The 144,179-nt window shown below is 43.3% G+C and overlaps 4 protein-coding genes across 7 annotated transcripts in view; 2 read left to right on the top strand and 2 right to left on the bottom strand.

The window, feature by feature from the left end:
• The window catches only part of LOC106538468 (germ cell-specific gene 1-like protein), a 13,163-nt gene extending 6,616 nt beyond the window's left edge, over positions 1 to 6,547 (bottom strand). For 3 of the 4 annotated variants that reach the window (XR_015696490.1, XR_015696491.1, XM_087713916.1), the window contains exons 1-3: positions 5,213 to 6,547; positions 3,995 to 4,143; positions 3,330 to 3,857 (exon numbers count right to left, since the gene is read on the bottom strand). Coding sequence is in view for 2 of the 4 variants with exons in the window: in XM_087713916.1 (XP_087570042.1) it covers positions 3,330 to 3,639 (310 nt within the window). In the remaining 2 variants the exon portion in view is untranslated. The remainder of the gene's footprint in view (positions 1 to 3,329; positions 3,858 to 3,994; positions 4,144 to 5,212) is intronic. The other variant, XM_014052955.2, reaches the window with a different exon arrangement.
• A 33,790-nt stretch (positions 6,548 to 40,337) lies between these two features.
• RPL28 (ribosomal protein L28) lies at positions 40,338 to 44,181 on the top strand. The gene is made up of 5 exons (XM_014052972.2): positions 40,338 to 40,457; positions 41,425 to 41,517; positions 41,713 to 41,836; positions 43,127 to 43,245; positions 44,049 to 44,181. The coding sequence occupies exons 2-5, from the start codon at positions 41,437 to 41,439 to the stop codon at positions 44,136 to 44,138; spliced, it is 414 nt and encodes a 137-aa protein (XP_013908447.2). The 5' UTR covers positions 40,338 to 40,457; positions 41,425 to 41,436; the 3' UTR covers positions 44,139 to 44,181.
• Positions 44,182 to 68,889: 24,708 nt separating this feature from the next.
• Positions 68,890 to 84,702, top strand: RCVRN (recoverin). Its single transcript, XM_014052949.2, has 3 exons — positions 68,890 to 69,366; positions 80,139 to 80,250; positions 82,992 to 84,702. Exons 1-3 carry the CDS (start codon positions 68,986 to 68,988, stop codon positions 83,081 to 83,083), a joined length of 585 nt encoding a protein of 194 aa, XP_013908424.1. The 5' UTR covers positions 68,890 to 68,985; the 3' UTR covers positions 83,084 to 84,702.
• A 3,738-nt stretch (positions 84,703 to 88,440) lies between these two features.
• Positions 88,441 to 120,576, bottom strand: UBE2S (ubiquitin conjugating enzyme E2 S). Its single transcript, XM_087713915.1, has 4 exons — positions 120,362 to 120,576; positions 99,817 to 99,964; positions 98,899 to 99,089; positions 88,441 to 91,576 (listed from the first exon to the last, which is right to left on the bottom strand). Exons 1-4 carry the CDS (start codon positions 120,362 to 120,364, stop codon positions 91,286 to 91,288), a joined length of 633 nt encoding a protein of 210 aa, XP_087570041.1. The 5' UTR covers positions 120,365 to 120,576; the 3' UTR covers positions 88,441 to 91,285.
• Between the last annotated feature and the right edge of the window lie 23,603 nt (positions 120,577 to 144,179).

Below are 144,179 nucleotides of genomic sequence, written 5' to 3'. Positions count from 1 at the left end.
TGACAGGTTAGCCACAGCTGCTGCTGTACGTGACAATGAATGCCGACATTTTGTGATGCCCTTCCCCCCCCCAGGAAAAGGGGATCGTTCGGTTTCTGCTGCTGACTAGGTAGATCTCAGCAAGAAAGGGCATAAGTTTTAAAAGACAAAGAGATATAGCAAGGGATCAAAGAAAGAGTGCTATAGTCTAAATACCATTTTTCCTCATCTACAGTAACTTTCCCTAATCAAAAACACTCTAAATCAGGGGTGTCCAAACTTGGGAACTTTTAAGACTTGTGAACTTTAACTCCCAGAATTCCCCAGCACGGCAAACAAAGGCCGTCTTTTCCAAAATGTACAGTTATTTTGTGTAAATTAAACAAAAGGTGGCGCAGTGGTTAAATGCAGCACTGCAGGCTACTTCAGCTGATTGCAGTTCGGCTGTTCAAATCTCACCAGCTCAGGGTTGACTCAGCCTTCCATCCTTCCAAGGTGGGTAAAATGAGGACCCGGATTGTTGTTGGGGGCAATATGCTGACTCTGTAAACCGCTTAGAGAGGGCTGAAAGCCCTATGAAGCGGTATATAAGTTTAACTGCTATTGCTATTGCTAAAATTAGAGAGAGTCTGCAGTACTTTAGGGAAGTTGTTTCTGTACTGTCTGGGAGTTCCAAAAATTGTACTTCAGCAATAAATAAATGGGAGCACTATTTTCGCATTTCTACTTCAAAATGGATTTCGATCAAGGCAAGGATTGCCCTAGATTTGGAGGAAGTGAAAGAGGATGATTCTTTGGACAGAGCCTTTCATGTATGTCGTGCATCAAACTGCAAGCTACACAATCTCTTCTTTTGGTTGTGTCCTCATATGAGATTGGTGTAATGCAGTGGTCCCCAGCCTTTCTGGCGTGGCCGCCCAGGCCAACAGGGGAGGAGAAGATGGTTCTGTGTGAGTTGCAGTTGTGCACATGCAAGTACACACAGCTCCATTTGCACACCTGCGCAAGGGCCAGCCATTCACAAGAGGGGAGTTTTTGTTGACAAGAGCAAGTGCCCATCGCTTGGTCGAAGGGAGCTTCATGCGCACACACATTCACCTGCTGCTTCTGCAGCCCGATTCCGAATGGGTCCCAGCCAGGTAGTGGGCTGTGGTCCAAAGATTGGTGTAATGGACTGTGAGAATAACCTTGAGGAACAGGAGGAAGAGCTGCAGCCAAAGCAACAGTCAAATAAAATAAATTTGAGTCCAAATCAAGAATGTAATTTGAGAAAGCATTTCAGACTTGATCCTCCCTAGAATAATGGCAGGGAGAGAAGAGGCTCATCCAGAGTTGCAATATTCTGTTATTGTACCTATAACAAAAGTAGCTTTTATATTCATGTCTTTAGTATTCAAGTCTGGTCCATCTCAAAGGCCTTGGACTCTTCCCTTAACACAGGGGTCGGCAACCCATGGCTGTGGAGCCACATGTGGCTCTTTCAGACCTCTGCTGCGGCTCCCTGTCACTTCACAATAGATATGGCTTTCAGTTAGGACAGGTAGAGGAAAAAGAACGCCATGCTAGGAGGAGACTCTGGTAGGTGAGCCAGACCTTCAGTCGGCTGCAGAATTGAATGGGGAGCTTCCAGTTTGGACCTTTGTGGCTCTTTGAGTGTTTAAAGTTGTTGACCCCTGCCTTAACACAACATAGGTTTTGCCGTGGATCCAACCTTATATATATATCACTAACCATACTGTTCAAAGTACAGGTAGTCCTCAATAAATGACCAGTTGCTAAACAACTATTCAAAGTAATGACGGGCTTCCCCGGAGCTACTTATGACCCTTTTTCAAAGTTCTGATGCCTGCACCCATATACCTTGTATTCACACAACCACATTTTGATGCTTGGCAATGAGCTCACCTTTACAGTCTCCCATAGTAACATGACTGCGATTTTCAGCTGGTTTTAAGCAGTTTCTGGCATGTACTTTAAGTTTCTGGCCAAAGAAGCCCATTGGGGAAAACAAATCTACTTAACAACTGCCATACTCACTTAATGACTATGGTGTTCGTTTAACAACCACCGTAAATAAGATGGTAAAATTGGGCATGGTCACTTAATGACCGACATGGCCGTAATTCCAAGCTTGATTCGTAAGTCAAGGACTGCTTGCACAAGCAGGTGATCGCTAAGGGTTGTAATCAGCTCAGCGCCTCAGTACAGAGAGGTCACCTTGTCTCCGGTGCATGGACACTGTGTTCCGAAGTCTTTCTAATTTAGACAATAGCAGCATCTGGTTCTTTCCACTTGGAAAGTTGGACCAGCCCGAATCGCCACCATCCAGAACTGGCGGCCAGGGTGTATCCACTAATCACTGACTTCTTTAACTCGCCCCACATTAAAACAATGAGGACAAGCCCCCCCCCCCTCCCCTTAAGGTCTCTTTAGTGAGTCAGAATAGGGGTTGGCAATGAAGAGAACCCTATTTACGCAGCATACATTTCTCCAGGGCTCACAGATCTGCAGAAAGCACTTTAACACAGCTGTCTGGCTAGATACGGGAGGGAGAGAGCAGGTGCCAAGATTTGCAAAAGTACAAAAAAATCTTGGATGGGGACGAAAAAAAAAATCTACCTCCAATTTTCACACAGAGGGCTGAGTATATACCAAGGGCTTTGGTGACATATTTCCCTGCTTTGTTCAAGAGAAGAAACCATAGTGCTAGTAGTACCCTCATCCTAACAATTCATTGGGGGGAAAAAATCCTCTGTGTAACCAAATAGTTTTTTTCTAATTATCTGTTGTATTTATCTTGTCCTTTCTCCCAAAAGCTCAGGTGCGTTCTTACAAGCCTCCCCCTTCCCACTTCCTGTTTTATATTCCAACAATACTCCAAAGTTATCAGATTAAGAAAGAATAACTGTGTAAAATAAAGTCAGCCCCAGGGCATCGCCTGGGTTTCTAAGGATATGAATACTAAGATTTCACTTTCTACGGTGCCATTTGTTATTATAACTATTGTTAGTTATACTGCATCACACAGACTAGGACAAGTTTCTGTCACTAGTAATTTAGAAAGAGGATCACAGAACAAAAGTAAAGGAGAAAGAAGTAAGAAGATCTGGATGGGGTGGGGGGACTCTATGCTCTTACGTATAGGTTGGCCATATACATTGGGCCCTACTTGTTAAGGTCCTTTGGGGCTCCTTGAGGTTCTCCTATAACATTATTTACATTGTTTATCTAGCAAATTCTCCCCCTCCCCCCCATTTCCTTCTTAGAAGCTCACCCCATGAAAACATGAATGTTTAACTACAAATAGTGTCATGGAATCAATTGCCCAGGGATGTGACCGTTTTTAATACCTCCATGATGTTCTTCACACGACAGCCAGAAACCGGTGTGGAAATACTGAAAAGCATACTTGTCTTCACCCGTCTCCCAGATGTACTGGACTTTGTGAGGATCCACCGTCTCATTCGTATCCAGAGTCTCGTTGCTGTTGCTTGGTACGCAGTTCCCTTTCTTGACCACTGAAAGGCAGGGTGATTTCACCACTTTGTGGGTCCCTTCACACCAATAGCTGGTGCTGAAAGCAGACACAGAAAAGCAGAGGGCAAGACAGTTGAGGCCCAAAGAAAGCATTGAGCGAACTCTTCGGCTTAATCGAATCATCGTTACAATGTCCCCAGAGCTACAGGAAGAGACAAGGGCTGGTCCTTGAGATCAAACCCAATTGTTCAAAGTCCCTCTAAGTGGCGGATCGATCAGACGTCTTCTGGGTTTAGTGGATAATTCTGCACAAGAGTCCAGTGGCAAATTGCTTCTCCAATTTTCATCATTCCCTCATCTTTATAAGCAAAGAGTGGGCTGCATCCAACAAAGCAATCACCCTAAAGAAAAAGAAGCATGTCAGAATTTGGAGTTAGATCTGGTTACTTGAGGATATAAGGATATAGGGTAGGAACCAAAGTTTTCCAAGGAACAAATGGGATCCAAGATCAGAAGGAAAAACACGATGGGCGCTTACATTCCAAGGGTTGTGTGCCAATGAGATTGAATGGGCAAATAAAGAGATGGGTGCCATCAATCCTAGATGCTGCCTGATGACAGCTCCTCATGTGACTGAGCAAAAGATACCATGCAGCTAATCCTTCACGCCTTAATAGATTTCAGGGTCTGTATGTGTTTGTGGTAAAAAAGATGGGAAAGGTAATAGGGGGAAAATGGGTTATAAATGGAAGGTGACAAAATTCTGCGCTCGCCCCCCCCCAAAAAAAAGTCTGATATAGCTTCTCTATATTATCACTCAAGGTTTGTGTATATTATCAGCAAGATAAATGGCTTGGGCTGAATTAAAAAGATCTTTTTTTTAAAAAAAAATCTTCCTTTTGACCAGCCTTTTCTTTTTCTTTTTTACTCCCCTGTTAGTAAGAACAAAACCTTTCAATCTGAATAAAAAGCAGAGACAATCCTAAACCCTTGCTAACGTTGAAAGACCATCAATGAATTTAAAGCAAATGCTGAAAGTCCTTTGGCATGCCACAGAATCTACACATCATTTAGGATGCTTTTCATCTCTTTTCTGTAACTAGCAAAGCCTCTTTTGAAGAGCTGAGGAAGCTTCCCCAATTATGGACATCTTTTTCCAACCTTCCACCATTACCATCAGCCACCCATATAGTTACGAGGAGTTGATATAGGTTTCAGGGAATGAAAAATCTCCCCCTTAGGCTGCAGAAATTAGCTTACTGGATGGGGGCACTGTCTTACCCTCCACACTACTAAATTTACATACTAAAATTTATCTTTATTACAAAAAGTCCTAGAAACTTCCAGAGGAGAACAACTAGCTATTCTGCCATGCCAATGAATCTCCCACCGCATTTTCCTTTTCTCTCTAGAGCAACAGTATGGGAACTAGGCAAAACATTAAGGTGGCCCCAGTTTTGGGAGGAACCCAAGACTCCAAAAAAAGGCAACCCATAAGATTTAGCTTCCTAAGCACTCCACAATTTATTGTGCCTTGCAGTGGAAAAGCCAAACCTGGAATTCCTAATTATTTCAAATGCCTCCCCCCAACTTTCTTAAATCTCCTTAGTTTACTTCCCAGCAGCTCTATTGGGCCCATCAGGCTCTTTAAATCTATTTAAAGTTGGATCTTTGGGTTCAGCCTGTCCAAAGCAAGTGACTTGCTTGGCCCCTGCACCCACAACGCTGCCTCTCTCCTTGGAATGAAACAGCTCACAAGATGCCTTGTGGATCCTGCTTTAAGAATTATTTCTCAGTCCTCTTCCTCTCCTGACAATTCTTTAGAATTGTCTTTCTGAAATCCATGGCAGCTCCTTTACAGCTCTCTCCCACAAGGTTGCAAACTCTTCTTCTTCTTCTTTTAATTATTCATCACAATTACAAGCCACAAGCATGCAGCGGGCTGTGTCAAATCTTTGGAGTTCTGCCAGTTCAAACTGTTGCCCAGAAGGAACGTCAAAAATCCAGTGTTCGTGCTGAAGAATAATGGAAACAAATGCAGGAAGAGAGGAAATCTGTATCTGGAGGAGTGGCACTCTGTCAGAATAGTCCAGCAGTTCACAACCCCCAAAAAAGAAGCAATTTGAATCAAGTGAATCAGGCTCTTTATTGCTTGGAGGGAGCTGAAAAACTGGATTGCAAAGAGTCCAAAATATCGCCCATAAACAACAGCTCACAATGCCCCCTTAAACTATATCAGCCACAAATATCCCCATTTGAAGAAAATATTGGATGTTCAAATTCCAGGAAATGTTGATTCCCCTTCTTTAACAGATCCAAAACAAGATTGCTCAAGAAGTGATCCCAAACACAAGTATCATGGGTGTGATTCGAGATCCCTCGGTTGATGGATGGAGACTAATCCTGGAACATTTGACCAAATCGCTCCTAGACCATCACGCCAACAGAGGAATGAAGGTCTATCCTCTTTAAAAAAAGAAAAAAAGAAAGGAAGGAAAAGATATTTAGCTGGTGCTAAAATAGACAAGATGCAAAGGATCTTCAGCAGAGAGACAGATTCAAAGAGCAACTCCCAGGAGTTCACCCTGCACCTTGTAAAAAATGCTTCTCAGTCGCTGCTCAGTAGGAAGAATCTCTCTACACCGGCTGGGCTGACTGGAGAGGTGGCATAAGCAGGGTGATAAATGAGCAGGCAGTGAAGAGCTTCGGCACCCTCTAGTGCGACACACTCCCTGGGGGATAGGAATCAGCAGAGAAGTGGAGCAGCAGCTGATTAAAAAAAAACAAAAAACCACATACACACAACTTCATTAGTGCCAAGGGGGTACTAGTGCCAAGTTTGAGGGATTAGCATCTAATAAAGGAGAGAGGAGAGGAAGACAGAGCATTACAGAGCCCGCTTTTTAATTCTGCGTTCAATCAGCTGGCTCCTTGGAAAGGATGAAAAATTGGATGCCGAGATGAGGGAGCAGCCGGGTCAAAGGTGACAGAGTAGACTGGAAGAGGGAGAGAAGGGAAAGAGAGAGGGACAGAGGAGAAGGATAGGGACTGGCAGACCAGGTCATGGTCAAGGAAGACCGATCAGTAGAAGGGTGGGCTGGTGAACTGGGCTCATCAGCGACACAGAGGGATTATTATAATATGAGTGAAAGATTTCCACCAAACAGCATTTGGGGAGGTTGAAAACATTATTACGGTCTGATGTTTAGAGAACAAAGGATTACAGCAAATGTACACAAGCATTATTGCCTTTTGTATTTTTCCTTTTGGCTGTCCTTGTTCCCCATTTAAAACGTCAGCTCTTGTTTAGCAAGCATGAATACATAGGAAGGCCGGTCAATATGGAGAACGAATACTGAGATAAATAAGGGAATATTCATCCCACAGCTCAGAGCCGGGAAGGATCAATCCATACATAAGCAAGAGTGAATAGAATGGACAATATGTCAGTCCGAAAACTGATATGTATCATATTTTGTGTGTATTTCACTGCTCAGCCAGTTCTGCGTCTCCCTTATGAGATATTTAATCTTTATCTTTGGATCTTGGGTCTCTCGGGATTATCATCTGGCTGGCTATAAAGAGATTGTTTTTGCGTGTCCCATTTTCAATACGATCAACATGTTAGGAAATCAAAGCTGGTATAGACTTAAACACAGCAAAGTAATTAGAGCAGAGACCTAATCGGGTGGGCTGGCAGCCAGAATGCTGGACTTCTAAAGAAGAAGAAGAAATAACAGTCATGCAAGCTAAATGGAGGACAGTTGGGAAACGGGAAATGTATGAGCATTGCAGGGTACAATGGGAATGGTCCATCTTAGGACAACTCCCCCCCCCCAAACTTCCGGTTGGTCTGTTGGGCCTGTTTTTTGCCCTTTCTAGAGGCAGAGGCTTTCCTGAAGCTTGGGGAGGGCAAAAAACGGCCTCCCCGCCGCTCCAAAAGGCCAAAAATCAGCTGGCCAGCACACAAATGTGCGCCGGAGCTGAGGATTGCTGAGGGCTGCCGTGCCTGAAAATATGGCTCTGTGTGCCACTTGGGAAATATGCATACAAAAATAAGATAAGCTGCAAAATAGACTTAACATGATGCAGAAAACAAAGACAACCTACCACTTCCCAAATTCCCTTCCAAAATCCAAGTAAAAGCGAAAGAGGACTTGGTTTGCCTTTGGTACTCCACAAAATATTATTCCACATCTTTTATCAAAAAAATCTCCCATTCCCAAATTCAGACTATAAGGGGATTAAAGGCATCTCAGCAATTCTAATAGGGGTTTAGGAATTGGTCACATCCCCCATGTGGCAGACATGTTGTTCCCGGACAAATTTATTTACAGTAATACCTCAGTACTCAACTGCTTTGAAACTCAATGCATTTGATATGGAAATTTTGTGCCGGTACTCATTGTTTGTTTGGTACGACGCACAATAATTTGTCGGTGTTGGCTGCCTCATGATTCACTATCCTTTTCAGCTGAAAAAAAGGGTGACATGTTACTCACGTGGTTTGCTACTTGTTGTTTTTAGTGCTGGTCACACCTCCTGGAACCGATTGATAATAAATACCAAGGTACCACTATATTTATTTTTGTTAAATTTATTTGCTGCCTATCTCACTATGGGACTACTCTAGTAGTTTTTGCATCTTCAGTTCAGTCATTTGAGGAAAATTCCCATTATACAACACACTTTCAAAATTCAGAGTATTCCACCCAGACCCAAAACTGAGAGGGTGCAGGCTGATGTATCTCAGTATTTTAATTTTTTTTAAAAAAAAATCTAAGCACTTCATTTAATATGAAGCTTGTCCATCCCTTAAGTCCCTCTGAAACCAATTGGAATCAGGCTGCTGTACCGGAACAGATTTATCTAACCTAATCTCCTATAATTACAGTCAGTCCCTGTGTTAAGAATGTCCAACTTAAGGACAATCTCTAGATATGAGCAGGCTGCCTATTACTAAAAATGGCAGGTGGCATTCTCCTTCCTTCAGTCGACAAACCATGTTAAGCCATGCAATGCGTTTAGGAATGGCTGAAGCTGCACATTTTTAACAAGCTGCCTGTTTGAAGCCATTCCTGAAAGCATTGCGCAGCTTCAGTGGTTCATTAATTTGAGGAAAAACAATGCCATCAGCCCAGGGGTGAAATCCACTTACCTTTGCTACCGGTTCGGAGCAATGTGAGCGCACATGCTCCACCTCCACACATGCGCAGGACCTTCCGCGTATGTGCAGAGCGACAAAATGATGTTTGGGTGGGTGGAGCCTACTACCAAGCATGCCTCGCAAGCGATTAAGCAAATGTGAGGAAAGCGAACAGCGGGGGTGGGATCCACTTTGCCACCCAATTTAGATTAGCTAGAATAAAATGAGGAGCCAGATTGTTGGGGGCAAAATTCTGACTCTGTAAACTGTTTGGAGAGGAGTATAAAGTGGTATAGAAGTCTAAGCGTTAACCCTGTTTCCCTGAAAATAAGACCTCCCCGGATAATTAGCCCAATCAGGCTTTTGAGCACATGCACTAAAATAAGCCCTCCCTGAAAATAAGCCCTCCCCTGAAAATATTGTAACACATTGCAATATTGCAAAATATTGCAACATAGCAGCAGCCATGAGATGACCATGATCGCAGCCATGAGATGACCTCCTGCACCTCAAAAATAATACCTCCCTGAAAATAAGGCCAAGTGCTTATTTCAGGGGTCAAAAGAAAATAAGCCTGGTATTGCTATTGTTATTGCCTCCCTGAGCTTAAATGGACTCCAGAGGATAGTAGAGGACAGGAAGGCCTGGAGAAACAATTTCATAACTAACAACAACAACATTGCCTCCCTGAGTTGCAGATGCTCCATCACTGGAGTTTTCAATAAAACATTTGACAACCATTTTTCCAGAGTGGTATAGGGTTTCCTACGCAAGCAGAGGGTTGGACTAGAAGACCTCCAAGGTCACTCCCGGCTCTATTGTTCTATATTCTGTATTCTTCATGGAGGTGATCAGCCATGACTTCGGGAGTTGAGGGAAAAGATACTGTTGAAAATTAACCATCCTGTGGGTAGAAATACCAGCGGAATCTTCCCGCTGGCATTTTCTCATACCACTTATGATTACTTTGTGAATTATGTGCAGAAGAATTTGGAACAAAACTTTTGGAACAAAATGGAGACTTAGGAGGCTCTAGTTAAAATTGGCATAATCCTCATGGCACTGTTACCAGCCTATCCAAATTCTGTGAATGACATTAACCATTTTTGTTACTTGATGATAAATCATATTGGATACAAACTGTACCCAGTGCAAATCATTTTAAATTCATATTTATTATCTGTATGTTTTGTTTTGTTTTGTTTTTCTTATGAGGCAGAAAATGATATTATTGTTTTTAATATTTTTGAAAGCATAACAATTACCTAAAATATAAATATATTAATTCATTAATTGTATAGAAACATAGAATAGGTAACCAACTTTGCCAATATTTCAAGAAAATGCTCTGACCTTGAAAAAATAGATTTTATATATTGTATATATTTTTCAATAATGAAACTGACAGGTGCACTTTTGAATATTTTAATTCAAAGGTTGAATCATGAATGGATGTTACCCAAATATAATTATAGTACAAAAGATTTATTGGGTACAAGTTAGTGTAATAGCAAAATGTCAATTTTCTTATTGTTCTGTTACATGTATCATGAACCCTAACTATATACAGAAACTAAGTTACTAATATTTTTTTTAAAAATGTCTAATTGTAAAGATGATCAATATTTTAATATCACCTTTCAAGGTGAATTACAAAAAGAATGTACAGTTAAACTGTGGAAATGTGTATTCAATACACAATTATCTCAGATACATAGTGCATTACCTACATTTATTGAGCCAAATCAGTGCTTATAGATATATTAATATATTAATTCTTGTCAACTGTTAAAATTCTGTGTCGAAATCATCTAGATTCTACAACATACCGTATCTAAGCATATGCAAATCAAACAGATTTACCCCAGTTTTCTTCTCTTAGGATTTATTTTTTATTTGTCACAGAATCTGAAAAAGGTAGGGTGTTTGTGTGTGTGTGTGTGTGTGTTTGTGTGTGTGTGTGTGTGTGTGTGTGTGTGTGTGTGTGTGTGTGTGTATAGCAAGCACTGTTCTATTTGAAGCATTTTTCCCCAATGCTAGAAAACAATATATTTTTGCTTGTCACAAACAGTGGCTTTTATACTAGAAGTCTAGCTCTCAATCCACTTGATATCCACCCTCCTCTGCTGCTCATGTTCCTCCTGATTCAGATCATTTTGCCAACTTACAGTACAGCACAATAAACTAGTCCATGAAAGCTTGTAATATAAATGTAGAGTAATGGAAAGCTCCTACACATCTTGTCTTAAGAGAGACAAAAGATGAAAAATGAAATTTAAAGGAGAAAGGGGCTGCTGCAAAAGGAGAATTGCAAACTAGATTATTTATTTATTTTATAGCTGCCCAAATCAAGCAAAAAAAAAATTCTCTGAGCATGAGTACTTCTTTCTCTCTCTGTATCTCTCTCTTTTTCTCTGTATCTCTGTCTCTCTCTTTCTCTGTGTGTGTGTCTATCCATCCATCCATCCATCCATCCATCCATCCATCTCTATCTCTATCATCTCTTATGAGCCTGCATTGACTTGTGGTTTCTGTGAGATCCTCACCGTTATCCTGATAGTGTCAATTTTTAGTCCTTGCTTCATCCTTGGCATTTGAGTTGCTTTTTTCCAGCAAAAATGGGTGCTCTCTCTCACCCAGAACAAAGCCAACAACAGCCTGAATATCAACATCGTCTACAGTAAATCACTTACTCCACTTCATGTGGAGTGGCAGAAGATAGTCAATGTAACATCAATTTCCTTCCCAATCAATCAACCCCCAAAGCAACCAATTATATATTAATTATTATCTCTGTCCTTCCTGATACAAATTCTCAAACATTACATATTCTCTCTCTCTCTCTCTCTCTCTCTCTCTCTCTCTCTCTCTCTCTCTCTCTCTCTCTCTCTCTCTCTCTCTCTCTCTCTCTCTCTCTCTCTCACACACACACACACACACACACACACACACACACACACACACACACACTGAAGATTAATGGAAACCTGAGGGAAAGAAATGTTGGCCCCAAATCTCCTTTGCCATCCCTTTCCTCTGAGAAAAAGGCTTCTGTTTCACTCTTTAATTTTCAGGAGGCTTGAGAATTTCCTTTGATTTCTTCAAATGAGGTTTTTGAACTCACTTTATTATTGGAGCTGGTAGAAGATGGCACTGCTGGTGGTGCTTTCAGTTAGGATATTTTCATCCTTTTGAAGCCTTTCCAGCTGCCCACATTTCCCATTTTCAAAAAATGCAAAGGGAGAAATGCCCTCATCGTGGTTTCCCTCGGGAATGTTTGTTTGAAATGGGGGAAGCTGCAGAATTCAGCCATCTCTCAAAGAAGTGAAGGGAAGAAAGCTGCCTTTGCTGTAAGAAATTAATCAAAATGTTATGTTTAGTTTTCATGGAAAGCAAATTCTTCTGTCAGGTTGAATGATGGCCGAGGAAACCAAGCTTATTATTTTATACTTTACTACCTTGAGGAATAAATAGCCTGCTCTTCAGTGCATCCCATAACAAACTCCCTCATTATTCAGGAAGTGAATTCTCCAATCAGTTGCCATCAAAGGCATTATGATTGGCAAATCCAGGGATACCTCAAAGGCAGATAATCCAGAGATACCTCAAAGGCAGGCAGATAATCTCTCTCTCTGGATCTGCTGAACTTCTGGATCTGCTGAACTACAGTACAATCTCCAACATTCTGTTAGCCATGATGGGTGGGGCTTCAAAGAGTTGAGGCCTAACATAGTTGGAAAGCATTAGGTTGGCTAAGATCTTTCCACCCTTCATACAAGCCTACCCAAATATTGTCATAGCATCTAAAAAGGCCACTTGTCTAGAGAAATACAACTATTTGGTTGATTTTATGAAAGAAAATCGGAGGAGTAAATTGAGTGGAATGGGGGACTTGAGTGGAGAGCAACACCAAAAGATCAAGTCCTATCAGAGGTGGGTTCCTACCAGTTTGGCTGAACCAGTAGTAGTTTGGCAGCCTGGGTCACTGGAACCAGCAGAGACCCAGACCTGCCACGCCCCCAAACCGGTTCTCTGGGCAGCGCCATAGGCGGCGCCATCTTGTTTTTTACTTCTGTGCAGGTGCAGGACAATTTATATTGCACTGTGCATGCACGCACATCAAGCGTGTGCACAGTACACCCACAAGTGAACCAGCTGTAGTGATTACTGGAATCCACCTAGGTCCCATGGTCACCAGACAAGGTTATAAATCCTAATAGGGAGTAATTAACTATTACTAATTGTTCTCACCCCCCTCCATATGGTGAGGCACACTGACACAAGATTACTGCTAGACAATTTATTCACAGTAAATTAACACACCGACAAGACTTCGGCAGCAACCCAGACTTCCACAGATAAGAAATACACCCCAGAGCACCTCGGTTCACCCACATAACACCTATCCTCCGCGAGCTGCACTGGCTGCCTATTGGTCTCCGGATACGCTTCAAGGCGCTAGTCGTCACTTATAAAGCCCTTCATGGTATTGGACCTGGGTACTTGAGAGACCGCCTGCTGCCAATTACCTCCACCAGACCGATTAGATCCCACAGACTAGGCCTCCTCCGAATTCCATCCGCCGGCCAGTGTTGACTGGCGACTACCCGGAGGAGAGCCTTCTCTGTGGCTCCTCCGACCTGCTGGAACGAACTCCCCGTGGAGATTCGCACCCTCACCACCCTCCAGGCCTTCCGCAAAGCCCTTAAAACCTGGCTGTTCCGACAGGCCTGGGGCTAAAGAACCGTTGCCCCCGCCTCGAATGGTATGATTGTTGTGTGTTTTTAAATCATGTATTGTTTTTGTGTTGTGTTAATTTGTCTGTATCCCCCCTTCCCTGGTTTGAGTTGTGAGCCGCCCTGAGTCCCCCTTCAGGGGAAAAGGGTGGCATATAAATGAAATAAACATTCAAACATTCAAACATTCCAGCTTTAGTATAATAGTTGAGTCCTGCAAACAGCCTCCTCCCAAAGTCTCTTCTTATATACTCTCTTGGGAGGAGCCTAATCACAACCACCTGGCACCAATTATCTCCTTTGTCTCTGTAATTGCTGCCAGCACTTATCCGCCTGTCTCTGCCGGGCGTCCAGGACCAATTCCCTCTGTACCTCCTCACTGCTCAAGGGCCTGATGTCTTCACCACTGCTCCAGAGCCTGATGTCAGTGACAAACTCCCTTTGGCTTTTACCGCTGCTCCATGCCCCAGGCGTCTCCTGGTGGCCAACCAGCCTCTCTGGTCCCTACTTGGAGTCTGAACCCTGTGCAGGGTCCTCCACATCTTCCAGAGCCGACTCATGGGATCTCTTGCTATCGGAGTCTGTTTGCAGCTCCAACGGCTCCTGCTGGGCCACAACAACTAATTATTATCACAATAGAAAGCAGTAGTCTGTGAGTTCTAGTCCCACATCAACCATGAAGGCCAGCTGGGTGACTTGGCCCAGTCACTCTCCCTCACTCCAACCCACTTCATAGGGTTGTGAGGAAACTAAGAGGAGGAAAGGATACTGGATATGATCGCCACTTTGAGTTATTTATAAAAATAATGAAGGAGGGATACAAATAAATAAATATTACTATCTCAACTAGGGGTGTCCGCAAGAGGAGTCAAAAAAGTCAGCAGAGCAGGCCCAACCACACAATCGCTGCACACTTCTTTTATCATATATTGTATGCATATGAGAGACAGGGACTCTCTCTTGGAGATGTTATGGGTCCCACATTTAAAGAACTCAAGATTTATTGCAAAACTGGGAACCCCAAATAATTAGGGGACTGAAGAAGCTATTTCAGGTAGAAAGAGCACAGCAGTTGGAGCAAAAGCAGTAAACACCGTTTTCAGCTCTCAAATTATTTGAGTTGTCCTGTTTTACACAAGTTAAAAAGCTTCGAACAAAAGAAAGGCAGAGAAAACATGACAGAGGAATGCAGAGCATTTCCTGGCATCAATAATGCAAAGAGATGTCTGCCCCCCCCCCCACCTGTTTTAGAGCTCAAGGTCGTCTGTGGAACCTAAACCGAAGGGAGATTTAAGACCAAGGCAAAGAAAGGCTGTTTTGCCCAGCATATAATTAAATGGAGAATTCATTGCCAGGGGTTGGAGTGATGGCAGCCCATTCAGGTGTTTTGAAAAAGGAACTGGAGAAGTTCATTGGAGGATCAGGCTATCAACAGCTGCTAATGGGCCAATAATTCCTGCATACTAGGCAGGTGGTTTTAAATCCTGGGAAGCCATGAAGTAAGGAGAGTCTCATTCTCTGGTCCAGGTCTGGTCCAGACAGGTGGCCATGAAACTTCCCATAGTAAACCCAGATAGGGAAACAGCCCAGGGTGGGAATAAGAGTCTCCTGGTAGTCTCTGAGGGACGTGTTAGCCGGCTGCAGCTGGTCACGGCTAACTCGGGGGCATAATCGGGCGAAGGTAGACCAGGAGAGTAGGGAGCGGAAGAAGCTGGAGTCCACTTCCATGCTTCAGGGCTGACCTTCCAGGCAAAGGGCAGCAGAGATCTTCTTCATCCCTGAAGAGGTCTGGCTGACAGTCTCCCCAAGGTCTTCGGGCAGGGTCACCACGTAGCAGTCTTCAGCCTGCCGCGGAGGCCAATGATCCGGTTGGCGGCGCGGTTGAGGCTGCGGAGCGGTGGGCAGCTGTAGGAAGGAGGGAGCTGACAGCGAGGCATGACAGACCTACATTAGGTACCCTTTCTTGCTGCAACGGCGGCACATGGAGCCCTTGAAGGGGCAAGTGGAGCGGCTACGCTTGCTCCCGCACCCCACACAAGCAGAAATGGCAGGAACAGCAGGCAGTGGCGGAGTGCGCCTAGGCTGAGCTCGGAGCAGGGCCACTTGATCGTAATCGGGCTCATCAAGTGGCACTAGCTCGTCGACGAGGCAGGCACGAACAGCAGGAAGAGGGAGAGGTTGAACCCTCTGCATGTCGGCCGTGGACTGTTCTGAGAGCTCGGCAGCCGTGACTTTGTCCACGGCCTGCTGCAGGGTAACCTCCAGCCGTGCCAAGAGACGGCGTCTGAGGCGAATGTCCTTGACACCACAGACAAACTGCTCCACCAGGTTGTCTTCCAGATCCCCAAAGTCGCATTGAATCGCCGCTACGTGCAATGACTACAGGAATTGACTGACTGACTCCGCGGGTTTCTGCACACATTGGTGGAAAGCGTAGCGGTGGGCGATCCGCGAGGGGGTGGAAGCGTAATGGTTTTTTAGTTTGGCCATCAATGTCTCCCAGCTAAGCTGGTATACCGGCCGAGGAGAAGCCAGAGCCCTTGCTGAGGCGAACATAGCCGGGCCGCAGCAGCTGAGGAAAAAGCTGCACTTCTCCTCAGGAGGCAGGTTGTGGTTTTTTGAGGCTATTAGGTAGCACTCAAAGCGCTCGAGGAACCCGGCCCATGACTCGCCGGAGATCCCAAACGGTGCGAATGGTGGCAGAGCTGCCATCTCTAGGTCGAGAGGCGTGAGGTGAAGTGAGAATGAGGAATGAAGAGCCGACGGAAGCTCCGCGGATTGTGCGGCTTTGCGGCTGATGGTCTTCTTGTTCGTCCTAGGCACCGATCAATGGAATCGCCGTGATCCCATCCTCGTTGCCAGTTTAGTTGATCGGTGGGAGGACGAGGCTGGAGCCAGAAATGCAGAACGAGGAACGCTTTATTCAAGGTAACTATTTACAGGCGATTCAGCACCTTCCCTGCTTGACAGCTATTTATACGGAGCTGTCAAGCAGGGAAAGCCAATGAGCGGCCCGCGCTCAACCAAGCCGCGCCTTAGCCAATCAGGGCGCGGCTTGGCTGGTTGCTAGCCGCCAGGTCGTAAGTCGAGGACTTTCCGAGTCCTCAACAACCTGACTCACCGGAGCCGGATCCTGCACTGGTATGGGCAACAGACAACGACTTAAGGCGTCCGCATGCTCTATGTGCTTCCCAGACTGATGCTCTAGCCGGTAGGCATATGCAGCCATAAACTTTACACAATGTAGCTTCCTAGGCGAAAGGATCAAGGGGGTCGGGCAGTCTCTCATTTTTGAAAGAGCCGAGGTGGCGCAGTGGTTAAATGCAGCACTGCAGGCTACTTCAGCTGACTGCAGTTCTGCAGTTCGGCTGTTCAAATCTCACTGGCTCAGGGTTGACTCAGCCTTCCAGCCTTCCGAGGTGGGTAAAATGAGGACCCGGATTGTTGTTGGGGGCAATATGCTGACTCTGTAAAAACCGCTTAGAGAGGGCTGAAAGCCCTATGAAGCGGTATATAAGTCTAACTGCTATTGCTATTGCTAAAATACCCAGAAGGGGCTTATGGTCCGTAACTAGTAGGAAACGGTGGTCGTACAAGTAGTCATGGAAACGCTTGATTCCAGCAACGATCGCCAATGCTTCCTTATCAACCTGACTGTAATTACGTTCAGTCAATGTTAAGGTACGCAAGAAATAGGTAATAGGAGTCTCCTGACCATTGGGTCACCTGTGGGCCAGGACAGCGCCAATGCCATATGGCGAAGCATCGCAGATGAGAATCAATGGCAGTCGGTCATTGTAGTAGTTAGTTGTAGTTTATTCAATTTGCATGCTGCCCTATTCCCGAGAGACTCAGGGCGGCTAACAACCAAAGGGGGAAGGGGATACAAATAAGAAAATAAAAGACAAACAAATTAAAATACAACAACAGTCGCAACTTCAAGTGGGGCTGAAAATTCATCGGCCCCAGGCCTGCCGGAACAACCAGGTCTTCATGGCTTTGCGGAAAGCCGGAAGGGTGGTGAGGGTTCGGATCTCAACGGGGAGATCGTTCCAGAGGGCCGGAGCAGCCACAGAGAAGGCCCTTCTCCGGTGAGTTGCCAGCCGACACTGGCTGGCAGATGGGATTCGGAGGAGGCCTAATCTGTGGGATCTGATAGGTCTTAGGGAGGTAATTGGCAGGAGGCGGTCTCTCAAGTACCCAGGTCCGATACCATGCAGGGCTTTAAAAGTAATGACTAGCATCTTGAAGCGTGTCCGGAGCCCAATAGGCAGCCAGTGCAGCTCGCGGAGGATAGGTGTAACATGGATGTACCGAGGTGCACCCACGATTGCTCACGCGGCTGCATTCTGGACAAGCTGAAGTCTCCGAATACTCTTCAAGGGCAGCCCCATGTAGAGCGCGTTACAGTAGTCCAGTCTCTACTGTATGAGGACCACCGATGATGTCAGCAGAGTGTTAATGGCAACAAATGCTTTGGCTTCCTTAGTCCCCCAACACTACACAGCCAACTTGTCCAAAAGCTTGTGGAGGGGCTCCGCCACAGACGCCTTATGGGGAAGAAAAACTGCATAAAAATTAAGGAGCCCCCAAAACGCCTGCAGTACACCGTTGGATGTAGGGGTAGGTGTGTTATGGATATCCTCTACCTTGGCTGGTGTGGGGTGGATTCCCTTAGCATCAATTAAAAACCCTAAAAATTCTACCGAGGGTACCCTCAAGTGACACTTACTCTTCTTAAGGCACAACCCATCTTCTCTGAAGCGCAGCAAAACGGCCCATAATTTGAGGACAAGGTCTGCTTTATCATTAGGAGCCAGCAGTATGTCGTCAAAATACGGAACCACCCCGTCAAGGCCTTGGAGCAGATGTTCCATTAAACCTTGAAATATACCTGGAGCCACGCAGACTCCGAACTGGAGTCTACGGCATCTGAAGGCTCCCTTGTGTGTTACAATTGTTTGGGCATTGGTAGCAGACTCATCAACAGGTAACTGTTGATAAGCCTGTGCCATGTCCAATTTAGCAAAAATCCGTCCGTGTCCCAATGAATGCAGTACATGTTGGACCACAGGAACAGGGTACGGATTAGCTTGTAATGCCTTATTCAAAGTTGAGCGGTAATCCGCACAGATCCTAATGGACCCGTCGGCCTTCACAGGGGTGACTATAGGAGTCTCCCACTGTGAATGATCAACGGGTTCCAGGATCTCTTGGCTGATCAATTTATTTAATTCTTCCTCCACTTTTGCCCTAAGCGCGAAAGGAACTCTGCGAGCTTTCAAGTGAATAGGGGCAACAGTGGGATGCAAATTCAGCATAATAGGGGTGCCCTTATAATTACCCAGAATCCCCTCAAACACATCTGCAAACTCTTTGGACAGTTTGTCAAAGTCATAATCGACAGTCGCTGCATGAATGCCAGCAATAGTTAGGCCTAGAGGCTCAAACCAGTCAATGCCCAAAAGGCTAGCCAGTGGGTTGGCTACCACAATGAGTGGAAGGTGGCTTCGGAAATCGTTCAGCTGCACTAACACCGAGATCTTGCCCAGCACCGGAATCATGTTGTCTTGGTAATTGCGGAGCTGGCAGCTGCAAGGCAATAATGAGTCTTTAGTAATAGCCAGCATCAGTTTCTTTAGTATAGATCAGGAGACGATGTTTTCATAGAACTGGAATTGATCTCCATCTTGCATGGAGATCCTTCAATCTGCACCGTGAGGATTTTTTATTTTATTTCTGCAAGCGCTCTTCCGCTGACCGCACATCCCACATTTCTTGTGGAATATCGTCGTTCATCATGGCGCAGGCTGCTCTCGGTTGGCCCACACTCTTCCTTTCCACATAGGCATCGCGTCCTTATCCTGGCCCCATCAGGATGGCCTTGGCATACGTTCATCAAATGGCCTTTTTCCCCCGCAACAGTGGCAGATGGCTATTTTAAAACGGCAATTTGATCTATTGTGATTGCTGTCGCAACTGAGGCACCCATTCTGCAGTAATTTGGTGAGCCAACCATTCCCAGTTACTCTGGTTCTCAGGTGGGCAATCTCCTCATAGTCATTTAATAGCTCCCCCTCAGCTTTCTTGCTGGTTGACCGAAGCTGATTGGGGCCCCTGAGGTAGTGGCCGCCATGTAACACTGAATCTGAGCCATAGATCTCTCAGCCATTTCAATGACCCTTGCCTCATCTATTGCAATTTGGAGGGTGAGCTCAGATTTAGCCAATAGCCTCCGTTGTAGTTTCAAGTCCCTAATGCCACATACAAATTGTTCCACTACTGCGTCATCTAATTCAGGGAACTGGCAATTGATTGCTTCTTTAGGTAATGAGGCCACATACTGTCTGATCGACTCACCCTCTCTCTGGATACACTGTCTAAAGGCATGCCTTCTCGCGATCTTCGAAGGGGTTGGGGCATAGTGATTCTTTAATTTGGTTAACTCACTGGCATAGGAGCCGCGAGTGCCCTAGCTGTGCCAAACATATCCTGGCTGCAAGCACTAAGGAAAAATCCTTTCTTCCTTTCACATTTACCTCAGTAAAATCACTAGCGATTATGAAGCATTCAAATCGCTCAATAAATGCATCCCAGGATTCTCTCTCTGTGCTGAATGGCACAAAGCTAGGTATAACTGACATGTTGCGGCTGAGACTGATGGAGCTAGTTATGGCGGCTGTGGGAATTAATATCCCACCCTCGTCGCCAGTTTTGTGTATTCACCGTGGAGGAATAACTGGCTGAGGCAAAGGCTCAAATCAACAACTCTTTAATCCTAACCAACTAGAATGAACAGAACAGAATTCTCCGCTTTGACAGCTATTTATATAGCTCCTGTCAAACCGGCAACCAATGAGAACACAAACTTTTCCTGCCTGCACACTCCCCATTTCTCAGCCAATAGGAGTCATCCGCAGTCCTGATTGACACATCAGACACAACACTGCAACCCTCTGCCAGTGAAAACGGTGCTCGGGAGGGCCGTGTGTGGCCCTCCTGAGCGCTGTTTTCACTGGCAGAGGTTGCAAGAGGCCGTCGTATCCTCCCAAGCTCCGTTTTCACTGGCAGAGCACTCGGGCCATCTCAAGCATCCCCAACACAATTGACATTGAACTGGCCACACCCACCCGGCTGCCCAGGTCAAACAAAACCCTGATGCAGCCCTCAATGAAATCCAGTTTGTCACCCTATACCATTTCATACAAATGGTTGTCTAGTCTCTTTCTGAAAGCCTCCAGTGACTGAAGCACCCACAACTTCTGAAGACAAGCTGTTCCATTGGGTTGATTGTTCTCACGGTTAGAAAATTTCTCCTTAATTCTAGGTTGCTTCTCTTCTTGGATGGATAGTTTCTACCTACGAATGGTTTCTACCCATTGTTTCACATGATCTTGATACTATACTTCCTGGACATCAACTGGAAGTAAATCTTAAGAGCTCTAGGAACGTCTTGTCATCAAATTACAAAAATGAAATACAAATAACACAAACTCCTTCTCGGAGGTTGTGGAGGCTGCACGAGAGCACACTGCATTCCCCCTCAGCCTCCCAAAATTGTGCAAGAATGGGGCATGCTTTAGAGCAAGGGTAGTCAACCTTTTTATACCTACCGCCCACTTTTGTATCTCTGTTAGTAGTAAAATTTTCTAACCACCCACCAGTTCCACAGTAATGGTGATTTATTAAGTAGGGAAACAACTTTACTTTATAAAATTTATAAAGCAGAGTTACAGCAAACCCTTACCGCCCACCATGAAAGCTAGTGGGCGGTAGGGACCAGGTTGACTACCACTGCTTTAGAGAATTCCTATCAAGTGTTGGTGAACACTGGCATGTCAGCAAAACATTATGGTACGTCACTTTGCCATCATTCAGTTAATCCCAATTGGAGAGGTTGGTAGGAATGTGAAAATCCAGGAATATCCTTGTATGTTAACATTTAAAAAAAAAATTTTTTTTAGAACAGTGTTGATGGACTGGTGCAGGAGGGTGGGAGGGGATGGTTTTGTGCAAGAGGCAAGCGGGTGCATCCAAAGCTTCATTTGTGTGAGCAGCAGGGCACATACATCCGCCGCGAGCAGCAGTGGGGTTGTGAGCACCAGGACCCGCTGCTTGTGTGAGTCAGGCTGCGTGCTTGCGTGCACCAGCCCACCCCTCACATAGCCCAGTTGTGAATAGTCCACGGCCTGATAGTGAGCTGCAGTCCACAGATTGGGGACCCCTGATTTTAAAAATGTATATGGCCACCCAACTGCCTCATGGTGATTCTGGCTAAATTAAAGAAATAAAACACAGTAAACTCCTATCCACCCACCCATGCCAGTAACAACAATCAAACAAACAAACCACTTGATGGGCTATGTATCACCTTGAAGTCCCTAGGCCCACTGGCAAAACCAAGAGTTTCGAAAAGTTTCAGGGTTAGGCCAATGTTCTCTGCAGTGATAATGTTCCACAGGGAGGGAACCACTGCAGAGAAGGCCCTTTTTCTAGGTCCCACTATATAAACCTCCTTACCGAAACGATCCATAATACACCCTATCTCCTCAATCTGTGTCAAGTAGATGTAACTGGAGTACTCATCTCTAATGATCAAAGTGCCAGAGCCCAATATAACAACATTACCAAATAGGCACTAAGAGTTGTAAAACTACTCCTGTGTAGCTTCTTCTCTGGTAACACTTTACTACTAACCAAAGCATACAAAATACAGTTGCAAGAAAAAGTATGTGAACCCCTTGGGATTACATGGAGTTTTGCATGAATTGGTCATAAAATGTGCTCTGAATTTCACCTAAGTCACAACAATAGACAAACACAGTCTGCTGAAAATAATACTACACAAACATTAGATGTTGCCATGGTTTAATTGCACATAACATGTAAACATTCACAGTGCAGGGAGGAAAAAGTATGTGAGCCCCTAGCCTAATGACGTCTCCAAGAGCTAATTGGAGCCAGGAGTGAGCCAACCTTAACTCCAATCAGTGTGATGATATTGGAAGTGTTGCTGACAGCTGTTCTGCCCTTTAAAAACACACACCTGTTGTGGGTTTACTGGTTTCAAGAAGCACTGTCTGATGTGGACAATGCCTCGCAGAAAAGAGCTCTTAGAAGACCTACGATCAAGAATTGTTGACTTGCATGAAGCTGGAAAGGGTTACAAAAGTATCTCCAAAAGCCTTGATGTTCATGTGTCAATGGTAAGACAGACTGTCTACAAATGGAGAAAGTTTAGCACTCTTGCTACTCTCCCTAGGTGTGGTCGTCCTGTAAAAATGACTGCAAGAGCACAGTGCAGAATGCTTCATGAGGTAAAGAAGAATCCTAGAGTGTCAGCTAAAGACCTATAGAAATCTCTGGCACATGCTAACATTTTTGATGACACATCTAAAATAAGGAAAACATTAAACAAGAATGGAGTACGTGGGGGACACCACGGAGGAAGCCATTGCTGTCCCCCCCAAAAAAACATTGCAGCACGTTTGAAATTTGCAAAAGAGCACCTGGATGTTCCACAGCACTACTGGCAAAATATACTGTGGACAGATGAAACCAAAATTAAGTTGTTTGGGAAAAACATACAATACTATGTGTGGAGAAAAAAAGGCACAGCACATCAACATCAAAACCTCATCCCCACTGTAAAACATGGAGGAGGGAGCATCATGGTTTGGGGCTGCTTTGCTGCCTCAGGGCCTGGACGAATTGTTGTCATTGATGGGGAAATGAATTCCAGAGTTTATCAAGACATTTTGCAGGAAAACGTACGACCATCTGTCTGCCAACTGAAGCTCCACAAGGGGATGGGTGATGCAACCCAAAGCATTCAAGTATGTCAACACAAAAATGGCTTCAACAGCACAGAATACGCCCTCTGGAGTGGCCCAGTCAGAGTCCTGCCCTCAACCCGATTGAAATGCTGTGGCATGACCTTAAGAGAGCGATTCACACCAGACATCCCAAGAATATTGCTACACTGAAACAGTTTTGTGAAGAGGAGTGGTCCACAATTACTCCAGATCGTTGTGCAGGTCTGATCTGCAACTACAAGAAACATTTGGTTGAGGTTATTGCTGCCAAAGGAGGGTCAACCAGTTATTAAGTCCAAGGGTTCACATACTTTTTTCCTCCCTGTACTGTGAATGTTTACATGTTATGTGCAATTAAACCATGGCAACATCTAATGTTTGTGTAGTATTATTTTCAGCAGACTGTGTTTTTCTATTGTTGTGACTTAGATGAAGTTCAGAGCACATTTTATGACCAATTCATTCAAAATTCCACATAATCCCAAGGGGTTCACATACTTTTTCTTGCAACTGTATTTGCTAGACCAATTCTCGAATACAGCTCATCTGTCTGGAACCTGCCCTGCATATCGGACATTAATACAATTGAACAAGTCCAGAGATATTTCACGAGGAGAGTCCTCCACTCCACCCTCGCAAAAGAATACCTTATGCCATCAGGCTTGAAACTTTGGGCATAGACAACTTAGAACTACATCACCTTCAGTCTGACCTAAGCGTAGTACATAAAATTATGTACTACAATGTTCTACCTGTCAATGACTGCTTCAGCTTGAACCACTACAATACACAAGCACACAATAAATACAAACTTAAGTTAAACTGTACAAAATTCAGTTGCAGAAAATACCACTTCAACAACAGTGGAATGCTCTACCTGACTCAATGGTTTCTTCCCCAAACCCCCAAAACTTTAATCTTAGACCGTCTACTGTTGACCGGTCTACCTCACCCCATTCCTAACAGGTTTGTAAGGGGTGTGCATAAGCGCACCAGAGTGCCTACCGTCCCTGTCCTAACAACCCCATTTATTTGTATCCATTTCATGTATTCATAATCTTGTATGTACTTATATCTATTATCTTAAATATGTTCCTTTAAATCGTGGCACGACAAAACCGCAGTCCACTAAAGCGCGCCCGATTAAAGCGCGTACCTGACGTCATCAGCAGCGCGACAACAACGACCGCGGAGAAAAAAGGGCGCTTTAAAAAGCGCTTTTAAAGCAAGCCGATTCACGTAAAGGTAAGGGTTAGGTTTAGGTTTAGGTTTAGGGTTAGGGTTACGTTAAGCGTTAGGGTTAGGGTTAGGGTTAGCGTTAGGTTTAGCGTTAGGTTAAGGGTTAGGGTTAGGGTTAGGGTTAGGTTTAGGGTTAGGTTAAGGGTTAGGTTTAGGGTTAGGTTAGGGTTAGGTTTGGGGGGTTAGGTTTAGGTTTACGCGTTAATTTTAGCTTTACCGCTCACAGCGTGCTTTTTTCGTCGCGCTGTGATGACGTCAGGTACGTGGTTTCGTCGAGCGCGCTTTAGTCGACCGCGGTTTTGTGGTGGAACCCCTTTAAATAACCTGGCCCTATGCATCTAGGGCTTTTAAAGGTGACAATCTTGCACTGAATTGATTTGATCCGATCAAATTTGAACAATTGCTAGGTATGCAGACTCTTCTTCCTTTCTGAAATGGGGCTGCCCCATAGGAAAAGAACAATACAGGTATGAGTGTCTACTGATTACTCACCCAATCACTTGGGGCTATATCAATGGTTCACTCCCCCACCCCTCACACACATACCACTTCTCTTGAAGAAGGGGCATTCAGGCAGCCTTTTTAGTGCTTCTTCCAGATCCAGACCACATCAGGATTTGTTGCAGATAACTGCTAAAAGCAATTTACAAAGCCAGGGCTGCAGGAGAACAGTGTAAAATTAGATCTGAAGAGTTAAGAGGGAGAAGCAGATAGAATATATTTTAAAGTGGGGAGGGGGAGAGGGCAAAGAAAGATTACATGGTAGGAGAAAATAAATGGAAAAAGGGAAGGTGTGAGACAGCAAGGAAATACAACACAAATCATGGGGTAGTGTGAAAGATTACACACTGAGAGAGATAAAGCAAGTCACAAGGCAGCATTAAAAACATAATCTAAATCCTAGGCAGAACAAAAGGTGCGAACATAGAAAAAATAATGTTCTGAAGAAGAGATAAAGGGGAAGTGTTTGGAAAACTAATTGCTGTGCGTGGGGAGGCGTTGCAGAGTCTGGTAAGGGTGGGACTCAGTTACTTCTTCAGTGGGTGGATATGCAACAGGGTGGGTGGGTGGGGGAAAGGTGGGGAAAATATCCCATTATAGACTATTGTTGCTTTGTTCTCAAGGAATAAAAATACCCCAGGAAATCTGCTCCTGAAAGGAGCAGAGAAAATCACAGATGCAAGATGGTTGGGTGTGAGATGGTGGAGATGTGTTTACTTATGCTTTGCATGCAAGAACCATGGAGTTGGGACCATAAAGGTCATGTCTAACCCTCCATTCAGGCCAGGATCCACTTTCCCTGTGATGGCGAACCTACAACATGCGTGCCAGAAGTGACATGCAGAGCCATCTCTCCATTGCTCTTCTGGGTTCCAGCTTGCCAACCAGCTGGTCTTCACGCATTGGGAGTGCCAGAAACTGGAAGACCAGGTGCCCGTTGCACATGCACATGCCGGAAACCGGAAGAGCAGCCGCACAGAAGTGCATGTGCACCAGGCAGCTGCTCTTCTGGTTTCCGGTGTGCATGCTCCCATTTCAGCACGCGGTGCCAAAAAGGTTCGCCAATACTGCACTATCCCATCTCTGACAGATGACCACCCACGTTCTGAAGATTTTATTTATAAATGTCATATCCAGGCCAACAATTCCCTGAGTTGATTAATTTAGCCTTCCTTTCCTCCATATAGTGGTGGCCAAAATTGTGGAAACTTTGTGGGGAAAGTGTATTTTTGAGGGCTGATGGCTAATAAGAACACTTTTTAAGCAGTACCATAAAATTATATATCAATGGAAAGATAATTTAATCAAGAATGCAATGCAGCAAAGTTCATTCAATTATCTATATTCTATGAAACATTATAGCCAAATAACCAGAAAAAGGAAGCACAACTTGTTTAGGTTGATATTCGGTAGCTTTCCTTCATCTGATTGTAGCCAATGAGCATGAGTGTTTAGAGAGCCAATCGGGTGTCTTCTTGTTTTGGCAATGAGCCAATTAGATCACAGTAGAATTCAGTTATTGATGTTATGTATTGAAGCTGAGAGGAGGACATTTGACAGTGTGTTATGTAATTGCTATCAAGTTGATTGCGTTTCTTTTCCTGTTCTTTCATTTAGTGAGCTTGTAAAAAAATTAATGGTGCAAAGAGTTGACTAGTCACCCAGAAACCGATGTAAAATAGTACTAAATACTCAGCATAACGTGAAAAGACTGAGGCGACCTTTCTGGAACAATACCCTTTTTAGTTAACTACAACAATCTAATGTGAAGAGAACAGAGAACTTCGGTTTGACAGCTATTTATAGTGCGGCTGTCAAACCGGCAACCAATCACAATGTTATCTCCCGCTGATGACGCCCAGGCGAACCAGCCAATCCTGGCACTCGCTGGTGCTGATTGACACTGCGTGGTCACCATGGCTCGGACACAACACCTCTTTCCCCCAAGCTTGCACAGGCATAGTTGGATAGATAGGCCAGCCGTCTCTGGATTTGCTCGGAACGATGCCTTGCATTGGAGCCCATGGAAGAGAAGCTGGTATTTTTTGGTCTTCCGGAACATGATGCTCATCAGGTAGCCATGTTGGCTCTGCCCTGGGAGGAGGTAGTTGCTCCACAGGTAAGTTAATCAGCGGCGAATCAACAGTCGGAAACGCTCAGGGAATGAGAGTTGTAGCTGGGCTAGGCCGGCAGGTGGCATAAAGTCTTTCATTGTTGGGATGGAGCTCGTCATTACACTGTTCCCTCGGGCCCTCGTGGCGGCGCAGGTGATCACTATGACGCTGCCATTGCCGCCCATCGTTCAGAAGGACTCTGTAAGAACAGGGCCCTGTTACTTCGATAACGGTAGCTGGAACCCACTTTAGTTGTCCCCCAAAATTATGTGCAAAACCCTGTCACCACTAATGAATTCCCTTGTTGGGTAAGCCCCCGGTAGCACAGGGACATTGTTGTATTGTGGGTGCAACCTGTCAAGGGTAGTCCGGAGCTTCCTGCCCATCAAAAGTTCAGCAGGACTTTGATTAGTGACCGGACATGGGATGGAATGTTTGTAAATTAAATATTGGCAGATTTTGTCTTGTATATTGCCAGAGGTCATCCTCCCCAAGGCTTCTTTAACCAAACGGACCACCTGTTCCGCTCGGCTGTTGCTGGCCGGGTGGAAAAGGGCCATTAGAACCTGCCGGAACCCCAAAACAGCTAAAAATGACTGGAAAATGGCCGAGGTCCATTGGGGCCCATTAGCCGAGATTACTATGTCCGGTAGCCCATGGCATGCAAACAGTCATTTCAGAACCTTAATGGAAGCCTCGGCGGTCATAGTGGTCATAGGTACTACCTCTACCCACTTTGAGTAAGCGTCTACAATTACCATAATTTGAGTACCCTGAATAGGGCCAGCAAAATCAAGGTGTAACCTTGACCAGGGCCCCTTAAGAATCTCCCATTCTCTGGGTTCCGCAGTCGCCTGTGCTGGCTGGGCGGCTTGACATTCGGGACACTGCCCCACCCACACTTTAATGGCCTCATCCATTCCCAGCCACCACACATAACTGTGGCCAAGGGCTTTCATGTAAACGATTCCTGGGTCACCCTCATGCAGCCGCTGTAACACCTGGTTGCGAAGAGCTATGGGAATCATGACCCGATTCCCCCATAGCAAATACCCCTGGAGTATTGACAGTTCCACCCGCCAACTCCCGTAAGGAACAAACTGGTCATTTAAACCCTCAACAGGCCATCCCCTGCAAACCCAGTCCAAAATCTTAGTGAGGATCGGATCACGTCAGGAATAAGCAGCAATATCAGTGTAGGTCAGCGGTAAATTAAGCTCACCGACTGCCATAACATTACACATTGGAGACTGGGCCTTTAACGGCAATGGACAGCGACTCAATACATCAGCATGCCCTATGTGCTTACCTGGGCGATGCTCCAACCAATAGGAATAAGCGGCCAAAAATTCAGACCATCTCAGCATCCTTGGAGAAAGGATAGGGGGAGTAGGACGATCACCAGATAAAATCCCCAGTAGAGGTTTGTGATCTGTCACCAGGAGGAAGTGGCGGCCGTATAGGTAGTAATGGAAACGTTTAACCCCTGCTATGGCCGCCAATGCCTCCTTATCAACCTGATTGTAATTACGTTCTGTAGGCGATAAGGTTCGGGAAAAATAAGCAATAGGGGCTTCCTGACCAGAAGGTTGTACATGAGCCAGAACAGCCCCAATCCCATACGGGGAGGCATGACGGCTGTGACCAGGGGGGCATTCGCCCAGGTTCGCCTGGTGCGCCAGTTGCGACCCTACCTGAATCGGGAGGCTCTCACAACAGTCACTCGGGCCCTTGTGACCTCTAGGCTGGAATACTGCGATGTGCTCTACATGGGGCTGCCCTTGAAGAGCATCCGGCGACTTCAGCTAGTCCAGAACGCGGCCGCGCGAGTGATTGTGGATGCACCTCGGTTCACCCACATAACACCTATCCTCCGCGAGCTGCGCTGGCTACCTGTCGATCTCCGGATGCGCTTCAAGGTGCTATTAGTCACCCATAAAGCCCTGCATGGTAGTGGATCTGCGTACTTGAGAGACCGCCTTCTGCCAATTACCTCCCTGCGACCAATTAGATCTCATAGATTGGGCCTCCTCCGAACTCCATCGGCCAGCCAGTGTCGGCTGGCAACTACAAGGAGGAGGGCCTTCTCAGGGCCCCGACCCTTTGGAATGAACTCCCCGTGGAGATTCGTACCCTCACCACCGTCCAGGCCTTCCGCACAGCCCTTAAGAACTGGCTAGCCCGTCAGGCCTGGGGACAAAGATAGCCGCCCCTCCCGAATGATGAATGAATGTTGCTTATTATTTTTATTATATGTGTCTACGTCATTGTCTGTATCCCCCTTCCTGATTTTATGTGAGCCGCCCTGAGTCCCCTCAGGGAAAAGGACGGCCTACAAATGTTAATAAACATTCCAAACAAACATCACATGTTAGTGTCAATGGAAGATCAGCATGGTATTATACTAGAACAGCTGAGGAAGTGAGGAGATGCTTAACGTTCTCGAACGCTTCAGCTTCCCTTGGCCCCCACTGCCATGCAGCTGAGTTATCTAGGAGCCTACGCAAGAACTCTGGCAAGACACTTTGTGCGGCAAAAACACCGCATAGAAATTCAGCAGACCCAAAAAGGCTTGCAAGCCAGCTTTTGACTGGGGCGTTGTAGCCTGATGGATAGTGTCAACTTTGCTAGGCGTGGGATGGATTCCCTTTCCATCGATCAAAAATCCCCAAAATTCAACGGAGGGAACTCCCAGGTGGCATTTACTGCGCTTTAAGTCTAAGACCTGCTGCTCTAAACCATAATAGAACATTCCGCACTTTGACGACAAGATCCGCCCTGCTAGTGGCCGCAATCAACACATCGTCAAAATACGGAACCACCCCATCCAGTCCATGGAGCATCCGCTCCATGAGACTTTGAAATAATCCTGGAGCTACAGAAACTCCAAATTGAAGCTGTTTGCAACGAAAAGCCCCCTTATGAGTAACAATAGTTTGGGCATCAGCAGAAGCCTGATCCACAGGCAATTGCTGATAAGCCTGGACCATATCTAATTTGGCAAAAATACACCCATGCCCCAGCAAGTGCAATAAGTGTTGCACTACCAGAACAGGATATGGATGCAAATTCAGAACCTTATTAATGGTTGATTTATAGTCTCCACATATCCGAATAGACCCATCAACTTTAATAGGGGTAACAATGGGGGTTTCCCATCGCGAATAATCAACGGGTTCAAGGATTCCTTGCGCTACCAATTTGTCGAGCTTGGCCTCGACCTTGGCTTTCAGAGCAAAAGGAATCCTTCTGGGCTTTAACCTTATTGGGGGAACATTAGGGTCCAGATTCAAAGAAATAGGGGTGCCCCTGTAATTACCCAAGGTATTGTCAAATACATCAGCAAATTCTATTGTTAAGTTCTCAAGGTCATTTGTGCTGGAAACAGAGTTCCCGCCGTCAATGGACAGTCCAAGAGACTGGAACCAGTCAAGATCAAGCAGTGTAGCCAGTGGTTTGGCTACCACGACAAGGGGCAGTTTTGTTTTAACAGACTTGTATTCAATGAGGATCAATGCTAGACCTAAGACGGGAATCAAGTTCCCTTGATAGTTGCGCAGGTGGCAGGTACAGCCTTGGAGTTCATCTCTGGTAATTGAAGGTAGTAATTCTTGCAGGGAAGGCCAGGATATAATTGATTTAGCGGAGCCGGTGTCGATCTCCACTCAGCAAAGTCTCCCCTCAATGCGAAGTGTAATGAAGAATTTGGAGGTTTTTGGATCTTGTTCGGATGCCGGTTGGATGTTCCAGTCATTGGTGTCTTGTTTCACAGTCAAAGCAGAACAGCGGAGGACTAAAAGAATGTTGAGGCTTGGCTAGCCTATTGCCAGGAGCCCAGTCCCCCTGACAAAGTTGATCTGTCAAATTTGCGCGGCAAACAGCAGTTATGTGGCCGAGGCGGCCGCAACGCCTGCAGACCTCCTGTTTAAAACGGCAGGTAGAGCGGAGGTGTTTGCCTCCACAGCTCAGGCAGCCCACACCTTGCGTTTTGGCAGGCTTGGTCCTGAGGTAAATTTTTGATTGTTTGCCAATTTGTTCACAATCATCCGAGTCGTCATAGTCCTGGCCAACTTGGTGGGTGACTGAGGAAGAATTAAACTGAGGACTAGTGCCATTAAGTTTTGTGTGAATCTGAGCGGTAGACTTTTCAGCAAGCTCCGCGGCTCTAGCCTCATCCACAGCGGCTTGTAACGTTAACTCTGATTTAGCCAAGAGCCGGCGCTGCAATCTAATATCTCTAACCCCCCCACACACAAATTGCTGTAACAGGGCATCGTCTAGCTCTTTGAAATTACAAGGAATTGCCTCTTGGCAAAGGGTAGCCATATATTGGCAGACAGATTCATCTTCTCGCTGCGTACATTGCCTAAAAGCATGCCTGCGAGCTATTTTAGATGGTGCGGGGGAGTAATAGTGTTTTAATTTAGTTATTAGTACATCCCACGGAACGGTATTCACAGGCATTGGAGCTGATAGTGTCCTGGCCATACTGAACATTTCAGGTCCACATGCACTGAGGAAAAATCCTCTCTTCCTATCTTCTGTCACCTCAGCGAAATCATGGGCCAGTAAAAAACATTCGAACCTCTCCAAAAATGCTTCCCATGACTCCTTATGAGAGGAGAAAGGAGTGAAACTGGGAATAGCAGACATTTCTTAATCAAAAGGCTAATTTGTTAGACAGAATATGAGAACGTGGAGACTTCCCTACTCCTCGTCGCCAGTATTAAATACTCAGCGTAACATGAAAAGATTGCGGCGATCTTTCTGGAACAACACCCTTTATTGGTTAACTACAACAATCTAATGTGAACAGAACAGAGAACTCTGGTTGGACAGCTATTTATAGTGCAGCTATCAAACCGGCAACCAATCAGAACAACGCTAGCTCCCGCTGATGACGCCCACACGAACCAGCCAATCATGGCACCTGCTGGTGCTGATTGACACTGCGTGGTCACCATGGCTCGGACACAACAAATAGTATTATTAAGTGAACAGGGCTACAGTTATAAAGAAATTAGAAGAAAAATTGGTGGAAACTTAACCAAATGTGGCATTTCTAAGTTTTTGAAGACATATAAGGAGACTCAGTCACTACAAAACCACTCTGGTAAAGGCAAAAAAAGGTGCACAACACCAAGTGATGATAGATGAATTAAGAGAATGTGCCTATGTGACAAGAAAACCATCTGGAGGTATACAAGATGAAATGGCGCAATGCAATGTGAAGTTGAATGCAAGGACTGTTCAATGCAGACTGCAGGAATTTGGCCTAAAATCTAGAATTGCACAAAAAAAGCCACTTTTATCTCTCAAACAAAGGTTGAAAAGACTAAACTGGACTAAAACCCATGTTACGTGGACAGATGCGATTTCTCCGCGGGTGGTTCATGAAGCCAATGAGGAAAGAAGACTCGGACACGAATTTCCTTCGGGACGAAACCGACCCGGAACAGAGTCCGGAGGCTTCTTTTATTGATCATACACAAGGGAGGGGTGGATTCACATAGCCAATGCGGACCAATCATGATTGTGCAAGTTTACAGTATATGGTAACTCATTTACTCTCATGTAGACTCGAAGAACACTCATAGTCAATAAACCTTTTATCATCATGCAAACATCCAATGCTTAATTAATGTTTGAGAGTTAAACAGTTGTAACCCCTGATTTAATCAACGCTTAGTTACAAGTCTGTGGTTGCTGATCTGCTTAGTGTTAAGGGTACTGATTTAATCAACGCTTGGAGTTGGACAGTTTGTCTTACTGATCTAATCATATGGCCAATTATTGCTTTTAGTTTACTGATTTAATCATATGGTTAATTATTGCTTCTGTTCTATACGTGTTACAGTATGGCAGATGCATACCTGCACGTATATCGCAACATCTCCTCCTTTTGTTTTAAATTTTGAGAAGTCGGAAGGGAGTATCGTTTTTCTCTGGGTCTTCATCAGAGAATGCTGTTAGCAGGGCTTTGTGTTGCGAATCAAAGATTGCTGTGTTAATGTTTTTGCCCTGTGTCATACTTTCTACTGTGGATTGAATGATGATTCGGATCACTGGGATTAGGCAGGGCAAAAGGAGAAACCCTAGGAGCGCTATGCCTGCCATGAAGGCGGCTTGTTTCCAATTGCGAAAAATTCCTCCCAGGAAGCCTGCATCATCCATTTATCCTGTCCATTTTTGCACGGGTACGTGTACCAATTTCTGCAACTGAGATCGGCCTCTACCTTGCCAGTTTCATCAATTTGAAAATAGTAATTTGTAAGATTAAATTTCCCACATACTCCCCTTCCTTTTGTTTTCTCTTCAAAACATGTGAGTGGAATGCACATGTGTTTAGCTTTCAACCATGAAGGTCTAGCAACGAGGGTACAAATTTCTGGAAAGAAATTTACAGTATCCAATTTTCCATGCCAATTAGTATCAGATATCACTTTTTATGAGCTTCCAGACAGGTTTTAAACCCCAAAAATTATTCACAGCCATGCTTTCCCTTTAAGTTACAGGCTGCCCATTTTAAAAGGGATGGTTCTTCAACCTGCCCTGGCTCTTATTTTAATGAGGCCAAATTGAGTTTAGCTAATGTGCAAAAACTGTGTGTGGAGGAGATAGTTTCAATCTAATTCTGAATAGGCTCTTCTCTCTCTCTCTCTCTTTTTCCTTTTCTCTCTCTCTCTCTCTCTCTCTCTCTGTGTAGCTGCTTCTACAATACAGAAAATACATGAATACATTTTGGACAAACTTTCCCTCGCACCAGACATAAATCCAAGGTGTTCAGAATTGCTGTGCTATCATTCTCAAAATACAATTCTTACATGAATACATTAAACTGACTACAATATAAATGAGACAAAAAAGAAACCTTACAATGAATTTCTGTGAAGAAAGCAAAGAAAGAAAACTTTAGGATCAATTTTCACCCTCCCCTATAGTCTTCTGGGGATAAAAGAAAGTCTTTTGGTCTTTACTTCTCCATCTCAGAGTCCATTCTTTCATATCTGCTGGATGGCATTAGGCTTAGCTTGCTGATAAGAGTGGTCAGTCAGGTAGAGTCTGTCCCAGGCTTGGGTAAGTTTTTTCTCCTCATGTCAGGTTTTATCAGAATGCAATCACCAGCAGCCAATTCAAGAGTTAGCAGTCCTTTGTGTCTTAGGTGAAGAAAAAGAGAGGCCAAATATACAGTTCTATACAGACATAGTCCCATGTTGTGGAATCTCACCCATTCTGTCCAAATGTGGAAATCCAAACATTATTCCAGAAGGCAGACAATGTAAATGATGTAAATTTCATGGAACAGGACATTCCCACTGCTTCTATGATTGAAACACTTTTGCAGTAAGATGAGTAAATTTTCAAAAGAGACAACAACTTGTGTTGCAAACAAACAAACAAAATATCATAAGGTAGAGTACCTTGACTCACAAGCTTTTAAAATTGCACTCAGGTGTAAAAGAGAAAGGGAAGAAAAATAGCTTTTTAAAAAAAAATGCAATTAAAAAAGAGGTACTTTGAGTCAACGCTCCAAAATATTAGATTTCATTCAGATGGAAGCAAATCCTCATCAAGTATGTTAAAACATTTACAAATGTAAGCAAAATATCTCAAAATCATTTCTGTTTATAGGTTTAATTAAGCATTTTAAACCTCAAAAATTTCCAGAAGGAAAAGAGAAAAACCAAAATGCATTCAGAGCAGAAAAGGAAATGTAATTGCATAACTTTTATAGATGAAAAGATAACAGTAAAAGGTAAAGGTGAAGGAGTAAGTCACCCATTTACTCCAAATTTTCCGAAGAGAGAGGAAAAAAAATAGTTAAAATGAGCAGAAAACTTCAGCCCCCCTTCAAAAGGAATGAGGGAAAGAAGGGGGGGGGAAATGCACAGAAGCATTCATACACACGTTCATTGTAAAAATGAGCAGACACACACTCTCCTCATTTCTCCTGCTTCCCTCCAAAGAATGACCCAGAGGGAAAAAAAAGGGGGGGGGGTTTCACGCAGGCAATCACAGGTCTTTGGATCTCTTCAGTTATCACTTTCGGGGACATATACATTCATACTGCAATCATGCTTGCTCATGCCAACCAATCATTATAATTATTTCAGGAAGCTTTTTCACAAGCCACCAAGCTTCATTTTATTTATTAGAGGATCTCACCCTCCCTTCAGGTTTGGAAATGATAACACACAAGCATACACACACATACCATTAAACAATCTTGCAGCTTACTGTACATTTGCACTGCAATCAGACTGCTTGTGTAAATTAATTTCACACACAAAAATATCCCATTTCATTCTTCTTTCATACAAAGCAATCATTACAATTATTTCAGGGAGCTGTACATAAGCCAATGAGCTCCATTTTCTATTATTAAGAGATCTCAACTTCCCTCCAGGTCTGAAAATGATTACAAACACACATGCACACATACCATGAAACAACACTTTTCAGGCCTGGGGGAGGTCCTGTCACTTTAAATCTTCAAATTTCTTTCCTTGGAGAACTTATGGCTCATTCTCCAAGCAGTGGGGAAACTCAAGAGAGCAGCTTAAATCCTAACTACTCTTCCCTCCCCCACAGCTTCAAGCCCAAGCTTATTTATTTATTTAGCTAGCTGATCAAACATATCACCATCAATTCAATTCAATTCTACATGTTATTAGATGCACACCTAAGAATTTTTTTAACAGACATTACATCAAAGTAATCAAGTCCAATTACCTAGGTCTTCCCATTCAGTCAGGCTTTACCTCGTTACCTGCTAAATTTAAAAGACAACTATTACAGCTGCAACAATTTTCTAACATATCCCTGTGGACTCCTTAGTCACTTCGGGGAAGAAACTCAGGTGGAATTTCTCTTCAGTTCATCTGATGGTGGCCAGAAAATCAGCAAACTTGTTACAAAATCTAAATGAAAACTGTCTTCTAGGGGCCAGGTTTCGAGTAGGTTGGCCAGATAAATGTGCAGAGGGTTTTTACTCAGGGTGAAGGCAAACCTTTAGTAGGAATTTCCTTCATCTTTTACACGCACACACAAGGCAACACTCTCCTCCTTCCCCCAAAAGGAAAAAACTTTACTCACCTGAAGAGTAAATCTTCCAGGCCTGAAAAACATGAAAACAAGGTTCCCTCCCCCACAGAAAAGGCATTGTTGGGGGATTAAGGGTAAGGGAGGGGCTTGGGGCTGGGTGGGTAGAAAGCTTGCAGGCAGAGTAAAAAAAAAGGTAAAATCATCAGTTACTAAACAGATAAACTGGTAACATTATGGGGATATCACAGATGCAAAGTGGGGTTTGGATTCACATGCTTCAGGAAGGAAATAAACAGGTAAAATCATTTAAACACACGATAGAAGCAAGGATGAAACTTTTCCTGTAAATGAACTTAAAACATTTCCTGGGTTGTTACTTTAAGGCAAAGGGATGGAAGGAAGGAAAAAAAAACCTTATCTGTACTTTTTTTGGGGGGGGCAACAAACTGAGCGAAGGCAATTTCTGCCAGTTTACTCTTTTCTTTCTTTGAACACTTTAAAATCCTTGTCTTTTGGATTGAAGACAATTACTTAGTTACAATTACCTTGAGGGTGCACAAAGACTTAGGCACACATTTACATAAGAACAAGGAGAAAATAAGAAGGGAAAAAACAGAACTCTCAGGTTTTCACATCCTACATTCCCAGCACAAATCTGTTAAATTAGGGAAGGCACAAATCTTAACAAACAAACATCGTTACATAGAAGACAAAGAGACAAAGAGACAGGAGAAAAAAAGAAACCTCAACATTTTCCCCTTTTCTTTTAAGTACCTTTATGTAGCCAAATTAGTTTTCCTGTATTATCACAGAGCAACAGAAACAACAACAAAAATTTAAACTTTAGAGAATTAAAATTTAAAGGTACTCACCTTCTTTCCAGGCAGCCTTTGAGCTCAAACTCAAAACCCCTTTAAAACCTAGATCCAATGGTTAAGGCCAAGATAAAGTCCACCCACAGACTCAATGGGGTCTTTGCCGGCATGGGAGGCTTACCTGGGCCATATCCATTTGTTAGGCTAGCTTGGAGTCCCATCTGTGGGTCGCCAATTGTTGAGAGAAATGTCCTTCTGGGTTCAGCTCCAAGTGGGGAAGAAGACACTGGAGACATGGAGGCTGCTTGGAAAGATGGTTTACTGTTGGACAGGGCCACATGGCTTGAGCCCTGACCAGAAAAGGTGATCACATGTTTCAATGTTGATGGAGAAGAAGAGAGAAGGGAAGAGGAAGGGGCTTGCTAGGCTTTTTTGATAAGTAAACGCCATGTTGTTAAAACGCCCGGAGGGGCTCGGGGTTCCTCATGGAAGTAGGTGCCCAATTTTATCCATAAGGAGAGTTTTAAAGACCCCTTTTTCCGGGTAGATTGGACAATGATTTTAGACATCAGTCAATAAGTCAATTAAATGCTTTTGAGGGGAAAACGGGAAGCGACTTGCCCATCGCTTGAATAATTACACTAGAAAATTTAGATATCCCGAAGCTCATGAAGGTGCGCTTCCTGTTCTTTCGAGAAACCCGATCCCATACTCACGAATTGAGAGGGTGCTCCGTTCGCAGACGGCCGGCCCTGGGTGCGAGGCTTTTCCCGGCCGAGGGTGAGATGAGATGGGCAGCATGGATCATCACGTCGGGGGTCACCAGATGCGATTTCTCCGCGGGTGGTTCATGAAGCCAATGAGGAAAGAAGACTCGGACACGAATTTCCTTCGGGACGAAACCGACCCGGAACAGAGTCCGGAGGCTTCTTTTATTGATCATACACAAGGGAGGGGTGGATTCACATAGCCAATGCGGACCAATCATGATTGTGCAAGTTTACAGTATATGGTAACTCATTTACTCTCATGTAGACTCGAAGAACACTCATAGTCAATAAACCTTTTATCATCATGCAAACATCCAATGCTTAATTAATGTTTGAGAGTTAAACAGTTGTAACCCCTGATTTAATCAACGCTTAGTTACAAGTCTGTGGTTGCTGATCTGCTTAGTGTTAAGGGTACTGATTTAATCAACGCTTGGAGTTGGACAGTTTGTCTTACTGATCTAATCATATGGCCAATTATTGCTTTTAGTTTACTGATTTAATCATATGGTTAATTATTGCTTCTGTTCTATACGTGTTACAGTATGGCAGATGCATACCTGCACGTATATCGCAACAGACAGAGGATAATTTTATGGTATTACTTCAAAAAAAATGGTGTTATTAGCCATCAAACAATACTATATACACTTTTCCCAAAAGGTTTCCACAATTTTGGCCACTACTGTATATGGAGAGCTGTGATTTAGAACATGTCATTAATAAACTCCTATCCTCATAGTTCTTTATGCCTAAATTTTCTTCTGTTAATTTCCCAACTACCCCACAGTATCTCACACAAATCTTGGGGATCATCAATTCATGGAATACTTTCAGTCTGCAAAATTTCAGAAACCACTAGGTGACAGCAAAGATCTTTGAGTAACTCTCTGTTGCCATCTAATGGTCAATCCCATTTTTCCAGTCTGAACTTTCTGGTTGTGGAGTAACAGGACATATGGGATTAGTTGATGTAATAATTTTGGGGGATTTGTATACAGATTTGCCTGGAGGAAAGGAAGGCTGGGCTGAATACTAAATCCCTCTTCCTAGTCCCTTCTTTTGCATTGGAAAATATTTGACAGGAGCAGAAAATTGCAAATTTTTGGAATAATCAGATGGATTTACTAGGAAAAAACTTTGCAAATCTATACTCAAATCTATTTTCTGGGCTCAACCCACCATTGAAAAATTATTTTTGGCTTACATTCTGCCAAAACCCAAAAGTTTCTTTCTATAGATTTCAGCTTTGGACAAGTTACTCTCTCACATACACCAGCCTACCTCAAAGGCTTATTGTTAGAGTGAGAAAAAGGCTAAATGTTTTGAATGAAAGATATAAATTTAATACGTAAATTAGTCAACACAGGAAATTGTTGGCATGTGTCCCACTGGAGTATGACATTTTGAGATAGCTAATGGATAATTAGGGACACAGTGGCTAAGACACTGAGCTTGTCGATCAGAAAGGTCAGCAGTTAGAATCCCTAGTGCTGCGTCATGGAGTGAGCTCCTGTTACTTGTTCCAGCTTCTGCCAACCTAGCAGTTCGAAAGCATGTAAAAATGCAAGTAGAAAAAGTAGGAACCACCTTTGGTGGGAAGGTAGCAGTGTTCCGTATGTCTTCGGTGTTTAGTCATTCCAGCTCTTTCAGCTTTGAAACAGAGATGAGCACTGCCCCCTAGAGTCGGGAATGACTAGCACATATATGTGATGGGAACCTTTACCTTTAATGCATGACCACACTTTGCTCCCTCCATCTCCCTCCGTGTCAATTTTATTTTAACTGAATTTTTAAATTTAAATCCCTATTTATTGCTGTAATGCTTTATAATGTATATTTAATTGAATGACTGTTAAGCTACAGAATCACCTTTGGCAAAATGTAAATTTCATAATAAATAAATTGCTGTAACCATCCCAAAAATTCAACATGGTCAAGTTAACGAAATTCAATGGTTTTATTTTAAAATAAAGACAATGTCCTGGTAAATTGGACTAATTGATCTTTTACGTCCCCCTCCTGGTCTAAGTAACCTCCTTATGTAACAACTATGGAACTTTCCATATCTATTAAGAATACAATTCCCAGAATTCCTAGCCCGGCTGTATTAACCCAATGATTACTACATTTTTTTTTTTAAAAAAAACCTATTTTTTCAATTCGCAATATGCTGCTCCAGGGCTCAAAACTAAATATTGGCCTACGCATCTGCAAAAGACAACAATTCAACGAAGGAACGAGGTAAACAATACACACTTCCTATTGTATGAGGGGCACGAACGGATTCGAGTATATGACCGGGGAAACATTTCCGGCGGTTTCTGATTGGTCCCGAATCGCGGGTGTTCGCCTCTCAAAGTTTCTCAACGTTCTATTGCCATGAATGAAAATAAATTCCGAACTTTTTCCTACCCACGTGACTTTCTGAGAACTCACGGAGGGCCGTTTTCGACCGACTATCGAGCTCCTCCGAAACTATCGCCGAAGTGACCCGATTCGTTTCCGAGACTCCCCGAAGTGAATCCGATCATTTCCGAAAGAGGCCATTTTCTGGGCCTCTCTAGTTGTTGCCACTCTAGCCTTGACATCTCTATGATGAAACTGCTTTGTGGATCATCCCCCCCTCCCTCCCCCCCCCCCGGATGGGTGGCTCAGGCGGGGAAAGCCTTTCAATCGTGGGCCGGAAATGCTTTGCGATTGCAGAGCGGAAGAGACTGGAGTTCAAAGGAGGCGGAGCTTGATTGATAGGCCTATAAAACCCCCTCGCAGCGGCTCAGCCCTTCTTTTTCCGCTTCCGGTCGCAGTATCGACAAGAGGGTGAGGTGTAGGCCGCGTGTTTCTCCAAAGGGAAGACGCTGCAGTGGGGGGCCCCAAAGAAATGGGGGAGAAGGACGGATTCTTGTGAGGGACTGTTAGAAAGGCGCCACATGGTCGAAAATATTAATCCGTCGTCTCCATGTGTTATGAATTCAGATGCCCAGGAAGACAAAAGAATGTGCCCCCTCCCCCCTTAATATTCAATCTCAGATTTAAAGTTATTAAAAATGGATTCACTGAATCTCAGTGGGATTTATTTTTAAGGAATTACGCCTTGAGCTGAACGCTGTTTCTCTTAGGCTTAGGCTTCTCTTAGGATGTGGAGTGTTTCCTCCCTTTTTAAAACATGCCTTCGCGACTTTTGTAATGTTGGCAGTTAAATTACATATTAGGCGAGCGGATACCTGGTGGTCTGCTTCATTTTTTGTAGGGAAGCGTTTATTTTTTTTAAAGTAACATTTGCTTTAATGTGAATTCTTAGTTGGAAGGAAAATTATGGGAGAAAGTTACCCTTAAGTATTTATTTTCATACATACCACTGTTTCGGTTTTGCTGAAATATCTAAAAGGGAGTAAAATCTTGTAACGCTTATTGGCAGAGGATGCCTTTTATTCAAATTGTCAATTTTTTATGTTTCAGTTAGATTCTTCATTTTTAAAAATAATCTTCACAAGATGTTCAATTCTGGAGTCCTCAAATAGCATGAAAAACATGGGAATTGGGAATATAGAATATTGAGTTGGAGAAAACTACATTATTTTATATTCCTTTGAAAGACCTAGAAAAAAATTAAACTGCATAGAATATCAGATAGGAAGCATAAACTTGAAATGCAAGTAGCAGTATTGAATAGCAATATTCTGTATTGAAAGGAATAAGAATACTTGTTGGACTTCAAAACAAATCACTCAGTGCTGGGATTTTGAAATTAAATGAACTGAATGTCTGTTTGGTCTTTCCTTCCCAGGAATCCTGCACAATGTCTGCTCATCTGCAATGGATGATTGTTCGCAACTGCTCAAGTTTCCTTATTAAAAGGAACAAGCAAACTTACAGCACGGTGAGCCACATCTACTATCTTCAAAACCAACAGCCTTCTTGCAAATAATTCTAGGGTGTTGTTAGGCTTTCCTGGACTTTGAATCTACTTTTTTCCACATATATTTGTTTTCAAATAAATGATTCTGCCTTGAGCTTGCAAAACCTTTCATTATAAGTTACAAGGAATTCTAAAAGTGTTTTTCTTTCTTTAAAGGAGCCCAACAACCTGAAGGCCCGTAACTCCTTCCGCTACAATGGTCTGATACATCGCAAGACAGTAGGAGTAGAACCAGCTGCTGATGGAAAGGGTATTGTTGTAGTCCTTAAGAAGCGTGCAGGTGGGTATTCTCCGCTTAAATCAAATTCCTACTGAGCAGAGAAGGGGGAACAAAATAAGTTGGAAGCAACCTCAGAGGTCTTCTAGTCCAACCCTCTGCTCAAGCTGGAAACCTGATATTATTCCAGACAAGTGGCTGTCTAGTCTCTTCTTGAAAGCCTCCAGTGATAGAGCACCACTTCTGAAGGCAAACCGTTCCACTGGTTAATTCTTCTCAATTTTAGGAAATTCCTCCTTAGTTCTAGCTTGCTTTTCTCCTTCAATATTTTCCATCCATTTTTTCCTGTCTTGCGTTCTGGTACTTTGGAAAATAGGTTGACCTCTTCTTTGTGGCAGCCCTTCAAATATTAAATCACTGCTATTACTCACTTTTAGTCCTTCTTTTCACTAGACAAACCCAATTCCTGCAACCGTTCATCACATGTTTTAGCATCCAGCTTCCCAATCATCTTAGTTGCTCTTCTTTGCACTCTTTACAGAGTCTATATCTTTTTTACAATATGGTGACCAAAATTGCAGTATTCTAAGTGTGATCTTACCAAGGCCTTATAAAGCATTACTAATACTAATTCATGTGATCTTGGTTTTATCCCTTTGTTAATGTAGCCTAGGATTGCATTGGCTTTTTTGGCTGCTGCCGCCCACTATTGGCTCATATTTAAGTGATTGTTTATTAGGGCTCCAAAATTTCTCACAGTTAACTGCCATTGAGCCAGTACCACCTATACTATGCCTGTGCATTTGGTTTTCCCAGCCTAAATATAAAATCTTACTTTTCTCCACATTGAATTTCATTTTTTAGGCAATTCCGGAAAGGATAGAAATAATGTGTTCTTGAGCCATAGATAATGCAGAGTGATGGAAGCTCAAAGGGCAAAAGAAGTTACCCAAGTCTGCATGTAAAGTGCAGAATTTATATTTACCTCAGTTTTGTGGAACCAGAAATAACTATTAGATTTCACAATGATTCTGAGCCATTCAAAAATACAACTTAACATGTCAAAAATGCTTCTAAATTAAATCTTAAATTTGCAAAGCAGTACCTAGAGAGATTTTCAGTCACCCAAGCCATGGTGGTCCCAAAGGTACTTTTTTTTTTTTTTTTTGCAAAGCAGCGCGTTTAAAATAGTTAACAATCTCTGGATAAACAGATATATTCTGAAATTCTCTTCCTACAATAAGATACGTTGGTCTACAACATGTAAAAACCAGCATTAACTGTAGATACCAAGTATATCTAGCAGGATCTGCCAACAATGCCCCATTAATAATCTATACTTCTGCTTCTCAGGCCAGAGAAAGCCAGCCACTTCCTATGAAAAAGTCACCATCAACAAGAATGCACGGGCCACTCTCAGCAGCCTCCGCCATATTATTCGCAAGAATAATTACCGCAAGGATCTGCGCATGGTAAGTCAGCCTCCTGGATTCTCACTCTGCAGAGTGGGGCTTGGATAAATATTACAGCTTCCACTAATCCAATTAGTACATAGTAGTGATTTATGGTAAACCACACTTCTCCGTCCAGCTAAAAAGGAATGCAAAATGCTAGTCTTTGTACCTAAATCCTAAGCCTTGGCATTGTTAAGGTATATACTGTATAGGAGCCATGGTGGTGCAATGCTTAGAATGCAGTATTATAGGCCGGTTCAGCTCTGCTAGGAGTTCAGTCCTCACTGGCCCACAGTTGATTCAGTCTTCCATCCTTCTGAGGTTGGTAAAATGGGGGCCCAGATTGTTGGGTGCAATATGTTGACTCTAAACCGCTTAGGGCTGTAAAGTATTTTGAAGCAGTATATAATTCTAAGTGCTAGTGCTATTTTCAAGTTATGGAGCAAACTCAAAACAAAAACCCTCCCACTCCTCTAATTTGTCCCAGGGTTTAGCAGTCTCAGCAGGTTGGGCCCAGTTGTTGAATAACCTGGAAGCGAAATCTTGTGTATTTTTTGTTGACTCAGCCAAATTTTTGCCCTTTTGAGAATGCTTAGGCACCCTGATAGTTGTGGGCATTTTATTGCCCATATCTCACTTAAGGGAGTTTAATCAGAATTGGTACACATACTGACAAAAAGGTGAAAAGCTTGATTCAGGGATGCTGTTGAATGAGAAAAAGAGCATAGGTATAAACATTAGGAAATCTGCATTTGAGGAGAGAAGAGATGTATCTGGAGTTCACTTTATTCACGTCCCCCTTTTTCCCCTCTCTCCTCCAGGCTGCCTTGCGTCGGGCAAGTGCAATTTTGCGCAGCCAGAAGCCCGTGGTGGTGAAGAAGAAGAGGACTCGGGCTCCCAAGACTGCATAAAAAACAGTTCTCAAATTATCTAATAAAAGAATACAACCAGAAAGCAGAATGTCTGAATGTAATTTATACATCTGTAGTCATGGGATTACTTCTCTCCTCCAAGAAAATGAACTGGACATTTCCATTTGTTTTGAGAATAGAATAAATATATCAGAAATCACTATTTCTGTAATGAGATGGAATTTGAAAATTAGTAGGGATTTGCAACTTGAGTTTTGAGTCCCGCTTGTTTTTAATTATGTCTCACACCTTCCTTGATGCCACAGCTAGTTTGAATGGAAATGGTTTTGCTCCTTTTAGGAAGTCTGGCTCTAGTTTAGAGTCCTTTTCAAAATGTTTTCCTAGGATATGTGTAACAATCTGAGAAACCCTGGGTACTATCCATAGTTCCCTCTCACTTTTTCTTTTATCTTGCAAAGTTATGTTAACTATGAGAGTTGCTTTTTAAAAGCAGAAATCAGTTCATTTCCCTGTATATTGCCCATATAGGATAAGCATCAATGTAGGTTTTTTTGTTCCTCTTTATGACGCCTTGAACTAAACAACAACGACGCCGTGAAGAGGGAGGCCAGCTCCCTCTCAGTTGCTGGATGCAGTTAAATCAGGAAAACTAAATTTATCCTGATCACATTGGTGGTTAAATACCTGTGTTGTGGAAGTTACAATCTCCTGACTTCACTGTTTACAATGTGAGCTGCTTATATTCAATTATACAATTCCTGGTAAAGTGAACTCCCTTTACTGCTTAAACATCTTCCTTGCTATAGAAATATCTATTCCTCTGGAACTGAGCAGTTAAAAAATAGCATGTTAGCAGAAAAGATGAAAAAAATGAAATGGATTAAGATCTTTACGTCACCTCTCACAGGGAGAGTGACATTTGAGATTTTTTTAATTGGCTTTGCAACCATAAGGTGGCAGTTAAGAGCTGAAGCAGATCTAGGCAGTTGTTTATTTTCAGTTTTATCCTTTTGCCCTAGATTTCAAGAGGTTGGATTTACGTACCATTGTCTATACTTGCCTCAGTAATTAATGTCGATGAGAAGCCTTCTTAGGGGACACAAATCCAAAGGAAACACTTTGTAGATGATGCACAAAAGTCAATGAAGAAACCTGATTGTTTTACTCTGTACCTATAAGTATTGGGTGCACTTGGCTGTCTCATGCCATGGTAGCTCTGGATAGCTGCTGGGATATTCAAAAAAGAAAGATGGGCTTTCCAGTGGATAAACCTGTGCTGCTCTTCTATAGCATCTGTTTTTCTTCCTAAAAGCTACCAAGGTGTGACAGACCAACAATTGGACTGACTTGTTAGTTGTGAATTCGTATCCAACTCATTGCAACCCCATGGACAACATCCCTCCAAGGCATGTCCTCTACCATCCTCGAGTCCATTTAACCTCACTCCTGCTTCAGTGACTCCATCCAGCCACCTCATTTTCTGTCGTCCCTTTCTTCTTTTGCCCTCAGTCTTTCGCAGCAATAGACTTCTCCAGTGAGTCCTTCTCATTAGGTGGCCAAAGTATTTGAGTTTCATCTTCAGGATTTGGCCTTCTAAGGAGCAGTCAGGGTTGATCTCCTCTAGGACTGACCAGTTTGATGGCCTTGCAGTCCAAAGGACTCGCAGGAATCTTCTCCAGCACCAGAGTTCAAATGCCTCAATTCTTCGTTGCTCATCCTTTCTTAAGGCCATCAAACCAGCTTTCACAGCCATCCATTGCAACGTGGAAAACAGCCTTGACTATAGACACTTTTGTTGGAAACGTTGGACACACTATGTGCCCTCAAAATTTAGCTGGCTGTAGCAAATTACCTTTGCAAGCCCATATGAGAGAATACAGGTGATCCTGAACTTATGACCACAATTGAGCCCAAAATTTCTATTGCTAAGTGAGACTTGTTAAGTGAGTTTTGCCCCATATTATGAACTTTCTTGCTCTGGTTCAGCAAATCTCTGCAGTTAAGTTAGTAACTCAGTTAAGTGAATCTGACTTCCCCATTGACTTTGCTTCTCAGAAGGGTGAAAAAGATGATCACATGACCTTGGGACATTGCAACCGTCATAAATAGGAGTCACTTGCCAAGCATCTCAATTCTGATCATGTGACCATGGGGATGCTACAATGGTTGTTTGGAGGTTGGAGTTGGAGTTTATTCAATTTGTAGGCCGCCCTATTCCCTGAAGGGACTCAGGGCGGCTGAACAAAAGCCAAGGGAGGGGAAATTACAAAAAGTAAGACAAAAACAATCAGATAATACGAACAATTTAAAAGCACAACAGACACAGCAAATTCGAGTAGGGGGGGGGGACACTCAACCTCAGGCTTGCTGGGACAGCCAGGTCTTCACGGCCGTCCGGAAGGCCCGAAGGGTGGAGAGGGTCCGAATCTCCACGGGGAGCTTGTTCCAAAGGGCTGGAGCAGCCACAGAGAAGGCCTTCCTCCGAGTAGTCGCCAGCCGACATTGGCCGGCAGATGGAATATGGAGACCTAATCTGTGGGATCGAATGGGTCTGTGGGAGGTAATCGGCAGAAGGCGGTCTCTCAAGTACCCAGGTCCAATTCCATGTAGGTCTTTATAAGTAATAACTAGCACCCTGAAGCGTATCCGGAGACCAAAAGGTAGCCAGTGCAGCTCGCGGAGGATAGGTGTAACGTGGGTGTACCGGGGTGCACCCACAATCACTCGCGCGGCTGCATTCTGGACCAGCTGGAGTCTCCGAACACTTCAAGGGCTGCCCCATGTAGAGCGCCCCATGTAGAGAGCGTTGTGTATAAAATAGTCCTGTTACGAACTGTCACTAAATACACTTGTAATTCGAGGACTACCTGCATGCTCAGGGTTGAAATGAGGGATCCTTCGTGCTCTAAGCTTCGTTGTTTTGCAGACATTTCATTAACCAAACTAGGAAACATCAGTGTTAGTAAGGAGTGGGGTTTGCTTTCAATTTATAATTAGTGCGGTGATGGCGAACTGTGATCGCACTGAGTGCCGAAAAGGTCGCACGGAAACGTGTGCATGTGTGTGCGCTCGTCGGGCCACGCTCCAGAAAAGCCCAACTTCCAGGTTCTAGTTCACATACATGTTTGACAATCAGCTAGCCAGTGCAAATGCACAGGATGGTTTTCGGCACAGCCACGCATGTGAAGGGATCGCGCCCCGGAAAAGCCAAACTTCCGGTTTGTGATGCATGCACACCTGACAATCAGCTGGCCAGCATACATGTGCACAACGGTTTTCTGCAGTGCCATGCACGCGCAAAGGTCAGCTAATCATCACGTGCACAGGCACACCAGAAACCCGAATACTAACAGGCAAGGCTGTGTGTGGCAGGCGACATGGCTTTGTGTGCCACTTTGGGCACTCATGCCATAGGTTTGCCATCACGGATCTAGTGTCTTGCCATGTCAGTGGTCTAAGAGGTTCTTTGGTTGGGCTGTTTATTATTGGCTAAGATATGAAGAAAATTTTAATTTCACAACATATGGGCAGACCAAACCATAGTTTCAACTGGGAAACTGATCCTCTTACACCAAGGCAAAACCGCTAGGGAATTTCTAGAAGCCTGGCGGTCTGACAAATTATCCATCACTAGACACATAGACATCAACAACGTCTATATATAATGCAAAAGAGACAAGCCAAGCCAAGGAAGAAACAAAAAGACTCAAACGCCTCCCCACCACCAATCAGCACCCAGACGAGCATAGATAAACTGCAAGTTTAACATCATACCAGCAATCAAGTAAACAATGCCCCGATCAAAGAAATACCAAACAAGCTAACAGTAAACAGCTCAACCAAAGAACCTCTATGACCAGCCCCTCAACGCTGACAAGTCACTAGAATATAAACTGAGAACAAACCCCACTCCTTACTAGCACTGATGATATTACCTAGTTTGGGTAATTAAATGTCTGCAAGAAAACCGAGCTCAGAACAACAAGGTATCCTTGCAAGGCCAATGAAGTCGAGATTGTAATTGTATAGTCCCAGAAGAATCCAGACAGGACTTTTCTTTTCTTTTTTATAAAGAATTTTTTTTATATTTTTGAATAAACACAAACAGACAAAACACACAAAAAACCTCCACAAAACCATCTTCCATTACAAATTGTAGAAAGTGTGTCGATTGGTTACAAAAACTTCCCTTCCCCAGGCATCACCTACAATTCATATCAAATCATATATTTTAAATCATATATATATACATACATATATATAAAACTATCATCATACCTCAACCTTCATTTGACTATAATTGTTTTTACGTCCTTTTATATAAAATATTCCAGATTTAAAGCAAAAACCACATAATGGCATTCCATTAGCTCTTCCCAATATCATCCAGTAACATTACATCTTTATAACATGTTCTAAATAAAAATTTGTTATATTTAATAACAGAGTTTCTAAACCTCCTTTCTTAGTCACCATTTACAATTTATATTAAATTACCTCTTATCAAACCAATACATATATATGCATTATTATCATTATCAATCAATTATTTAACTGTATCCATTATCACTTCATTTTATACATAATGCTCTAAATTTGACTTAATTTTTTATTATAAGCCTTCATTACATCAATCTGTGTCTTTCCAGTAATAGTTCAGGCTTATGTCTCTTGCCATTTGTGGCATTAGTATTCTGATTATTTCCTTAGAAAGTTTTGTATGGACTTGTCTTCACAACCTATTGCTTATTGCATATCTTGTATAAGCTCGAAACCCTCCATCTGCTTCTTCGATCAGCTAATCTTTGGTTATCACTATGCTTCTGACAAAATTTCTCTCCTTAGTTCCATCAATTCTCTCTTTTCTTCTTCTATACTTTGGAATCTGGGGTAGAGCTCCAGTCCATCTATCTCCCCTTTCCATATTCCACTCTTTCCATTTCCAACCACGCTCAGTTCACCATCAGTATCAACAATGTCTCTTTGTTTATTTTTTCCTTCAGTTTTTAGAACTCTGACCTCCACTTTCTTCATTTGATGAACATCCTCAATTTTTCCATCAAATTCTACTGTTCTATGATCTATGTTCTCCAGTCTCTTCTCAATTTTCTCTGTTACTTCTAATAATTTTTGAATTTCAAACATAATCTTTTGCAATGTTAAGGTTTATTTTTCATGTTGTACCATTCTTCCAACTTGTAAACACTGCCACTCTGGCATTCAAAGCTTTTTATTAAATTTAAAGCAAGTTTATTTATAATCTTTCAAGACAAGGCTTTGTTTTCACTCCACTCCAGCTGCCAATAAAGCTCCTGAAGAGCACCTGTATAAACAACCCATGCTCTTCTCACTAACACTCTCTGTAAACAAGCTGAGGAACCTTGAAATGCAAAGTCAAATGATCAAAGAGAAAAAAGAAAAGACAATATTTCCAAGCCTCCAGTCTCCAAGTGGCGGTGTTCTTCCTTTCCCTCTGTTATAACAGCCCTCTTTGTATTCCTTTTATATCTTCTTTATATTCCAGCCTTAAAGAAAACAAAATTCTTAAATGGAGCAAAAAAAAAAAAAGCCATCCAATCCAGCATTATAAAAATAAGAAAAGAAAATTAATACATAGGTATAAAAAAAGAATATAAAAAGTAGAAAAAAACCTAATCCATTCAATTTAAAGAACAGGAAACATTTGCAAAAGTTCCATCCATTAAAGAAATTTTTTTAAAAAGGATAACACACTGTCTAATGTAGCTTAATTTCGCCAATTGTTCTCTTCTGTTTTCAAATTTAATTTAGCTTTAATTTTTTGGGGGGTAGTCTCTTTTATAATAATAAAATTTCCTCACCAGATGGACACACTTTCCCTTTCTGTTTTCCTCCCATTCCGGAGCTGTCCCAACTTCAGCAGCTTCAATGGCTGTGCTTCTGTTGCAGGCAAAAAGAGATTCTCCTGGATCAATCAGGGACTTTGCGGTGTCCCTGAGATCAGCAGGACATAATCTTCCCTGTCACCGTCTCTTTGAGACGGTTTAGGTCCAAAATGACCATCCAGCGGCAAAAATATCATTGAGACACCGGCTCCTCCTTCAGACAGACTTTTCTTAAACTTAGGGGGTCATTTGTCATCAATCTGTTTCATAAGTCTCCTTGATGCCACAACTGAGATGGCAGCTAGATTGAAAGCAAATGGTTTTGCTCCTAGGAGGTTTTGGCTATGGTATAGAATTCTTTTCAAAATAACTAGTACAGGTAGTTGTCGACTTACAACAGCTCGCTTAATGATCGTCCAAAATTACAACAGCACTGAAAAAGGTGACTTATGACTGTTTTTCACACTTATGACTGTTGGCAGCATCTCCATGGATATGTGATCAAAATTTAGATGCTTGGCTACCGACTCACATTTATGACTGCTGCAGTGTCCTGGGGTGTGTCATGTGATCCCCTTTTGCGATCTTCTGATGAGCAAAGTCAATGAGGATCCCAGATTCACTTTACAATCATGTTCCTAATTTAACAACTGCAGTGATTCACTTAACAAACACGGCAAGAAAAGTTGTAAAATGGGGCAAAACTTACTTTAAAAATTTCTCATTTAGCAACATAAATTTTTGGGTCAATCATGGTTGTAAATTGAGGCCTACCTATACATGTGTAACTAGCTGAGGAACACAGGATAATGTCCATCGTCCCCGCTTGTTTTTCTTCAATCTCTACCTTGCAAAGTTGACTATGAAACAGAATAACAGAGTTGGGAGGGGCTTGGAGGTTTTCTAGTCCAATCCCCTGCTCAGGCAGGAAACCCCATACCCGTAATGGTGAACCTATGGCATGCGTGCCAGAGGTGGCATGCAGAGCCCTCTCTGGGCACATGTGCCGTCGCCATCTGCTCTTCTGGTTTCTGGCACACATATGCATATTGGCCACTTTGTCTTTGCACATGCCAGAGCATGAGAAACCCGAAGACAAGCTGCGGCCACCTGGTCTTCGGGTTCCCAGTGCTCCGAGGGTGCTCAATGGTGGTGGGTTCTGGATTCCGTTCCAACCGGTATGGTTGGAACAGCCCCGGCATTACCCACATGGATGCGTGCAGCGCATGCATGCACATGCATGGTGCATACTTGCTTGCAACACTCCCGCAAGCTTCTGCAATGCTCCAGCTGCTTGGGAGAGCATCACGCAGGCGCTGTACGCACCATGCGCAGGTGCGGAAGCACCAAAGACTTAAAGAACAGGTAAGGAGCTCAGGCGGACATGTAGACCCTCAGGAGCACTACCGGAACGGTACTGGTGCTCCGGACAGGCTCCGGTACGCTTGTACCAGGGCATGCCACCTGCAGCCCACTACTGGTGCTCACATTCCAGTTTGAGCACTCCATGCCGAAAAGGTTTGCCATCACTGCCCTATACCATTTCAGACAAATGGTTGTCCAATCTCTTCTTTAAAAACTTCAGTGTTGGAGTATTCATAACTTCTGGAGGCAAATTGTTCCATTGATTAATTGTTCTAACCCTCAGGAAATTTCTCCTTAATTCTAGGTTGCTTGCAGTTTGGGGCTGCTAATTCAAGGTGTTTCTCTACCACCACCACCACCCCCAACATTACAGATTTAAGCTCCTGGACTCCTGTGCCTAAAGTGGGTGGAAGCAAAGCAAGTTAGAGAAATCCTTCGCAGGATTTCAGCCCCTTCCTTTGCTGTGGCCATAATGATGGCCTAGTAGTCTTCTTAAACACATTTTCTATGCTCTCCCCTACCTAATTTTGTAGTTCCTTGCTTCTTTATACCCTTCCCATCCTGGCTGGGAAAGTAAATGCCAATTGCTAAGTGGGTCTTTGAGGAACGTGGTTTCTGTTAGCACACCTTTTACAGGCAGTCCTCTGCTTACAACAGTTTGTTTAGCGACCATTCAGTTATAATGGCACTGAAAAAAATGACCTGATCCTTTTTCACAGTTGCAACATTTGCAGCATCCTTATGGTCACGTGATCAAAATTCAGATGCTTGTCAACTATCTCATACTTATGAGAATTGCTGTGTCCCAAAGTCATGTGATCACCTTTTGGGACCTTCTGACAAGGAAAGTCAACGGAAACCCAGATTCACTTAACTGCAGTGATTCACTTAATAACTATTGCAAGAAAGGTCGTAAAATGGGGCAAAACTCACTTAAGAAATGTCTTATTTAAGGACAGAAATTTTGGGCTCAATTGTGATCTTAAGATGAGGACTACTTGCACCAGGTTTCCCTCCATTGATCCCTCATTATACTCGTCACCTGCCTACCTGGTGTGTGCAAAATAGCAGTTTTACTATTCATCCAGGTACCTGGGCTGGAAGGAGAAACTCCAATTAATTTCTGGATGAAATAAAAGTTCAATCATCAGTAAGATTCTTAAATAGAGAAAAGTCCAGTTTTACACCATTTCATTTTTTAAAAAAAAACCAGAACATTTAGCTTTTTTGCCATCCCTTTGATTTTTTAAAAAGTTTGCTATTTTATCAGTAAAACAAGAGGGGGGGGGAAAGGCTCAGTGGAGGACAGTAGTGCCCTGTGCAATACAATGTCAATGAATTTGCTTATGATAGAATGAAGCACAGGAGGTGAAGAGAAGAGCCCCACCTGTATTAACCACAAGTCAGAAATTACTACTTTGGATGCATCACAGGAAAGAAAATGGCCATAAATTTCCCAAGCGGTGGGCTAGGACAAATAAGAGGACAAAATGGTTGCCAGTCCTCCTGGAATGGTGGCCGGTACTGATGTTGAGGTAACCTGGTGGAGCAGATTTATTTACCTCACGTCGCCAACAGCAGCTGAACGTGTATGCAGTGAATAATAATTCTGCAAATCAGGTCCCTTTCCTGTGCCTTATTTAGACTGCTGTGTTTAAGATCAGGAAGTGAGCCAAATCCACAGGTGGAGATGATTGAATGATATTCTGCTTGCCCTATTTTGAAAAGGAACTTTGCAGTGTTGCAAAGAATAACATTAAGTAAAAAAAAGAGCGCTTTCTGTAGCAGAAAATTCTCTTAAGCCCTTGGTGGTTTTTTTTTAAAGATGGCAGAATCCCAGTTTTTATTTTACAATATCCTGATCCTACTGTTTTCCCCAGAAGCTCACAATTATATCTGTTTCTCATATCATAGGAAGCTTATTCACTGACATTGCAGCTGGGGATGAGACGAGCATATTGATAACTTGAAAGGGAAGGGGGAATTCACCATTTTCCATTTTAAAAAAACACAAAATTTCTGTCTTCATCCCAGCAGAGGAGGTGAAAATGGCAATTATTAATCTAATCAAAGAGTCTTGATTAGATTTGGAGGATAATGTGATAGAAAATATTAAGATATGGGTAAGCTAATGATATAAAAATGGGAATCTGACTTGGTAATAAAAATTCATTCACCATTTTTCAAGCCTTGCTGCACATCAAACTCCCTTTTTTCCCCCTTGAGGGTTTGTTCTTTCATATTTTGAGAAAGGTTTTCTCTGCCTTAATAATTTATTAAGCTGTAAATGCCAATAGATGCAGCTGCTGTTTGGGAGAGGAAGATTATAGAAACTGCAAAGTGGTTGTTTTTTTTTTTAAGTCACACCAGTAAAATGAATGCATAATAGTGGGGTTTATTACTGTTCATATGAGTTGTGCAATGAGGTAATATGTAATTATTATAAGATGCACTTCGCTGAAGGATTTTTTTTTTTTGTCAAGCTCAGGTGCTGGTATCTGGCAATCCTAGCAATGTCAGTAAAACTAAAATACGGGCTGTTAGGTCTGATTCTTGCCTGGGTGAGCATCTACAAGTAAACCTCCACTTAAAACTATTTCTTTAGTGACTGTCAGAAGTTACAACGGCATTGCAAAAAGTGGCTTATGACCAGGTTTCACACTTATAACCATGAGTAGCCCCATGGTCACTTGATCAAAATTTGGGCACTGGGCAAATTAATTATGTATTTTTCATGGTTGCAGTATCCTGGGGTCATGCGATCACCTTCCCAATTGGCTTCCGACAAGCAATGGGGCAGGAGCCAGATTCACTTAACAACTCCATGATTCATTTAACAACTGTGGCAAAAGGTTGTAAAACGAAAACCTGCTTAACAACAGCCTTGCTTAGCAACAGAAATTTGGGGTTGTACTGTGGTCATACTGTAAGTGAAGGACTATCTATATAGGGAAAGTGAGGAAATGGGGGAAAAATATATATATACCAGTTCTCCGAACTACTCAAAATTTCAGCTACTGGTTCTCCAGAACTGGTCAGAACCTGCTGAATACCACCCCTGGTGTGCAAGCCAGTTTAGCTAAAAAAAAATCCCACCAGGCTAGGAAAATAGGTTATTACCCTTTGTGTCATTCTAGGAAATTATTGTAGTGCAGGCAAACTACCAGTTAAGCAGACGAAACTTGAGTTTTCCCAGCAGGAAGACCCTCTGAGTTAAAATTTCTTCCTGGTCCTCCTATGGATGGCTTTATTCAGCATCCATAAACATTGGTGCACCTGCAAAAGCTGAAAGAAGCCACACACAGCTTCTGGGAACAAAGCTGGACAATGAGTACAATGCAGTGACCGAATGAACCTTGGGCTGGCCTGCTAGGATGGAAGGAGGAAAAATGTGGGTGGATGTTTGTGTTTCTGATTTTCCTTCTGCTCTGAACAGCTTCTAGGCAGAGACCCCGCCAGGCCTGGAGGAGTGTGTCATTCATCAGCAGGAAATGGGGCCGTGCTCTCGGAACAATGCGCTGACCTGGGAGAGACTCTATGAACGGAGCGATAAGCTCCGGCTGTTTATAAAAGGGCACCAAGATGGCAGAGATTGAGCCAGCCCCAAAGGGGTTTGTGCAAGGCTATCTGCGTGGCCCAGGATTGGGAGGGGAGAATTTTCCTTTCCTCTTGGAATCTTGCCTTCACTGGAAGGTGCAGGCCAATTTCTAGCCCTAAGGTAAGAAGTCTTAATTTGCAAAGCAACAGCCACAGCGCTCATCCCATTATGCCTGAATAGTGCTACTTCGGACTGAAAAGATCTTGCTGGGAGCAAATGCACTGGCTTGGTTCAGCCCTGTACAAACTCTGCCTTATGCAAGACAACATAAAGCAATGCAATTAAAAGGAGGGCGAGGAGAGGAGGACATTTGAAGCTAGTTTGTGCCAACCCCTTTCATTACAGATAGTCCTCGAATTACGACCACAATTGAAGTCAACATTTCTGTTAGGAAGACAGTTGTTAATTGAATTTTACCCCATTTTACATCCTTTCTTGACACAGTTGTGAAGTGAAACACTGCAGTTATTACCCCGTTTCCCTGAAAATAAGACCTCCCTGGATAATAAGCCCAATCGGGCTTTTTAGCGCATGCGCGAAAATAAGCCCTCCCTGAAAATATTGCAACACAGCAGCAGCCATGAGGTGACCACGCTCGCCCCCTCCTGCACCTCAAAAATAATAAGATCTCCCCAAAAATAAGGCTTACTTTCTTTCAAAAGAAAGTAAAACTCTGTCTTATTTTTGGGGGGGAAACGGTAGTATCATGGTTATTTTTCTTGTGAAAAAATCAGAAATGGTGATTTCATGACCCCAGGGCACTTCAACCATCATAAATATATGCTGGTTGCCTAGCGTCCAAATTTTGGTGACCATGGGGATGCTGCAAGGATCGTCTGAAAATGGTCATAAGGTACATTTTTTTTAGTGCTATTGTAAATTCAAATTGTTATTAAACAAATAGTTGTAAGTCGAGGACTAGATATATTTTTCCTTAACTATTATGAAATTGTGTCTGTACACTTCTTCATAGCTTGCCTTTGGTTTTTAAAATTGTCATTTTTGGGGCGGGGGGCGGGGAGGATCTTATTAATTCCAACCAACCATCACATTCTCCATCTTTCTCTTTCTTGCAAACCATTCACTCTTCTTTTGGCTGGGGAATTCTGGGAGTTGAAGTCCACATAGTTTAAATTTGTCAAGGTTAAGAAACATTGCTCTAGTTTTTCACCATTTCTGTTTAACTTGCATTTAAACATTTTCCCTATCAAATACAATACCTTGATCTTTAATTCATTAATTGCTAGAACCATACTCTTTGTTTCATTCTGTAATCTATCCAACATTTACTGAAAATCTTTTGAGTTTTTGATCAACATAACATCATCTGTGAATAAAAGTAGAGATACTTTTCCACAAAAGGACATCTTTAATAATCACAAACAATCCTTATTTTTTTTATCCAGGAATGTGAAGTTTATCCAATCATCTTCCCTTTTTTGGGAAAGGAGATCTCCATCATTGCAATGGAAAAAAAGGAAGGGGCTGGTTATTGAGAATGGTATATAAACATGTGTGAGCATAAGATGCATAAATGCATATTTGCAGTGACTTGAAACAGAAACTACCCCAAAAGGATCCTGACAAAATATGCATGAATATGTAATACTTTTTTGACACAATGGCAAAAGAAAAACTGAGTATATATATATACAGTTAGTTCTCATTTAGCAAGCACAATTGGGTGTTTAGCAAAGCAGTTGCTAAGTGAAATTTTGACTATGCTTATGATCTTCTACTTTTCTTTACTTTACAGACCTGTAAATGAGAGGATGGTAAAATTACTTTCTCACCACCATCATAACTGCAAACAGGCAGTCATTAAAGAAGGACTACCAGTATTTTATTTTGTGTTTAAAAGTTGTTTTTATAAAGAGTGGAAGGCCTCTTATCTATTCAGTCTTTGGGCACGTGATACTAGAATCGTTTAATGTTTATTTTGAATACATTCATTTGAATATATCTATCATCCTGGGTTTTTTTTCTTGTATGTCTTTTGATTCCTTCTTCTTTTCTCCCCCTGATTTTATTTTTCCATTTGTTTAATCTAAAAGAAAATGAGAAAGGTGGGACCAATTCTGAAATTAGTCAAATAGTTTGAAACGAGCTTTGCCCAATGAGGCCAAATGAGATTTTGTCCTAAGTTAACTCCTGGGTCTGGGTCTGGATTTGGTTCAGATAACTGTTTTTTTTGCTTCCGTTTCACCGGTTAGGACGGTCCAGCTGCCACAGTACTTCCTCCTCCTGTACTGCTGCCAGATGCAACCTACAGTCATTCCGAGAATCCCAACAGCCAACATAACTCCGCCTATGACAGTCAGGATGGTGTCAGAGAAACTACCTGCACAAGCCACACTCGTAGTCACTAGGCCAATGATGCTGGCCAGCACTTCAAAAGGAAGCAGGCAGCTGTGGCAGGAGTCTTCTACGGTGCCGGTGGTAGTACTTATGAGGCGGGGATCCAGCTGGGATTTGGTGCGCTCCAGAGAAACCTCTTCCCGTTCCATGTTCACCGTTACACGGTCGTAAGGCAAAGTGGAAGGCAGAGCCATGATGTTTGCAAACCTGTGGAGGAAAACAGAAAAGGGGACATAGGGTGGTCACTGTTGTGGCCCACCAACAGCCAGCAGGGCTGGCAGAAGATTCGGACAGTGAGGAAGTTGGGGAGGAACATGGGCCAGTCCTGGAGTCTGGGAAGGCTCTGATGAGGGCTCTGCGTCGGAGTCAGACACCAGTGAGGCAGAGGAACAGCTGGAGCCTGTTCCCAGTGTGCGCATGTGCAGAGTGGCCAGACGAAGGGAACAGCTAAAGAACAGGGGTCAACTTGGGAGTAAGGCCACAGGTGGACGATGAACGCCCTCCCCAGAGGAAATAAAAGAGGAGCGAAAGGAGAGTGGAGTTTGCAGGAGACAATTAAAACGCGAGACTCCTTGCCAAGTTTTGCAGATATTGGCCTGGCAGTTCTCCAAGCCAGATAAGGTCTGTGACTGTAAATCCTCCCTCGAAAGACTGTGCTGGATATGAATGAGAGGAGTTCACAGTAAATTAATAAAAGGCTTTTTTGTTGGGACAAGGAGTTTGCTTCAGGCTCTTGGGAAGCCTCGGTCAGAACAACCCCCTTAATATAGGTTCAATTTGAGAAAGAAGGCCAGATTTTTTTTTTTTAAACCAGGAAATGGAAATAAAGATGGTTCTTGAATAATGGCTGTTGGAACTAGAATTTCTGTTGTCAAGTAAGACGATTGTTAAGTGAATCACACCCACTTTTTTTACCTTTCTTGCCATAGTTAAATCAATTACATAGTTGTTAAGCTTCCCACATTGACTTTGCTTGTCAGAAGCCAGCTGGGAAGAAAATGGCGATCACATAACCCTGGGATGCTGCAACCATTGTAAATACATACTGGTTGACAAGCACCCGAATTTGAGTCGCATGATCATGGGGCTGCTGCAATGATTGTAAGTCACTTTTTTTTAGTACCACTGCAACTTTGAGTTCGAACAGTCACTAAATGAATGGTTATAAGTTGAGGACTACCTATAAGGAGGGTTGAAGGAAGAAAGCCACTCTTAAAAGTTGGCAAGACTGGGAGGTTTTAAAATAGGTTTGGAGTTAGGTTGAAGTTTTAGTTTAGTTTTTTTAGTTTTGGTTTATATGTATGCCGCCCTTCTCCAGGAGGGACTCAGGGCAGCGAACAACTCAAAGGGGAAAGGGAACATAAACAACAGTACACATAATTAAAATACACGAAAATCACACAGCCATACCAGTCGAGAGGGGAGGGGAACTCATCAACCCCAGGCCTGCCGGCACAGCCAGGTTTTGACGGCTTTCCGGAAGGCCTGGAGAGAGGTGAGGGTCCGGATCTCCGCGGGGAGTTCATTCCAAAGGGCCGGAGCTGCTACAGAGAAGGCCCTCCCCCGGGTAGTAGCCAGATGGCATTGGCTGGTGGACGGAACCCGGAGGAGGCCTAGTCTGTGTGATCTAATGCAGTGTTTCTCAACCTTGGCGACTTTAAGTCCTGTGGACTTCAACTCCCAGAATCCCCCAGCCAGCAGAGCTCTGCTGGCTGGGGGATTCTGGGAGTTGAAGTCCACAGGACTTAAAGTCGCCAAGGTTGAGAAACACTGATCTAATGGGTCTTTGGGAGGTAATTGGCAGCAGGAAGGTGGAATAAATATTTGTGTTTGTCCTTCACCTCTCCGGAAGAATTGGAAAGAGTTGCCCCCTGATAACATGGCAGGCACTGAAAATGACCAGGTTATGAATAAAATACAATCATGGTTTGATTGGATTCAGAATTGCTTCTTGTGTCTTTGAATTAAGGGGAAACTTCCTAACAGTGAGGATAATTAACCAGTGGGACAGCTTGCCTTCAGAGGTTGTAGGTGCTTCATCACTGGAGGTTTTTAAGAAAAGACTGAACAGCCACCTAGTATGTGAAATGCTATCAGGTCTCCTGCTTGAGCAGGGGGCTGGACGAGAAGACCTCCAGAGGTTCCTTTGAAGCCTATTCTGATTGATTGATTGATTGACCTCTTAGCTGCTTTCAGTTACAAAAGCGGAATCAAATTCTTAGGGTCCTAAACAGTAAATTGGTTTCTTTACTATCCATCCATCCATCCATCCATCCCTGTTTCTATTTATATTCATCATATAGCCGCTCAAACTCACAAAACATTGCTAAGGACAAATGTTTCAGGCAGGAGCAATAAAATTCAGGGCCACCAAAAATAGGCATAGGTAAGAAAGGACCACAAGCCCAGTTTATATGCTCAGAGGCACTCTTTTGAAACAATTCTGTTGCTAGTGGACGGCTCTGATTGGAGGATCTTGAAGCTGTAAAAGAAAGAAGAGAAAACCTGAGGTTTGCCCTTTTAACATTTTCCCTGGTGGCATTCAGAGGCCTCCGTCAGGAGGTGGGGATGGCTCTTCTTTGCCACGGCTCTTCTTTTTTAGGACACCAACACCCCTCCTGCATACACTCTTGAGAGCCTTTGGATTCCTTATTATTCCCAAATGCTGAAAGACAGATCAGTCATAGGCCTTTTACGACTGTCTTTTTATTTTTACTACCCAAAGTGTTCCACACTAGCGATTTATAGCACCGCTTCAGCTATCGTTAGAGTGATATAGCACTAATGTAGACTGGCATTATATCGGGAGCTTGGCTGACTCCATAAACCATAAAGCTCAAAGACCTTCTAAATCAGCATTTTTCAACCCTGACAACTTTAAAATGCATAGACTTCAACTTCCAGAATTTCCCAGCTAGGGAATTCTGGGAGTAGAAGTCCACACAGCTTCAAGTTGCCATGATTAGAAAACACTGGGTAGAGTGTAATATGCCTGGTGGATTTTAAGCTATTTGTTTTAGGTCAGGAAAAAAAAAAAGATAGGAAATTTGTAAGACTACCGTGTTTTCCTGAAACAGGGAAACAGGGTATTTATTGGAGGCCAGTTTCTACAATGCAATCCATGAAAGGATCTGACGTATATTGTGTAATTTTAATCTTTCAAGAAACAAGTTTAAAGATAGTAACTCCAAAAAGCTTTCCTCAAACTGATACCTAAACTATAATTTCAGGCATCCCCATCCCCAGTAATTCAATGTTTCTAGAGAGTAACATGTGAGGCATGGCTAGTTCAGGCAATTAAAAAAAAATCCCCCTGAAAAGAATCAAGTGTGGCATTGTAAAGGAGCCTGGAAGCATTTTCAACACACCCGCTTATTGCATTTCCAGATTTTGTTTGTGTGGGTCACATTTGTTTTTTCAAGCTGGAGACTGTGTATTGAAAATGTTTCCGCACACGCAGGATATACGTCTGTCTTTGGTCTGTCTAGCTAACCATCAAAATGTTTGGACAAGCTGAGTGGATACATGTAATAAGTTTATTCAGCAATGGACGAGAGATAAATTATCATCAGAGGGGATTTGGGAGAGGGGAGGAGGAGACAGGACAGAAAATTGCTTTTTTCTGCCAGAGAGGAGCTCAAGATGACATTATTCAATAATCTTTTCATCTGAGATTACAACCTGGTGTGGGATCCATTCAATTCCCAAGGGAAGAAAGTGTGGAGGTTTTGTTTTAAAAGAAAAGGCAGGAAGATATATTAGATGAAGTTATGGAAGAAAGTTGACAGCAGGCCAGGGATTAAACAAAACAAAAAACAAAAAAAAGGCCTCACCAGGGCTTGTGAACAGAGCTTCATGGTTGCAAATGGAAAACAATGCTTTTATAAGACAAAAGAATGAATTTGTAACTGCCCCAACAAAAAGGATGCTGAGAATAAAGAGGAATAGTCAAAAATTTTAAAAGTTCTGGATTCGGAACAACCCATGGTGACAGCCATTAGCAGATGTTAAATTTAGATTTTGCAAATCCTTCTCAGAGGATTTTGATTAATTCTGCACTTTCCACTGTTGTCTGAGGTGAATGTTCAAGATTGCCTGTTTATTTTTACTTCTAGATAATTAGCAACCTAATTGTGCAGGGTGGCCATTTGAAAAAAATAAAGGAAACCAAAAGGAGATCCTTGATAGCTATATTACAGGCTGAGTCAGTAAAGGAATATTTTTGAGGCAAGTTGATGTGCTGACAGACACCTGCATATTTGATTCTTTGCAGCAGAAGTAATTCAGTTTAATTTTTTTTAAAAAGTATTCTCAGACTGACTTTGAAAAAGGAGGAGGTTATATTTGTATTTTCAACATGCAATTGCTATGCTTGAAACACTTGGCTGCAATGCCTAAATCTTTTCTGCATAAATAGCTAACAAATATAAATAATAAAAGCAGAACTGCACTGTTGCAGAAAACCTTTAAAAATTGTGTCCTGAAGGGTTAAAAATAAGATTTACTCCTCCTGTGAGATTTACTGGCAAATAATTAGGTAAAATTAAGCAGCATAGAGTGTCCACTGAATCTCAAAGGAAAAGTCAGCTGACTTCTCCAGAAAAAAATACACTCATTTGCAGTGCCATCATTAAAAATAAAAGGTTTGTAGCACAGAAAGTAAACCTACAATGCTAGCATCAGAATGATGAGCCCAGTTCAACAATTGATCACATTAACTCTCATTATACTATCACAGAAACAACAAAATCCAAGAGGATCTAGTGGGATCATCTACCTAGTATTGTCAGTCTCAGTATGTCATGGTGTTACAACTAGATCAGGCTGGTTTAAGAGATGCCTTCATTATTTGTGTATCTTTGATTTTATTATTGACTGATTGTACCTTCAAGTCAGTTTTTTACTCCTGGCAATTTCCTGGACAAATCCCTGCAGTTTTCTTAGCAAGGTTTTCAGAAATGGTTTGCCATTGCCTCTTTCCTAGGGCTGAAAGAGAGTGACTAGTTAGCTTTCTGCCTCAGGCAGGACTTGAACTCACAGTCCCGGTTTCTGGTGCCTTAACCACTACCCACAACTGACTCTATTTATATCATCCTAATAACCATCCTTTGAAACACGCTGCTCTGAAAGATTAAGTGGGCCAAAGCTTCACAGTTCAGTGGGACATTCAATTTGAAATATCCTCAAATGATCTGACATATGAACAACCATATTTCACTTGCAATTTTGCTTAATGTACATATTTGGGGTAATTTTTTTCCGTAACTTATGCAATTCTGTACATTATTTTCATGATACTATGCATTTTGTACAGACATTTCCTGAATCCACATTTTTTTTCACAGTTGGCAAATTACATTGCAAAATTTGGAGACCTAGACATTTTAAACAAAGGCTATATTTGGCTTTGAAAATCCAAAACTGGGTATGTTTTTTTGCACCGAAAAGTAAAACACATTTCCCCCCATCCCTCTCACTTGCAGAGAAGTACCAAAAGTGCGATCACACCAGCATGCCACAAAATCTTCAACTTGGATAAGATCAAACACGTCCTCCCACCCTCACACCTTTTGTGAAGTTGTCAGAAAGAGCTAAAGGGCAGAATGGGTACCATTAACTTAATTTTGCCCCTCAATAGCCCTTCCCCTTGGATATATTAAGGTAAACATTTCTCTGTCAGTCATGTTAAACACAAGGACATGGTGCTCATCTTGGTTTCTTGATCGAGGGAGCAAGCATTGTCTGAAGACAATTACTGTGGTCAAGTGGCCAGCATGATTATACACCAAAGGAATGCTGTTACCTTCCCACCAAAGTGGTACCCATTTATCTACTCGCATTCAGATGGTTCAAAGTGTTAGGTGGGCAGAAGCTGGGGCAAATAACGGGAGCTCACCCCATTGCGCAGAGCTCGGGTCTTGAATCTGGACTGTCAACTGTCCAACATCTTTAATCCTTGAGCCATTACACAAACACACACACACACACACACACACACATACACAGAGCCCAATTTGGAGGGTGACTTTTGCTGTGATGTGCAAATCCTAGGGTAACTCCTAAGTATGTTCTTGTCCATCTGTTTCTTACTCACCTTAGTTGTGAGTCAGTATTCCTTGTAGAGAAATTACTTTCCTCCCATTTGCTCCCGATCCTTAGCGCCTGGCCACAGTCCTGCTTTCTGTCTTCTTTGGATTCCACTCAACTCAGCACCAGACAAAACTCAGTTGGTCTCTCCAGCCAGCCTGGCTGTTGCTGCAGTTGCTGCTGCAGATCTTAAATTTGGTTCCCGGTTCCCCCACCCTGATTTCTGTGTCAATCATCCTGGAATACGGATGATGGACTGATAAGGTGGCAATTAAGGAGTTCCTGTAACTTTAGTGGCCATCTGAGAAACTTGGATACAATATACAGAGTGAGGAATGGAGCACATTGTCCACGGTAGGTACACACCCAGCCAGCCAGAGAATGCTGTAAATAAATTGGCGGACCCCATTCAATAACCTGTAATATATAAATGTAAATTGACATTCTTCTGAAAGAGCCCCTGATAAGCTTCCACGAATTCTTCAGAGCACAGTCTGAATACCAAATGACTTTAGAATAGAGAAGCTGCATCCAGATTTAAAGCTCTCAGTGGAAAAGATGGAGTGAATGAAATGTTGGAAATGTTAAGCAGAAAAAGAAAAAGAGTTAGCAATATGTTTTGAATTTCATTTTAAACTTTTAAAAAATGTACTATTTTTCATTTTTTGTTGGGCCAGGCCTAGCAAGGCGAGGCAGGTGTTAGGGAGACAGAAATAATGGATAAAAATTACAGCTGCCTAGATTTAATTTAAATACTGGGAAGGGGGGGGGAAACTTTCTGGTGGTAAGATCTGTTCCACAAAGCCACATGTTTGAGATTTGGAAACAGTGAACTCTTCCACTCTGGAGGATTAGTAAGAGTCCCAACAGCCACTTCACAAGGATGGTTTAAATCAAAGGGATGGCTGGGGAATTCTGGGAGTTAAAATCCACAAGTCTTAAAAGTTGCCAAAGTTGGACACCCCTGGTTAAAACGGTTTGAAACTAAACTAGATTATCACTGTACCCTTCTTGCTCCATACAGGTAGTCCTTGACTTATGCCCAATAGTTTAATGACCGTTTGAAATTACAATAGAACTCCCTGTTTTCTACTTACGATCTGGTTTTGAAATTCCAACATCAAGAGTGCTTATTGGGAAGTCAGCAACTGGCTCACATTTATCAATGTTTGCTGTATTCCACGGTCACACAATCACTTTGTACAATGCTTTAAAATGCATTTGCTTCTAGTTTTTTTAAAAATCTCCAGTGTTGGGGCACCCACAAATTTGGAGGCAAGTCATTCCACTGATTAATTGTTCTAATTGTCAGGAAATTTCTTCTTAGTTCTAGGTTGGTTCTCTCCTTGATTACTTTCCATCCATTGCTTCAAAATTGCCATCAATTGTAGAAATTCCTTAGCACACAGCTAAGTACAGAAATAGTTTCCACAAGTTGGAGAATTGACATCTAAAGGATGAATCTTTAGATCGGACAGCCGGTTTCTGCTCTGATTAGTCAGCAGAACATCAAGGAGTTTCAAATAGATCCACATATCTATTTGAGGAGAGCCTTCTCGGTGGCTGCTCCGTCCCTTTGGAACGAACTCCCCATGGAGATTCGGACCCTCACCACCCTCCAGTCCTTCCGTGCCGCTGTAAAGATCTGGCTGTCCCGGCTGGCCTGGGGTTAAGATTGTAGCCCCACTCGAATTGTGCGATTGTTGTGTTCTTTTTAACATGCTGTATTGTCTGTTGTTTGTCTTTTCCCCCTCCCTTTTTGAATTGTGAGCCGCCCCGAGTCCCCTCAGGGAAAAGGGCGGCATACAAATAAAGGCAAAACCTAAAAAAACCTAACAAAAACATATATTTCTCCTGTATTGTAGAAGAATTCCTGTTCACCTATTACAATGCAAGAAAGAGATTTACAAGGTCACTTGCCTACAGGTTGTCCGGAAATTATAATCACAATTCAAACCAGATTTTCTGTTGCTAAGCAAGGTGGTTGTTGAGGGAGTCAAGCCCAATTTTATGATCTGTTTTGCCATGGTTGTTAAACAAATGACTGAAGATGATGTGAATCTATGACAATGCTTGTCGTAAGCCAGCTGGAAAGGTTGCAAATGCTGATCACATGACCACGGGATGCTGCAATCACTGCCTGTTGCCAAGAATCTGAATTTTGATCATATGACTGTGGGGGATCTGCAATAGTCATAAGTGCAAGGACCTCTTATATAGGTAGTCCTTGACTTACAACCATTCATTTAATGAGTGTTTGAAGTTAAAATGGCACTGAAAAAATATGTCTTATGATTGTTTTTCATACTTAAAATCACTGCAGCATCTCCATGGCCACATGGTCCAAATTTGGGCACTTGGCATGTTTTTGCAATGATTGCAACGTGCTGGGGTCATGTGATCCCCTTTTGCAATTCACTGACAAGCAAAGTCAATGGGGAAGCCAGATTCATTTAACAACCATGTTATTGACTTAATAACTGCAGTGGTTCTCTTAACAACTGTGGCAAGGTAGGTCCTAAAATGTGGTGAAGCTCACTTAACTGTGCTGCTTGTCAGTATAAATTTTGGGATCAGCTATAGTCATAAGTTGAGGACTAGCTATAATTTATTTGGTGCCATTGTAACTTTGAACAGATCCGAAATGAATGGTTGTAAGTTGAAAAGTAGTTGCACTTTCTTTCTGTACACATAAGCAATTTAGTTTGTTGAAGATTTGCTAAGCTACCGTGCTCAGTGAAACATTGGCCATCTAGCTGGATGAATCCACTGCCACTAGAGTGTGATAGGAAGGAAGGAAGGAAGGAAGGAAGGAAGGAAGGAAGGAAGGAAGGAAGGAAGGAAGGAAGGAAAGAAGGAAAAGGAAGGGAGGGAAAGAGAGAGAAGGATAGGAAGATAGAAAGAGGAGGGAGGAAAGAAGGAAAAGGAAAGAAAGAAAAGAAAGAGAGAGAGCAGGAGGGAGGGAGGAGGAGGAGGGAGGAGGAAGGAAGAAAAGAAGGGAAGAAGGAAGGAGGGAAGGAGGAAGGGAGGGAGGGAGGGACTGTGGAAACTTTTTATTCCCATCTTTTCCTCTTCTTCTGCAATACAAAGGAAATTTGTCTCTACTGCATATACTGTATATGCACACAAGCACACCCATAAACCCACTGGCACTCAACTGAATCTTGATGGATTTCATTTGACATTAATACTGCTTTACTGACAGATCTGGAAAGGCAAAGAGGATTGAACATATGGTCAAAGATAGCAAGGGACAGCCAAATTAGCTGCAGACCAAAGCAATTAACCTCTTGAGTATGTCGAGTTTTATTTATGTGTAAAACGTCTATCCTGCTTTGAAGTTTGAAGGTAGCATGCATGTAGCACTCTTCTTGGGCAGATTTCTCACAACAGTCTGGTGAGGCAGGCTTTGCTAAGAGAGTGTTTAAATGGCCCAAAGCCTTTTAAATGAGCCTGAGTGGCTAAGAGTGACTTGAACCCAGGGGCCTCTTCCTATCCACTATGCCATACTACCTCAAAATTTTTGTCTTAACTGAGAAATTGAGGTGGGAAGTTTGGGAGTGAATCCCTTGATGTCTCTTGGCCAATCTGAAGTGCCACAGAAACATGATTCCACTACACAAGGGGAGTTTAAAACATATGGAAAACAATTGCAGGAATTGGGTACATCTAGCTTAATGGAAAGAAGGACTAAGAGAGACATGATAGCAGTGTTCCAATGTCTAAGAGGCTGCCACAAAGAAGTGGGTGTCAAACTATTCTCCAGAGCACCAGAAGGCAGGACAAGAAGCAACAGATGGAAACTAATCAAGGAGAGAATCAACCTAGAATTAAGGAGAAATTTCCTGAGGGTTAGAACAATTAATCAGTGGAACAACTTTTCTCCAGAAATTGTGGAGGCTCCAACACTGGAGGTTTTAAAGAAAAGATTGGGCAACCATTTATCCAGAATGGCAAGGGGGCAAGGGGATGGACTAGAAGAGCTCCAAGGTCCCTTTCAACTCTGTTATTCTGTTTGATATGCTATTATAAGAGGAGTGATAGGGGAAGAGCTGTTGCTGGCAGTTTTTCAGAAGAGTCATATTAGAAGGAGTTTAAGCAATGAGAAGAACATTCTAGATCCAGCATGAGAAGCTTTAAGCCTCTCAGATTTATCACCTGAATTCTAATGAGATTCTATGCTAAACGGATTTTATTCCATCTACACCTCCCTTCTTCCCCATGAGGACAGACTAATGTGCAGATAGTTCTCGACTTATGACCATGCTTGATTTTATAACAACTTTTCCATGGTTGTTCCAAGGCTGGTCAAGGAATAACCACCACCTTGTTTGGCAATGGAAATTATGCTCCCAAATGTGATCATAAGTTCCTTGTTCATGTATGTAATCACTTATATATGGTATACATTCATAAGAAACCTAACAGAGCTTTCTTTTATTCCTTGAGTAGCCGGATACATGGCTACTGACTTATGATACAATTGAAGCCAAAATTCCTGTTGCTAAGTGAGACAGTTGTTAAGTGAATTTCGTAACCCATCTTACGATTTTTCTTGCCACTGTTTTTAAGTGAATCTCTGTAGTTGTTAAGGTAGTAACACAGTTGTTAAGTGACTCCAATTTCCCAATTGACTTTGCTTGTCAGAAGGTCATAAAAAGTGATTGCATGACCCCGGGATTCTGCAACCGTCATAAATATGAGTCAGTTGCCAAATGTATGAATTTTGATAACATGACCATGGGGATGCTGCAATGGTCTTAAGTGTGAAAAACGGTCATTGTTTTCAGTGCCATTGTAGCTTCAAATGGTCACTAAATGAACTTTTAAGCCGAGGACTATCTGTATACAGTAACTGTGATCATGGCTACTGAAATATATCTCTGTCTTTGTGCAGTTACTGTTAGGTATATAACATTACTTTGCTGGGAAAAAAATACCTGTTTATCTGGATGAAAAACTATTAATTTGAAAATATAGAAAGGGGGATTTTTCTTGATTACTGATATTTTTTCCATGTGGATCAAACAGGATGAAAAGAGAAAATTTAGCTTGACGTGTAATTCCCCTTCCTTCCTTCCTTCCTTCCTTCCTTTTTAAAATTAAATCCTAAAGTACTATTTGAAACATACTTCAATAGCTTTTTAGTGACCAACACAGCAGTGACAAAGATTGCCTGTCCATCTGTTTGTCTATCTTTCCCCATACATAGATTTAAAAAAAAAATTCCCAGCACCCACGTGTATCTTGAGTCTGACACCATCTGAATAAACCTGGGTTGTTAAAGAAAAGGAGGCTAGAAGGATTGAGGGGGCGGAGGGCAGATAGGCCAGTGATGTCTAAAGCTGATTTCCTTTGTGCTAAAGAGCTTGGAGAAACTGTGATCAGCACAACCAAAATAGTCTCTCCCTTTATATGTGTGATATCCACGTTGGTGCATTCATGACCATTAGGGGAGGCAAGGAGCAGGGTCATAGGTCCATCCCAAGCAGTCTATATAAGAAGGTATTCTGGTCACCTGCCCTTCTACTAGCTCACTGGAAGCAAGAAAAAACAGGCTAGCTCCAGCAGCATTGGTGAATCTTTGTTAGGAAGGTGAGCATTCAACCAAACGATGGGAAATAAGAAGAGCGGGATGATCTCCAAGGAGGTCCTTGATGATCTGAAATCGAACACAAAGTTCTCGGAGGACGAGCTGGTCAAGTGGTACGACGCCTTCAAAAAACAATGCCCCGATGGGCGCATCGGTAAAGCTGACTTTGAAAAGATCTACTCCACTTTCTTCCCCAACTCTGACCCCAAGGTCTATGCCCGGCATGTCTTCCGAAGCTTTGACACCAATGATGATGGGACTCTGGACTTCCGGGAGTACATCATCGCACTGCACCTGACCTCCTCAGGCAAGACTGACCTTAAGCTGGAATGGGCTTTCTCGCTTTTCGATGTAGATCGCAGCGGCGAGATCAGCAAGAACGAAGTTCTCGAGATCATTGCCGTGAGTGCAGAGAACATTCGGGGAAGTGGGGTGGGGTGGGGTGGGGGTGGCCTGTGGAAGGGACAGGGAGTTGGGAGGAATTCGGGACAAACCCAGATTGGACATGGACCAATCTGCAATGAAAATGTCTTCTTGCACAATACAGGAAGTCCTTGACTTACAACAGTTCACTTAGTGACCATTCAAAGTTACAACGACGCTGCAAAAAAGGGACTTATGACCTTTTCTTACACTTAGGATCATTGCGGCATCCCCAGGATCATGTAACTTACATTCAGATGCTTGGCATGACGGTTGCAATGTCCTGGGGTCATGGGATCTCTTTTTGCAACCCTTCTGACAAACAAAATCCATGGGGAAGGGAGATTCACTTAACAACTGTTACTAAATGTAACAATGGCAATGATTCACTTAGCAACTGTGGCAAGAAAAGTTGTAAAGTGAGGCAAAGTTCACTTAACAAACTCCTCACTTAGCAACATAAATTTTTGGGCTCAAGTGTGGTTGTAACTCAAGGACTACCTGTAATACAATGAAAACTAACTGTGGATGTTCATACTTAATGGTTTTGGTGAGGAAAGCTTGTGGGAAAAGGTTATTTCCTTCCTGTTACTGTCTGGTCCCTTTGAAACTTGCATCGTTTTCCCTTGAATTACATCCTTTAAAAATAAGCCTCCTTTTGCAGATGGAAACTTGTAAAATTCAATTCCTGAATAGGTATGTGGTCCTGTTCAACATAAGTGTGTCTCAGGCCTCATCCCGCCTGGACCAGCTCAAGCCATACAAGCTGCCTGCCATTCTTACAAGAGGCTGGGTCACTTCCCAAAATAAAGACAGTTGTTATCATCGAGAGGGAATAATGGCTAATGGCTGTGTGACTTTCTCAATCCGCTTCTAAAGGTAAAGGTTCCTCTCACACATACGTGCTAGTCGTTCCCGATTCTAGGGGGTGATACTCATCTCCATTTCAAAGCCGAAGAGCCAGCGCTGTCCGAAGCCACCGCGTCCCATCAATCCACTTCTAGAAGATGGTAAATTAATGGATTATGTAGGCTAATACTTGTCTCCTGCACCCAAATGGATTAGCCCTTCCCAAATGCGGAGAGGCGAAACTAATTGTGCTTATTTAATAGGATGAGCACAATTCTTACAACAGAAATAGTTCTAAATCCCCTCACAATTTTCTCTCTTGGGTGTCAACCATCTTCTACCTCACTCCTTTCTTAAAGAAAAAGAAAATCGTTTTTATTCTACTTTTCCACCTTCTAGGTTCCCCTCCCAGTTGTGCTTCACAAACCACAGAAGGACAAAGCAATCAAAGATTAATATTAGACTAGGTGAACCTAAGGCTCGTATTCTCTCCGTACAGTATTTGTGAAGTCTTTTCAATTTTGTTATTCCACCCAGAGGAGTAAATTCTACTAGTTTTGAGAAGATAAAAATACGTAGACCATGTTGGTTTTTCAGATTCAGGCAAAGACCTAATTATTTTTACTATTATTTTTTAATAGAGAGGACAAACACAGAGAATAGAGTGAATTAAAAAATAGACCAATATATGGAAAAATTGCTATACAGTTAGTCCTCGTTTAGCAACTACAATTAGGACCAGCAACTCAGTTATTTAGCAAAATGGTCACTAAGTGAAACAATGGTGCTTATGATCTTATTTCAGCTATCCTTTACTTTACTGACCTGTAAAAGTCCTACATTTGAATACTTGTTGCAAAGTTATTTTTTTCAGCAGCATTGCAATTGTGAATGGTAACTAAATGAGGCAGATGCTAAATAAGGACTGCCTATATTCGTCCTATTTTAAACATGCTATATTGTTTACTTATTCTTAAAAGAAGAGGAACTATATTTCCTGGCTTTGGTAATCCTTTCAACAAATTGATGAAATAAATTACAAATATTTCCATTACACAATTGGGACAGAGAGACTAACTACAAGGGAACATTCCGTGATCAAAGTTATTGTATCAAATCTTAAATAGAGCAAAGATTTATATTAATTCTCAGGATCATATTTTTGATGTACTTCTGGGATACAGTTAAAAAAATATAAATTGGGAAAAAAACAACTACATAGCTCTATCACATTCCTGAAAACAAGCCTAAACTACATTAAAATAACACATTCTAGAATGATTTTCACTTAAATGGGGGTGGGGGATCTTACTAAGTAGAATTAATATGTAAGTCCAGTTTCTTCCAAGTGGTGAGAATTTTCTACTTCAAGGAAAAGGTTTTGTAGGTATTATTTCAGAGTGTGTGTGTAGCTGTGCTCTCCAGTGCTAAACTGACATATAAGACATTGATGCTATTACCTAATAGGGTAATGAAACATCTGCAGGAAAACAACCAAGCTTGGAGATCAACAGGGAACCTACAGTTTAACACAAAGCTAAGGCCTTGTATCAATAGAATATTTCAGCTACAAAATACTTTCCCCCATCAATGCAAGGCCTTAACTAGTCTTCTAATGGGCTTTCTCATTTGAAATTTCAATTCCCAATCAAAGGCATTTAGGGCACAGAGCAAATTCCAACAAACTCAGTGCTGAAATTACTTGAACCCTTCGTTTCATCTCCTTGTGAAAGCATAGCTGCAGCCTGAAACAGAAGTGATCCCGAAACAAGATTCTCCAAGTCAATAACAGATCCTTTTAAAAAATTATTCTTTGTATTTTGCATGCTTCCTTCCAGTCCATTTTGATCTCTGCCCAGATTAGCCCCACACAGTTTTCTTGGCCAAAGTTTTTGGAAACGGTTTGCAACTTGCCTTCTTCCTAGGACTGGCCCAAGGTGACCCAGCTGGCTTCGTGCCTCAAAGGCAGGATTAGAATTCACAATCTCCTGGATGCCTAATGCTGGCCCTCAGACTGAAACCATAGTTTTTGTAACAAATTATATTTATGTGCACACCCGTTCTTCTTTCCATCAACATCACGATGCATCTTAGACACAGCAAAATTCTGCGACAATTTTGGATTCATTCACAAATCCTTTTATTCATTTATTTTACAGCAAACGTTTTGCTTTCTGTAGTTGTCTATAAACTGAAGGGGAAATGTTCTCCAAGGCATGTCGCTTTTAAAGTGGTTTCTCCTCAGTTTAGCCAGTGGTTCTTGATCACAATCATTATATCCAATTGGCAGAATTAAACAGTTTTGTTTCTTCACCCAGAATATACATTTCAGTTCATATGCTCACCTGCCTATATACACATGCATTGTTTAAGCTAGGCTTGTTTTGAACAGTTCTTAGATGGGTTACAAGGTAGAACAAAAACTTTTTAAAAGTTTGATTAAAGTATAATCAATAAAAACAAATGCTAAAACAATTGTGTTAGAAAACCTGAAAAAATAAATAACTTTGAGAAGTATATTAAGAAACAATTTATGTAGCAGTGGAAAAAAAGCCAAATTAATTGCTGAGATTAAATATATCGGTAGCAGGATCTCCAAAAGATGACCCATAAATGCTCTAATGCAGGTGTGACAGGCTCAGGTATTCTGGGAGTTGAAGTCCACAAGTCATAAAAGGGCCATCCTTCCCCACTTCTGCTTAATGGGGCAGAGCAGACTGTCTGGGAGATGGTGGTTTTGAAATTAGCTTTCCTTTCCCTTTTCCCCCCCAATCCAAACAAGTTGAATCAGTAAAGGTAAAGATTCCCCTTGCACATATGTGCTAGTCCTTCCCGACTCATCTTCGTTTCAAAGCCGAAGAGACAGCGCTGTCTGAAGATATCTCCTTGGTCATGTGGCTGGCATGACTAAACACCAAAGGCACACGGAACGCTGTTATCTTCCCAACTAAGGTGGTCCCTATTTTTCTACTTGCATTTTTTACATGCTTTTAAACTGCTAGATTGGCTGGGACAGTTAACGGGAGCTCACTCCATTAGGCCGTGCTAAGGATTTGAACCGCCAAACTGTCATAGCCACTGAGCGTCCTAGTGTCATAGCCACCCTTTTACATTGAATCAGTAACTTCTTGCAAAAATTCTTCAGTGAAAACGCAACTCTTAGTCACAATTGCATTTATTGCCTTATAGGAAATTCAGAATCAAACGTTTGAGAGAGCAATTAAAGACCACAAGTTCTCAAATTTGGAAGTGCCTCTGTCCAGTATTTTCTGCTTAGGAACCTTCAGAATGTCTGAAATTTTTCAAGGAACATTTATGTGAAAACAGGGAGAAAAAGGAGGTTAAACAGTAAGAAAGGAACCAAAGAACTTCACTGTTGTGTGTATATTTATTAAACTGCTTAAACTCAGTTTAGCAAAAGACAATCACAACTGAGAACAAAGTATTCTTTTAAGATATATAGGTAGTTCTCAACTTATGACTGGTCACTTAGTGACAATTCAAAGTTACGATGAAACTCTCTGGGAGTATTTTATGACCTAGTTCTGGCAGCCGGATCCCCCTCCACAGACACATGACCACACTTGGGGTGTGCGGCATAGCTTGCATTAATTAATTAAATTTATTTGCCTCTTTTTCACTGTGGGACTATTCAAGGTGGCTTACAATAGTAAAATTATAATCAAAACTTACAGCTGTTTGTAGCATCCCTCCATCATGTGACCACATTTTATGAATATTTAGCCAAAAACTGGCATTTACTTCCATTTTGGGGCAAAACCTGCCCACAGCGAACCATCGTCTTTCTTAATGGGTGTGGTTTTCACTTAATGTTTAACAAATGCAACACAAAAAAGGCCATTAAAATTGGGTCAGTGATGTGGGTGATCTAATTTATAACCATAAAGACTTTGGGCTACAATGGGCAGTCCCTGTTACCTGTACTGCTTTCAAGATAAGCCCGTATTGCTCCATTTTATAGATGAAAAATTAGGCTGTGCAGAAGTCAATCTCTAAATCTATACATTTATCACTTGCTTGCTTGAATCCAAGGATTTTATTTCATTTTGATGTGATGTATCACATCAGGCTTATGCTCCACATTAGTTCATTAATATTCAGGCGTGTGTATGTGTATAATGCACTTCAAAAATTCCCACTTTTCTAAAGCCAACGTTCACATTATGTAACCACAACAAAACTAGTTTTTAATCAATTACCGTATTTTTCGGAGTATAATACGTACCATACTTTTTGGGGAGGAAAACAAGGGGAAAAAATCTGCCTACCAGGTATTCATCTGGCTAGCGTCCTTAGCCTGGTCACCTTCAGCACATTAGTTTGCTGGTTGTGAGCATGCATGTGTCAGCCCCAACGAGGCTGTGTATCAGCCTCATTGAGGCTGATATGCAGCTTGAAAAGCACAGCTGATTGTTGCGGGGAGCTCCAATGAGTAAAGGAGACGAAGCGTGGAAGCGGAAAGATAAGGCAGCTGCTGTTCTAGGTTTGGCCTCTGAACCTCGTGTTTTCAGCCTCCAAATGCTACATTTGAGACCCATTCAGGGGCTGGGGGGATCACCAACGCACAGCATCACCAATTGCAGCCTGAAAATGTGACATGCAGAGACCAAAAACGGGGCAGGCAGAGGCCTAAAGGCGATGCACAGAGGATGAAAATACATGCACGGAGGCAGCAATCGGCAGTGATGTGCTCTGGCAATCCGCACAGCCTTGAACAGGTCTGAAATGGAGCACTCAGAGGCTGAAAACGCGAGGCGCAGAAGCCAAAAACGCAAGCCACGGGGGGCAGGCGATGGTCTGTGGCAATCCCTGCAGCCTGGAACAGGTCTAAAATGCGACATGCAGAGGCTGAAGGGAGGGGGCAGCGGGTGGGTGGGGCTACATTCAGAGTATAAGACGCACCCAAATTTTCACCCTCTTTTAGGAGGGGGGGGGAGTTGTGTCTTATACTCCGAAAAATACAGTAGGCCTCTTTTTCATAGCCAGGATTTACAAATTTTGGATCTCATTAGGAAATGATTGGTGTCACCTGCCAGTGAAAATTGTTATCACATCTTCAATTAGCCTTCTAAAAAGTGTCAAGCACTAGGAATTTGGTTTTGAAGAATGAAAATAAAATCAAAGCAATTAACCACTCTTAACTAGAAGTGTCCTCGGTTTTAAAAGGAATAAATTCTACACAGAGCCTGTAGCTTGCCTCAAATCCCAAATCAATGTATAAGTTTTAGAGGTTAATAGCGGACTACATACAGGTTCTGTGTGCCTATTTAGAACACTTCAAGCAATGGAGAAATTCAAAAAAGAACCAGGCTTGGGAATCCTGGGAACTGAAGTCAACATGTTTTAAAGTTCTCAAGATTGGGAAATACTACATTAAACTTGTATGGTGCCATGTTTAAGGTGCTTAACTAGAAACTAGCAATTCTTACTCTCCCTTAGTTAAAGAAACCAGATAGGTGTCTTTGGGCTAACTGCTTTCTTCTCAGCCCAACCCACCTCACAGGGTTGTTGTTGGGAGCAAGATTGATGTCAGCCCTTACAGGTGGACCAGATCATGAAATAAACTCTACAAGAAGACTAATATGACTTTTATTGGGAGCGGCTACAATAAAAGAATCTTTTATAACTCTGATTAAGTTTTAACCCCCTCCTTTACTTATAGTGAATGAGGGAGGTGTCCATCTGAACCCCTTCAGAATATTATCTGTTTATTGTGGATTTAAAAGCTGTTTTGCCCCTTGTCAACAGAACTGGCATAATTCTACCAACTCCCTCAAGGTCGTTTTCTGTACTTTCAACAATTGGTGAGCTGAGTTTTGACTTAATTGTTTCTGCTCCTGCATCTTCACCAGCAGGCATTTAATAAGCAGAAATAAAAGGCTTAACGGCATAGAAATGTGTGAAGAAAACAACTTGATCTGCTTAATTTGTATGTGTCAAGCTGTAATTCAAAGCATAGAAAGGAGGACAAATACAAAGTTTTAAATTTAGCAACTCTATCAGAACAAATTAGAGAGAGTGAGAAAGAAAAGAACTGTGGGGGGTGCTTGTGTGCAAACGTGGAGGAGAAATTCTATTTATCTTTTGTATGGTAAGACTGCTTCATCAAAGACACGGGATTAGGTTCAATAGTCTTTACAAAACACCAGAGCAAATACGTAAGCAGCCCAGCAGATTTTGTGCTGGCAAAGGCAGACGGGAATTCTAAAAAGATGTACTATTTTGCAGAGAGATTGCATGGAGGGAATCTTTAGTCTCCATCAGGGAAGGGTTTACAAGTTCAATCTGGGATAAACTGAAATAAGATTGGATAAGAACTGGGGTGACCTCAGACAAGCAGCCAAGTCGTAATCGGATATTATTTAGCTCTTGTTTTTGCTTATATGACAATTGGCCTTTTAATGTTCCCCAGATGTGTTCTTAGTAAATCCAGAGAATTCCTCAGAAGTTGCCTGGTGAGATAGACATTTCAGGAATTCTGCTCCCCATGTTCTGCTCTCAAACGATCTAAGCCCCAGAGCTCACTGTAGCAGCATTGCCAAAAAGGCATTAAGAGTTGTTAACCTAATTTTGCAAAGCTTCCTCTCCGGTAACATTGTACGATAATTAGGACATACAAAACCTTTGCCAGACCAATTCTCGAATACAGCTCATCTTCCTGGAATCCACACTGTACATCAGACATTAATACGATTGACCAGATCCAGAGGACTTCACAAGAAGAGTACTCCAATCCTCTACTCACAATAGAATTCCCTATACCACCAGACTTGAAATTTTGGGCTTGGACAATCCGGAACAGCCTGCGGTATGATCTAAGCACAGTACACAAAACTGTCTGTTACAACAACTTACCTGTCAACAACTTCTTCAGCTTCAACCACAATAATACACGGGCAAACAATCGATACAAACTCAAACTAAACCGCTCCAAACTCGATTGCAGAAAATACAACTTCAACAACAGAGTGGTCAGCGCCTGGAATGCTCTACCTGATTCCGTTGTTACGTCTTCTAACGCTCACAGCTTCAACCTTAAACTGTCTACCGTGGATCTTAAGAGGTCCGTAAAGGGGGTGTGCATAAGCACACCAGTGTGCCTAACGACCCTGTCCTACTGTCCCCCTCTATTTGCAATCATTTCTTTTCTTTATATCCATGTGTATATTTACACCTGCTATCTTGTACATGTTTGACAAACTAATAAAAAAAAATACATTCTTGGAGGATGATTAGCTACAAAAGGCTCACAATAAAATTCACAAGATGAACCATTAACATTTAGGTTTTTATGATACCAGTCATTAGAGGGACCCCCACACTTAGCAGCCCCCGGCCCTTTCAGTGGGATATAATTAAGAAGCAACAAGCCCAAGATTCTAAACAGATATGCTTCATCTTTTAATTGACATTGTCTTATGGATGAGCAAAAGAAAAACGGGAGCATCACAGATGGGTGAGCCTCCAGATATTCTACCTTCTACCAGGATGAACAATGATAAATGGTGATGGGATATGTAATCCAACACTTGAAGGACTGTGACTGCCTGTCATGATATTGGTAACCAGATATTGGTAACCGGTTGCAAGAGAAAAGTTTCAAGGAACTAGCCCTAACTGATCAGCCTCCTTCAACATCAAGATTCAGTTTGGAAGATGAAAAGGGGTTGCTGAACAGGCTAAACCATATCACACCTTTCTTCCAAATGTACCCGATCACCATTTTGGAACACAGAATCCGCAACTCATGGTCTTCAGCACAGAAATAATTAGCAAGACTTATACCCATAATGTAATTATAGAACTGGCAATTTTGCTGGCTGGGAATTAAGAGAGTTGCAGTCCCATGCATATAAAAGATGCCAGGTTGAAGAGGTCTGCCATAAGTAAAAATACACAGATAAGTCTCCACGGATTCATTGATGCTCTTCTACTTCAAGCATACGATATCTTAACTATTTGCCATCTAGTGAACATCTGGATTTTTGCAACCCAGTTATGGTACACTAGAGTTCCTATCACTCCACTCATATGGAGCTGGTTTCATTGTTAAATGCACAAGTCTACTTGATTTAGTAGTGCTAAACGAGATGCGAGAGACCTAAAGATCTCCAGAAGTTGGCCATACTATCATGAACTAATGACAACTCTAAGTCAATACTTCCATGATGACAGATTAACCAACTCAATTGAAAAGTAGTACATCTTTGAGTCCTCTAGATGTTTCTTTGAATAGCTGACCAACCCAAAAGCTCACAAAGCTATTCTGGGAACTCAACATACCAGAATAAGACAATGGCAAATCACTTGTGTAATGGTGCTGTGGAAACTACAGGTGATGCCAATGAACCCACTACAGCAGTGTTTCTCAACCTTGGCTACTTGAAGATGTCTGGACTTCAACTCCCAGAATTCCCCAGCCAGCGAATGCTGGCTGGGGAATTCTGGGAATTGAAGTCCAGACATCTTCAAGTGGCCAAGATTGAGAAACACTGCACTACAGGCTACGCCTGACTGAAAGGCATCAGTTTTTAAGCAATGTGGTGCAGTAATTATGCTAAATATGCATGAAAAAATTCCCAGTTTGAATCCCTACTCGGTCTCAAATCTCACTCCAAGAGCTGAGAAATTCTTACTCCTGTGTGAAAAACTGATGACACAGGGGTACAAAGCCAGCACCTCCTTCCCTGACTTTGCTATGCCTTGGGTTGCAAACAAGAACACGGGAAATAAATATAATTTAAAAAAAAAATATTTCCCTTGTACTTTATCTATGTTTGTAAACCATCATTTTCCTATAGTCACGCAATCTCTCTTTTTTCCACATTGCCTTTTATCTTCCTTTGCTCTTGTATTTACTTGTCCTTTTAGATTATTTCCTCAAGCATTACAATTTCCAAATAAGACAGGTATTTGCAAGCCTGATTACATTCAGAAACCTTATCCATGGGGAACCTTGTTTAGAGAATATGGGCCAATGAAGGACTAGGAGCAGGGATTAGATGCCAAGGGCAGGGCTCCTGGCTCTTCTACAACTCTGATAGGTAGGCCAGCAATCACTGAGAATCAGTTGCTCCAGGTATTAACAGAGTTGGAAGGGAGCTTATAGGTCATCTAGTCCAACCTCCCGCTCCAGCAGGAGACCCTACACCATTTCTGACAAATGACAGTCCAATCTCTTCTTGAAAGTCTCAAGTGATGAAGCCGCCACAACTTCTGAAGGCAACTCCTGTTCCATTGGTTGATTGTTCTCACTGTCAGAAAGTTCCTCCTTATTTCTAGGTTGAATCTCTCCTTGGTCAGTTTCCATCCATTATTCCTTATCTGGCCTTCAGGTGTTTTGGAAAATAGCTTGATCCTCTCCTCTCTGTGGCAGCCCCTCAAACATTGGAACACTGCTATCATGTCTCCCCTGGTCCTTCTCTTCACTAGACAAGCCATGCCCAGTTCCTGCAACCGTTCTTCATATGTTTTAGTCTCCAGTCCCCTAATCAGCTCTCCTCTGCACTTTTTCTAGAGTCTCAAGCAGAGATGGGTTTATGCCAGTTCACCCTGGATCGAGCAAACCAATAGTGGTGGCGGCTGGAGGCTCCGCCCACCCACCCAGACACTTATGTGCATGTGCAGGAGCATCACAACAGCGAACCGATAGTAAAATAAATTGAAATCCACCACTGGTCTTACTAGGGCTTTACAGAGTGGTATTAGTACCTCACTTGATCTTGATTGTATCCCTCTGTTAATGCAATTTAGGATTGCATTGGCTATTTTGGCTGCCGCTGCATAAATCTTTGCATGTCCTATGCAAAGATTTAGAATATCAAGAAGCTTAGCTCTATAGAAAGAATGACTATAACTTTTGTCTTCGTTTATCCTGCCAGGCAATATTTAAGATGATTCCTCCAGAAGAACAGAAAAGCCTGCCTGACGATGAAAACACTCCCCAGAAACGGGCTGACAAGCTGTGGGCATATTTTGGCAAGGGAGATGCTGGTAAATTTGCCTTTCATCGCCTACCCCGACTACTGATTGCTACTAATGATTGAACTTTACTTTATAGATCTACATATAAAACAATGCATACCTGTTCTATAATAGCTTACTTTGGAGGAAGAACTTCGACTTATTTTGTCTTTTCAACCTGAGGGGCCCAAAGCCTCTCAGAGGTTGAAGGGTAGATTAGAACCCGTGTCTTCTTCTCATAACCCAACACTTTTGATGGGAGCAGGAGAAGGTGGCCTCTTTGAGTAACTGATTTCAGTAACAAGAAGTGCCTTTGATTAATGTTGCTAGTATCAAGCAAATTTCCCATGTGGGATGTGGATTTTGATCAGAACCGGCTCAGGCCAGCTAGAAGCAACGTCTGTGCAAAAGGTTAAACCCAAATAACCTGATAACTCATTATAATGTGGCAAACACACCTCCTGAATATGCAGTTAGGCATTGACAAGTAAGAATATTATGGGATAATATGAACAATTACATATAAAGTTACTAAGCATGCTCTGTAGATGCTTGATGATTCAGATTATTTTGGCCAATTGAAGAACACAATGCAATCCCAGTATGTTTGAACTGTATATAAAGTGACCTTTTTCTCCTTTAAGGGCCTCTCACCTTGTATCTGTGGGAGACCTCTCACCTCAGTGGTGGGATACGACCGATACGCCCCGGTACGGGTGTACTGGTGCCTGCTGAGAGCACCAGGTACTATTCCGGTATGGTGCTGCGGAGGGCCCGCATGTCCGCCTGCCCTACTTACCTGTATTTCAGCCGATCGGAGCTTACGTGCACGGAGCGTATGGTGCCTGCGCGACGCTCCGCCAAGCAGCTGGAGCATTGCAGAGTGTTGCGGGCAGTACGTATGTATGTGCGCATGCTGCGCGCCTGCATGTGGTGGACGCCCGGCCCCGTTGCATCATACCGGTTGCAACGGGATCTGGAACCCACCACTGTCTCACCTCCTCATAAATTTCCAGGGTTGTGCAATAAAAGCCCATTCTGGCCTATCTGGAAATTATGGATAGTCAAGAATTAGTTCTCATATTATATTTAACCACTTGGTTTCTTAACCACAGTAAAACCGCAATTAAGCATATAAATTTAATATGGTCAACAAATTAGGTGGCTTCAAAAATTTTAGCAAGAGGTTCTCTGCTGGTTGCTGGGTGGACGTGGCCTAATCAGCGTCCTGCACCATGGCAGAAAGGGGGGGGATTTTTACCCTACCCAGGCTCCAGAAGCATTTGGCAAGCCTCCAGGAGGGTGAAAATAGCCTCCCCAGGCTCTGGAGGCCCTATGGAAGCCCATTTCCGGCCTTCCCAAACTTCTGATAGGCCCCTTTTCGCTCTCCCTGAGCCTCCGTGCACCCTCTGCACTTACCTGCCGCGTGGGGACTCCTGGGAGGGAAGTGGTGGGTGGGGCCAGCCAGGAGTGAAATTTGGGGGTTCTCCAAATTGCAGAATCTTAGCTAGAGGTTCTTCCGAACCCCTGCGAACCCCCAGCAGCCACCTGGTTTCATGCAATTCACTACTCCAACTCAAAGAAATCACATTATAATTAGATGTAATGTTTGAACTCAATGAGTACAATTTTAATCAGATTAGTCTGAACTGAATTCACCATTACTGATTCTTCCCAAAAATATTTATCGAATTAGCTCCAACCATTATTAAAAATTAGGCCCACTTCTGAATTGCATTTAATATTTGCATAACATGGAATGGAAAAGGGGTGGGGGTGGCGAGAGTTCACCATCCCGAAAGCTTAACTATTTTTATACCTTTTCCCAAGATTACACACCCTTTCTCCAAGACAGCAACCATCATCAGAGCTGTGATACCAGTATCTGGGCTGCAGGAATCTGAAGGACCAGTAGATACCCCAGCAGGACAGAGGCACAGATGGCAGCAAAGAGATGCTTTGCTACCATCTAGTGGCTACCTGAAATTTTGCAGCCCAGATATGGTAGCTCTATTGTAGTTTCATAATCACAAATGTTCGCAAATACAGGAACGTGTGAAACATCCATTCCAGGTGATATTGTCAAAATCTTCCACTTTTCTGTTCCACACTCAGCTATCTCTTGCTCTGCACTGATTTAAAATCCAGGATCTATTTTTTTTAAAAAAATGGCAACTGTCTTCGCTTAAAAGCATTTCAATAATTTGTATTATGAATCTCTTAACCTCTACTTGTTATCAATGAATCCTCATTGATTCCTTCCTTATATTTTGGGGGAGAGGGGGGAGTTATAGCAATAGCACGTAGACATATGCTACTTTAAACCCTCTCTAAGTGGTTTACAGAGTCCGCATATTGCCCCCCAAAATCTGACTCATTTTACCGACTTCAGAAGGATCAAGGCAGAGTTAACCTTGAGCCTGATGAGATTTGAACTGCCAAACTGCAATCAGCTGGCAGTCAGCAGTAGTAGTCTGCAATACTGCATTGTAACCATTGTGTCACCATGGCTCATGACTTTTAGTCCCTTTAATTCGGAGTGAGTTCAGGATGACTGGGTAGAGCTGAGCATTAACTAGCCAGATGCCCTTACTGATGCCTGTATGGTGTTTGCAGCAGATATTTTCTCTTTATGAGAAGCAACACCTAGGTCCGAACTTCCAAGTGGGAGGTGAGTGTCTTCACCACTAGGCCTTTGCCCCGCTCCATTCCTTATATTTCATGCTACCTAAATAATCATTTAATTGTAACCATTGGTTTTGTTTTTGCAGACAAAATTGCTGAAAAGGAATTCATTGAGGGAGTGATGAAGAATGATGCAATAATGCGCCTCATCCAGTATACCCCCAAGGAAAATAAATAAGGGCTTCCAACGTGGGCAGGAAGCAAAAAGGCAGGGATATGAAAAAGCAGCATGTGATGAACAGGCAGGGGGAAATTCAGTAAATGTCTCTATTTATGTATCATATGAAAGACAAAATACAATTCCAAGGCAGTAGTCCTTTTTTCTCTCTCCTAGTACCATTACTTCTTCTGTTAGCAGTAGCAGTCAACCCATATTTAATCTTGCGGGTTTCTAGAATTCTTCAAAGAAGGATGGAAAGCAGTTTTGGAAACTGTGACCCTGAGCTGTATTATTTGTAGAAAGAAAGAAAAAGAAAATAGCAATATGATAAACTGAGGGCCTGAGATCTCTTCATTCCAGAAATCACCTGAAAAATCCAGTATCTGTGGGGTTCTTGCTGCTCTTGGTGGACTTCTCGCAGACATTTCATTACCAAACCAGGTAACATCATCAATAGTAGAAGGGAGTGGGATTTGCAAATGTTCAACTGTGAGTTACAAATATTCTCTTCTATTAGTCCACTATCTGCTAACCTATTTTAAAACTCAAATACAGCAATTGGAACCAGTTCCCTTCTGTAATACATAAATAGCATTTATGAGCGAAAGAGCCCAGGTCTTAACATACTGGCGCTCCGATCTCCATTTCTTGTGACTTCACAGCCCACGCTTATCAATAAAGCCCTTAACCGCCATTTTTCAAACAGCAAATATAGAAGCATAAAGACACATCATATTGGAGAGTTCTTGGTGTCTCTTCAATTAATTATTCCTAAGACCTTTATAGGGAAAGAATGTCAGTGGAAGACATATACGGGTAGACCTCAACTCAGAACAATTCATTTAGCAAGCATTCAGAGTTTCAATGGCACTGAAAAAGTGATTTATGACAGGTCCTTGCAATTACAATCATCATAGCATCCCCATGATCATGTGATCAAAATCCAGGCACGCATGGCAACCAACATGTGCTTAGCACAGCTGCAGTGTTCTGATGCCCCGTAATCACTACTTGAGACCTTCTCAGCTGCGAAGTCAATAAGGAAAGCCAGATTCACTTAATGACTGTGTGATTAATTGCAGTGATTCACAACTGTCACAAAATCGAGCGTGACTACCTTAACAATTATTTTACTTAGCAATGGAAATTCTGGCCCCAGTTGTGGTGATTAAGTCGAGAACTACCTGTAAAACCAGATTACATTGATCCACCCTTAAATGCTACCGGTCCCAACTTAAAAGATGCTGACAGCTGAGTTGCAAAATATGTTTCCTCAAAAGTAGCATTCAGACCAATGGGACTCACCTGCTACTAATTACTGATGTATTTCTTTTGATCGATATTTCTGCACATGTGAAAGATTTATCAGCATAAGCAACCTTCTCTGTTAAAGATTAATTTTCTTTTCCTCTGCCTTCCCAATGGTGCATTTAAAACGTGCATTGACAATCTTCCCTCCAGCTTTATTTAGCAGAACAGGTAGCCTGGATACCCCCATCATCCTGGAGATATTTATGCATTTGTTTCTTCCCTTCATTTCTCACATTGGCATTATTTCTTGTTTATTTAAGAAATGGGTTACTTTTCAGTGGTGGGTGTAGAGCTTTAATGTAATAAAATAGGACACATTCAAAATCGATGTGTGTTTTTCAATAAAGGCTGCAGAGTTGAAAGGAATATCCACCAAGGAGAATATTCACAAATCAACTGACAGTGGATATTTGGTAGCTGCAAGGTATCTCAACGGTGGGCTGCGTATCACAGAATATTTAATAGTGCTGCACCAAGCTCACTTCTAGAGAACAATGCAAATTATTTTATTATAGAATCACGCCATAAGCTCCTCAATAAAATTGTATGATGGTTTCTTAGGACAACCGAGGACAACTGACTGTCCTCTGGATATCTTGGACCGCATCCCATCCTCTGTGAAAGGGCTGGCTGAAGACAAAGGACTCCTAGTACCAAACATGTGGAAAACAGCCAGTTGAGGAAAAAATGGCTTGGAGCAATGGACTCCAACCTTGGAAACTTTTAAGACCCCTATTCACTTCAGTTCCCAGAATTCTCCAGCCAGCATGTCATGCCCATGACCGGCTGGGGAATTCTAGGAGTTGAAGTCCACAAGTCTTAATGTTGCCATGGTCGGACATCTCTGATTTAGAGCCTTTCTCCATTTTAATCTCAACGTGGCACAAATGTGCTGTGCCCCGCACAGGAATTGTCTCCTCATCATTCCTATGATTGAGACAACGCTGCTTCGCTGTCCTGGTATTAAGGCATTACATGTAGCCCTCAACTTATTGCAGTTCATTTAGGGACCATACCAGGGGTGAAATTCAGCAGGTTCTGACAGGTTCTGGAGAACCAGTAGCGGAAATTTTGAGTAGTTTGGAGAACCAACAAATACCACCTATTGCTGGCCCGAGTAGGGTGGGAATGAAGATTTTTGCAGTATCCTTCCCCTGCCACGCCCACAGAACCGGCAGTAAAAAGTTTTGAATTTCACCACTGAAATTTCACATACAAAGTTACACTTACAAAAAAGTGACATGGCTTTTTTTTCACTCTTATGACCGTTGCAGCATCCCCATGGTCTCGTGATTTACATTTGGATGCTTGACAACTGACTCGCATTTATGACAGTTGCAGTGTCCCGGGTCCTGTGATCCCCTTTTGCGACCTTCTGACAAGCAGACAACGGGGAAGCCAGATTCACTTAACAGCTGTGTGACTAATCTAACAATTGCAATGATTCACTTAACAAAGGTGGCAAGAAAATTTTTAAAATGGGGCAAAACTCACTTAGCAACATAAATTCTGGGCACAATTCTGGTCATAAGTCAAGGATTACCTATTTAGCCCACCCTCTTCCAGCACTGTCCAAGAACAGCATCAAGGGATTAAGATGTATCAGGATCTATCACGTCTTGTGGAGGGCAGCTCAGCAGGCTGTGTTGATGGCAAACAGAGGCTGGGTGGGCCAAGATAGGAAGACTTTAATGCAACCTTTTTCAGTTCCAACTGCAGGCATATGGATATGTTTCCTCAGAACATAAACATACATTTTGATTGGGGGAGGGGGTTTCACCCATCTTGGGAGCGCCTCCACTTTAAACTGGGCTACTCGATGAGCCCAAATAACCACAAATGGATTATAGCTTCGTCATCTGCAAGGACCTACAAGATCTCAATGTTCTGCCTCTCCTTGCTTTAAATGCCTTTCGGTTACCCTCAAATATCCTTGACCCCTCAACAATATTACTATCCCAGGCACCACTGGATCACTCACACACACAGTCTGAGTTTGATCTACCACAGCAAGATCAGAAGCCACCAACATTTAGCAGAGCTTTTCCAGATCTAAACAAATTAAGGATAGTTTTGCCTTATTTTCACCAGCTTAATTTTATATTTTAAATTTTATGTGACATAGTATGCCCTATTTTAATTGTGACGATTTTGACACAAATAAACAAAGCTTAGCTCATGGCTGCCTCCTTACAGTTACAAATTCCCGATCTAGGCAGTCTTTTTTTAGATTTGTCCAGCTAAAGGATCTAGAATGAAGTAAAACTTTCAACATGGAGAACCAGCCCATTTTATTTTCCTTCTCCCTTTGCCCTTGAAGCTATTAAAGGCACTGAACTTATGCCATTTGCTAACCCAATTTGGGCCTTTCCAAAGCTTTATGTTGTCCTTACAGAAGAAAGATTTTGTAGGTAAGGCAGGGATTATGTAAGCAGGCTTGTCCCATCTTCTTCCAATGAGTTTTAAACGTAAGCAAGTTAAGAGTTGATCCGCACTAATCCACCTGTGCATAGTAAACATGGTTGTAAGGAGCTTGTTATAGTCAGATAAGACAAGGTTTAGAGAAAAGGCACAGCCAATCCTTTCCACTCTGAAATTCCACCTGACCAGTACTCCTACCAGCCTCTTCATCTTGCATATGGCCAAAGATTACCAATGACATTTCTTAAAAACTACAAAGAATATAATAAAACTTCTTCATTCCTTACTTTGACCACAAGCGCCACCTGGTGGAATGACTAAAAATGGAACACAAGTAATTGCTCTAGGAGACAGCGTAAACAATGGGTGTTTCATTTCCAAAATGTAGCAAACAAGATTCAAATCTACTCAGAACTCGTTTCAATTTATTCCATACTCTGTGGTCTCAAAGATAGGTGAATGAATTCTAGGGGCACCTTCCAGGCTCAAAACACCTTTCATTGAAATTGAGTGAAACTTAAGGAAAAGGGAAAATTAAAATTTTTGAATTGGGAGTATCTTCAACTGCCACCCAGTTGCAAAACTCATTTGGGGAATTTGAATAAGCCTAACCTACTTTGCAGGATTAGTAGATCAGGGGTGGGCAATTATGCCTCATTTATGACCCAGGGACTTCAATTCCCAGAATGCCTGAGACTGCCACGCACAGGAATTCTGGGAGCTAAAATACACAGGTTAAGGGGGCATAGTTGTCCATCCATTAGATAATAGTAAGTATATACATTTGAAGGGCCATGCAGGAAGTTTGGGTTTGACCATCACTAGTACATGGCCTTGAGGGCCTCAGAAAGCAGGGGACAAATTTAATTTTTTTTTAAAGGAATGGGGAGAGAAGTACTAACAATTTCAGCAAGCCTCAAGTTCCAGGTTCATTAAAGGAAGAGGGGGTGCAGGGCAGGATTAAAATATATATTTTGTTAGTGGGAGAGATGCAAAAAGAAAATTTCAGATCCTGAACTCAAGATTTTAGGGACTCACTTCCCCATGGCTTCAGCTCCCAAAAATGACTTCTGAGGGAATGAGAGAACAAGGAAGATGAACTTATTGAAAATATGCAGGAACCATTACCTAATTCACTTAATGAATGAAATTCTCCCTAATTCACTGAGAAGCAGAAGGTATAGTACAATCAGATTGGGAAAATTATTATAGACAATCAAAGCAGTTTTAGTCTTCCTGCGGAGTTGATTTCCTGGTCTGATCCATCTAATTGGGGGTTGACAGAAATGCAACTCTCCAATGCAAAAAATTACAACCCATAATTTATATTCATAGTAATTTTTATTGTCCCTCAACCTCCCCTCCCTCCCTGGCTGTCAAGTGGGTCAACGATTGCTGTGAACCTGCATAATAGGACAGACTATATATGTGCATGCAGATTCATGTGTAGGTGAGACCCATGAAGGGTAAGGGAAGTCTATATTACTTTCTAATGTTTTCCACCTATGCTAGTAGATGTTACAGCTGGATTCTGACCCAGGTCTAAGCCTCGCCTGCTGTGCTCCCATTGCACACCCACCATCAAGGGAGGCTGGGCTGCTTAAAACGTTGCCCCCAGGCGATACAACAGAAATGGACTAAAGATCTCTTGGTGTTTCTAAATGCTTTCTGTACTATTCAGTACAGTTCAGTTCAGTACATTGTGGGAGAAACAATACTGAGTATTCCAAAACAGCAGTAAGCAGATTCTTAAGAAATGTAATTTTCCCCTTTGCTTTGCTGCAGGGTAGAAACCCTAGTCCTCTAGTTGCTTCAAAATGCATACTGCACTAAACAGGTACGCACACAAACACACAAAATGCAGCAGTGCCCTCTACTGGCCTCTGAGTTCAACAATCATGGTCTCAATGCAGGCGTTTCTCCAGAAAAAGGTAGAGATATCCACATTTTTGGATCTAGCAATAGCAGAACCACTCGCATTTCTCCCTACCTTTTAGGCCTATCTAGGTTGGAGGACACAACACACTGCTTGAGCTTTTGAGAACTCTGAGCTTCTGTGGTTGTTGAACCACGGTTGAGTTTTCCAGCTGTTTTGAAATGGGAACTATGCAGAACAGAACACAAAGACAATTTTTTTAAAAAGCGAAGACTCACCATACAACTCCAACTTTGCATCATCATCCTTTCTACACCACTTCTGGTTTCCATCCCCCAAATCTAAATTTCAGGGCCAAATCTCATATGCTCAGTTTAAAATTATTTAACCCAGGGTCCATCATCATTCTTTGCATGAAAAGCATTTCCTCTTGTGTCTAGGGTGGTTCAGTTTTCACTGAGTGATCTGCATTTGACTGAGAAAAACATTTCCCCCCCAAAACCCAACATTGTTTTGACCAATGCTGCTACTTTGAGATCATTTTAGCGGCCTATTTCTGGCCCTGCACTGCAATGTCCCTTTGGAGAAGCATTGCAAACTTGGTGGCAAAAATAACTTTCGTCATTATACATCAGCATAAACTGTGAGAAAATTTATTTTAATTTCTTGATATGCTTCTCCAGTTCCCATGCAAATGAACCTGATCAAGGGAACATTGTGTTCCTCTGGAAAGGAACCCATCTTGAATTGGCAAGGTACTCCTTTCTTGATACAACACTTAAGCCTAATGACCAAGTTTCTCTGTAGTTACAGGACCGTTGTTCACTTGAAGAGGTCCCAATGGACAAATTGGGAATCACCTCAACGTTCTTGACACAATTGAAGTCAAATCCCTACATTGATTGTATGAATTCTCAGTGAGAAACACCATCAATCTGACACTGAAGATGACTCAAAAGCCTTACTTTTTCTACTCTCGATACATGATGGTATTTACTGAATTTTTATGCAACCCTTCTCACTGTTGAAGTGACTTCGCTGTAGATAGATGTGGAAGAGAGGAATTTTCAGGAATGGCACCAATCCTCTGGTAAGTTTTTCCTTAGATCTAATGAGACCCAACATTATCCATCTTGTGGTCTTCTTTCTTTCAAAAACTATTCCATTACAAAAGAATCAGCACCCTAAACCTGTACACTGTTTTATTTTGAATAAATGGTACTGAAATTCTAATTTTATTGATTTGTTTCCATTTATATGGGATATTTATTTCAGAAAAGTAATAGGTTAAAAAAATCTTTGATGGACTTGCTGCTTTGGGAAAATTCCATAAAATATTTATATAAAAGTTTTTAAGCATCAATAAAAACTAGTTAATAAAATGATAAAGACAAGGGCAAGCAGATTTTGAGTTGCTCTGTGATGGCACTTGTAGGCAATGACGAATGGTCTGAATTGTTGAGTCTTGAATGGACACAGAAATACTGTACAAATAAACTAAGTGCAATAAATATTAGATTCCTAAGCAGAATACATTACCTGATGTTGTTCAGTGCTGATTGGATGGGACAGATAGGAACATCAATTGTGTTATAGGCCTATCTGCCCATCTTGTCCTGAACCTCTGGCACAGAAACTGCACCTCTGTGGCCAGCAAGTTCTCAAATTAGCTTAATCATTGCAAGTTAACGTTTAAATGTGAAATTCTGGCAGCAATTTCTCAGGAAACGTCTCTGAGAGCTATCATAAAATCACCTGCACTAAAATGACTCAGAGGACCATTTTCTTTGCTTAAGATACCCATGTTTTAAATGCATGAACTTACCCTTCAACAAACGGAGATTGCTCAGTTCCAGGAGGCTGCCATATAGCCAAGCAGATATTCCTAGAACAGCCATTCCAGCTTCCCCTTACCTGAACATTCTAGAAGATCTACACAACCCCTAAACATAAGAGTCCCATTTTGACCTGTGTCGCTAAGACACATAATTCTCCCCCTATAAATATACTTGCCCTGAAAATCACATGTCTGAAAATCACAGCAACAAACTTCTGATTCAGGTATTAGGTGAAGAAACATTTTCCTTATCTTGTATAAAGCGATTTCATAAAGTGAAATCTAAAAAGTCATCATATCCCTCCCTTGTATGGTTTTATAAACCATACTAATTTCCTTCCTTTGATGTTTTCTTCCCTTAAAATGAAAACAGCAGCTTTTTCAATCTTCTTCCAAAGAGCAAAAGGTACCTCTTCCCACCTCAACTGAGTTCTGCCCTTTTGGGCTTCACAAGGAGGCCTTCATTTTAAGGAGAGGAACCAGGTACCCTTGACATGGTCCCCACCCCGCTTCATATGATGGCACAACCATACATTAAGAGCCTTCCTTAGAAAACAAAGGCATTTAATAGATTTTTCTGCTTTTATAATTTAAATAACTTAAAAACTGAAAAGAAGAAAAATCCGACCAGGGCAAGACAAAGTTGGACTGCAGTCTCAAAGTGAAGGTGGCAGAGGAAAAAGAGAGGAGAGATTGAAAATGTACTATGGAACCCCCAATGCCCATAACCCGCCTGTTTCAGACCCTCAATCCCCCCACCCCCCTGCTAAATCCCCTAAAGCCGCCGAAGAGCTCGCTTCTTGTCAGTTTTCTTCTTGGAAGCCAGTTTCTTGTCTCTGTCCCCTGCATGTTTCTTGGCCATGGGACCCTCCCCGGAGGCACCTGCCGAAGACGAGCAAGGCTCAGCAGGGTTCTTGGTATGCAAGCCAGAGGAGGGTTGGGCATGAATCTCAGTTAGGAGCCGAGCTCGGGAAGCGTACTCCTCATAGTTCTCCAGCAGGAGGCGCCCTGCTTCCTCATTCAGGGCGGATTCCGGGTTGGGATGAATCAGCAAACACTTGATGGTCTGGAGCAGGAGCAAAATAAGGAAATCAGAGTTACAAGAGAGAGGAAAGATTCTCAGTCATCCTGGTCATGGTTGCTGCAAAGGTGGTTTTTTTTTACAAAAGGCAATTGGACTTTGTTCTTCTTTGAAAACGTTTAGCTTCTCATCCAAGAAGCTTCTTCAGTTCTGACTGACTGTGGCATTCACATAATGACCAGATTTGATTAATGCCTGTCACAAAAAAAGAAGTCAGTCAGAACTGAAGAAACTTCTTGGATGAGAAGCGAAACGTTTTCAAGAGAAAACAAAGTCCAGTTGCCTTTTGAAAAAGCTCCTTTGGGAAGAGGGAGGAACCCTCAGGTGAGACCCAGACGTTCAGGGCCAACGGAAGATAAAGTTACTGGCAGGTCTCCCCTTCCCTCCAAGGCCCAGCCTGACTGGATGAGCTTATTTCCTTCTGACTCCCCACCAGAGAGGTTTCCTCCACACTCCTGAAGGAATGAGGAAGAAGAGACATAGGCTTTGGTCACTGGCCAAACAATGCAAAACTCTTGATGTTGGGGGAGCACAATGCAGCTTTATACAGGGAGTCCTCCACATACGACGACAGTTGAGCCCAACATTTCTCTCGCTAAACGAGATGATTGTTAAGTACATTTTGCCCCATTTTACTGTGGCCTTTCTTGCCACAGTTGTTAAGTGAATCACTGTAGCTGTTAATAACACAGTTGTTAAGTGAGTCTGGCTTCCCCATTGACCTTGCTTGTCAGAAGGGTTGCAAAAAGTGATCCCATGACCCCAAGACACTGCAACCGTCATAAATGCGAGTCAGTTGCCAAGCGTTGAAATTTTGATCATGTGACCATGAGGCATCTACAATGGCCGTTAAGTGTGAAAAACGGTCATAAGTCACTTTTTCCAGTGCCGCTGTAACTTTGGACGGTCACTAAATAAACTGTTGTAAGCTGAGTGCTACCCGTAAAGCGGAGGGGAAGCGCAAACAAGATTTTCTCTTTCGGCAAATCATAGTAGTAGTGACTGCAATGAAGCCAGAGTTCCCAATGTACTTCCTGAATGAATACACACGGAACGTTTAGGCAAGGCTCTGAGGCGTGCTGGGTGTGGGTGTGGGTGTACGTGCGTTTGTGTAGGCAGACGAGGCCGCCTGGGTGTCTAAGAACAATTGATCTGCAGCAGCAAAGGCTAGGAAGCTGCATGGCACCCCAAGGAGTCTGATCCGAAAATCAATGCATCAAAAACCAAGGCAGTTATGTTTGACAAGAAAAATGAGACAAATTACTGCACGTTATTCTTAAATGGTTTTTTTTTTTTTAAAGAAAAAAGAAAAAAGAAGAGCTATGAGCAAGTAGGTAACTCTGCCTAGTTTGGTAGAGTGTTTACTGAAGACGGGGAAATGGTTGGAGGCAAAAGGCTTGTGAATGCTGGTAGTGAAATAGTGGGTAGAATCTGGCCAGTCACCAGGAAGGAAAGTTTGGTGAAAGAAGTGAAAATGAGAGTGTCTTGAGAGTGTTTTTGCTCATTTTCATTGAATGGAAGTGCAAAAACACAAAAGATGGGTGCAATGGGTGTTTGCGTGTATGTGGTTGATTGAGACATAGCATCAAGAATGGATGAGGACTGAGTATAAAAGGGAGCGATCTATAAAGAATAAAGTATACTGAACTGGTTTAGTGATACAGAGGGAATGAAGATGAAATCACAAACTACAATGGCACTTTGGTCCAAGTAGTCCTCAACTTACAACAGCTCATTTAGTGACCATTCAAAGTTCCAATGGCACTGAAAAAGGTGGCATCCCATTTTTCACATTTACAACTGTCGCGGCATCCCCCATGGTCACGTGATAAAAACTCAGAGACTGGCAATGGACTCCCATTTATGACGGCTGCAATGTCGTGTGATCACTTTTTGTGACCTTTCCACAAGCAAAGTCAATGGAAACTAGATTCATGTTAACAACCGTATTACTAACTTAACACCTGCAGGGATCCACCTATAACAACTATGGCAAGAAAGGTTGTAAAATGGGGCAAAACTCCCTTAATAAATGTCCCCCTTACCAACAGAAACTTTTGAGCTCAATCATGGTCAGAAATAGAGGACTACCTATACTCATCGTTAATTGGTTCTGGAAGGCACAATGAGTATCAAGAATGGTAAGTTCCAAACAAATTTTTCCTATAAGGAATAATGTAGTAGTGAGTCACAAGGCAGCCAACACTGACAAGTTCTAGCTTGTGCCTTGAGTACTAAACAAATGATGAGTACTGGGACAAAATCTTTATGACAAAATATGTTCAGTGCCAAATCTGACGAGTTTCAAATCAGCTGAGTATCAAGGTACCAAGGTATATGAGGGAAGTTTCAGTTAGAGAGGAAAGGAAAGATTAAGGAAGTCATAGCCAGAATAAGTTGATAAGAGCTCTAAAAAGACAAAGATGGCAGGTTTAAAGCACAAAAGGCAACATATGAAGCACTGTATGGATGTAGTGGGAGCAAGGATGGTTTTTAAAGATAAAATGGCATGGAGATGCACTGGTGTAAAATACATTTAGCTGCATGTTTTTTAATTTCTATGGCACACTATTTGTTACTCTATTTTGCTCTCTTGGAACAACTTTACCTCAGTGGCATAATTGGACACACAGCCATATACAGTAAGGTAATCCGATTGCTCAACTATTTTTTTTAAAAAGGGTACACAATTTTACTTTTAAAATGTTTCCATTCCCTCTATAAAACAATTTTCCCCGTACAAATAGCAAAAAGCAAGAGTTAAAAAAGATAAAAACATTTAACATTTTAGCTCCCAGTGTCTTTTTGGTTCTGCAGAATAAAAACAGAACTAGGAACAAATGCACACATTCACAAGAATCGATCTCTCTGAGGAAAAGACACTTAGGTAACATGATAGATCAGGGATCCCCAACCCCCAGTCTGTGGAGTGGCACCAGGCTGAAGCATGCCAGAAACTGGCCTACGCAAACAAGTGAAGCCCCATCCACGAGTTGCAGGCAGCACACGGGGTTGCAGGCATTCCCCCCTCCGGTCTGTGGAAAAACCAGTTAAATGTTTATGGAAATTCTCAGTCATCCAAGTCATGCTTGTCCCATAGGTGCTTATTCAAAAGGTAAATGGACTTTGTTTTTTCCCTTGAAGATGTTTCGCTTCTCAACTAAGAAGCTTCTTCAGTTCTGACCGGTTTCAAACAAGCCCTCTCTCTCTCTCTCTCTCTCTTGCCTTATCAAATGTGAGGAGCATCATGACTTCTACAACACTGCAGTTTCAAATCCTGAAATCTGAATTCAAACTTTTGGTGGTCATACACTCCCCTTTTTGCAGACAGTGGCAACATCCCACAATCCCAGGCCATATTTTGGTTTCAGCTCCGGGATTTTAGAATCGAACACTCAGGACTTGGAAATGTATGCTGAAAGATGCAGGATAAAAGTTGGACAAGGACAAAACACAGCTTTTAAAATCCCCCGTCTTGCTGCACACTGGCAGCAGGAAAAATTGAGGAATTAAGCTTTGCGAGCTGCGTCGGCTGTTCTTAATGGAGTTCACCAATGACTATTGATTTTCCTTTATTTATTACATTTGTATACCATTGAATCGCCAGGAACGCCTGACAGTTTACAAATGACTTACAAATTTATAGTTGATTATTTGTGTGGCTTTTAAGTGTTTAATTAAATGCAAACATATCTACAAATTACCAAAGCTCAGAAGCACCATTTTGAAATGTTTAAGACCACTTACACTCTCCTTCATTGCTAAAGGCAAAGATGCACCAGACCAGCATAAAAATTAACCAGAACACATCTTATAAATTAATCCAATAATACAAAGTCTCTTAACTAAAACGCTTCCTAAATTATTTCAAAGCTTCTTTCCACATGCAACCCTGACCTCCTTTTTTATTTCTTCCACATAGCTCTGTGTAAATACTGAACAGCCATTCTCTGCTTTTTTTCATCTGGAAACTAAGTGGGCAAAACAGAATATCATATCTGCCTCCCGAAACTCCCCAAATAAAGAGAGTGTTTTGCTATACATTTTTTGAAATATATGTAGTACATCATAGATGTGAGTATAGCCCCTCACATTTTGTAAATAAAAAGTATATCTTATCATGTGACAACACTGAAGAAATAACACTTGGCTACAATGTAAAGTAGGGAGTATACAGGTTGTATAACAGTGTAAATGCGCTGTCCCTTCAAAATAACACAACACACAGCCATTAGTGTCTAAACTGCTGGCAACAAAAGTGAATATACCCCGAAGTGATAATGTCCAAATGGGGCCCAAGTAGCCGTTTTTGGTGTCATGTGACTTGTTAGCGTTACAAGGTCTCAGTGTGAATGGGGAGCAGGTGTGTTAAATTTGGTATTATTGCTCTCACTCTCTCATACAGGTCACTGGAAGTTCAACATGGCACCTCATGGCAATGAACTCTCTGAGGATCTGAAAAAAACAAATCATTGCTCTACATAAAGATGACCTAGGCTATAAGATGATTGCCAGGTCCCTGAAAATGAGCTGCAGCACGGTGGCCAAGACCATATGCATTTTAACAGGGCAGGTTCCACTCAGGCCTTGCCATGGTCGACCAAAGAAGTTGAGTGCCCGTGCTCAGTGTCATATCTAGAGGTTGGCTTTGGAGAATAGATGTACGAGTGCTGCCAGCATTGCTGCAGAAGTTGAAAGGGTGATGGGGTCAGCCTGTCACATGCTCATCTAAAGATGATGCACAAGAAAGCCTGCAAATGGTTTGCTGCATTGAAGCAGACTAAGGACATGTATTTCTGGAACCATATCCTGTGGTCTGATGAGACCAAGATAAACTTATTTGGTTTAAATGGTGGCCGAGGTGGCGCAGTGGTTAAATGCAGCACTGCAGGCTACTTCAGCTGACTGCAGTTCTGCAGTTCAAATCTCACTGGCTCAGGGTTGACTCAGCCTTCCATCCTTCTGAGGTGGGTAAAATGAGGACCCGGATTGTTGTTGGGGGCAATATGCTGACTCTGTAAACCGCTTAGAGAGGGCTGAAAGCCCTATGAAGTGGTATTTAAGTCTAACTGCTATTGCTATAACTTGCTGAGGAGTACAAAGACAAGTGTGTCTTGCCTACAGTCAAGCATGATGGTGGGAATGTCATGGTCTGGGGCTGCACGGGTGCTGCCAGCACTGGGGAGCTACAGTTCATTGAGAGAACCATGAATGCCAACATGTACTGTGACATACTGAAGCAGAGCATGATCCCCTCCCTTTGGAGACTGGGCTGCAGGGCAGTATTCCAACATGATAACGACCCCAAACACACTTCCAAAACGACCACTGCCTTGCGAAAGAAGCTGAGGGTAAAGGAGATGGACTGGCCAAGCATGTCTCCAGACCTAAACCCTATTGAGCATCTATGGGGCATCCTGAAATGGAAGGTGGAGGTGTGCAAGGTCTCTAACATCCACCAGCTCTGTGACGTTGTAATGGGGGGGGTGGCAACCTGGGAAGCTCTGATGAACTCTATGCCCAGGAGGGTTAAGGCAGTGCTGGAAAATAATGATGGCCACGCAAAATATTAACACTTTGGGCCCCATTTAGACATTATCACTTAAAGGTGCACTCACTTTTGAGGGGGGGGAGGGGAATTCCTCAACAGCTCATTCCAAATCTTCCCATGAGCTATTTTGAAGAAAGTGATACATATACACACTTAAATGTTTGCCAACTTCTTTGAATTGTCATTATTTCTACATAAATATATCCTAAAATATGTTCCTGTACTCCATAAAAGCCCCAAATCTAGCTAAATAAAGACAACTAAACAAATATCTAAACCAGTACTTGTTCATATATTTATTCATGAACAAAAGCAACATATTGGCATGTGGCAAAAGTTTTGAACCTTTCTGAACCTTAGTGTGGTCCCCTTGAGCAGCAATAACTGCAATTAAATCTTTTCAATCACTGTCAATCGGTCTTCTGGCACATAGGTTTGGAGAAATTTTAGTCCAATCCTCCTGACAGAACACTTCAGGTTAGGGATGCCTGTGGATCTCTTCAGATGAATTTCATGCTTCAAATCCTTCTGCATTTTTATATGATTATGTTATTTCTAGATTCTATCATATCTCAAGACCTAAAATGGACACCTAACATAAAAAATGTCATCAAAAAGGTAAAACAAAGAATGTTCTTTCTGCGCCAACTCAGGAAGCTCAGACTGCCCAAGGAGCTGCTGATACAGTTCTAGAGAGGAATTATTGAGTCTCTCATCTGAACCTCTGTAACCGTTTGGTTTGGTTCTGCAACCCAACAAGACAGACACAGACTTCAGAGGATAATCAGAAATGCAGAAAAAGCAATTACTGCCAACCTGCCTTCCATTGAGGACCTGTACGCTGCACGAGTCAAAAAGAGGGCGGTGAAAATATTTACAGAACCCTTGTACCCTGGACATAAATTGTTTCAACCCCTACCCTCAAAACGATACTATAGAGCACTGCACCCTAAGACAACTAGATACAAGGACAGTTTTTTTCCCCGAACACCATCACTCTGCTAAACAAATAATTTCCTCACCACTGTCAAACCATTCACTAAGGATGCACTATTTTTACTATTAATCTTCTCCTTGTTCCTATCACTCAACTCCTCCCACTTATGACTGCAGGACTGTAAACTTTGTTACTTGCATCATTACAATTTATATTGATATTGATTGCTTCCTGATTTCTTATTTGTACCCTATGAGTATCATTAAGTTTTGTACCTTATGATTCTTGACGAATGTATCTTATCTTTTTATGTACACTGAAAGCATATGCACCAAAGACAAATTCCTTTTGTGTCCAATCAAACTTGGCCAATAAAGAATTCTATTCTATTCTATTCCATTCAGGTCTTTTCATCATTGGTTGCCATTTGCTTTGTTTTCATTGATTTTAATTGTTAGCCACCCAGAATCATATATGAGATGGCTGGCCAAATAAATTTAGTAAATAAACAAACAAACAAGGTCAAGACTTTCCAAACTATTAGCTTTAAACATCTCTGACTATATGAGTCTACACTCTTTTAGTCACTGGCTTGCCACATGATCCATTTTGTTTTGGGTAGACAGATACTCTGACATTTTGATATTTTTCTGTAAAATTTGCTGGTACGCTGAGAGCAGTTTGGGGATATTATGATAGTGAGGACTACATGTATACATAGTCCTGTGGATTTGTGCACATGATTAAGAAGAATAACCACCACTTTGAGGTCCACTATCTGCCATCCTGGGATCTACCCAGTTTAAAAATATTACCTACCAGCAGGACATGTCGGATGCCCAGTTCTGCTTTCCAGTCTTTCTTGAGGACGTTGACACAGATCTCCCCATTGGCACCCACATTGGGGTGGAAGATTTTGGTCAGGAAGTAGCCTTTTGGTGGACTGGCAGGGAAGTCTTTGCCAAGAATCAACTTCATGCGGAAGAGGCCACCAGAGTAAGGAGTACCTTCTACAAAGGGAAGAAAAGAAAAAGAGATCTCTTATCACCACACATAGTCCTCGACTTACAAGCAGTTCCGATGAACCTATGACCCGGATTTGAAGACTGGTCACATAACTACCCTTTGGGCACTCGACAACCAGACCATCTCCTGGGATCACGAGATCCCTTTTAAAAGGAATAATAATTAAGATAGGGTGACTGGTATAAAAATAACATATTGAAATATTGGGTGGCCCAACAATGAAAGATTATAATTTAATGTAAAGATGTGAATTACTATTAGAATTAATGAGCTTGTTAAATGAAACAAATGTGATTAATCTAATTTCCTAGTATGAAATGTATGATACTCAGGTACCACACTGTTCACACCCTGATATCTTTGTAAAAGATAAAAAATAAACGTATGAAACCGGAAAAAAAAAGTAAGTAAAATCATGTTTGTTTTGTGACTGATTCTTTACAACCAACATGAATTACAACCACGATGGCCATGCTCCATTACAGTCATAAACTGAAGGAATATAATCTGTATGAGGAATATCTTCTTAAGTAAGACTCACATTTCCAATACCCAACTTTTTCCTTCCTATTGACCAATAATTCAACATGGACAGCCTTCTCCAGTATGAATCTTTGACTGGACCAGCATAATCACTACTGTTCAATTTTGAGATGCCACTCTTTAAAAAAAATCCCCAAAGATGAACCCTCTTTAAGTAACCCCTCTTACCGGGTCCTTCAATAGTGACCTGCACGTCTGTAATATCCTCCTCATTGGGGAACACCTTGATGCCCTCAGGTGGATCTGATGTTAGAGTGGAGACTTCCTTGTAGACCAGCCGGATCACATGTGGAGGCAGGTTTTCAACATTGGAATTCTGAAAAAGTGAGAGAGATGGGAGAATAAAAGAAAGAATGTGGCTCTCATCTAAAAGAATATCTTACTTGATGCAGCAAGGGTCAAAATGACACTGTATCATCTTTACTTTGGACTTAATAGGTTTTGGCCAGCAATGTCTTCTTCAGCAACCCTTTTACATATATTTTTAAATCTACATTTTAATCATTCAAATGTATAAGGCTGTTTGATCTAAGTGATCAAAGTATACTTTTAAGATGTCTTTTCAAGTAAATTTCATTTTAATTTTCAGTCATATACACCATCTAAGGATAATTCTTTAGGATTTGGATTTGTCCTTTATTGCTTTTGAAGGAGTTAAGGCTAATTCAGGAATAAAAAGGAAAAAAACATGAAGTGAGACGAACAGATTCAAGAGCTTCCACCTCTGCATAGGAGAAGGCGGAACACATTTCAATAGAAATAACATCTCTATTCTACTCACTTATTAGAACGGATACTGGGACTACTTGCTCCTGAGTTCCTTGTCTATCTAAGATAGGAATAGGCAACCTGCAATCTTACAGAAATTGACTGTTCAAATGTCTATCAAGAATAAACTCTCAACTCCAGTTGTCTACTGCAAATGCAAGAAAATGGAAGCAGAGAGAAAGTGGTACAGAAAAATGAGGGGGAGGAGAAGGAGAGAGAGACGGAGAGGACAAAGGGAAAGTACAGTAGCTCCATTTCAGCATAATCTCCTCCCAGTCAGAAGACTCCTTTCTCATCTTATCCCAGAGTTGCATCTCTTGAAGTATGTTAGGAAAAATGACGCTTCCCACATGTTCATCATTTTGAGTAAGAATCAGAATGCTTCACTCTTGAAACTCTGATGCAGCCACATAAGCAGCATCATGCATGGCCATTTCTCAAGTTTACTTGTGTTTTCCATCAGTAGTTCAAAATAACTCATGAAATATGGGACATCCATTTCCAATATGCACTTTCCCCTATCAACACCCAGCATCAATATGCTCGATATAGGTGATTCTTGATTTACAATTGGTCACTTAGTGACCATTTGAAGTTATGATGTACCTCTCCAGGCCTACTTATGACCCAGAATCAATGTTCTGATGGCTACCCCTCCTGCAGTCACATGACCCCATTTTGGGAACTCGGCAACGAACTATTTGCAGGGACCCAAAACATGATCACTTTTTACAACTTTTTTTTGCTAGGAATCAGTATTTACTTCTGCTTTCCAGCAAAAAAAGTACCCCTTGCGGACAATGGATTTGCTTAACAATAGCAGCATTCACTTTACACTGCATTTGTTTAACGACTATCTCAAAAATGGTTGTAAAATCAGGCACACTCATGGGGAAACCCATTAACAACCAGTAGGAGTTACAACCGTAATTCCAGGTTCTATTCCGGTTTTAAATCGAGGGCCACCTATATATGGAAGGCAAAATTTACTTATGAACATCTTACTTTTAAACTATTATCACCTCCAAATCCCAGGGAGCCCATTTTGCCTATTAAATTGTACTACTCATCTTGTAAGACATGTAAATACCCACATGCAACCTTAAACAAACTTTTAATTATAAAGCTCATCTGTTCATTTCAGCAAGTGAGAATTAGTAGTCTCTTGTAATTGGAAGCCCTTGTTTCAGTATAATTAACAAGAGAGCTATGCATGAATTGGAGAGCAAGGATATTTTAGATGTTTTCTTTTCATTAATGAAAAGAAAATGAAGTTTAAAAAAACATTGATGCAAAAGAGTGCTATACCTCATTCTAAACAGCAAATAAGCATCTAATTATATAAAGAGAAGCTAGTCATGTGCTTGTAGAGATGGCCCAGAATCAGTATTTCCCACCAATTTTACATCCCTGGTTTGTAATCCACGAAATCTGAAAGTCCACCCAAACTTCAAAGTAAGATACAAATAGAACTTAGATCACAACTGAACCCAAAATTTCTATTGCTAAGTGAGATCGTTGTAAAATGAATTTGGTTCATGTTACGACCTTTCTTGCTACAGCTGTTAAATGAATCACTGCAGTTATTAAGTTAGTAACACGGTTGATAAGTGAATCTGGCTTCCCCATTGACTGCTTGTCAGAAGGTCACAAAAGGTGATTGCATTATCTTGGGACACTGCATCCATCATAAATGTGAGCTAGTTGCCAAGCATCTGAACTGATCACATGACCATGGGGATGCTTCAATTATAAGTGTGAATAATAGTCATAAATTGCTTTTTTCAGTGCCATTGTAACTTCAAACAGTCACTAAACAAGCTATTGTAAGTTGAAGATTACTTGTAAATAATAAAGCAATAGGAATATTAATAGTAATAATCATTGTAACATTATTCTCCTAAAAAATAGGTTAGTAAAGGAAAGCCAGTTCATGGTCAGTGTTCAATTGTCATTTGTGCATTGTCATCAATAAAGACTTCAACATCATTAATCACATTAAATGTGTGTCCAAAGATGACAGGTCATGTTAATTAGGGCATAATGTCTTGGCACATGTTGGGCAAACAGGTGTAGCCAGTGTACTGCACTAGTGGCTCTAGACCTGTACAACTGATGTTATGTTGTACTTCCACAGCACATTTCACTTCATAAACTTGACAGCCATTATGGATGAAGCCATGCCAGATAGAATGATTTTGTGTTCCTGGGTGGTTGAGTCTATGTCAGGCAAGTTTAGGGAGGCCTTTATTCTATCTTTGTAACTTTCCTCCTGCCCTGAAGGTAAGCAAGAGAGTTCCTCAAAAAGGAGTTGCTTGAGTATGCCCTATTTTAGCATAAGCATGATGTGATCTGCCCATTGGCTCATCAGCTCTATGTAGACTGAGGGTAGATTTGCTCTAGAGCAGGGTGTCCAACCACAGCAACACAACAACTGGGCTTGCTGAGGAATAGTAGGAGCTGAAGTCCAAAGTCTTAAAAATTGCCAAGGCTGGACATCCCTTCTCTAGAGCAATGTTTCCCAAACATATGGGCACCAGGGACCAGTTCCGTAGAGAGGTTTTGCAGATCAGAGGGGGGCATGGTTTCATGTGCTGCCTGCATCCCACCGGGGATGGGGGTGTTTCATTAGTTTGAGTGTCCCAGTTTCTGGCATGCTGTGGACCGGTGCCGGTCCACAGATTGGGCGGTAGGGAGCTCTGCTCTAGAGAAAACCTCCGTGTCTGGTACTTTAATTATCTGATGCCTAACATTCTGTGAAGCCAGGATATGTGGAAATGGTTATCTTGCATGTGTTCAATAATCAGTCTGCGCTTTCTTGGCTCTGTAGACCCTCAGTTCTGTTCCTGGACTAATTCCTCAATGCTCCCACACAGCAGAGTGCAGTCTATTGAAAGCAGAACTTGCCTTTGCTATTTTACAGTTAACCTCTATATCAAATGGTCACTACTGAGGAGAGGTTGCTACCAAGATAACTAAACTGCGCTATTGCCTATAATTTTTGCGTTTTGTGATTTTGGATTCTGTTTATGAGGAGCAGGCAGGTGCATTCCTTATACCAGTGATGGCTAACCTTTTTTGGATTGCGTGCCAAAAGCAGGGGGAGCATGGTGTGTGTGTGTGTCATGCGCAGGCATGCCCACATCCATGATGCTATGCATGTGACCCTGGCACTCACCATCCTTACTTTTGGCCCGCAATGGACCCATTTTTCTCCTTCCCCAGGCTCCAGAGGTTGTCTAGGAGCCTGGAGAGGGTGAAAACAGCCTCCCCCCCACCGGAGGCCCTCCAGAGGGTTTAGGTTTCCCTGAAGGCTCCAGAGGGTGAAAAACGGTTGTACGGGCAACCCAGAAGTTCGGGAACAATGACTTCCGGTTTGTCCATAGGGCCGTTTGTTGCCCTCCAGAGCCTTCAGGGGGCTTCCCTGAAGCCTTGGAGGGTGAAAAAACGGCCCTAAGAGCAAGCTGAGACTTCCGGTTTGTCTGAAGGACCGTTTTTCACCCTTCAGGAGCTTTTAAGTCCATTCCTGAACTTCCGGTTTGCATGTTGGGTGTTTTTTTAGGGAAGCCTCCAGAGAACAAATAACAGCCTAAGTCAGCTGGCCAGCGTGCACATGTGTGCTGGAGCTGATAGGGCAACACCTCACACTGTTAGTTTCCGAAGGGTTAATGAAAACAGTCAAACACAGAAACGTTTTGAAATGCACTTTGTATTCTTCCTTCGGCACGAACTAACCAACAAAGCACTAAGACAATGAATAAATTGTCAGAGCTGCCACCCGATGCTCCCCACCACCTTTTATAGTTACTTAGTAATTAGAATAACCTGCACCTTGCGCATGCGCACACCCATCCCCTCACACCCATCCCCTCGTAACCCAAAACAAACACCACCTGGCAATTAATCATGGATTGTTGTCAAGTCAGTTATCACTAGCTTTGTAGATTTACTCAGCTGTTTGTGTAGGAATGAAGCCTGGTGAGTCTTGGCAGCTGGCCTGGGTTTTCTCCTATGAATGGCAGCTCCAGGCCTCTGGGCTGGCCGGACCTGACATGTGGCCCCCTACCACGGAAACAGCATTTGGGGAGCTACAAATTACAGTCAGTTAGGAATTAAAGCAATAGCAGTTAGACTTATATACCGCTTCATAGGACTTTCAGCCCTCTCTAAGCGGTTTACAGAGTCGGCATATTGCCCCCACAGTCTGGGTCCTCATTTCACCCACCTCGGAAGGATGGAAGGCTGAGTCAACCTTGAGTCGGTGATATTAGAACCGCTGAACTGCAGTTAACAGTCAGCTGAAATGGCCTGCAGTACTGCACTCTAACCACTGCGCCACCTCAGCTCTTTTTGAAGGACCCCTTTCCCCCCCGTTTTGTGGGATGTCTGCAGTGGAATCTCACTATCAGGTGGAGTGCCCTGCAGTCCTTGCTATGAACCCACGATGCCTCCGACAGGGGACAACCTTTCCATAAAACAAGGTATTGTAACCGTCCCGTGCCACCTGGTATCTAGTATATCTTGCACTACATAGTGCTGTTCCCCATCTGCAGTAACCAGGGCTGGTGGCTGTAGCAAGTTTCCTCTGATATCAGATGCCTGAACTGATCGGAGCAGGCTGCAGTGTAAGACTGGATGTGTTTTTCCCAGTAGAGGGGGGAGTCTTAACTGCATTGTGACCGGGTTAATAACTCGCACGATTGGGAAAGGCCCAATAAATTTGGACCTGTGTTTCTTATAAGGCAACGGCAACCTGAAATATTAATGGAGAGGTATATCCTCTGGCCTACGTGGAAAGGTCTTTGCGCCTTCTGCCTTTTATCGGCACTCTTTTTATATGTGGCAAAAGAGTGACATAACGCATCCCTCACCCCTTTCCAAACGTTTTGCATCCAGGTTATCCACTCCTGCGAGGTCATGTCATCTGAGCGTACATGAGGATACTCCGGAATTGGGGCGAACCCCTGCCCTGTAGCCACATGAAATGGGGTAAAGTAAAAGTACTCTGTACTTTTATGCACTGCATTGTTATATGCAACCTCTGCAAAGGGAAGGAGTTCAGCCCAATTGGTCTGTTAGTACTGGAGGTAACATCTTAAGTAGCGCTCCACCATCATGTTTGCTGTCTCCGCAGCACCATTGGTCGCGGGGTGGAAGGCTGTACTAAGTCCCTGTGAAGACCCCACCATTGCCATGAATCTGTGCCAGAACCGGGCAGTGAATTGCACTCCCTGACTGAAATTATCCTTTTGGGGATGCCATGGAGTCTATACACATGGGTAATGAACAGTTTGGCCAGCTTCCTAGCAGATGGAAGGCCAGTACATGCTACAAAATGAGCCTGCTTGGAGAACAGGTCTATTATCGTCCAAATGATTTTGTTCCCTTGGCTGTCCAGTAAATCTACGATGAAGTCCATAGCTATCTGTTCCCATGGCCAAATTGGATCTGCCACCTGCTGTAAAAGTCCAGGAGGCTGGCCAGGCCGGGCCTTCATGGTAGTGCAAACAACACAACTCCTTACATATTCCTCTATGTCCCTCCTCATGTGGGGACACCAGGACTGGTGATTTACTAAATGTAGAGTCTTGAGGAACTCAAAATGTCCAGCCAAGTGAACGTGGTGGCAGCGACGCAGCACGGCCACCCATACCACACTTGGTACATATAACTTCAACCCCTTCGAGGCAAAGTCCTCTCGCTATGTTAATAAAGTTTGATTTTCTTGAAACCACTAGTCCATTGGGAGTGCTGCTTTTATCACTCTGGAAAGGTACTCCCCCCTGGACATACAAGTTTGGTGCCGGTGCGCCCTGTTGAGTGGCTGGCACCCGAGGCTGTGAAGTCGGGATGATAACCTGCACAAAATCCTCCCTTTTATTATGATACTGTGGTTTGCGGGAGAGGGCATTGGCTAAGTTCTTGCCCCCCCCCCGGGTTATGCCCTTTGGACTGTAACATGATACCAATATAGATCAGCCACCCAGTCAGCAGCCTTTCCATCCATCACTGCCATCACCATGTCCCACTGCGTCGTATACGATCCATGTCATTTAACACCTGGCCTAAGAAGAGGGCCACTCGTCCTGGGCTACTGTCAAATGTAGCCAGTATTGCTGGTGGAACCTAGCATCCCATCACTCTGGGCCCATCAACAGCTGGAGAACCCCTCTGGGTAAGGAGAGGGTGAGGTGCAGAGATCTCTCGCACCGCTCATCTCCCGCAAATGTCCTGAGCAGCTTGGTGTAAACCTAGCCAAGGCAGCTGACCTCCTACTCTTGCGGTCCCTTGGGCACCATATTGTTCTGGATTGGTTATGCTGGACTGTCCAACGACTCCTCCTGCCTGTTGGGATCCAACCACTGCCACATCCATTAACTCGGAAGCCCACTGGCCCAAACTTTTCCTGCAGCATCTGTAGACTTGGGTTGTCCACCCCAGTGGTGTAACTCCAATTGTCATCTGAGCTGCGCCTTTCACGCCATTGGGCAAAATGGGTTCCAAAAGAGGTGAGCTGGGGAGCATGAGGCAGTAAACCTCTGTGATCCTGAGTCTCCGGCAAGTCCAGACACCAATCCCCTCCATGGGCTTGGCCCACATCGGCCTCCAGAGGTTCTGCTGTAGGCTTCCATGCCACCAAGTGGTCCTTAGATCTTAGATCCAATGGTGCCTCTCCTGCTGGCCCTGACACAACCTTCAGCAGAGTTGTAACAGTTGCCACGGCAGACTCCTCCAAGCCCCCAGCCTCCAACCCAAGCACTGTATCTTCAGCCTTGGTGTGAGCTCTGACAAACTATCAGGTTCCGAAGGGTTAATGAAAACAACCAGACACAGAAACTGTTTGAAATGCAGTTTGTATTCTTCCTTCGGCACGAACTGACCAACAAAGCACTAAGGAATAAATTGTCAGCGCTGCCACCCGGTGCTCCCCACCACCTTTTATAGTTACTTAGTAATTAGGATAACCTGCACCTCGCGCGTGAGCACACCCATCCCCACGTAACCCAAAACAAACAAACAAAAAACTTGCATAGAATCCATGATTCTGCTCCTGATGTTGATACGTAGCATCACAACCTCTGCAGAGCACCAAATTTCCTCCCGTGACTCCAGCTACTACTGTAGGTCATCCATGGAACTTGTTGATGAATCCTGCCTATCACCTCACTGTTAGTAGACACTCCATTGTGGATGGTTCTAAAGTGTCCAGCTTATATCTGGAGGATCAGAGCCTTCTCTGCACAGGTAAACCTCAACTTACAACAGTTCATTTAGTGACCATTCAAACTTACAACGGCACTGAAAAAGTGATTTATGATTGCTTTTCACATTTACAACTGCTGCAGCACCCCTATGGTCAAAATTTGCACACGTGGAAACTGACTCTATTTATGACGGTTGCAGTGTTCTAGGGTTATGTCATTAGTGTTACTACTTTAACAGCTGCAGTGATTCACTTAACAACTGTGGCATGAAAGGTCATAAAATGGGGCAAAATTCACTTAACAAATGTTTCACTTAGCAACATAAATGTTGAGCTCGGTTGTGGTAGTAAGTCGAGGACTACCTGTAATGAATTTTACATTATACTGAGGAGGCAAACTCCAGGGAATGACACCTGTGGGATAGTGTTAAGGCCTTCACAGAACCGTTTCAAGTAGGTTTCCTCTGCATGTCCCTATACTTTGTCTGTCTTGGTGCTCTGCCAGGCATCTTGTACTTTAGGCAGTTTATTCTGGATTATTCTACAAATGCTGGTAAAGATGTTTTTCTTGGCAGCTGAATGATAAATTATTCTGATAGACAAGACGAAGGCGATGCTTTTCAGGAAGTAAAGCCTGTACCACTTCATCATTCTCATTGAACCTCAACAGTGCCAGCAAGATGTAGGTCAGCAAGCTTAGTTTTAAGCCTGGTAGTAGATGGCTCTTCTCCAGGTTGACAAGAGAAGCTATGTAGTTGCAGCGTCCGAATGGTCATTTGGACGTCTTGCCGTGCCTGGACTGGAGTTGCGGAGTGGATAATTATGTCGTCTAGATAGCATTCTAGACGGATGGGACAGTTCCAGAGGTGGGCTGCCACCACTGCCAGGATCTTCGTGAAGGTCCTGGATGCCAACGAGAGGCCAAAGGGAAGGGCCTTGTACTGGTAGTACCTCCCATCGTAATAGAACCTCAGGAACCTCCTGTGGGCAGCATGGGTGGGGACATGTAGGTAGGCCTCCTTTAGATCTATGGATGTCAATAGATCTCTGTCTCACACAATCCAGGATGCATCTTGAACCTTCTGTAAGTCAGATGCTGATTCAGGCTTTTCAGGTCCAAGATTGCCCTCCACCCCCACCCCACCCCCCACCCCCAAATTCTTCAGGACTAGGAACAGTAAAGAATAGAATCCCTGCCTCTCCTGTTCCCTTGGGACAGGTTCTATGGCCACTATCTGGAGGAGATGGAGAATCTCCGCCTGCATGAGTTCCCTCTTTACAGGATTCTTCGGGGTCGGGCAACAAATGAATTTCCTTTGCGGAAAAGACAGGAACTCTAGGATTAGGCCCTTCCTGATTGTATTGAGGACCCACGAATCCGAGATGATCCTCTCCCACCTGTCGACGTACAATTGAAGCTAACCCCCTATGGGAGGGATCCTGTGATGGTCACTTGCCCCTACGGAACTGGCGGGAGTTGTTGTTGCCCCCACGAAATGACTTCCGAAAGAAATGCTGCTGCCTGTTACGTGACCCGAAAAAGTTCCTATCCTGAGTCCTATCGCCCCCTTGGTTGTAGGATCTCTGGTATGAAGAAGAAGAGGTGGACGCCTGTGCTGCGTCCTGGCCTCGAAAGGATTGCTTCCGGAAAGAACCAGAGCTCTTACGCTCGTTCTTTTTCAGCATGGCCAGAAGAATCTTGCATTTATCCTTAGTCTCAATGATAAATTTGCCCAGAGCCTCCCTGAACAACTGTCCTCCTTTGAAAGGATCAGAAGCCAGCTTCCACTTTGCCTTCATATCCACTTGCCAGTGGCGAAGCCACAGGAGGCGGTGAGAGGTTATGTTGGACGCTAGAGCCCTGGATGCAAACTTTGCTGCATTCAGCGAGGCATCAACTGAGTATTCCACAGCTGTAATGATTTTGCTGAGGTTGTGATGCTCCCGGGAGCCCCCGGAGGGAGGTCTGACCCTAAGCTGTCTCAGCCAGAGCAGAGAAGCTCTGGTGAAAAAGGATGCTGAGGTGGATGCCCTAATGGCCCAAGCGGCCGCCTGATGTGTCTTATGGCACACCTTCTCTGACCTCTAGTCTTTGGCTTTAAGACCCTCCAGAAGGTCAGCTGGTAGATTCGAATTAGAGGTCAAAGAGACCACCGGGGCATCCACCTCGGGCAATTTAAATGCTTCCTCCATCCTGCTCTTCACAGAGTAAAGGGGTTTATCCCCTCCGCTGGGATTGGTTAAGGTACCGGGCTGCACCCACTGTCTTTGGACTACGTCCATGAATAGATCTGGAACAGGGATCAATTCTTGAGTGAGGGCTGACTCCTTAAATAGACCTTCCTTGGGGTCTTTGGAGGAAGAAACTGGTCTGCTAGTAGGTTTAGGTGTAGAACCTAGCTCAGTGGCCGCCTTGGCCTTGTGGAGTATAGACTTAAACAGAGAGGGTTGGAAAAGGCCAGTAAAGGCCGGCTTATCTGGAGGAAGGTCTTCATCCTCCGATAGCTTGAATTCCTCAGCTTCCTCATCCTCCCAGTTATTTATTTATTATTTATTAATAAAATTTATAGGCCGCCCAATCCCGAAGGACTCCGGGTGGCTTACAAAAAGAAAAGGAAAAGAAATAATAAAAATAATAATAAAAATAAAAAAGACAGATTTAAAATCACAACACATGCATTCGCTCTGACCTCAACAGTGAGGTCAACAGCCCCAGGCCTGCCTGAATAGCCAGGTTTTAACAGCTTTTCTGAAGGCCATGAGAGTGGTTAAGGTCCGGATCTCTGGGGGTAGCTCATTCCAAAGGGTTGGAGCAGCCACAGAGAAGGCTCTCCTCTGGGGAGCCGCCAGCCGACATTGTCTGGCTGACGGCATCTGAAGGAGGCCCACTCTGTGGGATCTCACCAGCCGCTGGGAGGTATGTGGCAGTAGGCGGTCTCGCAGGTACACTGGCCCTAAGCCATGTAGGGTTTTAAAGATAATGACCAACACCTTGAATTGTGTCTGGAGACCAATAGGTAGCCAGTGCAGCTCGCGGAGGATAGGTGTAACAATATCGCTTGGGCGGCTGCATTCTGGACTAGCTGCAGTCTCCGAACACTTTTCAAGGGTAGCCCCATGTAGAGCGTCTTGCAGTAATCCAGCCTTGAGGTGACAAGGGCATGAGTAACCGTTTGAAGTGCCTCCCAATCCAAATACGGCCGCAATTGATGCACCAGGCGAACCTGGGCAAAGCCCCCCCTGGTCACATCTGACAGATGGTGTTCCAGTGTCAGTTGTGAATCCAGGAGGACCCCCAGATTGCGGGCCTTCTCTGAGGGGTGTAAGTTTTCACCCCCCAGGATTAAGGAAGGACTGCCTAGGCTGTCCTTCAGGGGCAGCATCCACAGCCACTCAGTCTTGTCAGGATTGAGTACAAGTTTGTTCACCCCCATCCAGATCCTGACAGCTTCCAGGCATCGGCACATCATGTCTGCTGCTACACTGAGCTGGCATTGAGCTGGCACAGGGCAGAGAGTTAGACTCGTCCGTGGCCACCGAAGTGCCCGGGAATGCTGGGGCCTGGTTAATGGTGGCTGTAGGGGACTGCTTGGTCTTAGAAGACCGGGGCTTAGGCGACTGTTTCTGCCTGATGCCCTCCGCTATGCCCTGGGAGATGGCCTCTCTCATTTCTGCGGATAAGGCGGGACCTTTATCTTCCCTAGGGCGATGCCTGATTGTAGGTCGCTTTCTGCTACATTCCCCTGAACCGGGCCTTTCCTCCCCAGGGAGCATGCCCTGGAAAGGTTCTAGTTCCTCCCTGAGAAAGGAACTGAGTGATTCCGGGTACCCCCAGGAAGCATCTGGAGAGGGTTCCCTTGAATCATCTTCCCCTATGGACGGTGACCTACTGTCCTGAATGGAAGGGGAGTTTCTTCCCTCACCTTGATCAGACGGTGGACCAAGTGGAAGGTCCCCTTGGTCAGGAGGAGAACGTGGCCTCTGGGTGTGAGATGCCTTTACCTCCACGGATTTATGTGGATGGGAACTCCCGCTGGCCTTATCAATGGTCCCTGAGGTCCCCGGGGAGGACTTCTTGGTGGTGCCCTTTCCCCCCTTTGGGCAGGGGATCCAGCCTACTGTGTTTGTTGGAGGGCCCTGCCTGCACCTCCTGTGCCTCCAAGTTGTTGTCAGCCATGCTGCCCGTAGGCACTAGATGGTGCAAATGACTCATGGACTCTGGCTGTGACTTGCAATAAGCGGACACCTGGCTCTGGCCAGTTGGCTCAAGTGCGCCCGCAGATTCTCTGTGGAGGAGAGGGCTGCCTAAAGGACTGGTCCCTTCCTCCAACCGCCCTCGGAGCTCCGAGCAATATCACAACTAGAGGGCAGAACTAGCCGGCGCCCCGGACTCGTTCCCACACCTCCCGGCACTAATCTGCGGCTGAGAGGCAATACAGATGATCTTCTCTTTCCCTGGCTCCAACGTGCTCCATGGCTAGTCGGAGTGAATCAAAATGGCAGCCGCTGCACGTGCAGCCTTCTCCCGCCAAACACCAGTAAGCGAAGCAAAAACACGTGAAAATGACCAAAAATGGCCACCAACATTGCCGGGCAGAAAATAAGTACCGCCAATGTCGTCCGATGCAGAATGCCCTCGTGACTTCCGACCTAGCAGCTGGGGTCTTAGTGTCGGGAAACGTCCCACCCCCCCCCCCTCACTCACCAGCCGCCACCGGACAAGCAACTCATGCATTCCAACCCTGCGTGCGACCAGCAGGGAAGCAAACGGCCCAGTAAGCCCCTCAGCAATAGGAAAACAATGATTTATTAAAATTCCTGTTCTCATAGGAAAACTCCAATGCAATAGTGGTCAAAATAATTCTGGGGAGAACAGTCTATCTGCTCTTGGACTGGAGAGCTCCCCTAGTTAGTCCTTACGGGCGGACTGAGTTTTTAAACTGGGAATATGGGAGGTAAAGGGAGGCATGGTCAAAGAAAATTTCACTCAGTCCAAGGGCAGATAAACTGTGTTAACCCATGCTTGGACTCTCCAAGCAGCGCATTGGAGAAAGGAGGTGCATTGAGAAAGTCTTGTTATAGGTAATTAGCAGAAAGTTGTACGTGGTCATGAGGCCATGTGTTGTACAGGTCTGCAGTAAGATAGCCCATTATTGCTACATTTGCCCATTCCATGTCTGCTTGCCAGACAGCAGAATTGCACCCTATTCTTGCCTTAAAGTGTTGAGTTATCCTCCCCCTCTGTATACCATCTAGTACGGACTTTGCGAACCTGCGCAACCTTTCTAATTTTATTTTAAATAGGTATGTTGAGTGCATGGGATTGCATGGGATGATATGAATGATCTCACTTTTATTACTATTACTGTTGTAACTTTGTGTTTTAATTATTTCGTGAGGATTGTTTGAGTGAGAGTTTGGGTATGACTGATTCGGAGGACCTGCCGGGGTATGCGGGGGTCATCGGGGTGGTTGGGGGGACCACAACCACGGGTGAGGGTCGGAGCATTGCGGTCATGACAGGGAGAGGCAGATATGGCGGGGACTTTAGGGCAGGCCATCATCGGGGAAGGAGGGCTCGCTGTGTCATAAAGATCCCTCCTTCCGGCCCTAGGAGTCCCACTCCAAGGTCAGATGGCGCGGGTGTTCAGGACCCTGGTTTCAGGCTGCTGACGCTAAATGCCAGGTCTGTTGTTCATAAGGCCCCCCTCATCCGGGACTTGATAACTGATGAGGGCGCAGACCTGGCATGTATTACTGAAACATGGCTGGGCCCTGAGGGAGGAGTCCCCCTCGTCGAGATGTGCCCAGCCGGATTTCAGGTGCTACACCAGCCGAGAGCCCAGGGAAGGGGTGGCGGTGTGGCTATTGTAGTCCGGGAGTCTTTAGTACCTCGTAGGATCCCTGCTCCGGAGTTTGTCGGGTGTGAGTCCCTGCTAGTGAAGTTGGACCTCAAGGGTCAAGTGGGTTTGCTGCTTACGTACCTGCCTCCCAACTACGTTGCAGCAGCCCTCCCCTCGCTCCTCGAGTCAGTAGCCGAGCTAGCGGTTGAGTTCCCTAGACTTATAGTTCTGGGGGACTTTAACTTGCCTTCGCTCGGTGAACACTCTGATGGAGCGCAGGAGTTCATGGCTTCCATGACAGCCATGGGCTTGACTCAAGTAATTCGAGGCCCAACTCACTCAGCGGGTCACACGCTTGACCTCGTATTCCTCTCGGAGCAGTGGAGTTACGATCTTGGTCTGAGGGGTAATGAGATCATACCCCTGTCGTGGTCAGACCACTACCTACTGAGGCTAGACTTCCGGAGGCCAAACCCCCACCGTAGGGAGGAGGAACCGACCAGCTGGTTCCGCCCCAAGCGACTGATGGATCCTGTTAGGTTCCAGACGGAGCTTGGGGTTATTCCTGATACCCTCGCCCACAGTTCGGCGGAGACCCTCGTCGCTGCCTGGCACTCGGCAGCTTCGGAGTCTCTAGACCGGATTGCGCCGCTACGGCCCCTCCGGGTCAGCGGCCCCCGGAGGCCTCCTTGGTTTACTGAGGAGCTCCGGGAGGTAAAGCGCCGGAGGAGACGCCTAGAGCAGTCGTGGAGGTCCGATAGGTCCGAGTCGAAACGGGCACTTTTGACAGCATGCACCAAGGAGTATATTCGGACCTTAAGAACAACAAAAAGAACATACATTGCCTCCTTGGTAGCGTCCGCCGAGTCCCGCCCAGCCGCCCTGTTTAGGATAACCCGCTCCCTCCTAAATAGGAGGGAGACGGGGGACTCCTTACAGGGTAAGGCTGAGGAGTATGTCCAGTTCTTGGCGGACAAAGTTGCCCGGTTTCGAGCGGACCTGGACTCCACCCCAGTAGATCCAGCCGAGACACAAGGAGAAAACTTGGCAAACCATCTCTGGGTTGAGTTTCAGGAAGTTGCCTCTGGGGATGTGGACAAGGCTATGCGAGCTGTGAGTACCTCCACCTGCATACTGGACCCGTGTCCCTCCTGGCTGGTTGCCAACAGCAGTGAGGTGACACGAGGCTGGATCCAGGCGGTTGTTACCGCTTCTCTTCGGGAGGGGTACTTTCCCACCGCGCTTAAGACAGCGGTGGTAAGACCCCTCCTGAAGAAGCCGTCTCTGGATCCAGCTGTTCTTAATAACTATCGTCCAGTCTCCAACCTCCCCTTTGTAGGGAAGGTTGTTGAGAAGGTGGTGGCTCTCCAGCTTCAGCGTACCTTGGAGGAAGCTAACTATCTTGACCCCTTCCAGTCTGGCTTCAGACCCGGTTACAGCACAGAAACCGCTTTGGTCGCATTGACTGATGATCTCTGGAGAGCTAGGGATGGAGGCCATGCTTCCATCCTAGTTCTCCTGGACCTCTCAGCGGCTTTCGATACCATCGACCATGGTATCCTTCTGCGACGACTGCGGGAGATAGGGGTGGGCGGCACTGTCTTGCAGTGGTTCTCCTCCTATCTCTCGGACAGGTCGCAGTCGGTGTTAGTGGGGGGGCAGAGATCGTCCCTGAGGCCCCTAACTTATGGGGTGCCGCAGGGGTCGGTCCTATCCCCCCTACTATTTAACATTTACATGAAACCGCTAGGCGAGATCATCCGAAGGCACGGGATAAAATATCACCAATATGCGGATGATACACAGTTGTATCTGTCCGCCCCGTGCCAACTCAATGAAGCGGTGGACGTGATGAACCGGGGACTGGAAGCCGTTAAAGACTGGATGAGAGCAAACAAGCTGATACTCAACCCAGACAAGACCGAGTGGCTGTTGTGTTTCCCTCCCAAAAATTTGACCACCATACCATCACTCAGGCTGGGGGGACAAAATTTAAACCCCTCAGAAAGGGCCCGCAACTTGGGAGTCCTCCTGGATTCACAGCTAACTTTTGACCACCATCTCTCAGCTGTGACCAGGGGGGCATTTGCCCAGGTTCGCCTGGTGCGCCAGTTGCGGCCCTACCTGAATCGGGAGGCCCTCACAACAGTCACTCGAGCCCTTGTGATCTCTAGGCTGGAATACTGTAATGTGCTCTACATGGGGCTGCCCTTGAAGAGCATCCGAAGACTACAGCTAGTCCAGAATGCGGCCGCGCGAGTGATCGTGGGCGCACCACGGTTCGCCCACATAACACCGATCCTCCGTGAGCTGCACTGGCTACCTGTTGGTCTCCGGGTGCACTTCAAGGTCCTACTCACCACCTATAAAGCGCTCCATGGTAGTGGATCTGGCTATTTGAGAGACCGCCTTCTGCCAATTACCTCCCTGCGTCCCATCAGATCGCATAGAGTTGGCCTCCTCCGTATTCCATCCGCCAGTCAGTGCCGACTGGCGACTACTCGGAGGAGAGCCTTCTCTGTTGCGGCTCCGACACTATGGAACAATCTCCCCGTGGAGATTCGTACCCTCACCACCGTCCAGGCCTTCCGCACAGCCCTCAAGAACTGGCTAACCCGTCAGGCCTGGGGATAATCTTATTTCGCCCCTCCCGAATGCTGAGTGAATGTTGAGTTTTATTGTCTAATTTACTTTGTGCACATTTCTTTTTTCGTATTGTCCTACACTCCCCTTTCTTTTTGATTGTAAGCCGCCCTGAGTCCCCTCAGGGAAAAGGGCGGCCTATAAATAAATAAAACAAACAAACAAACAAACAAACAGTTAGAATCAGGGCAGAGCAGTTTCAAATCCTTTCCTGTGCTAATCACTTATTCTGAATTTAATCTATCCCACAGGTTCTTACTAATCAACTATCATAAACAATTTATTATTTGCCTCTTGGTATGTCCATGAGACTAAAAGATTGTGTGCGTGCACACACATGAAAGGATGGGAGGGGATGGCATGTACAGTAATTTACAATTTGAAGCACACTATTTTGCTTAATAGTCAATATTTGAAACAGGCAGACTACCACTTTGAAAGTATTTTTAAGCTCATTTTGAATGCCACATGATTGTTTCAAATGTCAAATATTTTACACACCTCTGAGAGAAGAGATTCTCCCTTTAAACAAATACAGAGCATTCATAATGAGCCACCTTTTTCAGGCCCTAGAATTCATCCTGGGATTTTGCATAGTTGTTGTTTTTTTTAAAAAATGTCCAACATCTAACTTCCAAGACTTCTAAAACTTTTAAAAAACAAATTTTAAAATAAAACTTGAAAGGCTGTATTGCAAGGTTCCACAAGCACCATCTGAAATTGTAGAACTTAAGGCATCCTGGTGTCATTCTGCCAATCATGCAAAAATTAGATTGCATGATGAGGGAACAGAAAATCAGCTTGCACCCACCTATCCCTTGCACTGAACAAGGGCCAGAATTTTGTAACATCTACAGAAGCTTTACCCTTTTCAGGTAGTCCTCGACTTACAGTAGTTTATTTAGTGACCATTCAAAGTTACAACTGCACTGTAAAAAGTGAGTTATGACCGTTTTTCAAAGTTTCAACCTTTCCAGTATCCATTCAGATGCTTGGCAACTGTTTCATACTTATGACCATTGCTGTGTCCCAAAATCATGTTCATCATCTTCTACGACCTTCTGACAAGCAAAGTCAAAGCCAGATTAATTTAACAACTGGGTTACTAACTTATCAACTGCAATAATTCACTTAACTAGTGAGGCAAGAAAGGTCATAAAATGGGGCAAAAGTCACTCAACAAATGTCTCACTTAACAGAAAGCTTGGGCTCAATTGTGGTCGTAAGTTGAGGACTACCTTTACTAAATTTTTGACATCTGTCAACTATACGTAATCACAAGGAAATCAGAAAGAATTCCAAGGGATTTCCCTGGCTTCAAACACTGAATGGGCCGCATACACTGCACACGAGTTACCAAGGGAAACTTACTGTACTTTGTGACATCAGACTATAGAAACCTCAGGTCTCTCACTTGCACTACAGGTACGTCCAACTATATTTCACTATCAGTTCTAGAATCTCAAATAAATATTTGAGAAATTGGCATTTTTAACCTTTCTGACAACTACATATTTTTGACAGTTTGATGACTAACCTGTTTAAGAAGTGGTTTAGTTCTAAAAACTAGATTTTTTAAAAATGATAATAAAATACAGAAAAGAGCAGGGCCTTTTGTACCATGACTTTTCTGCTTTCCCTGAAAGCTTACTGCTTCCATTTCAAGACCAGCCCTGGTTAATCTCTGTCATGGGCTTCCCTTTCTATATTTTTAATTTCACATTAATTTATTATCATAACCACAAGAGCTATTATGTCTGATGATGGAATGGTGAGAAACATTGTTACAATAACCATGGGTTGCACATTAAAATACCCCTTTGCCAAAGTGTAAATACAGCTACACACATTCTTGGGGCTTTGAACTAACCTAATGAAAAGCAGTACCTTAATACAGAATTTGACACTTGAAAAGGATAATCTACAGAGCTACTACTGTTGCCTAAGCAACAGTATTCTTTATTACTTATTTTCCTTTTGTGCCCACAAAATCTGATTTTTTTCAGAGACCGACTATTAAAAAAAAGTTACAGTACAACAATTTATCATCAATGATGGTAGAAATGACTGCACTTGTCTTATGTCAGTGACTTATAAAGTGACTATATAAACAGAAGCAGAATAACTCTGGATGTTTTGAGAATGCTCTCTCTTTGGAGCAAAAGCAAGACAAAAATATTGTACACTCAAATCCAGCACGGAGAATAATATAAAATACAGGTGTCAAACTTGTGGCATCATGTTGCCATCACGTGATGTTTTGCATGTTTTTCCCCTTCATGGGGCTGGGATGGGCGTGTCCTGCGCATGACCATCTGGCCCATGGGCCACCAGTTTGACACCTCTGACATAAAGCATACAGGCAAGATTGTTGTGGTTTCCTATCCTAACATTCTCAGTTTGCCTATATAGGCCAATAAAACTTTTTAAGTTAGAGTTTGTCCTTGTTTAGTGACAGTAATGAAAAAGTAACTCAATGACCAATCCTTGAATTTACTTCTCATATCTGTAAAGAAAAGAAAAGCTGAAATAAAATAGTTCTCCTGGTTTCACTTAATTCCTTTGCTTAACGAACAAGCTGCTGGATGCTAAGTAGGACTACCTGTACAAGAAAAGTGCTTTGTCCCCCCCACCCCCCTTTTTAGAACACACTTTAAAACAGCACTCAATGAAATCCAAATGCTCATGGGATGAAGTTATCAGAGAATCTAGTTCCATCTTACACCCAGAGGCATCTTCAATCTTCAGTGAAGTCCCCCTCTACTGCCATATATTTCTTGCCAAGTCTGACCCCTTGAGAAAAGGCAAAATTTAAATACACTTGAAAGCATGCAAAAGCTCAGAGCCCGCAGATTCCAATACCAAGGGAAAGGGTACGTGGAATAGTGCACACAATTGTGCATTGAAGAGAGCTAAAGGACTAAATGGATAGCAGAGCAAAAGACTTTTAATCTTTTGATCTTAAAACAGTATTGTTAATGAAACCATTAAGATTCACAGCTTTGATTACTGCAACTCACATTTACAGTGCTAATGAGTGAAAAAGTTGACATATATGGAATAAAGAATATTTGTAGCTCAGGGTTGATATGAGGGGTCTTTGGTGCTCTTTAAGCTTGCTGTTTTCTTGCAGACATTTCCTTACCCAAACTAGATAATATGATCAGCATCACTGCTAGCATCACTATCACTAACAAGCTCAGAGAGCACCAAGGACCCCTCAAATATGAAATATTCCTTTGAGAAAAGGGGCAACTTCTCATATCTGGCAGGAAGAAAACATGCAGTTACATAAATACCTGCCCAAAAGAAAAGAAAATGCACACCATTTTAACACTTATCCAGATGGTATTCTGTATCAATAAAGATGGTAGAAGTTTCCCAACACCATTGCATTCCAGAAAAATCAAACTTATTTATGTAGTGTTTAGAAATCTATTTTCCTTTCAATGGTTAGAAATCTACTTTTCTGTATAAGTAATTATGTTTTTTGAAAATATCCTCTGGTCTCCAGAAAATGTGTTTTCATAAGAACAAACAGTAAGATATGCCACGCTTGTTTCAGGGGAAGAACTTGGAGGGGACAATAAAGTTAGAACAAAGAAATAAAGAAGCATAATAATTTCAAACATTGGTTTGAAATGTGGCATTCTTCATGGACAGCCCATTGTATTTAAACCAAACTTTAATCTTCTTCAAACTATTTAAGCTGCAGAGATCTAAAATTTTAATTGAACATTCAGAAAGACTAAAGGCCATGCCACATCTCAAAAACAGTATTTGGGTCCATTTTCCTGCAATACTATCATGTCCCACCCCACAACCTTTTACTCAATTACCGACCAACATAGAAGTAGATCTCAGAAATGTTCTGCATCCAATACTGAAAGACGCCACTCTGTCCCAAAATAAAACTTTGGTAACTGTTCCCTCATTTTCAGTGTAGAAATCTAATGCTCATCCGAAGCCCAAAGATCATAAAATCTTGCACAAAGATTTTGGTCCTTAAGTTAGTAGCAGTACACTCAGGCACAAAAAGACACTCACTCCACATGCTACTGGATTTTTGAACTTCACACGTATGCCTGCGCAGCACAACCATGTAAGCTCTCCAGATTCTGCTTTTGGGAAAGAGTTCAAGTTCACCATCGGTTTACCCACACCCCAAGTTACCCATGTAAACCTACCCAGGTTCTGGGGAGTCCCAGAGACCAAGCGTCAAACTTCGAACAAGTGGGCAAGGAAAGCCACTCACCATTGTGTTGGGTCTGCACAGAGGTTGCAAAGTAGCTCGATTTACCCTGATCTCTGGAGGGCTCACATACGCGCCTTAATCGATACTTAGATCCCTTCTGATCAAGGAACCTATCCTTAATTGACTTGGGGGTTCAGACAGCCCCCACTGAATGGATGCTGGATCTTCTTGTTTAGGAAGTTTGCAAGTGTATATTTTTAGGATATTTTCCCCGTCACTCCCCCCCACCCCTTTCCTTCTTCCTCCTGCTTCCCCTCTGTGAGACACCCCCCCCTCCCAACTCAACTCTGCCACCCTCACTTTAATGAGGGTGGCCTCTGACCAACAAACGATTTTATAACCCTCGTTCAAGATCAGCCACACCCCTTTAGAACCCCGGCTACCCAATCAGGCCGGTTAGAACGGAGGGAGTCCGGGCCACCCCCCTCTCTTCTGGGGTCCTCTCCTCTCTGAGAACCGTTGACAACCAATGTCCGCGACAGTCGGCAGCCAATGGGGATAGGCGTAGTGGGGAGGCGGAGCTATGGAACTTGATTGGAGGAATTTGAATATGAACGCTTGGGCAAAGTGGCGTTTAAAGGGAAGGTGGTTATCTACTAACGGCCGTGAGAAGGAACTAGAGGAGGGGCGGGTTTCAAATTGTTCGATTGATGGGAAGCTTTGCCAATAGCATGCAAGCGTGGCCGAAAGGCGCTCGCGTAAGAAATCGCAATTTAGGTGGCCGCGCAGCCAATGGACGACAAAGTGGCCAGCGAGGAAAGCCTTTTTAATCCTCTTATTCAAACAAAGCGGGCAGGGTCCTAATTGGTCAAAGGGAAAAAAATAATCCCACCCACCAGGCAGAAGACGCATCTAATTAAAACTGAGAACGAAAAATAAATGTTGATACAGTACTGATAATAATGCACAGGGCGGGGAATGCAATGAGGTTTTGACAGGAAAAGCAAAACAAAACTGCTCAGGCATAACAATTCGGGTTTTACACACATCTCCCCTTCTGAATACGATTGCTTCAACCTTCCTGTGCGCTGGGACTACAACTCCCAGAATCCTCAGGGCATTTCGAACTGGGACAGGTTGAATTTCAAAATACATGAAGGGCAGCAGATTGGGAAAACGAATAAAGTTCGAAAGTCGTTCCTCTGCTCCGCTGCCTTGAGCAGCTCGATCCCCAGCTTCTTTAATATCTCGCAGGAAGACAAATTATGCAAAACAAGACTTGAAGCCAGATACCCATTGCAACGTGTTTGAAGATGCTTTGTCCAACTCTTGCATTGAAAGAATATATAATTAAATTTACATTTTACATTATCAGATCCTCTTTCCCAGTGCAATTTCCTTTGTCTGGCATATTTATCCTATATTTTTGAAGTGAACAGAGAAATGCAGCACACCATGTGGTGAATTACAGAGAGTCTTTTACAACCACAATTGAAGCCACAATTTCCATTGGTAAGCAACATCTATGTGTCATTTAGGTTTTGCCACATTTTACAACCTTTCTTGCCACAGCTGTTAAGGGAATCAGTGCAGTCGTTAAGTTAGTAACATAGTTGTTAAGTGAATCTTGCTTCCCTATTATTTTGCTTGTTGGGAGGTCACAAAAAGTGATCACATGACCCTGGGGCACTACAACTGTCATAAATAGGAGCCAGTTGCCATGCCTCCCCATTTTGATCACATGACCACGAGGATACTGCAACAATCATAAGTGTGAAAAATGATCATAAATCATTTTTTTCAGTGCCGTTGTTACTTTGGATGGTCACTAAATGAATAATTATAAGTCAAGGACTACCTGTACGCTTACAGCAGTGTTTCTGAGCTATAGTGATTTTAAATTGTGTGGACTTCAACTACCATGCTGGCTGGAGAATTCTGGGAGTTGAAGTCCACACAACTTAAAATCTCTAAAGCTCAGAAACATTACTTTAGAGTGAAATGGATTTAGGCATCAAGGAACTCTTGAAAACCTGGCATGCAGGGCAACGAACAAGATGCCACTAAAGGACAACATTATGAATTAATTGGAAACAGAAATGGCAATAACATCCCACAAGTAATTATGATTCAAACCCTGTTATTGGGAACATGCTCTGAATTTTATAACTTTCAAGAAATATTCATAACATTAGCGTAGAATGCAAGCCTCCATAAACAAACATCACATTGATTTTACTGTGCAATAAGGAAAATGCTATACTCTTTATTCTTCCAATTAGTACAGAATTCATAATTGATCATTCTTGGAATAAATTGAATTAAAGAAATTGCAACTTTCTGGATAGGTTTTGGACACAGAAATATGAAAAATATGTCTGATGATGTCTTGGGAGAATGGATTTCATATTAAATTCAATAGGGTAAATGGATTAGTAGATTGCAATGTAAGGGGCAGAGCAAATATTAACATTAGCTGGTGTCATCGTGCAAAATGTACATATTGCTTTTTGCCCAAAAATCTTTCCAAAGAATAACTTTAAAAAAAAATGTTCATAAGGTCTACCAAGTCCAGGTTGCAAAATTCAAGGTGACCCATATGAATAAGGCATGTGTGTGTTTGTGTGTGTTTGTGTGTATCTCCAGCAATTTCAACAGCCAACTGAATAAATGTTCTTGCACAGGAACAGAAAATTCAAGTGCAAAACCCAAGAGAAGGTTTAAAGGCCACCCTCTCTCAGCTCTTTGTGGTCAGTTACCCATGTTTGGTGGTTCTGCTTCATCAATAAATGGACCCTCTTTCCAATCAGCCTCCAGCTTCCATTTTGTTTCCAGTGCCTTTCTCCCCCTTGGAACTGAACCAGATGGATATTTCTACCAGCACTTCTTCTGTAGGTGTGGCCTACTTTGTGGGAGTAACTTGCCGGCCATGTGACCGAGTGGAAGTGGCTTGCCAGCCATGTGACCAGGTGGGAGTGCCTTGCCAGCCATGTGACTGGTGTGGCCAACTTGTAAAATGTGGTGAAACTCACATAGCAATGCTCTTGCTTAGCAACCAAAATGTTGGCTCAGAAACTCTGGCATTTGAAGCACACAAGTCTTAAAGCTGTCAAGTTACAAGACCCTTGCACCCCTAACCTGGTAAATCTTGAACCGGAGTCAAATAAGATGACATAATGGCTAAACAATTAACTGTTTATTAACTAAGCAACTCAACAATGACATACAACAGATTACCTCTGGACCCCGTCTGACCGTAGCTGTCAGATGGGCATCCAATCAACTAGCAGCTTTTCTCCGCAGTCCTAAAGTATTTTCTCCGCAGTCCTAAAGTATTTTCTTCCGCAGTCCTAAACAAATGCTGGTCATAAGTCCGGGGACATAACACTGCTTTCCCCCTGATTGTGCACACGTAGTCTTGTAAATATGTGGGGCGACGGTGCACCCTCCCAGAATGGAGAGGTTGGAAAAGAAGAAGGAGTATCTTCTGTAGACGGCATTGGTGATGACGCAGGAGGTTCTACAACAGCAGGAACCCCCATCCCCAGAGTGTGGCGTGTACCTCTAGGTAAGTCGTCTGTCAAGATCGTATCAAGCGGCACAGTACTCAGCTGTACAGGTGGTGGAGTGTCTTGCCGGCAGACGGTGTCTGGTAGATCAGGAATGGTAGGAATTGCCAGAAAACTCTATAGCTCCTCAGGAATTCGGCAGCGCAGGTGATTCACATGGCGCCACCCAAATTGTCCATCCACGAGCTGGACCCTGTAGGAACAGGGTCCAGTTACATGGGTCACCCACCCCGGTAGCCATGTAGGGTCCCCCGTGAAATTTTGCGTGTACACTCCTACCCCCACAGAAAAACTCCTAGGTGAGGGAGGTTCATTAAGAGGTCAGTTAGTAGCATAGGAAGGGTGAAGGCGGTCCAGAGTGGTCCAAAGCCGCCATCCCATTAATATTTCAGCGGGGCGTTTACCCGTGACCTGGCATGGGGTTGTATGTTGAGCGATCAGGTAGTGGCAATCTTAGTTGCCCAGCTGCACTGGGTCAATCGGCTTAATGCATCTTTAGTGGATTGGAAGGCCCTTTCAGCCAGCCCGTTCCCCGCAGGGTGGTATGGAGCCACCATAACATGCCGGATACCCAGACTGGGAAGATAAGTTTGGAACGAGGAGGAAACAAATTGTGGACCATTGTCGGACATTAATGTGTCCGGCAAACCATGGGTTGCGAACAGCCCAATAAGTACCCGGCTACTGGCTTTGGAAGTGGTGGAGTGCATGGGGAACAATTCGACCCAATTCGCACCACTACTAATAAGGTTTGTCCTAAAAAGGGTCCCGCAAAATCAACGTGGATTCGGGACCACAGGGCCTGGGGAGATACTCACTCCTGTACCAAGGTAGCTGGCGGAGCCCGCCAGATCTGTTGACAAAGATGACAACGCTGAACCCAGTCCTCGATATCACCATCCATGTTGGGCCACCAGACATAGCTGCAGCCTAATGACTTCATCCGCACTATGCCTGGATGGCCCTCATGGAGTTGGATGAGGATCTGATGTCGGAGGTCCAAGGGAACCATGATCCTGGCACCCCACAACAGACAGCCTTGCAATTCAGACAGCTCCATATGCCGCCGGTAGAATGGAAGAAATTCAGGGGTTATGTTTCTGGGTGGCTATCCCCAGCGGACCCAGTCCAGTACTCGGAGAAGGACCCTATCCATCTTTGAGCATTGGGCAATATCCGCTGCAGACAGTGGCAATTCCAGGTCATCCACAAGGAGGACCTGTGATGAGGCAGCTGGGTCAGCCACGAGTGTAGGTAATGGGCACGGCTCAGGACGTCCGCATGTCCCATTTCCTTACCCAGGAAGTGCACCAAGGTATAAGAATACGCCGCCAAAAATTCTGCCCACTGTGACATCCGTGGTGATAGAATTTGTGGCGTAGGCTTGTGGTCGGTCACTAACTGGAACAAACGGCTGTAAAGGTAATGGTGAATTTTTTTTACTCCCGCAACAGCCTCCAAAGCCTCTTTATCGATTTGGCTGTACTTACATTCAACCTTCAATAAAGTGTGGGTGTAGTAAGCGATAGGGGCCTCTAACCCATTCGGATAGGCATGACTTAACACAGCGCCCACCCCAAAAGGAGAAGCATTACATGCCAGGACTAGAGGAAGCCTATCACTGTAATGCACCAGAACAGCAGAGGATATGAGCAATCTTTTTACAGCTACGAAAGCATTTGCTTCACGGCTTGGGGTGGAGTTCTCCAATAACCAGTGGAGCGGCTCCACCACTGATGCCTTATGTGGAAGAAATATAGAATAAAAATTAACTAACTCTAAAAAGGCCTGTAGCTCTGCCTTACTGGTCGGAACTGGGGCAGTCATTATGGCCTCAACCTTTGATGGTGTGGGGTCAATACCCTGACCATCGATTAAGTACCCAAGGAATTCCACTGCTGGAACTCCCAATTTACACTTTGTTGGCTTAAGTTTGAGGCCAGCCTCCTGGAACCGCAAGAACACCTGGTGCAGGATTTTGACTAGTCCTGATGCGCTGCCAGCAGTGATCAGGACGTCGTCAAAATAAGGGACTATGCCAGGAAGTCTATGGAGCAACTGCTTCATGAGGCTTTGGAATAGCCCCGGAGCCACGCTGACTCCAGATGCCACGGTGGGTTACTATGTATAGCTATAGCGAGCGCGCGCACGCTGAGAGGTGGGCTCCGAGGCGAGCCCTCCAATCCTTATGCGGCGGGGAGATGAACCCTGCAGCTTGTCCTCCCCCCCTCCCCAAGTGGGTGCCCCCCCCTCCTCCTCTCCTTCAAAGGCAAGAGGCGGGCAGTTTTTTTTTTCTGGAGCGGCTTGGAACGGATGCCGGAGGGCGTGACATTTGACCACCAGCCCCAGCGGTCCTCTTGGAAACTAGGGTGGCTACACGGCGTAGTGTGGCGCTCTTGGAAACACGTGTCATTGAACTCTGGAGAAGGGCTCCTGGCTCTTGAGCAATCTGGCCCAGCTTTAGGACTGCCCAGGGAACTTTTTGACCCTACCTAGATTGGAGGGGTGGGGGGAGGAGAATATAGAGGTCCTGCCCACTTAACTCACCGGCCGTGAACCTCACCGCACGTCACTGTCCCTGAGATGGATAACCCCAATGCCTTAAACCAATCCAGCCCCAAGAGTGAAGCTAGCGGTTTAGCGACAATTATCAGAGGAATTTGACTCTGGAACTGGCCAAACTGCACATTAAAGTGACCACTCCCCAAAACCAGAATGACATTCCCCTGATAGTCTTTAAGGCAGCACGGGCAGGCAGATAGCTGGCTTCTTGTGATGGACCGAATCAGCTTTTGAAGGGTGGCCCAGGAAATGATGGACTTGGCAGAGCCCGTGTCTAGTTCCATTTTGCAGGGTCGGCCCTCTATGGTCCCATCGAGGTGAATTTTTTTTTCGCCTAGCTGCTTTGATGGATGCAGAGCTAACAGCCCATTCCTGAATTTTGCTGTCTTGTTCGCTCACAGAAAAACACTTGTTGAGGTTTGAGGTTTATTGGATTTATATGCCAAGGCTTGCAGTTCTTTTCAGGGCGGTGGTTGTTGAATCTGTCTTCCTCGGGATGGTTAGCGGGCAGTAGAGCCCAGCACACATTTGCCAAATGCCCCTTCTTTCTGCAGTGCCAGCACACAGCAGTTTTGAATTTGCAAGTGGACCTTAAATGATTTCCACCGCATGTTAGGCAAACTTTCCACAAAGTCTTTGGGGAATTTCCCTTTGTACCGGTGTTCCTGAGGTGGCTAACCTCTTGATCTTCCTCAGACTCTACGGTTTCCCCTTCATATTGTTGGTGGACTGAGGAAAGTTTTGGGGTCATGACATCATTCAGTTGGTATTTTTGAATAACTAAAGTGGACCAGTCTGCCATCTCCGCAGTGTGGGCTTCGTCCATGGCAATTTTAAGCGTGAGTTCAGATCTGGATAAAAGTCTGTGCTGGAGTTGCTTGTCACGCACTCCACAAATGAATTGTTCTAATAACGCGTCGTCCAGATCCGCAAACTTGCAATGTATAGCCAATGCCCTCAAAGAGGCGATGTATTGGTTAATTGACTCATTTTCTTGCGCATACTGGTGAGCAAAATGGGATGGTGCAGAGGCATAATGGCCCTTAAGCTTGGCCAAAAGGATGTCCCATTGAATATCATGGACAGGAATCAGGGCTGCCAGCGCGTGAGCCATGGCAAACATTTCTCTTCCACACGAACTGAGGAAGACACCCCTTTTCCTGTCAGCAGGAAGGCTTCCGTAGTCATTAGCTTGTAAATAGCATTGGAACCATTCGAGGAACGTATCCCACGATTCCCTCTCAGGGCAGAACTCATCGGAACAGTTAATTGCAGCCATCACAGTCACTATACTATGGTAGAGCTGTTAATAGCGAGATCCCACCCTCGTCGCCAGTAGTAAATCTTGAACCGGAGTCAAATAAGACGATGTGATGGCTGAACAATTAGCTGTTTATTAACTAAGCAATTCAACGATAACATACAACAGATTACCTCAGGATCCCGTCTGATAGCTATTTATACCGTAGCTGTCAGATGGGCATCCAATCAGCTAGCGGCTTTTCTCCTGCCGGCTGGCAGGTGCGCAGTAACCAATAGAAAATACATCCGCAGTCCTAAACAAACACTGGTCATAAGTCCGAAGCACGCAAGTCTTAAAGCCGTCAGGTTACAAGACCCTTGCACCCCTAACCCTTTAGAAAAAAAACACCCAGGGGTGTTCAAACTTGACAGCTTTAAGACTTGTGGAGTTCAACTCCCAGAATTCCTCCTCTCACTCTTCATCCTGATGATGTGCGGATGGGCAGGGGGAGGGAACTGGAACCAGTTCTAAACGGCACTGTAGATTTGTGGAACCTGTCCTATAAAAGAGGTTAGAACTGGCAGGAACCCACCCCTGACTGTAATGTTTGCATTGGGTGCCTGCAGCTTCCAGTTCCAGGCTGCCAGAATGATTGCATTGCTTTCGATGTGAATAAGACAGTAACCAGGCTTTCAAGAATTGCAAAGGGTGGGAATGGTTAGGAGACAAACAAAAGTGAAAGTTTGAAACTGACTACAAGTAGTCCTTGATTTACCACAATTGCTTTTGTGTTCCCAGTTGTGATAAAAGTTGTGACGCACCAAACAAGTGACTTACAAGGTTCTCCCACTTCTTTTTCTGCCATGTCTAGATCAAATTTTAAATTGCCAGAATGAAACCACCTTCTTGTCGTTGGCCAAAAATATGTCATAATTGGTACATGCTTCTGGTAGCAGCCAACAAAGCAGCAGATGGGCTGGGCTCTGTCCCTCTCCACAATAACACAGCATGTAAATGTTTTCTGTGTTCTCACACATGCAACCATTGCAAATTGTCCTCAGTCATATGATTGCAATTTGGGTGCTTGGCAACCAGTTTGTATTTACAACAATTGCAGCATTCTGGGGTCATGTGATTGTCAACTGTGACCTTCCCAGCTGGCTTCTAACAAGAAAAGTCAATGGGGGGAAAGCCAGATTCATTTAATAGTCACATGATTCACTTAACAACTATTTGTAAAGTTCAGCATGGTCATGTGATGCTTCACAACGACTGCTTCACTTAGTGATAGTGAATTGTTGTTGTCAGTCACGGATAACCTGTAATGTTTCTTTCCAGATGGAAAAACACAGTTACAGTCTCATGATTTTCCACCTAGCTACCTCTTCACTTAGCAATATAGTTGGGTTGTTTAGGGTTGTTAAGCAAGGACTACCTGTATGGCAAGACAGCAACTAGATTTCCCAAAATCATGTCATCCAGTCATGTCATAAACACCATTAGTAGGCCAAGAGGCTTTCATCTCTTCAGTAGCATGTTGCCCTGATAGGCCCGTTGTCTAGCACTATACAGGTTATCCTCAACTTAAACCACAACTGAGCACAAACTTTTAGTTGCTAAGCAAAATACCAATAGTTAAGTGAATTTTGCTGCATTTTGTGACCTTTCTTTAACCACAGTTGTTAAATGGATCACTACATTTAAGCTAGTGACATGCTTGTTAAAGGAATCTGGCTTCCCCATTGACTTTGCTTACCAGAAGATCACAAAAGGCGATCACATTGACCTCAGGACACTGTAACCGTCATAAATATCAGACAGTTGCCAAGCGTCTGAATTACAATCGTGTAACCATGGAGATGCTGCAACAGTCATAATTTTGAAAAATGTTCATAAGTCACTCTTTTCAGTGCTGTCGTAACTTTGAATGGTCACTAAATGAACTGCTGTAAATCAAGGGCTACCTGTATTGTTAATCATTTTATATTTTCTCTTGATGTGATTTTCTTGGTTAAAAAAAACAAGAGTGATTTACTGCTGCCTTCTCCTGAGCAATATGAATTGGTGCCTTTGCCATTGTCACTAAAGTGATCATTCTGTTTCCAGCATCTTCCTGTATCGGCTGTCCAATATACAGTAGGCGCTTGCTTGCTTTAGCTGGGCAGCTAGGGTGATTTTCACACTTTGGGTGACCCTGCTGGGAATACATATCCTTGGCATACCTTCCTTGCACACTTTACTTAACCTCCCAAGAATATCTCCCTCACCATGATGGAGCAGCACCAGCAGGACTTAGAGGGGTGATCATTTGGTTAAACATTCCAAAACTGGAGGGCTATTACTAAAGACCTACTACTGGGCAGCCCTCAATATCTCCCCATGGAATGGCATCTTTTTCAAAGATGATTTTAGGTTTACGAGAAGAAATATTTCTGCAGAAACTACGGTCTCAAGTCATGAATTATTTCCTAAGTTAACTTATTGAACTGGCCCTGAAAATAAACAGGAAATGAATTCTGAGTACTCTTACCACAGCAAAAGTTGTTAAAATTTGTGTACTGGCTCCAAGAGCAGGGCAACATTTAGCACACCACAGTAATATTTGCAAGGCTCTCCAAATAGAGCCACAGCTGGGCACCAGCCAAAGATAGTGAGTGGCCCACCAAAGCTAACTGCTCCTCTGTTGTCACAGATGAATTCAGAAACACTCCCAGGTTTGAAGTGTAATGTCTTAAGAGTAAAGCAATACCATTAGAAATAGTTTAAACCATCTACTGGTCATCTACGAATGATACCTTTGCCATAAATAGAAGATCAACCAAGCTATTATCATGGTTGGCCATTCAGTTACTCTTCTACCTTACCCAAATTTATAGAAAAGGAGAGAGAGAACTGAATACAGGTAGTCCTGACTTACAACAGTTCATTTAGTGACCATTTGAAATTACAACTGCATTGAAAAAAGTGACATGACCATTTTCCACAGGACCGCTGTAGCATTCCCATGGTCATGTGACCACAATTAAGATGCTTGACTCATATTTTTGAGGATTGTAGTGTCCCGGGATTATGCGATCACCTTTGCAACCTTCTGACAAGCAAATCAATGGGTAAACCAGATTCACTTAACAACCATGTTATTAACTTAACAACTGTAATGATTCACTTACCAACTGTGGCAAGAAAGGTTGCACAATGGGACAGAAATTACTTAACTCTCACTTAGCAATATACATTTTGGGTTCAAATGGGTCGTAGCTCAAGGACTAAATGTAGTTTACCTTTTTATTTTTTAGAGTATGATGCACCTTTTTTCCCCAAAAAAGAGGGTGAAAATATGGGTATGTCTTATACACTGGATACAGCATTTTTGGCCTCCCGAAATTCCTCCCCCTTCACAAAAATGGACATGCATAGCCTTTAGGAGGCCTGCAAAGTGCTCCTGGGGGCTGGGGAGTGCAAAGACGAATGAAAAAGGACCACGTTTAGCCCCCCCCCAGCCCCCAGGAGCTCTCTACAAGCCTCCTAAAGGCTATGCTTGCCCTTTTTTGGCAAAAAACAGGCCCATTTTCACAAAAAACGTGTATACTCTATGGATGATTAATAGTAATAGTAACCTGAACACATAATGCTCAATGATAGTGATGTATTTAGTTATGTTTGATGGATAACCAGTGATCTTATTTCTAATTGTAAAAACTGATGCACAAAAGCTTGTAACCAAATGACATGCTTGTCGAAATTGAGGAAAGTTTTTTGTATGTGTTGTTTTGTTTTTGTTTGTTTTAAAAATAAAAAAAAATTTTTTTAAAAAAGATATAAAATTACCCAGTTGACTATAAATGGTAATGCATATCAATCCATGATTCCATTACCATGCATCTATACACGGCCTATGTAAAAAGCAAATTTACAGCTACTCTTTTTCATTATCAAGACTATGCTTTAGGTCAAAAAACAAAGATACACAAACAGAATCACTCTTAAACATATATGAATGTTTTGATCATCAATTTCCTAATCTTTAATGTTGTTTTAAAAATCTCTCCTTCGTAACAAAACTCAACGTGTGTTACAGTAATATAGAAATATAGTTCTTAATGCAAGACAAGCTGAGGATTATGAATAGCAATCCATTATCTAAGTAATCTTTAATTACTAATCCAAGACGACATGAATTTTAGTAGTGTTGACCAACCGGAGGGGGGAAAAAACCACAAGTAGTAGCTGGAAACATTAGTTTATTGAAAACAAAATCACACCAATTCAAGAGGAACTTGATAACAAATGGATCTAGTCCTTAAACAACATCAACTTTTGGGCCACCGGGAAAAACAAGCCCAGATATTAAGGAGTATAGCCTTTAGGAGGCCTGCAAAGTGCTCCTGGGGGCTGGGGAGTGCAAAGACGAACGAAAAAGGACCACGTTTAGTCCCCCCCCCCAGCCCCCAGGAGCTCTCTACAAGCCTCCTAAAGGCTATGCTTGCCCTTTTTTGGTAAAAAACAGGCCCATTTTCACAAAAAACGGGCCATTTTTTGCTCATTTCCCCCCACCCCCCGCTGCTCCAAGGAGCACTTTGCAGGCCTCTCAAACTCTCTGCATGCCCCGTTTTTCACAAAAAATGAGGCGTGCAGAGGGTTTGGGAGGTCTGCAGAGTGCAATTTTTTTTTTAAAAAAATTATTCAAAATCTTGGTGCATCTTATACACCAAAAATACGGTATTTTTCTGCAATGCTCCTAGTTTATCATTTCTTGGGCATTATGGGAAATGGAAAGTTTGGCTAGTCTTCCCACTCAATATTGCTGGTTGGTCCTACAAAAGTGCTAATTGGAGCAATTGTGCCTAGCCACAAATATACTTACTAGCTGCAGTCTGTCAACCTAGCCATTACTATCTTTTGCATCTTGGAGCGAAGGAAGAGGACGCGGCAAGATAGGTAGCAAAGCAGTAATCTTTATTCAAAGCATAGTAACTACGATTCAACGTGGCATGGTTCGCGCCAAACATTTATACCCCCGTGTTTGAACGAGGAGCCAATGGGGCGTCGAGTAGCTCGACCTATCAGGGCGAGGATTGAACCGGCTCCGCCCGGGAACCAATCAGAAAGGGAGTCCTTATTCCCGCGCTTGTATTTCCCGCGCTAGTATTCAACACCCCTCCCCCCCTAGTCAGAAGAGTTCCTTAGGAAGGGCAAACATAGTCTTTCAAGTAGGTGGGACGGTGACGTTCTCGTCCCGACCTTCGTGGTTCCCCGGCGGTTGTCGTCGGGGGGGAAACCGCCGGCGGAGGTGTGTCCATGGTGGGGCGGTGAATCTGCGACGTGGTCCCAAGAGATGGCGCTGGCCCCGGGCCCGGTGTCCGATGTCCGTTTGCCTGGGGTGGCGTCTCCGCGGCAACAGGAGCGTCCGCCAGTGGCCCCGTGCAGTCTGGTTGAGGGGTAGGTTCAGAGTCTCGATAAGGGCTTCGAGGAAAGGAGTAGCCGGATGAGGCACGTCTGTCCGAAAAGTTCGTATCGGCTTGTCCCCCGTTCCCCGAATGAAGACAGTCCGTTGGGGAAAAGGTCAACGAGGGTGGCTCGCGCTGGGAGCGAATGTCTGAGAGGCTCGGGCCGTCTGCTTCCGCGGGGAGGCGTCGCCTTAACTGGTCCAGGTGGCGCCTCCATTGCGTTCCGTCGGCCAGACCGGCCCTGAAGGAGCAGGGGCCGGTCAAGGCTGTGATGGTTGCGGGAACCCACCGTGGATCCCCAGAAAAGGAACGGGCCCATACGGGATCCCCTAACTTAAACGTGTGGGAAGGACGTGCCCCCAGGTTGCTCGGCAGATCCCCTGCGTAAAGTGGATGGAGCCTGTCTAGGGGGGTTCGCAATCTCCTACCCATCAAGAGCTCCGCCGGACTTTTATTAGTCGTTGGGCAGGGTATAGAGTGCTGGCTCAAGAGATAAGCCGCCACCCTTTCCTGCCAGTCGCCCTGGTCCATGCGGCCCAAGGCTTCTTTGGCTGAGCGAACTGCGCGCTCCGCCCGGCCGTTACTAGCTGGATGATAAGGGGCTGTGGCTGCGTGTCTAATTCCTTGTTCGGCCAGGAATTCTTGGAACGTGGTGGAGGTAAACTGAGGCCCATTATCTGAGACTATCACATCCGGTAGCCCATGTGTGGCGAACATCTTACGAAGGGCCCTCACTGTACTCTCTGCTGTAGTGGAGGTCATGATTACCAGCTCCACCCACTTGGAGTAAGCATCGACTACTATCATAAAAGTTCGGCCGTGGAAAGGGCCGGCAAAGTCAATGTGTAAACGGGACCATGGGCCTCTAGGAATTTCCCACTCACGAGGGGCGGCTGTGGGGGGATTCGGCCTAGAATTTTGGCATATCCTGCATCGACCTACGTAATCTGCAATTTCCGAATCTAGCAAGGGCCACCACACATAGCTGCGGGCTAAGGCTTTCATTCGCGCTATGCCAGGATGGTTTTTGTGGAGTGCGGGCAGGATTCGTGCCCGCAGGGCTGTGGGGATCACTACCCTATCCCCCCAGACAAGACAACCCCCGTGAAGGGCAAGTTCGGCTTGTCGTGCTTTAAATGGTCGGAATTCTTCCGCTACCTTTTCCGCGGGCCAACCCCTCAAAACCCATGAAGCTACTTGGGATAAGACGGGGTCAGCCTTTGTGCAAGCAGCAACATCCGCGGCAGAGACGGGAAGGTCGGATTCAGCAATGGACAAAATAGAGAGAGAGGGCACATGGGCTGTGTCCGTCTGTGGCAAGGGGCAACGGCTCAGGGCGTCTGCGTGCCCTAGCTGCTTACCCGGACGGTATAACAGCGTATACGAATACGCCGTTAGAAACTCAGTCCAGCGTGTCATGCGGGGAGACAAAATGGGGGGGGTTGGCTTGTCGCCTGCCAGTAGCCCCAGGAGTGGCTTGTGATCCGTGACAAGGGTGAAATTCCTACCATAGAGGTAGTCATGGAATCGCTTAACGCCGGACACTGCAGCCAGGGCTTCTTTATCAATTTGGCTGTAGTTCCGCTCCGTTGAAGAAAGTGTCCGGGAGTAGAAAGCTATGGGGGCCTCTGAGCCGTTCGGGAGGACATGGCTCAGGACCGCCCCTATGCCATAAGGAGAGGCGTCACATGTCAAAACTAGGGGCATCCTATCACTATACTGAATTAGGACTGCCGACGAGGTTAAAATATCTTTTATAGCCGCGAACGCGTGCGCTTCACGGCTACCCCATTTCCAGGCCGCTGACCGGTCAAGCAGTCGGTGTAGTGGCTCAGCTAGCGACGCCTTGTGGGGAATAAAAGGGGCATAAAAGTTTAAAAGCCCCAGGAACGCTTGCAATTCCGCCCTAGAAGTGGGTGCAGGTGCGTTTTTGATGGCAGCAACTTTGGAGGGAGTGGGGTGGATGCCTTGTGCATCGATAAGAAATCCCAAAAATTCTACTTGGGGAACAGCAATTTCGCATTTGCTGCGCTTTAGTTTCAGTCCTGCCTCCCTAAAACGTGTAAGAACCTCCCGCAGTATTTTTAGGAGTTCCGAGTGGCTAGGGGCTGCAACCAGGACGTCGTCAAAGTAAGGAACGACGCCAGGGAGCCCGTGGAGCAACCGCTCCATGAGGCTCTGAAAAATCCCCGGGGCAACCGAAACGCCGAATTGGAGACGGCGGCAACGGAAAGCCCCGCGGTGGGTGACGATGGTCTGGGCTGTAGCCGCGTCATCGTCTACGGGAAGCTGCTGGTAGGCCTGTGCCATATCTAACTTGGCGAAAATACGGCCTTGCCCTAAAGAGTGGAGTAGGTGTTGCACTACAGGAACGGGATATGGATTTGCCTGCAGGGCCAAATTGATGGTCGACTTATAGTCGGCACATATTCTCACCGATCCGTCGGGTTTGACCGGGAGGACTATGGGGGTTTCCCAACGGGCATGATCTACGGGCTCAATTACCCCCTGCTCTATAAGCTTATCAAGTTCAGCGTCTACCTTTGCTCTCAATGCGAAAGGGACCCTGCGTGCCTTCAGCCTAATGGGCGCGACCTGGGGATCGAGGCAAAGGGAAATGGGGGTGCCCTTATAACAGCCCAGTTTCCCATCGAACACATCTGCAAACTCATCTAAAACACTATCTACGGTGCGGGGAACTATCCTGTGCACCCCTTCTATGGTGAGGCCCAAGGCGGGGAACCAATCCAACCCAAGGAGAGCGGGCAGGTCATTCCTAACAATTAAAACTGGAAGTTTTCCTTTAAAATCTCCGTATTCCACCCGGATGTGGAATATTCCTGCCGTGGGAATCCCATTTCCCTGGTAATCTAAAAGGGAGACCCCAGCGGGGCGCAATTTACTCTGGGGAACCCTGGGGCAAAGGCGGGAAAACAGGGCCCAAGATAGTAGGGAACGGGAAGACCCAGAGTCCACCTCCATTCGGCAAAGCTGACCTTCGAGACAGACGGCGGTGCTAATTTTACGATGGCCGGCGGGGACGTGGGAAGCCTGGTAGACCACGCAGTCAGCGCTGGAGCGCGGGTAGGTTGAATGGCAGTCCTCAGCTCGCCTCACAGGACGTGGTTGTTGGCGGCGTTGCAGTGCCTGGCGCTGGTCGCTGGGCTGCATGAACGATGGAGCTGGCACGAGAGCCCGACAGACCCTGGCGAGATGTCCTTCTCCTCGGCAACGGCGGCAGACGGCGGAACGGAACGGGCAGGATGCGCGGCTATGGCGGCCGCCGCATCCGCGGCAAGGTGCGTTTGAGGCTGGCTGAGCGGGCGTCGGTGGTTGCTGGTGTGGCCTCCGCTTTGGTTGCGTCCTCATTTGTCCGACGGTTTCCTCCTCCTCCAGGTCTGCAAAATCGCACTGAGCAGCCACTGTGCGCAAAGCCTCTAGAGACTGGCTGATGGATTCGTTGGGCTTCTGCACTCGGCGGCGGAAAGTGAAACGGCGTGCGATCAGAGAAGGTGAAGGGGCGTAATGGTCCCTCAGCCTGGACATCAGCTCGTCCCACCCAAGTTTGTAGGCTGGCCTCGGGGCGGCCAGAGCTCTCGCAGAGGCAAACATGGAAGGCTCGCAGCAGGACAAGAAGAAACTGCACTTCTCCTCGTCGGTCTGTGCCCGGTTCTTCGACGCGATTAAATAACACTCGAAACGCTCCATGAAACCGTCCCATGATTCTCCGGCAGATCCGAACGGCGCGAAAGGAGGAAGCGATGATGCCATTGGGTATGAAGCCAGAGAGGGAAGGAAGACGGCAGAGAAAATTTTGCGTTCTCTGCCGGAGTTCTCAGCCTGAGGAGCGGGTTCGTGCTGATTCAGACGCGGTGGCAAGCTGGCTTGTTCTCCTCCGTGGTCGCGGGAATCTAATCCCATCCTCGTCGCCAGTTTTGCATCTTGGAGCGAAGGAAGAGGACGCGGCAAGATAGGTAGCAAAGCAGTAATCTTTATTCAAAGCATAGTAACTACGATTCAACGTGGCGTGGTTCGCGCCAAACATTTATACCCCTGTGTTTGAACGAGGAGCCAATGGGGCGTCGAGTAGCTCGACCTATCAGGGCGAGGATTGAACCGGCTCCGCCCGGGAACCAATCAGAAAGGGAGTCCTTATTCCCGCGCTTGTATTTCCCGCGCTAGTATTCAACACCATCACTGCATGCTTACAAGGGAGGGTTGTTTTTTTAATGGCATTCAATCTTAATGCAGGACCATTTCTCCTTCCAATTCTCTTTTGACAGTTTCTCTCTCTGACAAATCAATCATCTCTAGAGGTTGTTAGTGAGAGGGGTAGATCAATCTGGACTACCTACACCTGGAAAAAACCTTGGTACTTACCTGGGTGTTGTCAAATGTGTGAGCTACAAATGTGCAGAGAACTATTCTGGTGCACAGTTGGAAACAGTGAGAGAGATGGGTAAACCGAACAGAAATTAAGTTCTCAGTTATAGGTACAGGCTCAGTCGTGGCTGGTGTCTTCAGCGGGTTTTTCTGCCCAATATGCAGGTTCTACTTAATAGTCATTAAGCACAATTGAAGGGGGGAAGAAGGATCGGATGTTGATGCCCAGAGCACCAGCCTTTCTCTGCCAACCATTCCTTTGCTCAGCTTCTGATTCTGTAAATGACTGCATCAGATGGAATATCAAAAGGTGCCAGAGGCTGCTCAAGAAATCCCGAGGGACTTAATCAGACCCCTAGGGTTTTACATTTGACAGCTTGCTAAAAGCAAGCTTGAATATTAATGAATTAAAGAAGAGGGTGGTGGGGAGGAGGGGAATCTCAAGTGCAACCCCAACTGGGCCAAACTGCTGAAGAAAATTAATAAGATGATGGATGCAAATTGCTGGCTCGGAGAGATAATCATGCATGTTAATGAGAAATGGAGATGGGTATTAGTAGAACCTGCCCTATTTGAATTAAAAAAAGAGATCATCTAAAATAATGAATATTTCATAAAGGTCCGGTCATTTGCCTGAATTGAATATACATTATTTGATGAGGGCTATTTTATCATCTTTGACTTTCTTTTTCCTTTAAAGGATGACTGGCGTAGAAGGAAAAATGTGCCCTATCACCTAAGATTACCCTGTGTATTATATGGTTGTCAATATCTATTAACATGGAGTACCTCTATGAAAAAGAGCTAAGCTTTTACCCATCTTCTTTGAACCTGTGCCAATAAATACAGCCTGAAGCATAAATGCAGCATCTATATTTTCATTTTTTATGCCTAAATTTTTACATTACAATATGTGATGTAGTTAGAAAATTCTATAACTGGCAGACATCCAACACTTTTGAGGTTCATGGAAGTGGAGAGGTGGATAAAAAAATTGTCGATTTTCAATTTCGGCTGTCTTGTGAATTTTAAAGTCTCTATCAGGAAGAAACATAACTGTTCTAATATGATCTGAACTCTGAAGTGTTTACCTCATAAATTAGGAAGATGGAGTAACATTGCAAGAAGATTAGGGAATCAAGTTTTTACCAATTGCCAATGCCAAGTTCTGTAACATTTAATTTTAGTGCCCAGTGTAAGCTGTGTAGTACCTGAAGATGAAGAAGTTACATGTAGAGAGATAACTGCCTGGCTAATTTTGGAATGTCTCTCATCCTGGATTTCCACAGGATGCTGGAATAGTTAAGAAAGCCTTCTCAGGTCCCTGATGAAGCTGAATAGTTTCTAGAAAGGTCTTGGGAAATTGCTTTGTCAGTTGGAAGAACTTTCAAAAACTGATCTGTATAGTTTGCAGATGGTCTGGGCTAACCGCATGACCTTGGAGAAGAATTCTGGGCTATTTAAAGAGATACTTGTACTTACCATTCTGTTTGCCTACTGATAAGTCTTCACGTAGTCCTCAACTTACATCCACAATTGGAACCAGAATTTCCATTGCTAAAGGTGGTTGTTAAATGTGTCATGTTCAATTTTACAACCTTTTTTTTTTGCCATGCTTGTTAATTTAATCACGGCAGTTGTTAAATAAATCACGTAGTTGTTAACCCCATTGTCTAACAGGAGCCAGATGGGAAAAATCACAAATGGTGATCCCGTGATCCCATAACCTTAGGATACCACAAGTATTGTAAATGCATGCTAGTTGCCAAATGCCCAAATATTGATCATGTGACTGTGGGGATGCTGTGATGGTCATAAGTGCAAGGACTAGTTGATAGCTGTCCATTCTAACCATTCTGGGTGTGGAAGGGGCTGTTTTAAACTGGGGGTGATATGGCTCGATCCTGCATCTCCTCCCTTTACTTCCATTGAAGGATTGTAACAGTTGTATTCTCGGGCAATGATACAAAGATTATGGTGATGTGCTAACCAGTTTATTTAAAAACTAATCAAGTTTTCTTGACAGCCTCAAGTTACGCTTGTTATGAGGGGAAACTGTTTTTTCACTGAAACATGGTAACCACAGCTGAGTAATGGGAGCAATCAAAGCCAATTAGGTGAACAAGTAGCCTTTTGATGAACTAGGAGAACTTGATAAGATTTGCTACACTTGTGAAATTTTGCAAGATCCACTACAAGAGAAGGAGATGGGTTGCTTGGAATTTATTGGGTTTAGAAACTACCAGTGGTACTTTGGGACTAGTAGTCTTTAAAGATGTTTTTTCCCCAGAAGGCAACTTAATTGTAAGTAATTTTTTTTAGTGCCATTGTAACTTCATTGTTACATTGTTTGCTAAATGAATGACTGTAAGTCAAAGACCTGTACTTATCTACTTATTATTATTATTGAAACTATTTATGCTTTTCAGGAAAAAAAATAGTTCTTATTCCCAATGAAAATATACAATAATCTCAAAGGTTCCTCTGTAACACAAGGTTATTAAGATATAAAATTACTTTTTTTATTGGGAATCATACCAGAAACATACAATAAAGACTTGAAATATTTGATTGTAAATGTCTTAACAGCTGCTAGAATTGTATTTGCAAAAAATTGGAAAAATGAGAAAATACCAACACAGGAGGAAACTATTCAGAAAATAATGGAATGTGCTGAAATGAGTAAACTTACATTTGAAATTAGAGAACAGGAGGATGAGCAATTTTACAAGGTATGGGATTTGTTTTACCAATGGTTAGAAAAAAAACTTGGAAATGAAATTGTTTATGTATTACCAGAAAGTTATAGTCATTGCTATGAAAGTTTTTTGCTACGAAATAGAGTGCTTGATCATATGATATATAAAGGACAATAATGTATTTAATGTATAAGAGTGGGATGATTTGAACTCTGTATAATTGTAAGTAGTGATCATGTTATACTGGAAAGATTTTTATATGTTAAATGGACTAATGATGATGTAATGAATAATTGATACATACATGAATTGAAATATTCAATAACTACTTGGATTAACAATGGAAAACTATTTATGGGGTTGAATATGTCACACTATAAGTATTGTATATGGATGATTAATAGTAATAGTAACCTGAACACATAATGCTCAATGATAGTGATGTATTTAGTTATGTTTGATGGATAACCAGTGATCTTATTTCTAATTGTAAAAACTGATGCACAAAAGCTTGTAACCAAATGACATGCTTGTCGAAATTGAGGAAAGTTTTTTGTATGTGTTGTTTTGTTTTTGTTTGTTTTAAAAATAAAAAAAATATTTAAAAAAAAGATATAAAATTACCCAGTTGCCTATAAATGGTAATGCATATCAATCCATGATTCCATTACCATGCATCTATACATGGCCTATGTAAAAAGCAAATTTACAGCTACTCTTTTTCATTATCAAGACTATGCTTTAGGTCAAAAAACAAAGATACACAAACAGAATCACTCTTAAACATATATGAATGTTTTGATCATCAATTTCCTAATCTTTAATGCTGTTTCAAAAATCTCTCCTTCGTAACAAAACTCAACGTGTGTTACAGTAATATAGAAATATAGTTCTTAATGCAAGACAAGCTGAGGATTATGAATAGCAATCCATTATCTAAGTAATCTTTAATTACTAATCCAAGACGACATGAATTTTAGCAGTGTTGACCAACTGGAGGGGGGAAAAAACCACAAGTAGTAGCTGGAAACATTAGTTTATTGAAAACAAAATCACACCAATTCAAGAGGAACTTGATAACAAATGGATCTAGTCCTTAAACAACATCAACTTTTGGGCCACCGGGAAAAACAAGCCCAGATATTAAGGAGTATAGCTTGCAACTCCAAAATCTGATTCCATTCAAAGTTTGTATTCATGTACACATAGATTTGTTTTTAAAAGCATTGAGTATTCTCCAATTATGGTTGTGGATTTCTATTTGCACGGCTCCAAGTGTAAGCCTCACCAAACCTTGTGAGAATTATTTCTGAGTACAATGTGTATAGAATTGCACTATAAATCAGGGCCCGGAATGGTGTGTGCCACACATTTTCAGCTGGGGATAGTATAGGGAGATGGCTAGATCTCATCCAGGTATGAATCTAAGCAATCATGTTGTCCTCCTTGTTTTTCTTTTCCCAAACTGTCTTTATATAGTTGCTTCATTACATTCCAGTTAAGGAAACTCTCCCCCCCCCCCCCCCAGGATGGAAAAGAAGGCAACCAGCGGCCTTTTGAATAAACCAATGCAGGGATGTCCATCAGGAGAAATAAACAAGATCAAAATGCCATGATCAAAACTTTGCCCTGTTTTTATATATACTGTGACAGGTGTATCATGGATGGGGGCTTCAGTGACATGGCTGAGGTCACCATCTGGATTTTTTTAATGCATCCCTGAACCAATGGCAGGAAGAAAAGAAGTAAGCAGCTGTCTTACGCCAACAGTCTATTTTCAGTGGAAATTAGCCAAAGAAGGTTGGGATTTTAGTGTTTTGGGGATATTTTCCTTTTAAAATCTGAAGAAAAACTCATGAAACATTTGACAGAAGGAGGCTGGATCACACATCATTTTGTTTCTGTCCCCACAGGTCGCAGCGGCGGTTGTCATCCAAAGCTTCTCTGGGAGCAAGCAGGATGGTGCCTAATGGATACAGTATCACTGAAAAATATTTTCCAGTGAAAATGCTGCAAAATAAAGTTATGCATAGGAAGGGAGGAGGAGATATTCAGGAAAATACATAATTAGCCAAAACAGAAAATGCAAAGGGAAATAGTCAAATGTTAAGAACTTGAAATAAATATTGTGAAAACAGATTGAAGAATATCTGCTCCAAGCACATGGGCAGCCTCCTAGCCAACCAGCTAGCCTTTAAGAGACCATATTGTTCTGAAGATATTTCCTGTTCTGTTATATACTCACGCTTAATAGCTTTGCAGAAGTGAGATACTACTAGGCTTTGAACATGCATTTTGCCCTGCTCTATTTATAGAAACATTTCCCTATCTTTTCCCACTGCTTCTTCCAATTTTCTTTATGCACATACACCTATGCATGCACACACAAGCTCATACCCCCCCTTCATCTAATAGGAGTAGTAGATGGAAGAGCTGCCTAACATTTTTTGCCTAGTAGCACTAGGAATGATCCATCTAGAAGTGTTCTTCTCATCTGCCAAAGGTTTTGGAGTCAATAGATCTGCAACAATGCCTTTTTTGTTGTTGTTGTAAAAAGTCATTGTGAGCTCGTTTCTCTACAATCACTATTCATCTCCTGTAAGATAACCTCTTAGCGGTGTTATTAGAAACACAAGGTAGAAGGTAAAGTGGAGAATAAATAACCCCATTTCTGATTTTAGAATTTGGGTGTTGAAGAGAGTGCTAAAAAATTAGTGACATCAATATATGGAATCACAAGCTTACTGGATTCACCAACACCTCCCAGCCAACTACTGTATATGTTTATGTCTACACTTCATCTGAGCTTCCATCTGGTTTACTGGTATGATCATGTATATGGCTAATTTTAGTCCTTTGTTAAATGATGCCCAAGTGGATTGTCAGTTGCTGCTCAATACATATATGTTACACGGTTCTTCTTTTCCATCTATAAAAGATCCCAAGGCTAATAAAAATAAGTGTGATCAAAATGACAGCTATTGATGAATATGCATGCCAGCATTTTGGGATTTTTTTTTACTTTCCTCAAACTGCCTCTGGAAATAGTTGGAAGAATGTAGTTTGATCCCAAGCCAAAGAGAAGAAAAGCCATCCAGGAGGGGCTGTTTATCCACTGTACGTAACTTTCAAAAAAGTTTATTTTTATCCTGTCTTTATTCTTTGCTGAACTCAAAATAAGGTATATATCTCTGTATTCTCTAAAATCAGAACTTTGTGAGGTGAGGTGGGCTTAAAAAGACCAAGTCATCCAACAAACCTTTCTACCTAAGAGAGGACTAGAACTCATTGCCTCCTAGTTTGTATCCCAGCATCTTAGCTACTACCCCAGACTGATTCTCAGTTGCCCAAATCCATTTTAGTGGGAGGAAATACCCATCTGCAGAAAGATGAAATTAAAATGCCACCCCAATTTTATAACAAGGGACTCATTTCTAGAAGGAGGAGCAAAATTCTTGGTATATAGAAGGAAAGATTAACACGTCTCTACAAATATAAAATTTCCAACCCATTTGCAGAAAGAGGAACCAATTCAGTAATTCAGCTTTAAAAGAAATGTAAGGGGGACTCTGAAGGAAAAAAAATGCCTTTAATGGAGCAGTGTCAAAAGGATAACAGATTTCTCAGTGTGTAATCCCAACTACAGTGGGTGTTCTTTAGAATGTTTTTGACTTTCACCCAAAATCATGAAATAATACTAGAAGTCATGGAAGGAGTGAGAGACAAGGGGGACAAAACAATCCTTGCTTCATAAAACCAACATGGAAAGAAATAATACTTAGTCATTTGTTTCTTCTCAATAACAGAAAATATAACATGTCTTCTTTTACAAATTTCTCTCACATGTTCCTTAAAGAGAAAAAATAACTTTCCCCCAAACATTCCCACAACAAAACCAGTCAATCTCTTTCACATATTCATTTTTTCCTGATATCTTCTATCCAACAGACATATTCTACCTTAATCCCACATTTT

This window comes from Thamnophis sirtalis, unplaced genomic scaffold (assembly GCF_051295495.1).
Source record: "Thamnophis sirtalis isolate CommonGarterSnake01/CBP01778 unplaced genomic scaffold, rThaSir2_p1.2 scaffold_4, whole genome shotgun sequence".
Classification (NCBI taxonomy): Eukaryota; Metazoa; Chordata; class Lepidosauria; order Squamata; family Natricidae; genus Thamnophis; species Thamnophis sirtalis.
This window is presented reverse-complemented; position numbering and strand designations above follow the sequence as displayed.

Bases quoted from the DNA above. Each gene is read 5' to 3' on its own strand.
- UBE2S (XM_087713915.1), bottom strand. The intron at 99,090-99,816 runs GTAAGAGGGGTT...TTCCCTTTGTAG, and splicing joins GGTCACTATTGAAGGACCCG to AAGGTACTCCTTACTCTGGT. The intron at 91,577-98,898 runs GTAGGTAATATT...CTCCTGCTCCAG, and splicing joins GCATCCGACATGTCCTGCTG to ACCATCAAGTGTTTGCTGAT.
- RPL28 (XM_014052972.2), top strand. From the start codon at position 41,437: ATGTCTGCTCATCTGCAATGGATGATTGTTCGCAACTGCTCAAGTTTC. The intron at 41,518-41,712 runs GTGAGCCACATC...CTTTCTTTAAAG, and splicing joins ACAAGCAAACTTACAGCACG to GAGCCCAACAACCTGAAGGC. The intron at 43,246-44,048 runs GTAAGTCAGCCT...TCTCTCCTCCAG, and splicing joins ACCGCAAGGATCTGCGCATG to GCTGCCTTGCGTCGGGCAAG.
- RCVRN (XM_014052949.2), top strand. From the start codon at position 68,986: ATGGGAAATAAGAAGAGCGGGATGATCTCCAAGGAGGTCCTTGATGAT. The intron at 69,367-80,138 runs GTGAGTGCAGAG...TTATCCTGCCAG, and splicing joins AAGTTCTCGAGATCATTGCC to GCAATATTTAAGATGATTCC. The intron at 80,251-82,991 runs GTAAATTTGCCT...TTGTTTTTGCAG, and splicing joins TTTTGGCAAGGGAGATGCTG to ACAAAATTGCTGAAAAGGAA.